The sequence below is a fragment of the Manis javanica genome, chromosome 13 (assembly GCF_040802235.1).
Source record: "Manis javanica isolate MJ-LG chromosome 13, MJ_LKY, whole genome shotgun sequence".
NCBI classification, from domain to species: Eukaryota; Metazoa; Chordata; class Mammalia; order Pholidota; family Manidae; genus Manis; species Manis javanica.
Window position 1 is genome coordinate 15,682,072 of NC_133168.1, and position 121,896 is coordinate 15,803,967.

Genomic DNA, 121,896 nt, shown 5'->3' on the forward strand with positions numbered 1-121,896 from the left:
TTTTTTTAAACACTAACATGTCTATATAAAAATAACTTTTAAGTTTTACTAACAAGTTAAATGTAACAATATATAGTATTAAGAAATTGTCTAATACTACAAATAATACTACAAATAATCACAGAAATCAAATGTAAGCATGAAACAGTAAATATAAAATTATATATACATCCTAAAAGAATAATAATTCTTTTAAAAATTGGTTTAAATTTCACTGTTAAATACTATTTATGGTTTCTGTACTATAGTTTTTTGTTCAGTTGCTTGGACCTGGTAAAGGCATATTCTTAAAATGCAAAGTAATGTTTCATTTTTTTAAGTTGTTTGTCTCATTACATTTAAGATTGGCAAAGCAACCAGACATTTATAGAACCTGTATTTGTCAGTTTAACAAAGCTGTTAAAGTCACTTTGAGGATATATAAAGGGTATAGATTATAAAGCTTGGATCTTGAGAAGATTATAAGGGTCTAAAGCCAAGAAATGCAAAACAAAAAAACCTTTTCTCTTCTACTGCACATCTGGAAATATCTTACTTGACATGAATGTTTCCTGCTCTAAAGGTGTTTTCTGTAAGGCAAGAGAGAATTCTGGGGTTACCTGTAGGCATTCTTTATTCTCTGTGCTTTAGAATCACAGAGCTGGTATATGCCTCTGACCTTCAAGAAGGACTAAATCAAAAGCATCCCAGGAAGAGACCAGTGTATTTCAACTGTGTTCAGGAGAGCCCCAGGGGCTGTCAAAAGATTATAAGGAGAGGGAACACCGAGAGAGGCCCCTCACTCTCAGCTTCCACCGACTCTGCTTTCATCATTTACACATACAGGAATTCCTACGATTGAGTTTAAACAGGCTCCATGACTTCTAATATATTGGAGAATCACTAATCTAACCTACACTACTTTGCATAAATCCATTAAAGAATTGCTGTATGTCCCGATGCTTCCTGCACATTTATTAACAAATGAACTTTAACCGCAGTTAACCATGCTTCCACATGCTGCATTCTTTTTTCTTCAAAAAAAGTTCATTGAAAAATATACACAGGTTAGCTATCTAAAAAAAAAAAAACACTCAATTCAAACAGAAGTATAGTATATTAAATAAAAAATCTCTATATCACAACCCCAACCCCCACTTCCAGGAATAACAGTTAACGTGTTGGTTGGTAGACACTTTTTCTAGACACTTTTTCTCTCTGGGGATTGATACACAACACACACGCATAAAGGGTTTGCTGGTTTCAAGAAAACAGAATCTTGTCACCTGTGTTTTCTCCCTCGATAAGAAATCTTTGTGTCAGAACCACCTACAGACCACCTCGCTCCTTATAATGATTCCATTAGTATGAATGTATATGATTTATTTAATCTCATCTCAATTGTTGAATATTCAGGTTTTTATTTTTATATCACATATTTGCATTTGCTCTTCTCTCTATTTAAAATAAATTTTCTAAACTCCACCTTGCCAACATTTACACATACAAGTTTCAGTTTTTTACATTCCCTCAGGATAATCACACTATCAACCTATAATAAACAAAAATTTCAGTATTTTTAAATATAATTTCTCACTACAATATACTTCTCTACCTGAACACTTTAAACACAATAAAACAGATGGCTCTTTTTTGGCATATTAACTTCTTTACAAGAAAACAACAACCTATCTCCTTTTTAGATTTTCCCAATATCTCAAGAATGGGATTTATGCTTTTTAGCGAGCAATTTAGCTATATCTATCAATATTTAAAATGTGCATATTTTTCAATCTACCACAGCAGTAGCTTTTCTACAGGAATAGTCACACAAATTCATTAATTCATTCAACACACTCACTGAGCCCACTTAATGAGTTAGCCATTTTGCTACATTCTCATGGAAGAGTGCTTAAAAGAAGAAGAAAAAGAAAATCTCATATTATACTGGGGTAAATCTACACTGGATAAATAATCAGACAATATGCTTGTCATTATTAATTATGAGAACGTAACAGGAAAGCTACATCATAGTAAACTAACATTGGGCTTTCTTCTCAAGGAGCTACAAAATGTTATAAAATCTCTCATTACACTTTACTTTTGAAATCCAGTCTTTGATGATATATTTCTAAAGCATCCCACATATGTTGTTTCTTTTTAAAATTTGCCTCAGCATACACACAAACCACTTAAGCCTAATGAATCTTTGATTAAGCCTGACAAATCACTGCTTTCAGCTTATTTAATCATTTTAATCTTTGTCCCAAATTTATTATTAAGATACTTAGGCCTTTGTCTCCTACCAGCCATTTCATTTTTCTATTGTGAATTCATTTTTCAAATAAGGATAAAAATATAGAATATTCAAATATTAAATAAACACTGCTACCTGGATGAAGCCAAGAAGACAGTGAAGCTAAATTTTTGTCTGGCAGCAGTCCTGACCCTGCACTATTTCAGAATCATTGCTGATAAGATGGTTTAGTAGAATCCAAATTCAGTGTATAGAAGGTAGTTTGGGTGTGTCAATGTTTAATGTTGACTTTAATACGCCAAAAGGAATGTAAAAAAGCTAAAAGCCAACATAAAATATAAAGTGTTTTTCATTGTATTAGAGAAATAGACTAGAAAAAAGGTGTGACTCTTATCAATGGTTCAGTTTTCAAGAATGTCATTTGTAAGAATAGAAACAGATACCAAGGCGATGCTGAACTATGAACCCACAGAAAATTTAGACATGCCTGAGTGTGTCTAGAGGACAAGTGAGACTTGGCCACCAAAGGTCTATTTCTAAAAAAGAACAAAGATACTGCTGGGAAATAAGTCAGCTTTAGATTAGCAGAGATAAGAAGTACCCATTTGACCCAAGTAAGGGCACAAGCTAGTGTTAACACAGAGGAGTGATTCAATCTGGCTGTTAGCAAGCTTTTTGAGACATGTATGGAGATTTCCTGGAAGCTCTGGTAAGAACTGAAAACGCCCTAATTTAAGAGACCTCAGAGTGGGCTGGAGAGAAGGGATGTGATAACGAGAGACATACTGTTTTGTTTCTCTTAGTGTGACCCTGGACCCTATTTTTATTTTGTATCTGTTGCATCCTGAAGAAATGTGAGCCAAAGAATATAACACTAGGCCCTAACTGGGGAAAATCATTATGAAGCAGACATTGTGCCAAGTTCTTTCTTTCAAGTTTTGGTTGATTTTGAATTTTAGAAGCAGAGTTCTTTTCTATGTGTATCATGAGAAGAACTGCTAACTACTCTAGAAAAGACTTTTGAGGGCTCACTAACTGCTATAAATCTATGCCCTGAAACGATGATAGGGAAAAACAAAAACAAACAAAAATATATATATATGACAGCCCTGACCTCTGGGGACTGGGGCAGGAACTGACTGGGAAAGAACAGGAGGGAACTTACTGCGACACTGGTAATGTTTTACATCTTGATTTGCATTGAATAGGTATTCATTTGTTGAAATCCAGCGAATGTACATATACTAAAAATTTGTGCATTATATGTAAAATTTACCGCAAAAAAAATGTAAAAAAATTGAACTCTTGCTAATGACATGAATGCTGAAGTATTGAGGGAAAATGTACCAATGTCTGCAATTTACTCTCATCAGTGAATACATCAAAGTTAAGATATATTAATGGGTGAATAAACAGTAAATAGATGGAGCAATATGATAAAACAAGCAAACTAAAATGTTCACGATAGAATCTAGGTGATAAATATTTGAGTGCTCACAGTAAAATTATTTCAAGTTTGCTGTATGTTTGAAAATTTTCACAATAAAATATCAGGGTAAAAAGTTAATTATTTGGATCTAAGATGGTTTGAAGTCTAAAAGGCACCACAGCAGGCTAAGAAAGGATCTCTTTACATGCTGTCTAAAACCAACCAAGAACCAGGGAGGGATAGGAATAGACAAGATCAGTATGTCAGCTCATCTCATTTCCCCTGCCTCTGACTCCCGCAGCACCTCCCAGCAACACCAGATTACAGGGATTCTCCCACCCAGTGGGTCTATCTTTGCCTGGTTACTCAGCGACTCTATGTGTTCAGCAGTCAGTATGTCTGCCGATACAGCTGTCCACTATATAACCACCCCCAGTTAAGGCACACATCACACTCCAAACAAACAAGCTTAGAAACTGACACACTTGCCCATATTCCCAGTCTCATCATTGGCTTCCACGTTGCTGCCTGAGCCTCATTTGCCCAGTCAGGTTTGGGATTCAGTGCTCCCATTCAAGACTATTGGGCTTCTGGATTTCCCTGCCTCTTTCAATTCCATCTCTGGGAAGCTGTAGTTGTAAGGGAAGAGTTTCTGTTTTGGTTCCTGTTATCTCATCAGGTTTCTGTGGTCATACTCCCAGTTTGGTGCCTGAGGCCCAGCCTATCACATAAATAGATGATGACTGCCATACCAGAATGACCCCAAAGATAGGCAGTTAAAGAAGACCACAGAGGGTCCTTGACTTGGAAGGCAAAAGGCTCAAAAAAGGATTGAGACAGTAGAAGTTACATGTGAAAGGGCCTGAGGTCAAGCCACACAGTTACACAACAAACGTATTTAAGTCCCTACAATGTCTTAGGCACTATGCCAGGCAATGAGTAACTCGGTGGTGAATAAAACAAATATAATCTCTGATCTCACAGAGTTTATGGTGCTGGGAGAGGTAGTAAATAGACATTAAGAAACACATATACATAAATACATATACATATTAAAGTGTATTATATATACTATGAAAAATAAGATTCTTTGATAGACTATTAAGGAGACTCACTTTACACTGGGTGGGGAGGAACTGTCTCTCTGAAGAAGTGTCATTTAAGCTGCAGTCATGTGAAGTTTCGGGGGAAGAGAGAGTCAAGGTGGAAGGGAGAAGATAGGAAAATCTGTGAGGCAGATTAATGTTAAAGAAAGGTGAAGAAATCTTGTTTGACTGAAGCCACATGAGTAAGGGGTTATAAGCTCTTGGATAAGGTTTCAGACAAGTAAGTGTGGGCCAGATCCATGAAGTCCTGGTAAGCATGTTAAGGTCTTTAGATTTTAAGTACAACGGGAAATCATGTGGTTTCAGGCAGAGGAATGGAGCCTTCCTGACCCCCAGAAATGGCTCTGGTTCACAGTACCAAGTCTTCTTGAATAATACATGAATGTTAACTCCAAGAGGTCAGGGATTTTTATCTGTACTGCTCACTTCTCTATCTGTGCCTAGAATAGCTGGAACTTGGTAAACATTCATTGAATAAACAAGTTCATATCTATAGATAATAAGCCTTCTTTATTATTGCAGATTTAGGTCATATTCAAACTTTCAATGGCTCTGCTCTCCTTTTAGCATCTAACTATGGTTTCAACACTATAGACATTTTTACAGCTTCACAGCAAAGAAAAGCTTTGCTCTCCAGCACATACCCCAAAAACTTGAAAGTTTTTAAAACAGAAGTTTCAATACAATAATAAATAATAAATTATTTGGTGTTTTGATCAAAAAAGTCTTGTTGAGGGAAGAAGAATTAGGTTTCATATAGACCACATAATAAGTATTAGGAAGCCTACAAGTGAGAAAAAAATGCAAACTGTGAAAGGGAGGCAGGACAGTGTTGGTGGAAGAGTTGGAATTTAATGGTTCATGTAAGAGTTCAGGTGTGGATCTCCAGGCATCACTGGACCCAGGATGCTCAAGCACTGTCATTAGGATTCTCCCATCCAGGCTCCAATTCCCTTTACAGGCTACCAGTATAGCAATCCTAACAGAAAGAGAATGCCTCTTTCCCATAGCTCTTCAGGCTCTGATAGGCCTGACTTGGTTTACATATCCATTCCTGAACCAATCAGTGTAGCCAAAGATGTACTACTCTTTGTGGCCACACCTAGCGGTTTACCCACCACTCCAGAGGGGAACAGTCAACCTCACCTGAAACCCAAATACAGACAGGAGTCATTCTCCAAAGAAAAACCAAGATGGTAACATCAGAAAGAGTGTAAGTGAATGTTAGGTGGACAGACAAAAAGCCACCTACAGAGTGCTAAGAATCATTTCTATGTGCAAATATTAATGGTGGAGAATGATTAATAAACATTTTTTACAAAGGAACACATATATTATATGAATAATATAACAAGTAACAGACTCTATGTATATAAACATTCTTTTTTTCCTCAAGGTTTGGCTGAATGCAAATTTCAGGTGAATACTCCAATCAATACATGCACATGAAAAAAACAACAAATTTTAACTTATAAGTATTTACTCTGACATGGGACAGGAAGGCAGGAAACATTTAGAATAATTGTATGCATTTCTAAGGAAGTTTTAACTTAATTTTTTTTATCTTAATATTTTTTAATTAAGCTTAACATTGCCACAATGTAGAAAACAAAATTTAGCACTTATTCCAAAATGGTATATACTACTCTGCATAGTATTATGAATGACTTGTGCTTTGGGCCACTTATTTACATAATCAAAAATGTATTCAGTTTTGAGCACATTTATATGTTATCAAAAACTGTGAAACTCTTAAGCATAAATATAGCTAAACCAAATATAACAGACAGAATACTTGGAGAGAATGAAAAATACTTCTCTCAATGAGACATTACTGAAATAATAAAGTAGATCCTGAAACACACAAATTCTACAACAATGAGAAGTTATTCTTGAAAAAGAATCTTTGAAAGAGAAACTGAAGAGGGAGAGAAAAAAAGAACTAACAGAGTAGACCCAACAGATGTGCCAGACCAGTAAGCTACAGTCAATATGGAAGAGTACAACAGAGGAGAGAGGCTTAAAAATGGCAGCGTGAGAGGTGAGACAGAAACCTCCTCCCAAACCCACATGTAATATGAAAATATAGCAAATACATCTAATCCTGAAAGAGCAACAGGAAAAAAGGCTGCAGCAGACTGCCTAAACCTGGGGAAAACAGCAGACCTCAAGGAAAAGCGTAAAGTACCAAAGCCGTGATCGGAGGGACCCAAGTCCTGCCCCAACTCCAGCTCACTGGATGAAGAGAAATGGAGCAGGAAGTGAGTGGAAGCCTAGGACTGCTGAACACCCAGCCCTGGAGATCTGCTCTGGGAGCACAAACCTACATTACATGCTGCTCTGGAGATTAGTGGGGTTGGAAAGCTAAGACAGACAGAATACTTGGAGAGAATGAGATTCCAGATGCTTGTGGAACAAATGTCTACAATTGGCCAGTCTGAGACAAAAGAAAGGTGGGCAGTCTGAGAGACTTCCTAACAGCAAAAGAGCTGCTAAAGGGCCAAGGATTGCACAGAGCTTGCTGCCCGGGAGAAAGGACAGGTGGACAAAATTGTTTGGATGCACTCTACCCAGCAAGTTGGAAACTTCCAGGAGCTTCAGGCACTCTATCCCCCTGGCTGGGTACAAACCTCTGAGGCCCGCCACCATGAAACACAGCCTGCTGCACCTTCCTCCTAGCCAGCACCACCTCACAAAACGGTAGCCCATGCCATTGCACCAGGCCAGCTAGAGGGCGGCCCAGACTATGGCAGCTACAAGTGCAACACATAGAGGCTTCTCCCTGCATGCTCGGACCACAGGCCCTGGCAGTGGAGGCAGGAACTGCAGCTGGGAAGCAGGAAAGAGCTTTCTCCTCCCAACAGGCAATAGCACGCTCACCCATGAACCCTGACAACACTCCAGGGACTGAGCAGCTCCAGAGAGTAGAGCTTCTGGGCACTACAGGATGATATCTACAAATATGAAATGTCAAAGGAAACTGGTTCAAACCAAAATCCTTCAAACACCAGAAAGAGGACCAAGTGAAACTGAACTCATCAATATTCCTGAAAGAGACTTCAAAATAAAAATCATAAACCTGCTCATGGATGTATGGAAAATATTCAAGAACTCAGGGAGGAAATCAGAAGACACAAACCTCAAAGAATTCAGTATCTGAAATGAAACATACAATGAAAGGATTTTAAAGATTAAATGAAGTAGAGGAGATGGTAAATGAAACAGAAACTAGAGAACAGGAATAAAAACAAGCTGAGGCACAGAGGATAAAAGGATCTCTAGGAATCAAAGAATATTGAGAGAACTTTGGGACCAAACCAAATGGAACAAAAGTCACATTACTGGGGTAACAGAAGAAGAAGAGAAAGAAAAAGGGACAGAAAGTATCTTTGAGAAGGTAATTGATGATAACTTCCCCAACCTGGGGAAGGAGATAGTCTCTCAGGCCATGGAGGTGCACAGATCTCCCAACACAAGGGACCCAAGGAAGACAACACCAAGACATATAATAATTAAAATGGCAAAGATCAAAGATAAAAACAGACTACTAAAAGCAGCTTAAGAGAAAAAAAATCACACACAAAGGAAAACCCATAAGGCTATCATCAGACTTCCCAACAGAAACTTCACAGGCCAGAAGGGAGTGGCACAATGTATTTAATGCACTGAAGCAGCAGGGCATTAAATCAAAAATACTCTACCCCCCAAGATTATGACTTAAATTTGATAGCTGGATTAAACAATTTCCAGATAAGCAAAAGCTGAGAGAATTTACCTCCCACAAACCATCTCTATGGTGTATTTTAGAGGGACTACTATAACTGGAAGTGTTTCGAAGGCTAAATAGCTATCACCAGAAGAAATAAGACCACAGTATAGAAAGGAGAACAATTAATTACAAAGCAAATGCAAAATCAAATCAACCACCCCCAAAGTCAGTCAAGGGATAGACAAAGAGTACAGAATATGATACCTAAAACATAAAGAATGGAGGAGGAAGAAAAAGGAGGGGAAAAAAAGAACCTTTAGATTGTGTTTGTAATAGCATACTAAGTGAGTTACACTAGCATGTTACATCGTAAGGAAGTTGGTTACCCTTGAACCTTTGATAACCACAAATCTAAAGCCTGCAATGGCAGTAAGTACATACCTATTGATAATCACCCTAAATGTAAATGGTCTGAATGCATCACTGAAAAGACATACAGTCACTGAATGGATAAAAAAAAAAGACCCATCTACATGCTGCCTACAAGAGACTCTGTTCAACCCCAAAGACATACACAGACTAAAAGTGAAGGGATGGAAAAAAGATATTTCATGCAACTAATAGGGAAAAAAAAGCAAGAGCTGCAGTACTTGTATCAGACTAAATAGACTTCAAAACAAAGAAAGTAACAAGAGACAAAAAGAACATTACATAATGACAAAGGAGTCAGCCCAACAAGAGAATATAACCATTATAAATGTCTATGCACCAAACACAGGAGCAACTACATATGTGAAACAAATACTAACAGAATTAAAGGGGGAAATAGAATGCAATTCATTCATTTTAGGAGACTTCAACATACTACTCACTACAAAGGACAGATCAACCAGACAGAAAATAAGTAAGTAGACAGAGGCACTGAACAACACATTAGAACAGATGGACCTAACAGACATCTACAGTACACCCCACCCAAAAGCAACTGGGTACACATTCTTCTCAAGTTCACATGGAACATTTTCAAGAATAGATCATATTCTAGGCCACAAAAAGAGCCTGAGTAAATTCATAAAGATTGAAAATGTACCAACCACCTTCTCAGACCACAAATGTATGAAATGAGAACAAATTATTCAAACAAAACAAAAAAGCCCACAAACACATGGAGGCTTAACAACATGCTCCCAAATAATCAATGGATCAATGACCAAATAAAAACACAGATCAAGTAGAAGAGAAGGGAATACTTACAAACTCATTCTATGACTAGCATCACTCTAACAGCAAAACCAGACAAAGATACCACAAAAAAAGAAAATTATAGACTAATACACTGATGAACATAGATGCAAAAATACTCAACAAAATATTAGCAAACCAAATTCAAAAATACATTAAAAAAGATCATCCATCTTGATCAAGTGTGATTTATTCCAGGGATGCAAGGATGGTACAATATTTGAAAATCCATCAACAGGATACACCACACATAAACAAAAAGAAGGACAAAGACCACATGATCATCTCCATAGATGCTGAAAAAGCATTCGATAAAATTCAACATCCATTCATGATAAAAACTCTAAAGAAAATGGGTATAGAGGGCAAGTACCTCAAGATAATAAAGGCCATATAAGACAAATCCAACATCATACTTAAAAGAGAGAAGCTGAAAGCTTTTCCTTTAAAATGGGAAACAAGACAAGGATGCCCACTCTCCCCATTTTTATTCAACATAGTTCTGGAGGTCTTAGCCACGGCAATCAGACAACACAAAGACATAAAAGGCATCCAGATTGGTAAGGAAGAAGTTAAATTGTCACTGTTTGCAGTGTACATAAAAAACCCTAAAGAATCCACCCCAAAACTACTAGAACTAATAACTGAATTCATCAAAGTTGCAGGATACAAAATTAATATACAGAAATCTGTTGCATTCCTATATACTAAAGATGAACTAGTAGAAAGAGAAGTCAGGAAAATGATTCCATTCACAATTGCATCAAAAAGAACAAAATACCTAGGAACAAACCTAATGAAGGAAGTGAAAGACCTTTACCCTGAAAACTACAAGACACTCATGAAAGAAATTAAAGAAGATACCAATAAATGGAAATACATTCAGTGCTCATGGATAGGAAGAATTAATATTGTCAAAGTGGCCATCCTGCCTAAAGCAGTCTACAGATTCAATGCTATCCCTATCAAAATACCAATGGCATTCTTCAATGAACTGAAACAAATAGTTGTAAAAAATTCATATGGAACCACAAAAGACCCCAAATAGCCAAAGCAACCCAGAGAAGGATGAATTATGCTCCCCAACTTCAAGCTCTACTACAAAGCCACAGTAATTAAGACAATTTGGTATTGGCACAAGAATAGACCCACAGACCAATGGAACAGAATAGAGAGCCCTGATATAAACCTAAACACATATGGACAATAAATATATACTAAAGAAGCCATGGATATACATGGGAAAATGACAGCCTCTTCAACAACTGGTGCTGGCAAAAATGGACAGCTACATGTAAGAGAATGAAACTGAATTATTGTCTAACTCCATACACAAAAGTAAACTTGCAATGGATCAAAGACCTGAATGAAGGTCATGAAACCATAAAACTTTTAGAAGAAAACATAGATATATAAATCTCTTGAATATAAACATGAGCAACTTTTTCCTGAACACATCTCCTCAGGCAAGGGAAACAAAAGCAAAATGAGCAAATGGGACTACATCAAACTAAAAAGCTTCTGTACAGCAAAGGACACCATCAGTAGAACAAAAAGGCATCCTACAATATGGGAGAATATATTCATAAATGACAGGTCTGATAAAGGCTTGACATCCAAAATATATAAAGAGCTCACGCACCTCAACAAACAAAAAACAAATAATCCAATTAAAAAATTCAGATGGCCAACAGACACATGAAAAGATGCTCCACATCACTAGTTATCAGAGAAATGCAAATTAAAACCACAATGAGATATCACCTCACACCTGTAAGGATGGCTACCATCCAAAAGACAAACAACAACAAATGTTGGCGAGGTTGTGTAGAAAGGGGAACACTCCTACACTGCTGGTGGGAATGTAAATTAGTTCAACCATTGTGGAAAGCAGTATGGAGGTTCCTCAATATGCTCAAAATAGACTTACTATTTGACCCAGGAATTCTACTTCTAGGAATTTACCCTAAGAATGCAGGAGCCCAGTTTCAGAAAGACATATGCACCCCTATGTTTTTTTTTTTGAGAGGGCATCTCTCATATTTATTGATCAAATGGTTGTTAACAGCAATAAAATTCTGTATAGGGGACTCAATGCACAATCATTAATCAACCCCAAGCCTAATTCTCAACAGTCTCCAATCTTCTGAAGCATAACAAACAAGTTCTTACATGGTGAACAAATTCTTACACAGTGAATAAGTTCTTACGTGGTGAACATATGCACCCCTATGTTTATCGCAGCACTATTTACAATAGCCAAGAAATGGAAGCAACCTAAGTGTCCATCATTAGATGAATGGATAAAGAAGATGTGGTACAAATACACAGTGAAATACTATTCAGCCATGAGAAGAATACAAATCCTACCATTTGCAATAACATAGATGGAGCTAGAGGGAATTCTCAGTGAAATAAGCCAGGCGGATAAAAACAAGTACCAAAGGATTTCCCTCATTTGTGGAGTAAAACAACGAAGCAAAACTGAAGGAACAAAACAGCAGCAGACTCACAGACTACAAAGGGACTAGCAGTTACCAAAGGGGAGGGATGGGGGAGAGAGAAAGGTATTCAGGGGTATTATGATTGGTACACATGGTGTGTGTGGCAGTCACAGGGAAGACCGTGTAACACAGAGAGGACAAGTAGTGACTCTGTGGCATCTTATTACACTGATGGACAATGACTTCAATGGGGTATGGGGGGAGTTGATAATATGGGCGAATGTAGTAACCACAATGTTTTTCATGTGAAACCTTCATAAGAGTGTATATCAATGATACCTTAATAAAAATTAAAAATAAAGTAAAAAAATGTACAACAAAGGAAATGTATTACAACTCTGTGTCTTGCAAGGCAAGTACTAAGCAAAAGAATTAAGCACACTGAGAAAAACAATAACCTCCTCTTAACAACTACTAAGATTTAGAACAACATATATATGTAAAAACAGCATGTAAATAAAGCTAGAAACAACAAAATAAGCTCAATTTTTAGTTTCCATAAGAGCAGAGAGTTAAGACTATGTAATCATTAGTCTTCTTCATTGCTCTGTATCTAAAGCCTTTAGAACCTGGCACATAGTAGATGTTCAATAGTTTTGTTCGGTTAAAGAATGGCATACATAATCACTCTCTCTACTTATTTCCCTTATTTAATGTGAACATTTTGGTGGATCACTTGGTAACCTCAAAGAGGAACTAGTTAATCCAATACAGCATTTACGTAAATGTGAATTTTGAACAAATATATCCAGTAAGATTGTGCCAGTTATGTGTTGCAGTATGTAAGTTTTCAGGCCTAAAAAAGAAACAAAAATCCTACCCATTCTCCATATTTTGTAGACTTGCACTGTCTCAACCTAGGTTCTACCTGGACTGTTCAGAGAATACAAAGTTTTTAGTTGGGTTGCCCCAAAGGCAAATCCTAAAACAAGAATTGAGTGCCTGTGGCTTATTTGGAACAGTGACCCTGACAGGTAAATAGGAAGGTGATACAGAAAAGGAAAGATAGCAAATTCAGGGTGCATTCTTAAGCCAACTACTCCAAGAGGACACCACGGGGAAGCTCTAGAATTATTCCAGCAAAGAGGTGAAGAGCCCGGTATTTATACTTCTACACCATAGGTCACTGGGTTAACGACCATCACCTGAGGGACGTTAAGCATGTGGACAAAATGGGTTTTGGCAAAAAAAGGTTAGCACTCAACAAATACGTAATTGCTGACCCTTGGAGGTCAGGCTGGTAGGCAGGGAAATAGTAAAAGAACCTGAGGGGATAGAAGTGGGACACTCACAGTGTCTGCTACACCAGGCAAGTAACGGCAGTTGGTAGGTAAACAAACAGAAGACGCCAGGAGTGAAAAGAAAGAACATGAAAATAAAATATAACTGCAACTTCGTCTTAGCACCAGTCTAAACAGCCTTTAAAGGCACTTCTGTATAGTGGCTACTTCTGTCTGCGCTCAGTAACTATCACTGTTGCTTAATGAAGGAGTGAATAAATATGATTTATGACCGAACCGCCCAGGAAAAGATACAGCAGAACACTAAACACAGTCATAGCAGCACTTGCCCAGAACTCTGAATTTTAATTTATTTTTTAAAGTTCACTTTTTGACAACCTAGTAAGGAGGGGATAGTTTTAATGCAGGGCTTGTTCTTCTGTAAGAGACAGTCATACTGTTTTAGTCATAAAGTTTCAAGAATAAAAATAATAGAGTAAACCTTAACAATTTCCCTTAATATAAACACAATTATATAATCAATTAAAAATCTGAATTAAAATAGTATCTTGTAAGAAGTGCAGTCATTTAACTTCTTGTTCTCTACATATCCTAAACTTTCCACATTCTTTCTCAGGATCTAATGGCATTTAAAGGCTCAATGTGTAATCCAGACTTCACACCTTATTACAGTCCTGCAGCTAAATTTTGTTGCATTCAGAAACCATTTGTATGCCAGTTCAATATGCTTCAGTTGGAGATAAATTATCAATTCTGATGATATCTTTTTGTAAATTAAACTACAGATACAGGAAATAATGTATTGTTTTCCAAGGAGGATCAATCTGAAGTTTATTAAAGTTGATAATGAGTCCTTTAGAAAGAGGTAGAAATTAATTATGAGCAGGAAAGTTAAGGTAAGCAATATCATATGAAATTGAACCCAAAGACGACTCCATTTTTGTTAGTTTAATAAATATCATAGGTCAATTCAATTATGTTGTTGTTTTTCTTTTAATGAAGATGGCTTATATTGATTAATAAACTTTTGAATTGCCTGACTGTATGAATAGGTGGAAAACTTACTCTCATTTAGATTGATCAAGAGCTGCTTACTTTGATTTTAGAATGAATCTTCCCCTTAAGCTGTGAATTTCACCCAGTTTGGACCTGGATAATGATATACTAACTTTAAGTTAACTGCCATTTATCAAGAAAACCAGAATTATTTACTAGAAAAGTTCAAGAAATTTAGAGATTCAAAACACTAACATAAACTGAATGATAATATTTGCTAGTTGTTATCCTCCCAAAATTACCAATTCTACTTCATGCTGTGTAGCATAACAAATTACATTTGATGCTCTCATTACAGTATGACCACATTCCTAAACATCCCTGAGGATTCATTCCTAAAGATTACTTGACCTTATACTCTTTAAATGTTTTACTCTGCTTAAATTTCAACTTTAATTTTCTTCTCCTGAAACCAAAGAATCTCACCCACCACCCCCAAGTTTTAAGCATACTTGGCCTTAAATAAGTAGTAAATCATCAGATAAGAAAGGGAATACTACTAGGAAAATCATAGTCACGCAATCCTAAAGTATAATTATCTCATCAAATGAATGAATTGAAAAGGCCTCATATTTTTCCAGCAAAGGCCTGTATTCAGAAAGCATTCTTCATGCAAATAAGGTTACAATTAATCATTTGTCTTAAGGGACCCTAGTATACACAAAGACAATTTGATCATCTAATAGCTACACAGAAGACTAGACTGCATTGTCTAGTAACTACACCTAGTTAGTAGAATGTAGCTCAATAGAGCAAAGCAGCCTAGAACTAGTAATCTAGCTCCTAGCTTTCAGGCAAATAACCTCTGGCAGTTTTACACTTCTAGGGCCCATTAAAATGAGACCTCTTCCTCTGGTTACCAAGCTAATTGTCTTTTCAAACAGTACTCAGTATTGATAAAACGATTTTTAGGACACTAGTTAGTTCATCACGATTGAACTATTTTTATGCCACCCCTTTCAAGTCTCCTTTTGATAATCTACTCTAACTGTCCCCTGCTTAACTAGCCTCCCTTCCTCCAGTCCTTCACTCAGAGAGACTAGTATATAGCATTGGCTTTTAAGTTCGTATGGTCACTGGTGGTTTCGGCAAGCAGGAATCAAAAGCCTAATCATCCCCTGAGTGAACCAATAAAACTGAGGCACCAAATTTACAAACCCAAAGATTACAGCCGAGATCATGGTGTTCTCACCAAGGTGAATTGTGCCATGGACCCTACTAGAAACAATATTCAACTTTAGTCAAAAGAAATGTATTACAAATCAGAATAGAATCACTAAGATCATCTACCTTTTTTTTAAACAATAGGAAAATATGCCAAGATGAAAATGTTATCAATAATTTTTAGTTCTTCAAAAGGAATTATTAAAATTATTTGTTAAAATACATGCTGTTGCCTCTTTGTGATCTTAAGGGTTCTCAGCTCCCAACTGGCCTGTGAAACAGAAACTAAGGCTGCCTCAGTCACATCTTAGACCTACTGGATCAGAATCTCCAGAAGTCATACTAACTGAACTGTAGGTAACAGCTAACTTTTATTGTCATATCATGTCTTTATGTGTTTTTTTTAATGTAGTATTTCATTCATATTAACATTTTTGAACACCATATAGTTTCTAGGTGCTGTACTATATATTTTCACATACCATTTTGTATACGTAAGATTTAACGATGAATTGACATTTTAATACTTAACACTATGACTCATATCCCTGTTAACAACACAAAATATTTTCATATTGATAGGAATATAGCATAACTCACACAGCAAACTCACTTAGATCAACTGTGACAGCATGGTTAATCAGCAAATATTAAAATGTTATCAGATTATTTCTTAATTAAGCTAAAGTTACCAGCACGGGTTTAATGATCCACACTAAAATTGTATTCTGCACTTCAGGTAGTTATTTTCTACCTGAAATAGTTGTCTTAACTCCACTTCCTGAATGTCTTCCAATACTTCAAATGTTTTTTCAAATATCTGAGCACTGAAATTTCCCAAACTGATCAAATGTGATGGAACACGTGAATACTGAAGATCAAAATAAACACCATTTGGGGATGATTTTCCATTTAGACTATTTCCCTTAACTTCCTGAAGGCCTGTGGGCATAACTGAAAGATACTGTTACTTTTCCTGTACCATGTGTTAAAGTTTGAGTGTGTTACATAATTGAATTGAATAACAATTTTTAGAAGATTAATTAGCATCCCACCAGGAATTTAACAGAACTTTTCATTAATACCTTAATCTTGATAGTACCAATTTCCCTCTCAAAACACTTTGAATTCCCAGGGAAGGCTTCTAAATATGGAGCTTCTATTTACTTAATGGTGCTTTGCTCCACTGAGAGTAGCTCTGTGGGGTGCTGGGGAACTCAAGGAAGATGTGAAATGGGCTGCTTAGGAATGAGAATGCGAAGTAAGTCCTCTCAGCCTTGCAGGTTTCAAGCACTATGTCCCTTACCCTGATTGCAACTGCAGCAGAGTGGAGTGGTTTGTTTGCTGAACTAATGAACAGTAGATGGCATCCATTTTAGTGGAAAGTTTTAATTTGTGATTCCCTGAGGCTGTGTGAAATGAAACACCCTTATTCATTCCGGTAAATGAAGCCAAATTGTTTCTGGAATTTCTTCTAAGATCATCTAAGTACAATGATTTGACATACTATTTTGTGAAATTTAAACCTTTAATGAATGCACTTTTGTAGTGAAGAGCACTATTTCTATGAAGATTATTTTTATTTCTGAAGCATGTTCTTATCTGATTAAGTTTCTCCTTTTAAAAACAGATGCTGAGATGTTTAAGCATCATGATGTTCAAACTTGCCTCAGTTCAGAAATAAAAATCTATTCTAATTTTACATTTATTTTAGTTAAAACATCAGTTATTTGTGAAAATAATCATAAGTGCCACAATAACACCTTATTATTAAATTTCAATAAATAATCCAAACAGATTAGCATTTGGAAACAAGAGGAACTAAAGCTTACCCTTGCAAAATCTAGAAGTAATATTCTAAAAATTAGTAATTTTAAGCTTTTAAGGTTGGAGAGATATTTCAACTGACCAGGAGAGCCTTCTCCACCTGTGGTCAAACCTCACAGTTGCTCCTTGGTGTGAAGGGACAGTCATGGGCATGTATTTCTACCCTCTGAGTAGTTACAGCCTAAGGGGTACAGTGATAACTGGGATGTAACTCACAATGACCCCAGTGTTAAATCCTTCCATCTACAGTCTGAGACACGGAGACATGAAGGCTTACAGGGGGAAACTCCTCAGCAAGCGAAACCCCTCACAAGTAACAATGGAGAATGCAGTTATCACTAAGGTTGTTGAACTTGAAAATCCAGCCCCAATGTCCTCCCTTCCAAAAAGCCACCTTTGTTCGTTCCAGCCACTAAATTCCTCTTCTTAGATAATTTGTAACATTTTGATGAGATGTCCTATTGAGATTATCAATTTGCATAAATTTTTCCTCCTTTTGTTAGAGTAAAAAAATGACCAGGAGAACAAAGCATTTTTTAAACTCTCAAATACTTAAGAAAGCCCATGATAAATAATTGGTATGCCACTTGTATATCAATTTAGCTATTAAATCTTCCTTCAATGATATTACAGGAAATATTTGGCTAACCCATTCCTTATACCTGAAATAAATTAAACAACATTTACTTAGAAATGCAGATACTTAACGTTTTTAGAAAACTATTGAGTGTTTACTACATTTCAGGTGCTGTCCTAAACCTGAGGAAACACTGGTGAACACAAAGCTTATGATCTCTGTCCCAGTGTAACTACACCCAATGGGCAGGAGTACGGAGAGGGTAGGAGGACAAAAAATAAACAAAACAACAAATCAGTAGATATGTCAGACAGGTAAAGGGCTAGAAATAAAAGAAAACTGAGTAACAGAGAGTGAGGAGATAGGGAGCTGAAGTTAACATCACTACCTCTGGGGCAGTAATTGAACTAAGACCTAAGTGATAAAATAAAGACCTCTGGGAAATTTGGGGAATTGCAAATCCAAGCTGGTAACCCCTTATCTATAGATCACTAGTACATTGGAATAGAAATGTAACACATATAAAAACAGGCCTCCTAACATTTGTGAATATAAATGAAAGCCCACATACTTTATGTCTAAATATTTGTCCATTCTAAAGCAAGGTAACAAACTGGTAAAGAAAATATATTCCACCCTTCTACCTTGACAATATTACCTTCACCAGAAAGTGGTGGTATGAGATAAGCTAGCCTTTAGCTCCTGACCTTTCCCTTTCTCCTGTTCTGGACTCAACTCTATACTGCAAGCAACCTTACACACCCACGAGTGGACACCCCTCATATTTAACTTCTTGGAAGCAGTCAACACTGAAACACCTTTTCATCTTGATTTCCACATCATAATTTTGAGTTGTCCACAAATTTGCTTGGCAGTTCCTCAGCCTCCACCCATGCCTGAAACATTTTATTCTTTAAGGCTCTGTTTTAAGTCCTAATCTTTCTTACTTTATATATCTTGCCTAGGTAATCTCATTCATTTCCATGACTTAATTATCACCAACAGGCCAGTTACCTGTTTTCTCTAGTTCCATCTTTCTTCCAAGACAAAGTACCTACTTGATGACTACACTTGAAGTTTCTCAGGTACTTCTAGCTCAACATCTAAAACTGATTTCTTTATTCTTTTCTCCCCCAACCTTGTTCCAGTTCTCTCTGCTTCTGTAAATAGATAGCACCCCTCCTATCCAAGTTGCACAAGTGAGAAATCTAAGAATCAGCCTTTATATTGCCCTTCCCTTTACTTCCTTCCCCCACATTCAGTCCATCACTAATCCCACCAATTCCATTTCCTAAATCTCTCTCAAATCTACCCATTAATCTATAACCTCTATGGCCACTATGTTGCTCAAACCACTATTTTTTCTTACTTTGACTACTGCAACAGCCTCCTTACTCAACGTTTCTCAAACTTCTTCACACTATGGCTCATGTTGAAAATGATAACATTGTAAGATACACTGATATGAAGGATTTGGAGGTAACTATTTAGGGCTTAATTCCAAAAAAATGCTTTTCTAACACTACATAATTTTGAAAAATAAATACAAGATATTAGACACAATGTTAAACATCAAATTTGCATAAATCACATATACCTTTCAAACATTTAACATTTTAATATGCTTTCATTCATAAATATAACTTCTTAATATAAGATTTTATATTTGAAATGACTATCAATTTCTGATCAATACTTTCAGGATGATCTCTTCAAATTCTTGACAGTCATCATCAAAGAGAAACTTTATTTATACAGGAAATCGCAGGCCCACTCCTACCGGGTACATTGTGGACAACTGACATTAAATTGAGGCCCAAGCTTCCATCATTAACTCACAAAATTAAAGAAGTTAAAGGGAATGTCAAGTCAAAATTGAGGCGAACTAACATGGATTCAGCCTCCTCCCTCATTTCTCATGCTTCAAACTGTAGTATTTAGGATTCTTTGATTGCAAGTGAAAAAATACATCTTGAATCAGCTTAAATAAAAGTGGGAATTTGATAGCTCATAAAACCGAATCACAAAACGAGAGAGGTGGATTGGACCTTGGGGATGACTGGATCCAGAGACATGAACACTGCTGGGACTTTATTATCAGGACCTAGTGAAAAGGTGCCACCCAGACCCAAAAAGGAAGTAGTCCTCATGGAAATAGGACAAGAATTGACACTAGACTAGTATCAATATCAGAAGTCCCAATCAATGGAGGCAGAAGTATTGGGGTAGAAGATGCCCAAACTCATGTAGGAAATTCACTTTGAAATGCATCAACAAAAAGTAGATGCATATATGTACGGGTGGATGAATAGACGAACAGATACTTGATAAAGCAAGTACAGTAGAATGTTAATAGCAGAATCTTGGTGGTAAGTATACAGGTGTTCACTGAAAAATTCTTTCACTCTTTTTCTATGTTTGCTATTTTTCATAACAAAATTTGGGGGAGGGTGGAATTAAGCAGAACAGCATCATGGCTGTAGTGATTAGTCCTTGTCAGCAGGATTCTAGTCCTAACTGAAAGTATAGAAAACACATCTTACACCCCAGGGAAAGGGAGAGCTGACAAAAGCTATTCATTCATCCAGAACATAAAACAAGTGTTTCTTGAGTTGCCACTTGGTAGCATCTACCACATTAATATCAAGGTGTTAAAGAGAAACCAGATATGACCTGCAGAATGATAGTACAAGGTTAATAGTTTGGGAATTCAAGTAGAGAAATGACAGGCAAAAATGGTTATCCCATTGACTTAATCGGCTTCAGTTTGGTTATTGCACTAATAAAGCCCTGGTTTTACTTGGACAGCCGAGATGACGGGATCCTTCATAAAGATAGAATATGCCCACGAAGAACTTATTTGTGGTGGGTGATAAACTTTGGAATTTGTTCTTGTAATATTGAAGTTTAAGTATTTTGTTACATCTAAATAGAAATATCACATAGGTACAGAATGCAGGAAAAACTGGAGCATTGTGAGAGATTGGGAGTCACCATTGTAAAAGTATATAGATAGTCAATCAATACCCTAAGATCACCAGAGAGTGTACAGTGAGAAGGGATTTTTCTTTCATTTTTTTATCCATTCACCAAACTATCATTGAGTGTTACTAGAATTACGAATAAAAAATGACAGAATGTTTTCTACAAGTTCATAACTTCTTGATTGCAAAATACAATGACCTACTTGAAATCCCAAATGTGTTTAACTTATCTATAAGGCACTTCTTTGGTTGGCTACTCCTTAATTGGAAAGCTCTCTCCTCCAGTGAGTCAGATCACCATTCCCCTCACCTTCCTCCTTTATGAGTGTTCCTTTTACATCTATCTCTGACATTCCAGGGTTGCATTCTTGGTCCTTAAACCTTCATGTCTAACTCCAATTTTGCCAGGTAGGCTTTAGGCCAAACCAGCTAAGTAAAGTTTAATAGACAGTTTAAAACTATCCATTAACAACAGTACACAGGCGATACTATCTACCTTGGAGATATACTGACCTAGGTTCTACTAGCTTGTTAGGATCGTAATTGTTTTGCTCTGTCTGAGCCTATTTTCTCATATCCTGACAACAGCAACAAAAATATTTGATTTTCAAGTCTATTAATATTCAACTGCAAGTTTAAGACTTTTAAATGTTTCACATTCGATACCGTACTATTAATACAATCCATCTTCAGATGAACACGACAAATGACGCCAAATTATAAATATCTACCTTACCTAATATTAACTTCTGTTCGTGAGCACTCAGCCTACATAGTTTATTCAGGTTACATGTCCTGGCTCGCTCTGTATTATTTTCTTTAGAATCTCTCATAGCGTCAGGGAATGGCTCAAAGTAACAGTGGCAACTGCTTCGTTCCATATAAGACGTTGAGGAAAACACATTTTTTTCAAGTCTCTTAAACAGTTCACCGTAGCTTAGGGCTGAAACTGAAAAGTAAGCTTCGGTCACAAAAACTCAGTCCAACGCTACCCCTCTGACTGCAGGTCTCAGAGAAAAGGCAGCGGGACCACAACAGTTCCCCAAGCTAAATTAAACACAGCTTTTATCTTTCCCGCTGGTTCCAAAAGGACCAACCACATCGATAGTCCGTCATGCGACGCGCCGCTTCCGTTCGCGCATTTTAATTACGTCAGCTCTCGCGCTATCATTAGGTTACTGAAGCCCTTTGACAAAGATCTCGCGAAACTTGTTCTACAGGTCCAAGCTAGACTCTCACTGTCCTGCACCCGACCCCCAGTCTGTTCTTCCTTTTTCTGTCTCAGCCGCAGAACTCTCCCGTCCCCTCCCTTGAGCACCCAGCCCTCTTGTTTCCGATTTCAAGCCGGAACCGGAAGTCCAGTGGGCGGAGCCCGGCGGCGGAAAACGCAGCGGAGCCAGAGCCGGGACTCGGCTGTGGCCGCTGCTCTCGTCCCCGCCACGGATCGCCGTGGCTCCAGGCTGAAGGTCGGTCCGGAGGCGGGTGGGCGCAGGTCTCCCCCGGAGTGTCCGGGCGGCAGCCTCCCTGGGCCTCCCGGGCTCCGCGAGGGATCATGTCTACAGCCTCCGCCGCTTCCTCCTCCTCCTCGTCGTCGGCCGGTGAGATGATCGAAGCCCCCTCTCAAGTCCTCAACTTTGAAGAGATCGACTACAAGGAGATCGAGGTGGAAGAGGTGAGCGAGGCCTGGCACGGAGGCGCGGGCGCCGGCCCGTCCCCGCCTCTGCCTGCCAACGACTCCTAAGGCACCTCCCCCGCCCCTCTGATCCGCGGGGCCCCGCTGCGTGCACCAGGAGTCCCCACACCCCAACAGAGACAGGGTGTAGAAGGGATTCTCCGCGCTCAAGTGCTCCGGGGTAGCCCTCTTTTTAACTCACTTCGGCACTCGAGTTTGGATTTGATACTCCGGTGCCTGGATTTGGGTCTTTTCAAACCAGAGGATGAACTGGTGAGATAGTGTAGTCCGCTAGTTACTTCTCTTATCTGTAAGTAGTAAATTCATTAAAGACCGTGGCCGTTTTGGAGTTTGAATTCGCTAAGACGTGGTGTTCTTAAGAGTCAAGAATTGTATTATGTTCTAGCTCAGTGCCTGGCGCGTAGTGCATGTTCAATAAATTGGTAAATTAATACATTAACATGTCTAATAAAGTGTTTCCCTGAGTACGGTGTGGTTCTCAGATTCGCCAGTTCCATAGAGCAGTAATAATGTTAAATATTCTGTTTTCAATTGTAATAACTTAAGTAGATTTCATCGTTAGTAATATAGACTGGTCTACGATGAAAAGATGTTTCAAGTAACATTCGGAAGAGATAACTAATGACAACCAGAATGTAACTAACACCAGACCAAGAATCGCTGTTAGAAAAACCGAGTCCATTCTTTACTCCACAATAATTTATTTTAGAGCAAGGTAATGTGCCTTTAATACATTGCTACTTTTCAAATTTAGGAGGAGTGGATTGGTTCAAAGGATCTTAGATTTAGAAAAGTAGAAACTGTGTATGTATATTTTAAAGACACACTTAAGAACATGTTAAAACTTGGTTGAAAGTATCTATCAGTTACCATTTATCATTTTTTTAAAATATTAAACACTTTGTATTACATACGCCATGAAGAATCTTGTATGTCCTATATTATAAACTCTCAAAGAGGTATTTCTACTTTAAAAATACAAAATTGCTTTTAGGTAATGGCAAGCTAAAAATGAGATACTTATCATCCAGCAAATAAATTTTTTAGTATGCATGTATTGGAAGAATAATGGATTACTAAATCATATTTTTTGACCGCATAAAGTAACCTAGAAATCATGCCCGACAGCCTCATTTTACAAGGCAGTGTAAGTGGAAAGAAAAAGGTCTTTGGAGTTAGAACGTTCAGTATATCAGCTGTGCTACTTATTAGCTGTATGATTTGGAGCAAGTACCCTAGTACCCTAACTCATCCCTTTAAAGCTTTAGTTTCCTTAAGTATAAAAAAGGGATAATAGTTTCTATTTCATTTTATCTGTATAACATATGCTAATAGGCAATAAATGCAAAACATCCAACACAGTGCCTAACACATATTACTAGGAAACTGAGTTCCAGAGAGTAACAGTGTCCTGCTTTAAGGTCACACGGCTAAAAGAAGGACCTGTATTTTGAAAAGAAGGGGGAAGTGTGTGTGTGCTTGTTTTCTGTTGATGCTATGATAAATTCCTTTTTCAGAAGTAGATAGTTGATCCAGCTTTCATGGCTAACATTCTTTCTTTTTTAAGAATAAAAATTCAGTGAGTCAGTATAAAAGAATTGCAGTTTTTAAATAAGCATTTACGTCTACTCTGTGGCAAACTGCTATGCTTGTAGACTGCAAATTGCTATATAATAATAACTTGTATTTCATGGTCTACCAAATGCTTTCACAAACTTACATCATTTAATTCTTAAAACCATAGTTTTTATACACTGCTTTCTAAAGCATTTTATATTCTTCCCTCTTGGAAGAATGAAAGTTACTAAGGAGACATTTATCATTTTGCTGCTTTTCCCCCAAAGCGTATAATTTCTGATTAGGTTTTTATGTTTCCAAAGACCCTGCTTTCAGTTCAGATAATGTTTCAACAGTTCTTCAGTATATTTAGGATATTCCTAAGGAGTAGATTTTTGTTTTTAGATGAAATTTTCTATATTAAACACTCATTTAATTTTTCTCAGTTTTTAATAGCTGCTTTATTTTCACTTTAAAGATTGAATTTGGATTTATCTGATGTTGAAATCATTACATAATTTCCATCATACTCTTCATGTGCACATTAAAACAGTGTAATACAACACAAAGTGCACCATGGGCACTCAGCACCTACTTCTCATCGTAGATTCTGCTTCTGGGTTAAAATCATGAATAAGAGAACAGAGAAAGATGACCAGAAATGGAGTATTTTACATTGCTTTCAATATTTTACATGGTACAAGCATATTGCCTATAAATAAAACCATATTCTATATTTCTCAAATAACAATGTAATTGAATCAGCATTATATAGATTCAGTTAGAAACTATTTTAAGAAAAACACTCCAGCCACAGGCCAAATGTGCAATCATTTAGAAGATGCACATTCTTAAGGCATTAGCTGATTTTAATCCTTACAATCCTAATATTTGTGACTTAGTAATATCAGTGTGGCACTTCTTGAATTCAGTTCTGTTACCAAATTATGTGAGGTCTCAGACCTAGAAACCTACATAGGTTGGGTTTTGGGGGGAGGTTTTTTGTTTTTTGTTTTTTTAGTTTTTACCAACCAGGATGTGAATGTAGAGAATGATAAACAGTGAGGTACGTACACTGGGGACTAGGTTTTAAGAAGTGGTAAGGCAGTGTGGTGTGGTGAAAAGTGTACTGGGCTGGGTACTTAGAAAATTTAGATGCCTTGCTGATTCTGTTATATTTCTTAACTTTGAGCAAGTCATCTCATTTTTCTGAGCCTTTGATTTCTCGTGTAAAATGAGGGATGGAACAAGATCATTTAAGATCCTTTCCTGTTCTAAAATGAAAACATATGTTTCCAGTATTTCTACTCTGTTTCCACAGTAACTTTTAGAAACAGTAATCATGATCTCTCATGGAATGTAGTTGGCAACCAACTAATCCTAGACAGGATAAAAGATAGTCCCATTTTACAGGTATTAATTAGTCATAGGGTTTGATTTTCCAGAAACCTCATGTCCAAGGAAGTGGTAGAGCTGGGGATTGACTTTGAGGTTTTTTATTCACTAGTCAGGTGCTCTTTCCACTGGATTTACAGCGTTGCTTTAGTTGTTTCTGAAGTACTATTCTGAATGGAAAAACAGAATACTTTTTTCCTTTATAGTTGGTCCTGGTCATTTAATGAGCACTCTCCTCCATGCACAATACTGTCAAGGTACTTTAGCAGATGGATAGGAGACTCTTAGGATTCTGTCCTTAAAAATTTTGACCTGTTATGAGACTAGAATAACAGAACAATTAATAAAAATATTTTCAGAACCACAGATTTAAAACTATGAATATAATGTAAATTGAGCACTTAAGCTATAATTTGAAAGTAGAATTAATTGCAGAAGATTCCACTGAGTAAGTGGAAAAGAGTTTGGAACTAGATTTTCTATAAAGTGGGCATCATAGGTTCTGAAAGGCACCAAGATGAATTGTCTTTGCAGTGGTTCCTCTGCCTGAAGTGCTCTCCCAGCTGCCCCTTAGAACTTCATTGGTTGGCTCTTTCTCACCTTTCAAGCCCTGCCTCAGATTTTCCTTCTTAAAGAAGCTTTCCCTGAACAACCTAGATCTTTGTCACCTTTATTATCCTTTATGACATTGCGAGTAACCAAAATTGTGTATCACCCAGCAAAATGTAAGCTGTCTTACTCACACTTGTAATTCGAATGCCTAGTACCTAGAAGGTTGTTGAATACTCACTGAATGAGTAAATGAAGTTACACGGCATCATCATGGGAATTTCATGCTCATCTGGTCCTCTTATATTACGTGTGATAAAACCGGAGGTTAAGATAATTTGGTGATTCCGCTAAAGTAGCTTTTACACTAGAAATCTGATTCTCTTTCTAAATGTTGATGGCATTAAACTCCATTATATCTAGCAAATACTTCTATTTAGCAGGGGTAAAAGATGCTGTAAAGGATCAGGTGCTGTGAATAAGCTATGTATTGGTGGGCCTTTACTAAAATGTTAAAAAGACCCTATTTGGCATAGTTGCTTTTTAAAAAGGAGACCATGTTGATCTCAAGTATAGCGTATGAGCAAGGCACATACAACCTCCACAGCATTTGTATGTTCTTAAGGTTTGTTATAGAGACACACAAAGGTTTTGTTTTAAAGAGAAATATACAAAGAACTTTGGCAATAATATGTATATTGTAGTTTTAGGTTATAAGTATATGGGCAACTAATAATAGAGAAGAACCTAATTTACAGTGGCTTGAATAAACTGAGTCCATAGATTTGTTGATCAGCATTTAATTATGGATATCCAGAATTATTAATAAATTGTCCATGTAAAACTTGGTGATCACTGGTTTCAGGAGAAATCTGAAATTGTTAGCACACTGAATAGATAGCCACAGTAATTTTTGTATTGTGTGTGGTAGGTTAAAAGATGATAGAGGCATATTATTTAAAAGAAGGACTTATTAAGAGGATCAGATGTCTTATGGCAGGCTTTAAAAGATTGCATGAAAAATTCAGAAGAAAGTTTGAGTAATCAAAGCTTTACTTTTGTGTTATCAAGTTTGTCTTGTCAGCAGATGGCAGGTCCACACTGCCACAGTTTATTAATAGATATTGAAGTTCTGAAATAGAGGCTCCAAGTTCTAACTAATAAATGTGAGATCTCTGCTTGTTCTGTCATGTTCCAAATTTCTAGCCAAAGCAATAGCAGCCTAGCCAGGGTCCGTTTGCAGAGTCCCCCGAACAGGGCCAACCAAAGTGACAACATAGTCACTGAACTAAAAATAACATGAATTCGGGACAATTAAGAATTATTTCATGGTGAATTAAGAGAACAAGGGCATACTTCTTTTTCCATGTAATTTAAGTGGTTTTGTCTTTAGTAACCTGACGTGGATGAAGAAGTGGAGTAGTCTTCCATCCTAAAGTAATTCATTTTTAAAGGAGTTGCTTTCTTTAAACACACAACAAATTCTGGTTTTGGCTTTTATGCTTTTTAATACTGATTGTATGAAAATACTCTACACAACATCTCATTTCTTCTGTTATATTTTTATTAGGAAATTAAATTTAAATCTGCTTTACTATCTGAAGCTAAAGTTGTGGACCCAAAACAAAGAGGACTAAACTATAGAAGGAACAATGTGTATCATGTACATATATGATGTGTATATTATTATCTAAGAACATTTCTGTTGAGAAAACATTCATAAATTTAGAAGAAAATATTTCTAAATTAACTTCCCCTTTAAAACTAAAATCCTCTTTACATTCCTCCATTCTTCTATTTTTACAGATGAGGGATTGTTAAAAATATATGAAATATTTATTTCTTGCTTCACCATTTTGGCTGAATGTGTATGATCAGGGAGATACTTATAATTTAGGTGTATGCCCTATTTTTACACTGTTGGTGAAATGGTTGGGGAAGCTGTCATCCAGAACAATTATTAATCATAATGTACCAAAGAAATCTATATTATTCAGATATGAATGTGATCCAAAAAGCAGATTTGATTTGTGAACTTGAATTAGAAATTTGGTAGTAAGTAAAAACTGTCTTCCTTTCAGTGTTTTGTAGTTTGAATATTGGGTTTATCATTGTTTACCTCAGTTCCCAGCATCTCCCAGTTTTCCATCTGTGCCATTCTTTTTTACTGATCTATCTTGTATCCAGAAAAACATTGAGTTATTCCCACAAATTCTCCTTTTCCTTTTTTCCTGTCCAAGATGGCATCTCAGTGCTCTGGAAAACTTCCATAAATAGTATCAACAGCAGGAGAGGAGAGGGCTTTCTGGCCTATGTGATGGCTTCCACTGAAGTCTCTTGTCTCACGGTTAATTGTTTTTAATATAACCTAATACAGTCTTTTTCAAGTATCAAAAGTACTTGAAAGCCTTATTAAAAGACAGATTGCTGGGCGTTACCCTCAGACCCAGTGACTCTGGGTTGGGACCTGAGAATTTATGTTTCTCACAAATTTCCAGATGCTGCTGATGTTTCTGACTCAGAGACTACACTTTGAGAGCCATTTGCCTAATGTTTTTTCTGCTTTTACATCTGCTTTCTTCTTGAAATCTCTTCCTTTGGCTTCTTGTGACACTCTCCTGGTTTGCCTGCCACCTTACCATCTATTCTTCCTCATTTTTGCTGGTTCTTTCTCCATGTTCTAAATATTGAAGTTCTTCAGAGCTCAGTTCTAGGATCCCAGTATTTACATACTATTTTTCTGGAGAGCTCATCCAATTGATTTGACTAGATATACCAACTAAGTGCTGATGACTCTCCCATGTTTTTATCTCCCAACTTGTCCCTGACTCATGTCTCTACTTTCTTTTTTGATGCCTGCACTCAGATATCTAATAGGCATCTTAATCTTACTTTGTACAACTTGAACAGAACTCTGTTATTTATTTTAAAAACCTATTTACTAGCTCTTTCTTTTACTTCATTCACCTGTTGCCTAATCCAGATATTGTCCTTGATTCATCTCTTTTCCTCTCCAGCCGTCCTGCCTGCATGAAGACCATCAGCAAGCCCTTCGGACTTTTCCTCTGAAAAGATATCCCAGATCCGCCCATTTTTCGGCAGTTCTGACAGCCTTTCCAGCTGTTGTCTCTTGCTTGAGCTGCTGGAATAGCTTCCTATTTCCTGTTGCTATATACCCTGGCTTAGCTACAATCCATTTACAGAAGAGCTAGAATGATTTTTTTTTTCACGTAACATCATATTTTATCTCTCCTCTTTAACCTCCTCCAGTTACTTCCCATTGTGTCGAGACTGAAATCAAACCCCTTTTCCAGGTGCAGAGCACCATTCAGGATCCAGACTGTCTGTCCAGCGTTATCTTGCATCACTCTTCCTTCTCTCACTATTCACCACCCACCCTGAACGCTCAAGTATTTCTCTAGGTCATCAGTAAAATGTCACCTTTCTTAGAGAGACCTTATAGGACTACCCTGTTTAAAATTGGAGGCAGTGCATATATGCATATGCACTTAACACACAGAATTTGTTCCTTTACTTACCAAACTTAGAATTCTCTAAAATACTTGTTTTGTTTTATATCTTCATCTTTATTTGTGTCCCGCCACCAGAATATAATAAGAGCAAGGAGTTTGGTCTCATTTGTTCACTTCTGGACCTTGAGTGCCTAACTATAGTGCCCAGCCTGTAGGTGGGGTTCAAATATTGTTGAATGATGGGAAATGAGGATTTTTTTCCCTCCAGAGCCTTTACATGAGTTGTTTCTTCTTTGGTTGGTTCCTTATCTCATTGTGTTACCAAGTTAGTAACCTCCTCAGGTGGCCTTCCAGCCTAAACTATCCAGCCTGAAGTTTCCACCAGTCTCTGTCGTATCATCCTATTTTTCTGTTTCCTCCATGGCATTTTTTTACAGTCTGACATTTTTCTTACTCATCCCTTTGTTGACTGTCTTTTCTCCTCCCTCTCTTCCTTGATTGAAAGTACATTCCACTGTACATCAGGACCTTTGTCTTATTTACATCTACATCTCTGGTATCCCAGATGGTAGCTGGACAAGAAATACATTGGTTTCAGGAGGAAACAAATGAAGTTCATTGTTCTCTTGGCATCAGCCTCACTTTCACCCCTTGAAGGCAAATGCCCTCACTCCCTGCTTGCTGACTCGGCCCTCCCCGTTGCTTTCCCCTGAAACTCCACTGAGCTCCGCCTTTAGCTCCCTGTAGGCGAGCTGCCTACCATCCCACAGCCTCTTACATGGTTCCGTCTCTGTCCTACAGCAGCTTCCTTTCTGCAGTCAGAAGTCTCTTTGATTTTCAGTTACCTGCTTTTCTCTTGGCAAGTTTTTCTGTATCATTTCTGTGTCCTTTTGGGGCTGAGAGAACCTGAGTAGGAGCTCCCTCTGTCTCTCTTGCCACTCCTCATCATTTGTAGCTTCCCACGTTGGCAAAGTGTGTTCTTTGAGGCTGCCTACTCCTGGGGACCTCGGTGAGAAGTGGGGGAGAGGGAGCAGGTCCGTTCTGCCCTCGAATTCCTTTGCTGATCCCAAAGGGGGAGGAGTGGTTCTGTAGCCACCTTGGGCTCTCCTCAGCTGGGAAGTATGGAAGAAATCGTTAAGTACTATTGTTTGTCCTCAGTTTTTTCTCTCACTTTCATCCCTTGAAGGCAAGGGTGAATCCTTTTTTTTCTTTTCACCCCTAACATCTCTAGACAGTCCCATGTCCCTGACCTCCAGGGATGGGAGAAGGGATAGAGATTGAATAAGCCATCAATGGCCAATAATTTAATCAGTCATGACTGTAATGAAGCCTCCATAAAAACCCAAAAGGACAGGGTGCAAAGAGCTTCCAGGTTGATGAATGCATAGGTTGGGAGAGTGGTGCACAAGGAGGGCATGGAATCTCAGAACCTTTTCCACATACCTTGCCCTACGCATCTTTTCCATCTTGCTACTCCTGAGTTATATCCTTTTACAATAAACGGTAATCTAGTCAGTAAGATGTTTGTCTGAATTCTGTGAGCTGCCTTAGCAAGTTAATGGAACCTAAGGGAGGGGGTCATGGGAGCCTTCAGTCTGCAGCCTGTTAGTCAGAAGCACAGGTGATAAGCTGGGTTTGTGACTGGCATCTGAAGTTGGGGGCAGGGTGGTCTCCTAGAACTGAGTCCTTAACCTGTCCTGTGAGATCTGATGCTATTTCCAGGTAGATAGTGTGAGAATTGAAGAATTGTGGGATACCCAACTGGTATCCAAGAATTGCTTGGTGGTGTGGGGAAATCCCTCTCTGCACATTGGATTTGTTGCTCAGAATCATTAGATAAACAGAAATTTAATTGTTTAAGTATCACTCTGTGCTTCTAACCTCACCTTTGAATTCATAGGAATAATTTTTTCTATCTTGTATTTGTTTATGTATACGACCTTGGACATCTTGTACTTTCGACATAGTCACTTTAGATCAGTTGTTTCACCATACATATGAAATATCTTACGGCGCTAATGTGAGTGGAGCCTTTTTAAGGGTTTGAGCTCTTAACTTACTTGACTTTGCCTGTTTTATCTTTCAGAGTGTTCCCAGAAATTGCTTTTTTAAGCAAAAGGGAGAAGTTTTATCCTCATTGGCCACATTTTGTTCACACTAATTGAAGTTCGGTTCAGAGTCAGCTGCCATCTCAGCACTAGGTGGCACTGTGCACCACAGTTAGTCATACACACCTTACAGTTTTTGTAACAAGTGCACAATCCTCAAATATGATGCTTGGAATCCTTGCATAAGCATTCCTGAGAAAAGAAAATGTAACAAGGGGAGACGTACTAAGTGCCAGTTACATGAATGTACTTGTAAATACATGGTTGAAAAATACATTAAATTACTTCATGGTCATTATTTCATAGTAATACCAAAAAGGTAGGCTGGTCTCAATCCAAACCTTCTTAGGCTAGTGTGATCTCAAAGCTGAGATTTATTTTAGGACCCCTTTGCTGTTCATCATGGTTAATTGTGAAAGAAAAGAGTAGTACAGCTTTTCAGACTGATGTTCTTTTGCTTACTTTTTATAAATTTTGAAATGTGCCATAATATAAAAACAACAAACATTTATAAAAGTTCTCATGCACTTACTGTTCTTTTGTGATGTTTAAGGAAATGCTTGGTTTTGACTTAGGAACCCTACAGATACTCACTGAGGAAAATGTAAGCATCTTCCTTTTATTGGTGAGAAAAGAGAAGCTCAAAGATGTTAACTTGGCGCAGCATGAATAGCTCCTGGGTATACAGAACCTGTGTTCAGTCTCAAGTCTCTTGGGTTCCAGAACCTGGGAGCGCTCTTCCCGTTACTGTAATGGTGCCAGACTTAGCCAGTACCCATTCATGTAAAGGTAATGTGGGTGACAAGTGCAGGGACAGATGTTGGCTCCTTTCTCTTATGAGAGGTGTGGAGAAAACAAACCCAAACAGTAGGACCCTGAACATCCAGAGTTAGGAAGGGAAAAGGGAAAGTCACCAAAGGAAAGACTGGCTGCTAGAGATGTTGGCCTGCTTTTGCCTGGAGAAGCCCAGTTCCTTTAAGTCGGTGACATACAGAACTGAGCAGAATATAGAGGGAATCAATCATTACGTACTCGAGGTCTCAAATGCTGGCTTCTCTGAATACATAGTCTCCATATGATCTTGGGCAACTTGTAACCATGAGACTCAGTTTACCTGCCTTTAAAAATGGAGGAGGATGAAATGTGTTAATGCATGAAAAAGTACATAGACTAGTACCTAGTACATGGTAAACATTCAATTAATGTTAAATGCTTGGGCAGTTTTATACATTAAGCAATATGAGAAATGTCCCTACTGCTTTATGTAATTTGAGCTGTGGCGGGAGTCGCCATACACCCCAGTTTACAACTACTATCCTGGTAGTTATTACTAGCCCACCTTTCATACTCTACAGAAGAGGCCCAATATAGGCAATAAAGTATTTGCTCACTGTAGCTGCAGCCAACTTTGTTACAGAAGAGTTTTGTGCCCAGGGATTTGTTCATGTAAGTTTGTCTAAAGTGAAGACTCTTCCTCCAAGGGAAGATAGAGCTGCTGCTTTCTGATACATAATACAGATAATGTGTGTGCACATTAGGACCCCTAACGTTTCTTGGTAGACTGCCTAGCATCAGACTGCACTTGCTATTTCCTAGCTATATAGCCTTGGGCAAATTAGTTTACTTCTTTAAACCTAAGGGCTCCATCTGTTAAATGAGGGTGGCATTAGTACCTGTCACTAGGGCTATGTAAATGAGGTAATGCATATAAAGCACTTAGCTCAGTGCCTATTACATAGAAAGCACATCATAAATGACAACTGTATAGGGACGGTAGATTTTTTCACTTAAGGAAAAGGCTGTGACACAAAGTACTTATTAAAATCCATTGAAATTGAAAGATAGAATTACACTTAAGTCCTTTACAATTATTAAAATCTATTGATTTTGTTCTGATAGGTATCAAAATAAGTAATAAATATTCTTTTGTTGTTTTTATATCATATCATGGCAAATTTCAAACATTTATAAAAGAGAATGATGTGAGGAAGCAATGAACCCTTGAGGGTACCTATCAGTTAACTTCTGTAATAATATAGTACATGGCCAGTCATTATTTTATTACTTTTTTAAAAAAACGTTCATGAGATACATTTTGTACATCATAAATTTCACCCATTTCAGGTGTACAATGATATGTACAAATTTACTGAGTTACGTAACATCATCATAAATCAGTTTTCGAACATTTTCATTACCTTGGTAGGGTACTTCCAACCCAGATTCCATTCTCAGCCCTAGGCAACTGCTGATCTGTTTTCTGCCCTTATAGATTTGCCTTTTCTGGACATTTCCTATAAATGGAATGATACAATGTGTAAGTCTCTTGTGTCTAGCTGTCACTTAGCATAGTGCTTTTGATGTTCATCCACATTGTAGCACATTCGGTAGTTCATTCCTTTTTCTAGATGAACAATGTTCCTTTGTCTAGATGATGCTTTTTTTGTCTATCCTTCACAGTGGCCAGTCTTCCACTCCCTACTCCTGCTTATTTATTTCATAAATGATAGCTTAAAACATTGTTATATATTCCTGCTTTTTATTTTTACTTTTCCAAATCGTCTTCTCTCTATCCTCTTATACATCTTGCCTGTTTTCATTTGTTTTCTGTCTCCAAGAGTCTTTTTTGTTGTTTTTGTGTATGGTTTTACTTGACACGGAACTGGTATCTAGACCACAAACTTTCAAAGGTACAGTTCATTTCATTATCTCCTGCCTTTAATGAAAATTCATACTTGCTTAGTGTCAGATCCAGATAGTGAAGGTTTTTCTAAGTTCTTCAGTAAGTCTTTCAGATTGTGTTCAGTGTTACATGCTGGGCTGAAAACTGTTTCTAATTCTCATGATTTTTTTAAACTCAGGTTGTTGGAAGAGGAGCCTTTGGAGTAGTTTGCAAAGCTAAGTGGAGAGCAAAAGATGTTGCTATTAAACAAATAGAAAGTGAATCGGAGAGGAAAGCTTTTATTGTAGAGGTAAGTAGAGAGAGAATCATTCCCGTTGTATAGTTCTTCACTTCAGACACTCTGAATTTAATATTATGAAAAAAATTGTTTTTCGATCATTTTTCTGTATACTCAAATATCAGCAATTTGGCTGAACCAAAGGTAATTCCATAGGAACACTTTTTCATTCATACTATTAGTTCTGATTAGAAACTTGGAGAAAAGTGACAACTACATAAATGAATCCATCCCTGAATTAAAATAGTCTCATCCATGTAATTCAGATCTATTTCAAGGCATAGAATTTAAATTTTAAAAAGAAAAGAAATGCTATTTTCTCCCATTACCTAAAATTAAGAAGGGGAAGTAGTATGCATTCATTTTTGAGTATTTTTAGAAATTCAAATGAGATCATTTTAAAGGAAGATAATTTCAAATTTGATTTTACTCATTTAGCATGAAAATTTACAACTCTGTTATCTTAGCTTTGATGATGAAGATTTTGATAATCATGAGATTATTGTATTGTTAGATTTATTCTTTATTAATTTTGTGCTATATTGTGTATTAGATTATTGTATTTCATTAAGTCAGTGATTTATCACTTTTTAACCTCATTGGCCAAAGGCTGAGTGGTCTTTACCTTATAAACCATCTGAGTTTATATGTTATTTTATTTAATTATTTCAAAGTATATTTCATGATACATTTAACTGTGTAATGTGAAGAAATTAGAATTTGGTTGTGATATGATAACACTAATTTTTGTAATTAGTTAAATGAGATGAGAAATGCTGATAGTTTGATGGAGTCATGAAGAAAGGTGATCTGTAGTAGTATATTCTAGAACTTCGGCCTCAGTCTTCCCTTTTTTACAATTTTTGTTCATGGCTTAGATAAGGTCATAGATCCTATACTGTTGTATTGATGGCTTCACAAAACTAGGTAAAAGTATGTGTGTTTCGTGCTAGGGATCAAGAGTCAAGAGATCACAATAGCCTGGAGAAAAAAATGTTTTTAATCAAATCTATACAGACATGTACTCTAAATTGTCAGCTGGTTCCCTACGTATTCTTATTTTTAAAAGTTTTATCCCCCACACCTCCTGTCAAGTTTTCTGCTTCTCAGAAGCAACTGCTTGAGCTCATCCTTTAGTTTTTTTGTTTGGTGTCCCCCAGTCCAGAGACTTTGTTAACCTTCTCTAATGAATCAGCCTCAAACCTTTGAGATGATAAAGAGGCAGCCGCCAAGCTGTGTGAAGTTAGGGAGGGAAGGGATCTTCGGATCTAACTTTCAACTAATATTGCCACTCTTTCATTAGCTCATTGTTATAGGAAGCTGGTATTTACTACCACTCTCAAGCCTTTTAGAGCTTTTGTGAGATAAATCTGGTTGCTTTATACTTATTTTCATTTCTTTTAGGTCTGCTCTTTCAATATTGCTAGTCATTTGATTTCCAACTTCTAAAAATATGTGGTGTTTTCTCATTTCACATTGTCTTCATCCTTCTGCATATATGCTTTGAGAAAATATCTTTACTGTCTTAGTGGGATTTGGCAATGAGGCAGAAATAAATGCTTGAATAATCTGCTATTTAAAGCTCAGTGCTAAATCTAACAGGATGAAATATAATAATATATATGTATATATAAATAAGAATATAATAAATAGTGATATTAATTCTTCTGTTAGGACTGAAAACCCACAAACATTGCCTACAGAAAAATACAGCATTCTAATAGCACATAGTAACAAGGTTTACCTTAGTGGATTTATATGAGTCTGCAGTATAATGTAGGTAATAGAGAAGTAAAGGAGGAAGGGAGGGAAAAAGGCAGAAAAGAGAGAAGAAAGAGCAAGAGGCAATTTGAGGGGGATACATTAATAGGAGTTTGAGATGAAGAGCAAGATATTTGCATACAGGCAAATCCCTCACTGACTTCATTGAATATGACTTTAATGTGAATCCTTGGATTGGAGAAGGTTAAAACTGGAAGTAGGGAGACCAGCTAAGGGAAGGCAGTAGTAATTACCACAGCAACTCAGGTTAGAATTGCTAAGGCAGTGGTAGTGCAAATGGAGAGGAAAGAATTGACACAAGAGATGGGAGACTATAAAGAGAGTGCAGGTGCAGATTTTAAATCTGGTGAAGTTCTAACCCTCCTGCACCACTACTTCCTGGCTATCGGGATCCTGACTATTGGTTGGAATAACTCAGTTCAGTGCCATCTCTGGGATAATGTCCTAACATGTCCTGGCAAAGTTAATTTCTTCTTATTTGTAGTTTTCATACCTTGTTCATAACTCCTGTCATAACACTTAGCACATTACTTTAATGATTTTTTTTACGTGTTTCTCCCCCAACTGAATTGAGAGAGCTCTAGGGCAAGGATTCTGTGTGCCATTCTGGGGGTTGGGGGGGGGGAGGGCACTTATGATGGTTGTGCCAGCTACAGAGCAAATAGTATTGTTGAATGATTAAACTAATGTTTTGTACGACCCTAAGATTCTCATGATACTGTGAAAGCAGTTCCTCAAAAGTTAGCACTTTTTAACAGAAACCTTAATTTGTTACAGCTTCGGCAGTTATCCCGCGTGAACCATCCTAATATTGTAAAGCTTTATGGAGCCTGCTTGAATCCAGTAAGTTTGTCATTTTCTCACTGTCACCTGTCTATAAAAAATGACATGGCAGATATATACTGGTGTGTAGTTTATGAAGCTGTTTGGATCTGTCATGTTATTTCTGGGGGGAAAATATACTTGTGTTTGTTTCTATTCTGTTAGCAACACAGTATATTGGAGGGGTTTTTCTTGGGCAGTCTTACCCAGTAACCACATCTTAGGAGGCTTATCCTATCGTGTGACAGGATACTCACTAGCACTGGAGAAAGTCCCCAAAGATCTGGTGACTGTGTCTGTATATACATCTCCACTCTTAGACAATGGGACCCTACAAGACAAGGTCTTAGATTGTGAAAAGTTTTTTTTTCTCTAATGCCATTCATATATTAGAGACCAAAAGAATAATTTGTAATGCATTTATAAAATCAGAGGTTGAATTAAATCATCTCTCAAGTCCTTTAAGATGCTGTAGCTCTGTGGTTAATATTCTGACCTACATTTTGTTTAGGTGTGTCTTGTGATGGAATATGCTGAAGGGGGCTCCTTATATAATGGTGAGTATCATTAGAACTAGTAGAGTAAATAATTGAAAAGTTTTTAATGTAACCTGTAACTTAATGTTCTTCACAATTTACCCTCAGAAGTCCAAGAGGAGGTAATTAAGAATCTGCTTAAGATTAAAAGGAAAAGATGCTACAGCATTAGTATGTGAAATTTAGAAGTCTAAGTATGTCAACTTTTTTAATTGATGGTACTTTGCATAATGTTAAAAAGCATTTAAGTAAAGTAAAATTTGCTTTTTAAATAGATTTTAAAATATCTTCATACTTTTTTCTTTTTATCTTCTCTTAGATTTGCACCTCCTCATTTTAGAACTCTTTAACCATACATCCATTTAAATTTTTTATTTTGCTTCTCAAAAAATAAACTAGTAAAAACTCATTTCACAGACCATTTTAATTATAACAATGAAAGAAAACTGTATCATTTAGTTACCTTTATAGAGGAGAACTTTTTCACAAGAAGAAATACAAATGGTTTCTTTCAAACACCAACACCAGTACCTGAATGTGTTATCTCTTGTTGCACCATTTATATAAAATAGCTGCATTTATTTTTTAAAGTAACATTAATTCATATAAACATTTATTTGTATTTACAGCCCATGTGTTCATTATTTTAAGGGTCATCTGATACTCCATTGTTTTATTTGGTTGAACTATTTCTAGTTTTTAGCTATTGGAAGTGTAATTGGGAGCATCTTGGTACCCATGATTGTGTTTCCTTCTGTTCAGTTTCTCTGTGTCTCTCCTATAGTAGTGTGCCATCACATTGCTTACCATTTATATTATTGTGTGAAAGACTCTCCATCAATATGAAAAAGTGTGATAATGTTTATGAATTTTACTTGAATGAAAAGCTGTTACATGTTAGGTGCCTGTGTGGTAGTTGTTCACCTGAAATTAGATACTTCCATCATTTTACTTAGAAAAGAACTAAAAGTAGGGCTGAGAGGAACTTTGGAAGAAAAACAGCTAGTCATGTGTTCTGACAGTGCTTGCAGTCACCACATGTCTTTTATATGCAATAAAGTTCTTTTTAGTTTGTACCTTTTTCTTGCAGTGCTGCATGGTGCTGAACCCTTGCCATACTACACGGCCGCCCATGCAATGAGCTGGTGTTTACAGTGTTCCCAAGGGGTGGCTTACCTTCACAGCATGCAGCCCAAAGCGCTCATTCACAGGGACCTGAAACCACCAAAGTAAGTTCTAATGTGGCATCTCTCTTGCCACCCTTTACCCACCCCCTCATTCATGCTGATGAGTGCACATGAGTTTCTCTTTTCTCTTCCCTTTTAGTTTGATCAAGTGTTTATTTTTAACTCCATTTGCATCCCTTAGTCATTTATCTTAAGCTTGCATTTTAGAATGTTGTCTTTAGTAGGATTTTTATTTCAGTAAAGTTTTATTTTTAGTAATGCCCTCCTTAGATTAGCATATTTCTAGAATCCATTAGCCTTATAAATCTTATTTTATGCCTTCATATGAATATTATTTTATGTGTGCAGTTAGACAGTTCCATGATTTGTGCAAAGACAAATCTGTCTTGTTCCATGCTATATCCCTAACAACTAGCACAATGTGCACACGTGGTAGACATTCTACTACAAATTTATAGAACGTTTATTTTCAGAGGAAGGCAAGAAATCTGGCATCTGGGTAGAAATTTAAATCCTTTTCCCATATTTAGGATTCTGGGAATCTTAAAGAACTTTAAAATTCCCTAAATAAATACTTGAAAAGGCTGCAACTTTGGTAGTTTTATTTGTATCAGTATTCAATTAAAGAAAATATACATGTGGTATTTACTGTCTCCTTTTTGCTGTAAGTTCTGTCGTCTTTATCCACCTGTGACAGTGAAACTGTCCCCGGGTGCCCTTCTCCGCACACCCTACTCTGCTTCTCCTGGCGATCACATCAGTCCTCAGATGAGACATTTCTCCTAGGAAATGAATCTCAAGTATTCCATTCTCTTGATACTGGTTTAAAGCATTAAAGCATGCCTTCTGGGTATAACTTGTCACTCTCACGTCTAATCCAATATCCTTTACATAGGTTCCAATTCTTAGAGTCACTGTTCTCATTGGTGTACCTTATTTCTACTCCCAGGCTTAAACTGATTTCTCTTTCCCCAGGCCCCTGGTCAAATAAATGCCTAAATTCCAGATTCATGACACTTTTATTTTTCTAAGTTAACTCCTAGGGCTGTTACCTTAGTGCCTTCTCTTGGCTAATAAAGAAGAAATCATTGAACTTTTGTTGCCTGGTTACAGAGACTGAGTCCTCATTTTCCTCTCCGTATTAACATGGAGTCGAATTATCAAAACACATTCATGAAAATCATAGTGCTCATCCAGCAGTAAATTAACTAATGATTCTAAGGGTACAGGCAAGCCTCAGGTACAGACAAAACGTTCTTTTTCTGGAGGAGCTAGAAACCGTCAGCTGCAACTCCCTCTACTGTCTATTTTCTTCTGCATTAGGGAGTGTTTTGGCTTTTGAATGACTGACTAGCCATTAAACAAATATATATGGAATGTCTAATAAAAGTCATTTCAGTTTTCTAACGTCTTTTATATTTATTAATTACACAGCTTGAACAACTGTCCATTCTCTGTCCACCCCTACTCCATAAATCCATAAATCGTTGGTTTATTTAACCAACCTATTTAGAACAGTTAGGTTCTACTGAAATCATTTGTAGATAGGGACTCTGCTTTTGCTAAGTAACACCATTAACGTATTTGTAAGAGGTCTAGTCTAAGTCATTCATTCCTCTTGGGCATCCTATGGCTGGCCTCCCCCTGTAGTGTTGCAGATTGTCTTTGGGACACCCAGTGGACAAATTAGGCTTTAGAATTAGAATTGATTTTTTCAGAAGGTACCAGGAAAAAGAAAATTCCTTGGAATGGCTATGCTTTCATATACAACTGTATTTATAAGTACATATGCTCTAGGTTATTGTCACCTGAAAACCTGTGGGTACTGTGATCGGAAATAGTTCTCAGAACGGCACATAAAGATGGCACCTGATGATTTGGTCAGTTGGTTTGTACAGTACCATATTGTGCTTATGCCCCTTTTAAAATTTTTTGAAAGTTCATTCACATGTACATCAGAAATAAAAATGTGGTTTTGGTCCTGTGTGAAAAGATAATTTAGGTTCATATTTCATTGAGTATTAAAGTCTTAAGAGTAAAGGAGTAGTACTTGTAAAAGTATTAATATGAAATTCATTCAGAAAAATTGTATCTTGAATGTGCCAGAAACAAGGAAACCGGTTACAGAGTCCTTACCTTGAGTAGAGGGCAGTAAGAGCTTGACCAAGTACACTGAGACAAGGGGACATTTTTGTTACTGAGGTACATCTAATAGTTAATTGTATTTGGCATTGTTTGCGCTTACTATTATAGAAATAGTTAATGGCATTATGGAGATGTTAGTGTAGTTTATCTGGCTTATGTTGGACATTAAAAAAACCTTAGTTTTCTAAACAGTCTGTCAAGTTAGAGTTTTGTTTTTTTTTATTGAGAGGTCTTCTCTCATATTTATTGATCAAATGGTTGTTAACAACAATGAAATTCAGTATAGGGGGGTCAGTGCTCAATGCACAATCATTAATCCATCTCAAGCCTAATTCTCGTCAGTCTCCAATCTTCTGAAGCATAACGAACAAGTTCTTACATGGTGAATGAATTCTTACATAGTGAATTAATTCTTACATGGTGAACAGTACAAGGGCATTCATCACAGAAACTTTCGGTTTTGATCACGCATTAAGAACTATAAACAATCAGGTCAAATATGAATATTCGTTTGATTTTTATACTTGATTTATATGTGGATCCCACATTTCTCCCTTTATTATTATTATTATTTTCATTTTTAATAAAATGCTGAAGTGGGAGGTAGATGCAAGATAAAGGTAGAAAACATAGTTTAGTGCTCTAAGAGGGCAAATGTAGATGATCAGGTGTGTGCCTATGGACTAAGTATTAATCCAAGCTAGACAAGGGCAGCAAAACATCCATGGATGCAGAAGATTTCTCTCAAAGCAGGGGAATGAGGTTCTGAGCTTCACCTCTGTTGATCCCCAATTTCTCACCCGATGGACCTCTGCGACTGTGCCTGTCTTAGGTTTTTCGTCCCTTGAGGAATCTTACCCGTCTCTGGCTAACCAGTCATCTTCCGGGGCCATACAGGGAAATGTAAAGTTGGTAAGTGAGAGAGAAGCCATATTGTTTGAAAAGGTTAGCTTTTTACTTTGCAGATTTATGCCCTGTGGCTTCTATGCCCAGCACTTGTCTAGAGGTATCTTTACCACCTGGAGGAATTATGATACTCGGTAAATTCGATATGAGGCACAAATTCTATTTAAGGGTTGTGATTAGGAAGGAAGAAGAAAAGCTATAGAGGTAGCATATGGAAGAAAACATGGGAGGATTGATTATTTCTTTGACATATCTTCTTGTAGAGTACCTTAATTATGTATAGGTTTTAAACTACTAACTAATTTGTACACACATATTAACATAATAGGAATACGGTGACATAAACATAGCAAATCTATAATTACCATCCATCTCCAGTGAAGCCAAGAAAACCATTTAGGCACCCTAGGCATTTGTGAAAACTTGTCTATGATATGATGGATATTGTCCAACTGTACTTGAACAGTCTGAGAAAAATCAGACAAATTAAAGCAGCCCATTTCTGGGATCTGTTCACATCCCATATGTTCTTTTAATCGTAGATAGTCTATAGTCATGAGATTTTGGAGTGCTACCACTTGCACCCCTCCCAACTCCTGGTTGAGTTCCAACAGTACAGATCCGGTCAAATTCATTGTCTCACTGTATGCACATGCCAGCCGAGACATCTCCCTCCTCATTCCAGTGGCAAGTCCAGGAAACAGTGGGGTGGATGCAGCCACAACCGCAGCATCGTCCGGATCCCTGTGGAGGCTTTTTGATGGTCATCCCCTGGCACGAGTCCTCCAGAGAGTGCTGATGCCGGAAGCTCCTCCTCATATCGTATCTTAGTTCATTTTCTGGGTATCCAAGCTAGGCCTTGATCTTCTGCATAGAAACAAACAGACCCTTTGCCCACACTTTGACATGCCCTCTATACCACTGTGCAGAACTCATTGGAGGTCAGCACACAGGGACTGCTTTTTTTTTTTTTTTTTTTGTAAGAGAAAGGAATAGTATCAGAAAAGAGTACCTCCATAGCTGAGCATCTAATACCCTTTAAGTGATCAACATTAAGGATATTTAAAGCATGCGTTGATCTTTGATTTACCAATAGTTTTATCCTATCAAGGAGTAACCCCTCTTTTCTTTCTTTCTTTCTTTTTTTTTTTTTTAATCTTTAATCTACACTTACATGAAGAGTACTATGTTTACTATGCTCTCCCCTATATCAGGTCCCCCCTAACAACCACATTACGGTTACTGTCCATCAGCTTAGCAAAATGTTGTAGAATCCCTACTTGTCCTCTCTGTGTTGTACAGCCCACCCTCCCCTTTCTCCCTCCCCCCCCATGCATGCTAATCTTAATACCCCCCTTCTTCTTCCCCGCCCTTATCCCTCCCTGCCCACCCATCCTCCCCAGTTCCTTTCCCTTTGGTACCTGTTAGTCCATTTTTGGGTTCTGTAATTCTGCTGCTGTTTTGTTCCTTCAGTTTTTCCTTTGTTCTTATACTCCTCAGATGAGTGAAATCATCTGGTATTTCTCTTTCTCCGCTTGGCTTATTTCACTGAGCATAGTACTCTCCAGCTCCATCCATGTTGCTGCAAATGGTTGGATTTTTCCACTTCTTATGGCTGAGTAGTATTCCATTGTGTATATGTACCACATCTTCTTTATCCATTCATCTACCGATGGACATTGAGGTTGCTTCCAATTCTTGGCTATTGTAAATAGTGCTGCAATAAACATAGGGGTGCATCTGTCTTTCTCAAACTTGATTGCTGTGTTCTTAGGGTAAATTCCTAGGAGTGGAATTCCTGGGTCAAATGGTAGGTCTGTTTTGAGCATTTTGATGAACCTCCAAACTGCTTTCCACAATGGTTGAACTAATTTACATTCCCACCAGCAGTGTAGGAGGGTTCCCCTTTCTCCACAGCCTCGCCAACATTTGTTGTTGTTTGTCTTTTGGATGGCAGCCATCCTTACTGGTGTGAGGTGATACCTCATTGTAGTTTTAATTTGCATTTCTCTGATAATTAGCAATGTGGAGCATCTTTTCATGTGTCTCTTGGCCATCTGTATTTCTCTTTTAGAGAACTGTCTGTTCAGTTCCTCTGCCCATTTTTTAATTGGGTTATTTGTTTTTTGTTCGTTGAAGCGTGTGAGCTCTTTATATATTCTGGACGTCAAGCCTTTATCGGATCTGTCATTTTCAAATATATTCTCCCATACTGTAGAGTTCCTTTTTGTTCTATTGATGGTGTCTTTCGCTGTACAGAAGCTTTTCAGCTTAATGTAGTCCCACTTGCTCATTTTTGCTGTTGTTTTCCTTGCCCGGGGAGATATGTTCAAGAAGAGGTCACTCATGTTTATGTCTAAAAGGTTTTTGCCTATGTTTTTTTCCAAGAGTTAATGGTTTCATGACTTACATTCAGGTCTTTGATCCATTTTGAGTTTACCTTTGTATATGGGGTGTGCCGATGGTCCAGTTTCATTCTCCTACATGTAGCTGTCCAGTTTTGCCAGCACCATCTGTTGAAGAGACTGTCATTTTGCCATTGTATGTCCATGGCTCCTTTATCAAATATTAATTGACCATATTTGTTTGGGTTAATGTCTGGAGTCTCTAATCTGTTCCACTGGTCTGTGGCTCTGTTCTTGTGCCAGTACCAAATTGTCTTGATTACTATGGCTTTGTAGTAGAGCTTGAAGTTGGGGAGTGAGATCACCCCTACTTTATTCTTCTTTTTCAGGATTCCTTTGGCTATTCGGGGTCTTTGGTGTTTCCATATGAATTTTTGAATTATTTGTTCCAATTCATTGAAGAATGTTGCTGGTAATTTGAGAGGGATTGCATCAAATCTGTATATTGCTTTGGGCAGGATGGCCATTTTGACGATATTAATTCTTCCTAGCCATGAGCATGGGATGAGTTTCCATTTATTAGTGTCCCCTTTAATTTCTCTTAAGAGTGACTTGTAGTTTTCAGAGTATAAGTCTTTCACTTCTTTGGTTAGGTTTATTCCTAGGTATTTTATTCTTTTTGATGCAATGGTGAATGGAATTGTTTTCCTGATTTCTCTTTCTATTGATTTATTGTTAGTGTATAGGAAAGCTACAGATTTCTGTGTGTTAATTTTGTACCCTGCAACTTTGCTGTATTCTTTTATCAGTTCTAGTAGTTTTGGAGTGGAGTCTTTAGGGTTTTTTATGTACAGTATCATGTCATCCTCAAATAGTGACAGTTTAACTTCTTCTTTACCAATCTGGATTCCTTGTATTTCTTTGTTTTGTCTGATTGCCGTGGCTAGGACCTCCAGTACTATGTTAAATAACAGTGGGGAGAGTGGGCATCCCTGTCTTGTTCCCGATCTCAGAGGAAATGCTTTCAGCTTTTCGCTGTTAAGTATAATGCTGACTGTGGGTTTATCGTATATGGCCTTTATTATGTTGAGGTACTTGCCGTCTATTCCCATTTTGCTGAGGGTTTTTATCATGAATGGATGTTGAATTTTGTCAAATGCTTTTTCAGCATCTATGGAGATGATCATGTGGTTTTTGTCCTTCTTTTTGTTGATGTGTTGGATGATATTGATGGATTTTCGAATATTGTACCATCCTTGCATCCCTCGAATGAATCCCACATGATCATGGTGTATGATCCTTTTGATATATATTTGAATTCTGTTTGCTAATATTTTATTGAGTATTTTTGCATCTACATTCATCAGGGATATTGGTCTGTAATTTTCTTTTTTGGTGGGGTCTTTGCCTGGTTTTGGTATTAGGGTGATGTTGGCTTCATAGAATGAGTTTGGGAGTATTCCCTCTTCTTCTATTTTGTGGAACACTTTAAGGAGAATGGGTATTATGTCTTCTCTGTGTGTCTGATAAAATTCCGAGGTAAATCCGTCAGGCCCCGGGGTTTTGTTCTTGGGTAGTTTTTTGATTACCCTTTCAATTTCTTTGCTCGTAATTGGTTTGTTTAACTTTTGTGTTTCTTCCTTGTTCAGTCTTGGAAGGTTGTATTTTTCTAGGAAGCTGTCCATTTCTTCTAAGTTTTCCAGCTTGTTGGCATATAGGTTTTCATAGTAGTCTTTAATAATTCTTTATATTTCTGTGGAGTCTGTCGTGATTTTTCCATTCTCATTTCTGATTATGTTGATTTGTGTTGATTCTCTTTTTCTCTTAATAAGTTTGGGCTAGAGGCTTATCTATTTTGTTTATTTTTTCAAAGAACCAGCTCTTGGTTTCGTTGATTTTTGCTATTGTTTTATTCTTCTCAATTTTGTTTATTTCTTCTATGATCTTTATTATGTCCCTCCTTCTGCTGACTTTAGGCCTCATTTGTACTTCTTTTTCCAGTTTCGATAATTGTGATGTTAGACTATTCATTTGGGATTGTTCTTCCTTCTTCAAGTGTGCCTGGATTGCTATATACTTTCCTCTTAAGACTGCTTTCGCTGCGTCCCACAGAAGTTGGGGCTTAGTATGTTGTTGTTGTCATTTGTTTCTATATATTCCTTGATCTCTATTTTGATTTGTTCATTGATCCATTGATTATTTATTAGCATGTTGTTAAGCTTCCATGTGTTTGTGAGCCTTTTTGTTTTCTTTGTAGAATTTATTTCTACTTTTATACCTTTGTGGTCTGAAAAATTGATTGGTAGAATTTCAATATTTTGGAATTTACTGAGGCTCTTTTTGTGAGCTAGTATGTGGTCTATTCTGGATAATGTTCCATGTGCACTTGAGAAGAATGTATATCCTGTTGCTTTTGGATGTAGAGTTCTATAGATGTCTATTAGGTCCATCTGTTCTAGTGTGTTGTTCAGTGCCTGTGTGTCCTTACTTATTTTCTGCCCAGTGGATCTATCCTTTGGGGTGAGTGGTGTGTTGAAGTCTCCTAAAATGAATGCATTGCAGTCTATTTCCCTCTTTAGTTCTGTTAGTATTTGCTTCACATATGCTGGTGCTCCTGTATTGGGTGCATATATATTTAGAATGGTTATATCCTCTTGTTGGACGGAGCCCTTTATCATTATGTAGTATCCTTCTTTATCTCTTGTTACTTTCTTTGTTTTGAAGTCTATTTTGTCTGATATTAGTACCGCAACCCCTGCTTTCTTCTCGCTGTTGTTTGCCTGAAATATGTTTTTCCATCCCTTGACTTTTAGTCTATGCTTGTCTTTGGGTTTAAGGTGAGTTTCTTGTAAGAAGCATATAGATGGGTCTTGCATTTTTATCCAGTCTATTACTCTGTGTCTTTTGATTGGTGCATTAAGTCCATTTACATTTAGGGTGACTATTGAGAGATATGTACTTATTGCCATTGCAGGCTTTAGATTCGTGGTTACCAAAGGTTCAAGGTTAGCTTCTTTAGTATCTTACTGCCTAACTTAGCTCGCTCATTGAGCTGTTATATACACTGTCTGGAGATTCTTTTCTTCTCTCCCTTCTTATTCCTCCTCCTCCATTCTTCATATGTTGTGTGTTTTGTTCTGTGCTCTTTTTAGGGGTGCTCCCATTTAGAGCAGTCCCTGTAGGATGCCCTGTAGAGGTGGTTTGTGGGAAGCAAATTCCCTCAGCTTTTGCTTGTCTGGGAATTGTTTAATCCCGCCATCATATTTAAATGATCGTCGTGCTGGATACAGTATTCTTGGTTCAAGGCCCTTCTGTTTCATTGCATTAAGTATATCATGCCATTCTCTTCTGGCCTGTAGAGTTTCTGTTGAGAAGTCTGATGTTAGCCTGATGGGTTTTCCTTTATAGGTGACCTTTTTCTCTCTAGCTGCCTTTAAAACTCTTTCCTTGTCCTTGATCCTTGCCATTTTAATTACTATGTGTCTTGGTGTTGTCCTCCTTGGATCCTTTCTGTTGGGGGTTCTGTGTAGTTCCATGGTCTGTTTGATTATTTCCTCCCCCAGTTTGGGGAAGTTTTCAGCAATTATTTCTTCAAAGAGACTTTCTATCCCTTTTCCTCTTTCTTCTTCTTCTGGTACCCCTATAATACGAATATTATTCCTTTTGGCTTGGTCACATAGTTCTCTTAGTGTTGTTTCATTCCTGGAGATCCTTTTATCTCTCTCTATGTCAGCTTCTATACGTTCCTGTTCTCTGGCTTCTGTTCCTTCAATGGCCTCTTGCTTCTTATCCATTCTGCTTATAAATCCTTCCAGGGATTGTTTCACCTCTGTGATCTCCTTCCTGACATCTGTGATCTCCCTCCGGACTTCCTCCCATTGCTCTTGCATTTTTCTCTGCATCTCATCCCATTGCTCTTGCATTTTTCTCTGCATCTCTGTCAGCATGTTCATGATTTTTATTTTGAATTCTTTTTCAGGAGGACTGGTTAGGTCTGTCTCCTTCTCAGGTGTTGTCTCTGTGATCTTTGTCTGCCTGTAGTTTTGCCTTTTCATGGTGATAGAGATAGTTTGCAGAGCTGGTACAAGTGACCACTGGAAGAGCTTCCCTTCTTGTTGGTTTGTGGCCTTCCTCTCCTGGGAGAATAGCGACCTCTAGTGGCTTATGCTTGTCAGCTGTGCGCAGACAGGGCTTCTGCTTCCTGCCCAGTTGCTGTGGGGTTTATCTCCGCTGTTGCTGTGGGCGTGGCCTGGCTGGGGCTGCTCCTCCAAAGTGGTGGAGCCCGGTTGGAGGGGGAGCGGCCGGGAGGCTATTTATCTCCGTAAGGGGCCTCTGTGCTCCCTGTTGCCCAGGGTGTTAGAGTGCCCAGAGATCCCCAGATTCTCTGCCTCTGGTCTAAGTGCCCTGTCCTGCCCCTTTAAGACTTCCAAAAAGCACTCTCCAATCCAAAACAACAACAGCAACAATGAGAGAGGGAACAGAAAAAAAAAAAGGAAAAAACAGGTCATTTTTTTTTTTTTCCCTCAGGCACCAGTCCCAGGCACCCACTCACTGGTCCTGCTGCCCTGCCTCCCTAGCACCAGGGTCCCTGTCCCTTCAAGGCTTCCAAAAGGCACCTGCCCACCGGTCCCGCAGGGAAAAACGCGCGATATTCTTTGTCTTCAGGCGCCAGTCCCAGGCACCCCCTCACCGGTCCTGCTGCTCTGCCTCCCTAGCACCGGGGTCCCTGTCCCTTTAAGGCTTCCAAAAAGCACTCGCCATAAAGAGGAAAAAAGAGGGGAAAAATGCACGATTTCCTCCATCCTCAGGCGCCAGTCTCAGGCACCTGCCCACCGGTCCCGCAGGGAAAAATGCGCGATATTCTTTGTCCTCAGGCGCCGGTCCCAGGCACCCGCTCACCAGTCCCACCACCCTGCCTCCCTAGCACCGTGGTCCCTGTCCCTTTAAGGCTTCCAAAAAGCACTCGCCAAAAAGAGAAAAAAAAAGGGAAAAACACACGATTTCCTCCATCCTCAGGCGCCGGTCTCAGGCACCCACCCACCGGTCCCGCAGGGAAAAACACGCAATATTCTTTGTCCTCAGGCGCCGGTCCCAGGCACCCGCTCACCGGTCCTGCTTCTCTGCCTTCCTAGCACCGGGGTCCCTGTCCCTTTAAGGCTTCCCAAAAGCACTCACCAAAAAGGGGGGAAAAAGGGGGAAAAACGCGTGATTTCCTCCGTCCTCAGGCGCCAGTCTCAGGCACCCGCCCACCGGTCCCGTAGGGAAAAACGCGCGATAATCTTTGTCCTCAGGCGCCGGTCCTAAGCACCCGCTCACTGGTCCCACCGCCCTGCCTCCCTAGCAATGGGGGTCCCTGTCCCTTTAAGGCTTCCAAAAAGCACTCACCAAAAAGAGGGATAAAAAAGGGGAAAAACACGATTTCCTCCGTCCTCAGGCTCCGGTCTCAGGCACCCGCCCACTGGTCCCGTAGGGAAGAACGCGCGATAATCTTTGTCCTCAGGCGCCGGTCCCAGGCACCTGCTCACCGGTCCCGCCGCCCTGCCTCCCTAGCAACGGGGTCCCTGTCCCTTTAAGGCTTCCAAAAAGCACTCGCAAAAAAAAAAAAACCGCTCCGGTTTCTTTCCACCCGCCGGGAGCCAGGGGGAGGGGCGCTCGGGTCCCGCCGGGCCTGGGCTTGTATCTTACCGCCTTCGCAAGGCGCTGGGTTCTTGCAGGTGTGGATGTGGTCTGGATGTTGTCCTGTGTCCTCTGGTCTCTATTTTAGGAAGAATTTTCTTTGTTACATTTTCAAAGCTCTATGTGTTTTGGGGAGGAGATTTCCACTGCTCTACTCACGCCGCCATCCTGGCTCTGCCCCAGTTAGAGTTTTAATACAAATTAGATACAGAGAATTTATAAAATTTGTAATTATAATGGACTTCCATATATTGCTGTTGAATAGGACTACAGTATGATGATGCAAATTGTATTATCCAACTTTTTTTCTGTTTGTCATCAAAAGGAAAACCTAAGAGGATGCTTCTTGGTGGTTGTACTTGGGTAACATGGCACCGAGGACAGTCAGAATTCTTAAGTTTAGAAAATGTTCTGGAAATCTTCCGTGGTCATTTTAACCATAATAGAGTTATATTTCTCCCATATATATAGATATGTATATTCTAAACATAAAAGTAATTTGAGGATTGAACATTTTCAGAAGTATCTTCAGAAGAAGGACATTTAAAATAAGGATCATTTTTTTTCTGCTATATTTATTTTACTTTGTTTTCTTTAAATTATATGTTATTTTTAAAATAGTACATGTTCATGATTAAAAACAAATTCAAATAGCATAGAAAAATACAAAATAAATCTTTCCTGGCTCCCATTTCCATTCCTTAAAGGTAACTACTGCTTTGTTCTGTTTTTTTAAGCATATGTGGGTTATACTATACATAATGCTTTTTTCACATACACATACATCTTTTCATATCCATATATAGCTACCTCTATTTTTAAGGGATAAATAATATTCCTCATTACCTGTTAAGTAAAGTAAGTACTTAAAATAGAAACTATTCTTGGCCTTATGAGCAATCTTAGACTTGGAGACTTGATTTGTAGAGCTGTTTTTAGAAGATGAATGCTACTGAATCACTTGACATTTTGAGATTGTGTGAAGTTTTTAATGCTTAATTGATTCTCAAGTTTTCCCACCCCTCAGAACAAAGTTATGGTATAATATAACCTCAATAGATCTGAGAGTTGTGATAGCGCCCCAAAACCTTCCTAAGGAAAGTTGCATATGAATTTTGCATTTTGCTTCATGCATTCTGCAGTTTGTTGTAAAGATGGTGTTAGGATGTTAAAAATGCTTAAAACTGAGTAAAAGTGGTGGTGCAGGGAGGTGTGCTAGCTTTTACATGGGGCTATTTAGGTCCCCTGCAACTTATCCCAGCATACACTGGCAAAGTTTCATAACCTAGTTTGAGAAGCAAATGAAGTTTAAACCATGATACATATGTATTTACATTCTAATATCCTATGTGTGTTCATAGGGATTTTATAAAAATGTGGCTGTGATTTCTTATGCTCACATGATCAAAATTTTGACACTCCATCAATGTGGCAAGCCAGATAACTGAAAAACCATCCGATAACACCCAGAGATGCTGCATATTGCAACAGACATCCTTTTACATGCATAGGCAATACTACAAGAAAAGAAGAGGAATCATCAGGGCAAGAGATAGAATTGAATAAATCTTGAGTAGGAAACAAGCATGTAAGCCAAGCTCTACTTGTGAGCCTCTGCCAGGATCAAGGATGCAGGGTCCCAGGTTTCAGTGGCTCCTGGGTGGTTGTCTGGATACAGACTGGAGACAGTTCTTTGTTCTGCACCAGGTGAGGTAGCACAGCTGAGACCTCTGCATAAACTCACTATCCTTGAGGGAACAACTTAAAGATTTTTCAATTGGCTAATCACAAAAGAGATTACCTGAAAAGAATTGACAAATTGAAAGTATACTTTCCAGCACCAACAGGAGAAGCTAGAAAACTGGAATCATAACTTCACAAAGCTGAGGAAAAAGTTACCTACGCAGAACTGTGTACCTGCCCTAGATTATTTTTCCTGGGGCGGGGCTGGCGTGGGGGGTGTTGCAAATTAAAGACATCATGAAATAAGACCTGAGAGAATTCACTATAAGTAGACTTTCATTGAAGGTGTTGGGGGAAGAAAGAAAAATGATTACATAAGATAAGTATGAGATTCAAGAAGGAATGGTGAGATACAACCAGTATATATACATTAACAAAATGTTGGCTATATAAAATAGTAGTAACTTTTTGCATGTAAGAGGAGGTAGTTGGAGGGGATTCAACGTACAGAATTATTTCTGTTGGTTTGCAGAACAACCCACATGCCTAAAAGCCTTTTTGGCAATATAGGGAATGTTTTACATTTTTAGATGTGTAACTTCTTTTAAATAATAATCAGCTAATAAAAATTATCTTTTACTTTCATAGTTCTTTTGACACTTTGAAACTGCCTTATATATATTTCAGTTTTTTTAAAGGAATAGATACTGGAATATGAAAAACCTGAATCTGAGTATCAATTTTGGGGGGTTTTTTTGTTTTTTATTTTTTTTATTTTTTTTTATTTTTTGAGAGGGTATCTCTTATATTTATTGATCAAATGGTTGTTAACAATAAAATTCTGTATACGGGACTCAATGCACAATCATTAATCAACCCCAAGCCTAATTCTCAACAGTGTCCAATCTTCTGAAGCATAACGAACAAGTTCTTACATAGTGAATAAGTTCTTACATGGTGAACAGTACAAGGGCAGTCATCACAGAAACTTTCAGTTTTGATCACGCATCATGAACTATAAACGATGAAGTCAGATATGATTATTCGTTTGATTTTTATACTTAATTTATATGTGAATCCCACATTTCTCCCTTATTATTATTATTTTTTTTTTTAATAAAATGCTGAAGTGGTAGGTAGATGCAAGATAAAGGTAGAAAACATAATTTAGTGCTGTAAGAGGGCAAATGTAGATGATCAGGTCTGTGCCTATAGACTAAGTATTAATCCAAGCTAGACAAGGGCAACAAAACATCCACGGATGCAGAAGATTTCTCTCAAAACAGGGAGGGTGTGGTTCTAAGCCTCACCACTGTTGATCCCCAATTTCTCACCTGATGGCCGCCCCTGCGACTGTGCCTGTCTTAGGTTGTTCTTCCCTTGAGGAATCTTACCTGTCTCTGGCTAACCAGTCATCTTCCAGGGCCATACAGGGAGATGTAAAGTTGGTAAGTGAGAAAGAAGCCATATTGTTTGAAAAGGTTAGCTTTTTACTTCTTTGCAGATTTATGCTCTGTGGCTTCTATGCCCAGCATTTGTCTTGAGGTATCTTTGCCACTTGGAGGTATTATGATACTCGGTAAATTCCATATGAGGCACGAATTCTATTCAAGGGTTGTAATTAGGGAAAAAGAAGAAAATCTATAGAGGTAGCAGACGGAAGAAAACATGGGAGGATTGATTATTTCTTTGACATATCTTCTTGTAGAGTAACTTAAGCATGTATAAGTTTTAAACTACTAATTAAATTGTGCACACACATTAACATAATAGGAATAGAGTTACATAACCAAAGCAGATCTATAATTACCAGCCATCTCCAGTGAAGCCAAGAAAACCAGTTAGGCACCCTAGGCATTTGTGAAAATTTGTCTATGATATGATGGATATTGTCCAACTGTACTTGAACAGTCTGAGAGAAATCAGACAAATTAAAACAACCAATTCCTGGGAACTGTTCACATCCCGTATGTTCTTTTAACAGTAGATAGTCTGTAGTTGTAAGATTTTGGAGCGCTACAACTTGCACTTCTCCTAATTCTTGGTTGAGTTCCAACAGTATAGATCCAGTCAAATTTGTTGTTTTACTGTATGCACAGGCCAGCTTAGATATCTCCTTCTTCATTCTAATGGCAAGTCCAGGAACTGGTGGGATGAATGCAGCTACAACTGCAACAGCGCCAGGATCTTTGTTGAAGTTTTTTGGTGATCGTCTTCTGGAATGACTCTTCCAGAGGATGTTGATGTTGGAAGTTCTTCTTCATTTCTTATATTAATTCGTTTTCTAAGTAGCCAAATTAGGTTTTGATCCTCTGTATAAACACAAACAAATCCTTTGCCCACACTTTGATATGACCTTTATACCACTGTGAAGAACCTATTGGAGATCACCACACAGGAACTGCTCTTTTTTCTTTAAAGAGAAGTATTATCAGAAAAATGTACTTCCATAGTTGATCATCAGACACCCTTTAAAAGATCAAAATTAAGGATATGTAAAGCATGCATTAATCGTTGATTTGCAGTTAGTTTTATCCTATCAGGTAGTAATCCCCCTTTTCTTTCTTTTTCTTTTTTATCATTAATCTACAATTACATGAAGAATATTATGTTTACTAGGCTCTCCCCTACACCAAGTACCCTCCACAAACCCCATTACAGTCACTGTCCATCAGCATAGCAAAATGTTGTAGAATCACTACTTGTGTTCTCTGTGTTGCACAGCCCTCCCCTTTCTCACACCCCCCACATTATGCATGCTAATCATAATACCCCCTTCATCCCCCCCTTTATCCCTCCCTACCCACCCATCCTCCCCAGTCCCTTTCCCTTTGGTAAGTGTTAGTCCATTCGTTGGTTCTGTGATTCTGCTGCTGTTTTGTTCCTACAGTTTCTCTTTGTACTTATACTCCGCATATGAGTGAAATCATTTGGTACTTGTCTTTCTCCACCTGGCTTATTTCACTGAGCATAATACCCTCTAGCTCCATCCACGTTGTTGCAAATGGTAGGAGTTGTTTTCTTCTTATGGCTGAATAATATTTCATTGTGTATATGTACCACATCTTCTTTATCCATTCATCTACTGATGGACAGTTAGGTTGCTTCCAATTCTTGGCGATTGTAAATAGTGCTGTGATAAACATAGGGGTGCATCTGTCTTTTTCAAACTGGAGTGCTGTATTCTTAGGGTAAATTCCTAGAAGTGGAATTCCTGGGTCAAATGGTATTTCTATTTTGAGGAACCTCCATACTGCTTTCCACAATAGTTGAACTAATTTACATTCCCACCAGCAGTGTAGGGGGTTCCCCTTTCTCCACAACCTCGCCAACATTTGTTGTTGTTTGTCTTTTGGATGGTAGCCATCCTTACTGGTGTGAGGTGATATCTCATTGTGGTTTTCATTTGCATTTCTCTGATAACTAGCAATGTGGAGCATCTTTTCATGTGTCTGTTGGCCATCTGAATTTCTTTTGTGGAGAACTGTCTGTTCAGTTCCTCTGCCCATTTTTTAATTGGATTATTTGTTTTTTGTTTGTTGAGGTGTGTGAGCTCTTTATATATTTTAGATGTCAAGCCTTTATCGGATCTGTCATTTACAAATATATTCTTCCATACTGTACGGTACCTTTTTGTTCTATTGATGGTGTCTTTTGCTGTACAGAAGCTTTTCAGCTTGGTATAGTCCCACTTGTTCATTTTTGCTTTTGTTTTCCTTGCCCGGGGAGATATGTTCAAGAAGAGGTCACTCATGTTTATGTCTAAAAGGTTTTTGCCTATGTTTTTTTCCAAGAGTTAATGGTTTCATGACTTACATTCAGGTCTTTGATCCATTTCAAATTTATTTTTGTGTATGGGATTAGACAGTGGTCCAGTTTCATTCTCTTACATGTAGCTGTCCAGTTTTGCCAGCACCATCTGTTGAAGAGACTGTCATTTCACCATTGTATGTCCATTGCTCCTTTATCAAATATTAATTGACCATATATGTTTGGGTTAATGTCTGGAGCCTCTAATCTGTTCCACTGGTCTGTGGCTCTGTTCTTTTGCCAGTACCAAATTGTCTTGATTACTATGGCTTTGTAGTAGAGCTTGAAGTTGGGGAGTGAGATCCCGCCCACTTTATTCTTCTTTCTCAGGATTGCTTTGGCTATTCGGGATCTTTGGTGTTTCCATATGAATTTTTGAACTCTTTGTTCCAGTTCATTGAAGAATGTTGCTGGTAATTCGATAGGGATTGCATCAAATCTATATATTGCTTTGGGCAGGACAGCCATTTTGATGATATTAATTCTTCCTAGCCAAGAGCATGGGATGAGTTTCCATTTGTTAGTGTCCCTTTTAATTTCTCTTAAGAGTGTCTTGTAGTTTTCAGGGTATAGGTCTTTCACTTCTTTGGTTAGGTTTATTCCTAGGTATTTTATTCTTTTTGACACCATTGTGAATGGAGTTATTTTTCTGATTTCTCTTTCTATTGGTTCATTGTTAGTATATAGGAAAGCCACAGATTTCTGTGTGTTAATTTTGTATCCTGCAACTTTGCTGTATTCTGATATCAGTTCTAGTAGTTTTGGAGTGGAGTCTTTAGGGTTTTTTATGTACAATATCATGTCATCTGCAAGTAGTGACAGTTTAACTTCTTCTTTACCAATCTGGATTCCTTGTATTTCTTTGTTTTGTCTGATTGCCGTGGCTAGGACCTCCACTACTATGTTAAATAACAGTGGGGAGAGTGGGCATTCCTGTCTTGTTCCCGATCTCAGAGGAAAAGCTTTCAGCTTCTCGCTGTTCAGTATGATGTTGGCTGTGGGTTTATCATATATGGCCTTTATTATGTTGAGGTACTTGCCCTCTATTCCCATTTTGCTAAGAGTTTTTATCATGAATGGATGTTGAATTTTGTCAAATACTTTTTCAGCATCTATGGAGATGATCATGTGGTTTTTGTCCTTCTTTTTGTTGATGTGTTGATGATATTGATGGATTTTCTAATGTTGTACCATCCTTGCATCCCTGGGATGAATCCTACTTGGTCATGTTGTATGATCTTTTAGATATATATTTGAATTCTGTTTGCTAATATTTTATAGAGTATCTTTGCATCTACATTCATCAGGGATATTGGTCTGTAATTTTCCTTTTTGGTGGGGTCTTTGCCTGGTTTTGGTATTAGGGTGATGTTGGCTTCATAGAATGAGTTTGGGAGTATTCCCTCCTCTTCTATTTTTTGGAAAACTTTAAGGAGAATAGGTATTATATCTTCTCTGTATGTCTGATAAAATTCCGAGGTAAATCCATCTGGCCCGGGGGTTTTGTTCTTGGGTAGTTTTTTTATTACTGTTTCAATTTCTTTGCTTGTAATTGGTTTGTTTAACTTTTGTGTTTCTTCCTTGGTCAGTCTTGGAAGGTTGTATTTTTCTAGGAAGTTGTCCATTTCTTCTAGGTTTTCCAGCTTGTTAGCATATAGGTTTTCATAGTAGTCTTTAATAATTCTTTGTATTTCTGTGAAGTCTGTCATTATTTTTCCATTCTCATTTCTGATTCTGTTGATGTGTGTTGATTCTCTTTTTCTCTTAATAAGTTTGGCTAGAGGCTTATCTATTTTGTTAATTTTCTCAAAGAACCAGCTCTTGGTTTCATTGATTTTTTTCTATTGTTTTATTCTTCTCAATTTTGTTTATTTCTTCTCTGATCTTTATTATGTCCCTCATTCTGCTGACTTTAGGCCTCATTTGTTCTTCTTTTTCCAGTTTCAATAATTGTGATGTTAGACTATTCATTTGGGATTGTTCTTCTTTCTTCAAGTGTGCCTGGATCACTATGTACTTTCCTCTTAAGACTGCTTTCACTGCATCCCACAGAAGTTGGGGCTTTGTGGTGTTGTTGTCATTTGTTTCCATATATTCCTTGATCTCTATTTTAATTTGTTTGTTGATTCATTGATTAATTAGGAGCATGTTATTAAGCCTCCATGTGTTTGTGAGCCTTTTTGATTTCTTTGTAGAATTTATTTCTAATTTTATACCTTTGTGTACTGAAAAGTTGGTTGGTAGAATTTCAGTCTTTTGGAATTTACTGAGGCTCTTTTTGTGAGCTAGTATGTGGTCTATACTGGAGAATGCTCCATGTGCACTTGAGAAGAATGTGCATCCTGTTGCTTTTAGATGTAGAGTTCTATAGATGTCTATTAAGTCCATCTGTTCTAATGTGTTGTTCAGAGCCTCTGTGTCCTTACTTATTTTCTGTCCAGTGTATCTATCCTTTGGGGTGAGTAGCATGTTGAAGTCTCCTAAAATGAATGCATTGCATTCTATTTCCCTATAATGCGGATATTGTTCCTTTTGGATTTGTCACACAGTTCTCTTAATATTCTTCATTCCTGGAGATCCTTTTATCTCTCTCTGTGTCAGCTTCTTGCATTCCTGTTCTCTGGTTTCTATTCCATCAATGGCCTCTTGCATTTTATCCATTCTGCTTATAAATCCTTCCAGAGTTTGTTTCACTTCTGTAATCTCCTTCCAGACGTCTGTAATCTCCCTCTGGACTTCATCCCTTAGCTCTTGTATATTTTTCTGCATCTCCGTCAGCATGTTTATGATTTTTATTTTGACTTATTTTTCTGGAAGACTGGTTAGGTCTGTCTCCTTCTCACGTGTTGACTCTGTAATCTTTGTCTTTCTCAAATTTTGCCTTTTCATGAAGATAAGATAGTTTGCAGAGCTGGCACAAGTGACGGCTGGTAGAACTTTCCTTCTTGTTGGTTTGTGGCCTTCCTCTCCTGGGAGAACAGCGACCTCTAGTGGGTTGTGCTGGGCAGCTGCATGCAGACGGGGCTTCTGATTCTTGCCCGGCCACCATGGAGTTTATCTCCGCTATTGCTGTCGGCGTGGCCTGCCTTGGGCTGCTGCTCCGATATGGCAGAGCCGCATTGGAGGGGGAACAGCCAGGAGGCTGTTTATCTCCGTGAGGGGCCTCTGAGCTGCCCTGCTATCCAAGGGTTTAGGGTGCCCGGAGTTCCCTGCTGCTGAACTAAGTGTCCCAGGACGCTTCCGTCTGGCTGTGGGGTCCCTGTCCCTTTAAGACTTCCAAAAAGCACTCGCATTTCTTTGTCCCCAGGGCATCAGCTGCAGGGACCCGCTCACAGGTCTTACTGTCCTGTTTCCCTAGTATCCAGCACCCCACACATGCACTGCATCTGCAGTCCAGTGCAGATGGCTAGGGCTGGATGTTTAGCAGTCCTGGGCTCCCTCTCCCTCCCAGCTCCAACTCCTCTTCTCCCACTGGCTGCGACTTGTATCTTACCCCCTTCGCAAGGCGCTGGGTTCTCGCAGGTGTGGATGTAGTCTGGCTGTTGTCCTGTGTCTTCTGGTCTCTCTTTTAGGAAGAGTTGTCTTTGTTGTATTTTCAAAAATATATGTGGTTTTGGGAGGAGATTTCCGCTGCTCTACTCATGCAGCCATCTTGGCTCCCCCTCCTGAGTATCAGTTTTTTAAGGGAATCTTAATAGCTGGATATGTGAGTTCTTTTAACGCTAGCTGCTGTAGCCAATACAAGTCTTAGCACAATAGAAATTTATTTCTCACATATGTGAAATCCAAAACAGGTGTTCCTGTTTGGCAGATGACCTTCCATATGGTCATCCAAAGACCTAGCTAGGCTCTCTGCCTCTTGTACTTTATGCCATCTTCCAAGACTTTGGGGACCTCTGCATTCAGCCAGCAGATAAGGAAAGAATGGAGATCATGTTTGACAGGTTTTTTTGAGCCAAAGGTAGAATTGACCCATGTCCCTTCTACACAGGTACTCATGGCCACAACTCAATCTTAACCATACTTATCTACAAGAAAGTCTGGGGCATGTCTTGTATGCTCCAGAGGAAGAAGGAATGGCTTGGGTGAGCAGCTGGCCAGTCCCAGCCATTTGCCTTTTGGTAACCCAACATCTCAAACCACAGATAGAACCACTCACTGCCCTTTGCCACTTAAACATCCAAAGGGCTCTCCCAGGCACCGCCCAGCTCACAGTCTAGGGTCTCAGGATGATGTGCAGTCCCCTCCAGCTGGTCTGGGTGTGACTCCTTCAGTCTGGAAACAAATTAAAAATATAAGTTATCTTTCACTTTCCTCCTCTCCCCACTCCCAACACACACAGTGGCAGAAGAGAGGAGAATCCGTACAAGTATCTATTGGGAAAAGGGAAGAGCGGAGGCACACAGCAGCTAATGGTCCATCAGGATGAATGCGTGCCTGGTCTGGTCCCTCTACCCTAGTGTTGTAAGAAGCCTCTAGATCAGATCCTGTTTCTGCCCTTGGGGAGGAACTCCCTTATCCATTGCTCCTGACTCAGCATCACCCTTAGGGAAGCTCCCTCATGTGTTCTCCGTAGCTGTGTCAGGAGTGGGTGTTGGGGCACATGCTCTCCTCAGGAGCTGCGTGACTGCCGTCGCCTGCTCCCTGCTGAGGCACATCTGGCGTCCTGAGGATTGTTGGAGGACTCAAACACCAAAGGCTTTTTATTCCAGACTCTGTTTCTTTGGCAATTTGATTTCCTCAAAAGTAGGTGTTTGGTCTCTGTGATTCTAGTCAGCTCCATGTGGACGTGACTACTATCAGAATTAATAGTTAAACCTTGAACCTGGTTTATTTGATTCCTGGCCTCAGGGCCTTTTCTCAGCTGAATGGAGGCACCATGAGGCCATCAAGTTTACATGGGAAGTACTTGGTCTTAATTTTTTCTTTGCTGCAGTGCTCAGTCTTAATGGGCCTGTGCCAGTCTTATTTCCTGCAATTTGGAGTCTAGAAACACTCAGCTTTTCCAGTCCTTTAAGCCACAACTTATCACAGGAGACATTTTACCAAATGCTTTCCCACGTGTTTGCATGGATTTCTATCTTCCCAGCCTCCAGTTTCCGTTTTCTTGCTGCCTACTACTGAATTAGTACCAGTTACATTCGATTTTTGTTAGAGCAGCACCCACTTTGGCAGCATTTTCTAATGTTGGTTAGAGTGACACTGTGGTAATAGGTAAGCCCTGAAATCTCATGGCTTAGCAAAATACAAGTTTTTTTCACTTGTAGGTACTCCAAAGTGAATGTGCTGTTGAGTGGGCAGTTGTTTGTGCGGTAGTTGAGGACCAGACCCACCTCTAGTTCGACTTCAGTGGCACATGGGAAAAGGAAAAGGAACATGTATGTGAGAGTTGTTTACATCCGGGCTTGGAAGTGAAGTACCTTGCTTCCATCCACATTCCACAGGCTAGAGTGGTCATTCAGTCACATCTAACTAACTGCTCAAGAGGATAGGAAATGTAAACTTTTCTTATGTACCCAGGAGGGAGATGAAATAGGGTCAGTGAGTAGCTAACCAGTCTTGCTGCATTAGGCTAAATTAAAGACTCATTTTCCGTTTACCATAGGTGAGTAAGAACAAAGGCTTGCAGCCTCTGGACCATGATCCACTGTAGGAAATACTTAACAGTCTTACCGTGTGTGTACATATTATATGTATACAACTTAACAACTTGTGTGAAACAATATTTAATCTTAACTAGTTGTGATGTACTTTCATATTTTCTATTCTATTCTATTTCTTTAATACTGTTAATGTCTGCTAAATTGATTTTGTGATCTATGTTTCCAGATATGTTCTAGGTTTTTATGATGATTGATTTTATGACTAGACACTGGGATAAGTAGATTACAAGCAATTTATGAAGGTATTGATATCCATCCACTCCCATTTCAGGACACCATAATGTTGACCTACCAGAAGTTTTTAAAACCCATGCTCTCTTTGGGCCCAGAGAGAAATAATAGGAAGGATTATGGGGCTAGAGATAGGAGACATCAAAATGGGGGTGTAGCTGTCTCCTTAAGAGGACTACGTGAAGGTCAGTTAATTCTTGCTCATATTCCTCTGAACTATTAAGCGGTTGCAATTACTAGGTAACATTTTACAGAAGCTGAATTGTGACATTTTGTTTAAACCATCCTATTTCCACAAATAACTTACTACAGAAGTAAGTATCGGTCTTACAACCTTTGTTTTTTGTTGTTTTTTTGTTTATTTTTTTCAAACAGCTTGCTACTGGTTGCAGGGGGGACAGTTTTAAAAATCTGTGATTTTGGTACAGCCTGTGACATTCAGACACACATGACCAATAACAAGGGAAGTGCTGCTTGGATGGCACCTGAAGTTTTCGAAGGTAAAATGACAAAAGTGTGATGTGACTGATAATCTGCCTTGCTACTCCATGTAAATACAAAATGTGTTTATGGCTTTTCCCTATTTCCATGGTTTCATTTCTGCATAGCACATACTTACAAGGTATATACCAAAGTCTGGAGGTATTAAATACAGCCTTAGATCTGAAGACTCATAGCAAGAATTAAGTTGTCTAGCACCTTCTATGCAAGTTCAAGCATATGTACAGTCAATCCTCACTTAGATTCCATAATTGCAAAATTGCCTGTTTGTAACCCTAAAATCATTCCTCACGGTACTTTCATAGATATTTGCAGGCATGCACAGAGCAGGGAAAAATTTTGAGTCACCCAACACGCATGTTCCCAGCTAAGACTGAACAAGACAGCCCTCTTGTCTTCTTGTTTCATATTGTGTTATTCTGTGATCTGTTTAGTGCCTCATTTTTTTCTTTTTTGGTGATTTCATTGTTTAAAATGGCCTCCCAGAGTAGTAGTGAAGTGCCTTCTAGTCCTAAGTGTAAGGAAGCTGTGATGTATCTTAGCAGACAAAATACATATGCTTGCTAATCTTTATTCAGGCAATTACAGTTACAGTGCTGTTGGCCATGAGTTCAGTGTTCATAAATCAGCAATCGTGTGTGAAACAGAAACACATGAACAAGATTATGTATCCATCAGTTGACAAAATGCTGTGAAAAGGCTTGCAAGAACCTAACCCTGTGTTTCTCCAAGGAGCAAATGATTGAGCATTCAGTAATCCAGTGTTCACAGCAAGTATATAGATCATAAATACCAGAAACAATAAAATTCAACTGTGCCTTTGTATTGGTTTCCTAGCAATTAAAAATTGACAGTCTGCAGGTTAAATGAGCATGTCTTAGAAGGAATGCACGTAATTGGGCAGAAATATGACACTAAGAAAAACAAAAGATAAACTTAGGTTTACTTCCTTTTACATCTCCATGTCTCACTCAAGTTCTAAAAGAGTGATCCATAAATTTCATACAAGGTTTCTGTATAAAAACCTCAGAGTTTTGGGGGTTTTTTAAAGAGAAAAGTTAAACTGAAGATGTGTGATTTGTATGTTAGGAAGTATGAATGCCCCATAAAATTAAGATATATTGAGTAATCAGATTCTGATTAATGATTTTTTTTCTTTTCTTTTTGATGAATTTAAAGATTTCTCTTTGTTTTTAGCCAGCCAAGAGAAGGAGAAATTTACTATACATCTGGTCACTTGAGTGGGCCTATTTTGCCATAAAATACAATTTAAAAGTTAGTGGACAAGCAGGTGTTACATTATACAAAATTAAATAACATGTCCTGTTTTTGAGTTCATATACAGAATACATGTAATTGGTATTGCTTTAAAATCATTTACTTAACATATCTTTCTGAGTTAAAATAACGCAATATTACTATAGTTTGAAGAGCAAAAAATACGGAAATAATAGTTAATGGTAATTAATTAGAGCAACAAAGCTCCATTAGACTATGTAAGTCTCTTCATTACTGAGACAACAGTATGTGTAGCCCAAATTAGATTGTGATGTCATTGTAATGCTTCCACTGCACCGCTAGTGCACGTGTAGTACACATGCTAAGTACATACATAGCGGTTGCTTTAATAATTGTTCTTTCTTACAGTGGTAATTTGAGGGGTTTCTTTGGTTTGGTTGGGTTTGGATTGGTCTTTTAGCTGTTCATTGTGCTGATTCACCTGCTAATGTAGTGATCCTATAAATTTCGCTGCATAATCTGCTCACTATAAATTTGTTACCATAATTTTCACTGCTTACAACTTTAAGTTTGCAAGTTAAGAATTTTATCTCATGAAATATTCAGAAAATCTTAACACTAAGTTAGAAATTTCTTCTACTTTGATAGTACATTCATCAGAAAATGAAGGAAGAAAATTAAGATTAAAAAATTATGAAAAGGAATGTACAAATGTTTCATACTCTGCCCCAGAGAAGGTATAAATCTAAATAAATGAAACATAAGTCCTGTGACTCTTGATGAAAAGTTAGAAAATGACTAACTTTCTAAAGTGCAGTTTTTAGTGCATTATTACTTAATTTTTTAAAAATTTATTTTTGCAAAGACTTAAGGTACTTCAGAAAGAGTAATGTCTCAGCTCTTTAAGTAGCATCCTCTTATTTTGTACACGATGCTCTTTCTAAAATTTATGAAAGCAGTTGTTTCTGTAAGTCATGTGGAAAAAAAGTTGAAATTATACCACCTTTTCTTCTAGGTAGCAATTACAGTGAAAAATGTGATGTTTTCAGCTGGGGTATCATCCTTTGGGAAGTGATAACACGTCGGAAACCCTTTGATGAGATTGGTGGCCCTGCTTTCCGTATCATGTGGGCTGTTCATAATGGTTTGTGAAAAGGAGTTTTTTTCTTAATGTATTTTGAGAGACTTTGGGTTCAGGGGAATTTGATTCATACTGAGTTTTAATGGATTTTAAAGTAAAGAGGCATTATTGGTATTTTCTACTCTATACTTTTCTGCATTTTCCTGTTTGGAAAATTGTTTTCCTCCAAAGACTGTTTATCCCTGTCATTAAAATGTACAATTCCTGGTTGCCATGATACTTTTCTTCCATCGGACTCCAGCACGCCCCGCCAGCCCCCCAAATCAGTCTGGCAGTCTGAGAGCAATTCTGCCCTTTGTGCAGGGCTGAGGAGGCCTGCTGGCTGTTATGATAAGGGGAAGGCCATCTTGACAGCCAGTGCACACTACCTAGGTTGGCTTTCTCCAAGGGATAAAGGCTCATCAGACTGGACTGTGGAAGGAAATAAAACTTTAAAGTTAAATAAAATCTCTCACATGGTTAAGATAATTGCGGAACTGTAACTTTTTTTCCTGAGGAAGCAAGGATCTCACTGAGGAGAGAAAGCAAAGAAAATAGTAGTAAGAGTTGTTACTTAAGCTGTTCTTGAAGGCAAAACACAAAGTACTTCTTTACATACTCTTTCTTTTTGTCTTCTCTTCCATCCTTACGAGGTACCATTATTGCCTCACTTTACAGTTTCACAGATTAGGAAACAGAGACCTAGATAAGTTAAGTAACTTGCCTGAGGTCACAAGATGAGTAATTGGTGTTGCTGGGATTCAAAGCTTGATCTTTCTAACTCCAGTGCCTATATTTTTAAGTTATATTGACTTATGGACTCAATGTCCTTGCATCTCTCCTATTCCTTTTATGTCTTTAGTTACAGTATTTCTAACCACTCATGATGTTAGAATACATCTGCTTCATTGATCAAGTTACTCACATTTGCTTTGGGAAAGTAAACTCTTCATGAAGGAAATAGCTAAAGCTTCATAACTTTTAACATCACTCTGTTCTTTCATTTCTATCACTTGATTATAATCATTCTGATTAAAGGCATTTTGATATACTATTCCACAAGTGATGTAAATATCTGCCTATTCAAGTCATTCATAGATTTTCAAACATCTGAGTGACTTCTACCAGTTTTACATCATGTTTTTTGCCAATTTCCCTTTAATGTCATTGTACAGAATGCTAGCGCATTGACCAAGACGTGTTTTTTCTTGCAGTTGTCAGTCAAGAATTGAAATTGTCAGCTAAGTAAAGGATAGAACTAATTTGTTAATTGATAAAATTATAAAGATTTCATTATATTTCAGGACTCCTCTAAGTTAAAGACCTTACTTATAACAGTTACTTCGTATCACTACATTTTTTTAATTATGCAGAAGTTGGCAATTTTCAGCTTGTGAAATGATTGATTCACAATAGCCAAAAGGTCTGCCTACCACAAAAGAGTCATTTGGAGGTCAGTGAGTTTAACACCATAACAGATGACTTTTTAGATATGGAAGAAGATTTTTCAAACACACTTGAAATTTTTGCAACAAATCTGAAAATATAGTTCAAGTAAAATTCAAACTACCATTTTGTTTTTCTTAAAACAGATTACACCATTATTAGTTGTTAAAAGAATGGTTATAACAAATGAAATATTCTCAGTCATACTATCACATAATGCATATAAAAGTCTTAATCTAACTTTTCAAGTCTTCTCTGAAAGCCTCTCCTTTATGAAGATATGTTAATCTAAAGAATAAAAAAATGTGCTTGTATTATTCAAAGGAAATCTTAAATTACAAGATCTATAAAATAAATACTGCTTTGGAAAATACATATAAAATGCTTATACCATTGTTTGGGTAAATACATTCTTTCCCCAACCCCCTCTAATTTTCAATTATAGGTACTCGACCACCACTGATCAAAAATTTACCTAAGCCCATTGAGAGCCTGATGACTCGTTGTTGGTCTAAAGATCCTTCTCAGCGCCCTTCAATGGAGGAAATTGTGAAAATAATGACGCACTTGATGCGGGTATAATCCTTCTTTTGAGGGGCTTTGGGTTTAGGAGAATTTGATATGTACTGATTTTTAATGGGGTTTTAAAGTAAAGGCACATTATTGCTATTTTCTGCTTTATACTTTTCTGTATTTTCAGTGTTAGACGGGGCATTCATTACTCATATAATCAGAGGAGGAAACTTTATTTTGGAAAAACAGTCTAGTTCTTTATAATGGAAAGATGGCTAGACTAGGTAGGTTTCTGGACCTACTTTTTCCTCTTGCTTAACTGAATGGATAGATGTGTTTGTTTCTGAGTCTGTTACTTCATTGGTAACATGAAAGAAACTGAATTAGATGATCTCTAAAGCCTTTACAGGACTTAAGTGTCTTATTCTAATACTTGCTAAACTAGATTTTAAATATTCTTTAGTACAGATTTTCATCAAGTAGTCATCTGCAGGGCAAGAAAGAGTCAGCATTCCCAGACATATTTACTTAAGTAACTTTTTACCTTTGGTTTTTCTTACGTATTTTCAGCTTTTCATTTGCCACTAAAAAAGTAAAACTTCTAGGATTTACAGAATTCCTTAGTTTTGGAGAACCTTTTTAAATAACTATCAGAATTTCCTAGTCTATAAATCAAATGCTTTTAGAATCATTTGAATAATTTTAGGCCTCTAGTTTTGGTACACAAACAGAATCTGTCAAGTGATCGCCTGACTTTAAAAAGTTCACGTACTTGTAAACTGCCTGAATTTTAGAACAGTTTGGTCAGTAGAAGAATCTTCAATCTCCTTAAATATGGACTAGGTGATTTCCTAAGTGGCCAAAGATTTAGTTGGTTTATTCTATTGCATATAATTTGGGTAAAACAGCTTGAACTAATCTGACTAAAGCTTACCATCATTTGGATAGCAGCTGAATACAGAATCCTAGGCCCTAAAGATATGTCATAAGAAAACTTAGTCTGTAGTCAGATACCTTAAAACATTGGGATGTATAAATTGTTCAGATTGTAATTGTGCTTATATGTGCTTTGTCTAATTTGAGAAGAAAACCTTTCTTTTTTCCCTATAAATTCTAGTTTTTGTCCAGCAGATATTACCAATATTGAATCTCCATTTTATAAAGGGACATCCATAATCTATCCTTGATATTATTAGTTCTAACAATTATTCTATGGCATACCAATCTCAGTTGTGACACTAACAATCATTTCAACAATTGGGGGGTTTATATCACCTCTGAGAACATAAATACGTTCAATATAGTTAAGAAGGAATGATACTCTGGTATTTCATATGTTCCTCTAGAGAGATTTGCTCTTTTCTCCAAGACTATCGAAGCTCTGTAAATAGGTACTTGGGTAGATCCATGGCATTGATAACAGTTAAAATTCAGAAGAGTAAACACATCATCATCTTTGTAAAATGGAAAACTTAGGGCATGTATTGGATTCAGGTGTCTACAAATGCAGTATATGTTAGGAAAAATGAAGTGGCATCTTTGTTTTATCCAAATCCCATGACAAGGAAAGAATTCAAATGTACTACTCTTCAAGTTAATTTTTACAGGATTTAATTTGTATTAAAGAAATTTTAAGTTGTGATTTACATTTTTATATGTAGTACTTTCCAGGAGCTGATGAGCCTTTACAGTACCCTTGTCAGTATTCAGATGAAGGACAGAGCAACTCTGCCACCAGTACAGGTAAATGGATAGATTGGAAGAGGAATAACCTAATTTTTTGGTGTCTTTCTTCCCATGAAATTATAATCAAGAAGCAATGGATGATGCCCTCATTTACATTTAAATTTCATTTCATATGATTGATTGCAATTTTGAGTTTCCAGGTGCTTCATTCTCTGTGAAGGTACCCAGATTAAAAAGTTGCTGAAAACCTGCTTCCAAATCTTGGAGTTCTTGCATAGTTAGGTGTAAAAAGATTGGATGTTGTATTGCTGTGAAAATGATTCTAGCAGTTTTTACACAAATACTGCTAGAGCAAATATTAGAAATTCTTGTAAATATATGCAACAGTATATTTCTTCACCATAAACACCCTATTTTTTGTTTTGCGTAGAGGAGTCTACAGAGACCCTTACTTAAGCCTCATTTTAGTTCAAAGTTCCTCAGCTTTCTAAATATCAAGTAGTGGTGAGATCCATAGTTTGTGGTCATCAAAAAAGATACTAGCAGTACTGTTCTAGCTTAGGAAAATTGAATTTCTCAAGACAGATGACAGTTTAAACATTCATTATTAACTAAAATTAAAAGGTATATGTACACATATATTTATCCTGTGCTTAAATTTTTATTTGTACTGACATATTTTTCCTGGTCTGTTCCCACCTCAGAAGTTTTATATTTATTTTAAGCTGGTTTACTGTTTGCTAGTTGTTTCCAAATTCCAGTTTTACTGAAAATCTTCTGAGTTGCTCTGAAGTCTAAAGTGAACTTCTCTGAAATTCCATTATTTCCTTCTACCACTACACCCAAACGCCTTTCCCTGGTTGTTTCCGTACTGCGACCTTCAGTCCTTTGATCCTTCCACCTTTTCACTGATCCTCTGTCCTCTTAGGCCCTTCCTCCCTTCCTCTCTCCACTTAATTCCAGGCAGTTATTAAAATTCCTTTGGGAATAATCCTCAACTTTCTAGCCTTTGTCTCAAACTTGGGTTGCTAAACCACAAGCCTCCTTAAGCCTGACATTCTGCTTACTCCTTGTGTGTCCCAGTGCAGCTGAAACTGACTAGAGATGACCCATATACCATCTTCAAATGCCTGTTTAGTGCTGCTTAGTTGTACTATATTTTAGTCCATCTCCCTCTCCTAGATGACTTGATTCTGTACATTAGCCTCTCCTCAAACTCACCCCCTCGCCACGCCTCACCCTCAGCTGACCTTGATTACTATTGCTCTGAGAAAATTGGAGCCATCACAAAATGCTTCCACAAGCTCCCTAGTACATCTGCCCACCTACTTGTATCTGTGCCTCTCTACTGTGCTTTCTGTTACTATAACTGAACTGTCTGGTCTCCTAGCCGAAGGCAAGCCTGCTGTGCATTAGATCCAATCTGCTCTTCCCACAATTATTCCCTGTCTCTTCTGTGATCAGTGTTAGCCTATTGGGATCATTCCCAGAGCATATACAGTCTATATTTACATTCTCTAGCTTCTCTCTTGTGCTCACTCCATTCAGGCTTTTATTATACCACTACTCCACAATTGCTCTTGTTAAGACCAACAGTTACTAATCTAAATGAGTGGTTTTCAGTTCTTACCTTTTTTTGACTCAGTAACATTTGACACAGTTCATTGCTCTCCATCCTACTGTACTTTCTTCAGCTGGTCTCCAGGATGCAATACTGGTCTGGGTTTCAGCATAGAGCCTGGCCACTTGTTCTGATGGTTTCCTATGCTGGTTGTTCCTCATCTTTTCAACCTAAAAATGTCAGAGAGCTCAGTCATTTGGCCTCTTCACTTACCATTGACTCCCATTTCCTTAGTAATTTCACTCAGTATCATGGCTTTTTTGTATCTTCTATTTGCTGATACTTTGCTCTATCCCATACCTGAACTTCACACTCATATGTCCAACTAATTGCTTGACATCTCATAGGAACTCAACTTTATCATTTTCCAAACTGAGCTCCTGAGAGTCCCTTCAGACTCACTCTTCTCATGGTCTTCCCCATCTTGACTAACAGCCACTCCATTCTGTTGGCTCAGGCTAGAAACCTTAAAATCATCCTTGACTATTAGAAGACTGTGTAGGCATTTTGGTTCCCTTTTTAGGCTGTCCTTAAATTTCATATAAAATGTATATGTTCGGGTATCATCATTAGCATGGAAATTCTCATTTTTTTCTACTCAAATCTTACTAGTTTAAAAAAGAATTAAAGTTATGTATTATTAAATAAAGTATGTGTATTATTTCCAACCTATAATCATAAATGTCAAATGTCTCTGCTTTCCTAGGCTCATTCATGGACATCGCTTCTACAAATACCAGTAATAAAAGTGATACTAATATGGAGCAAGTTCCCGCCACAAATGATACTATTAAGCGCTTAGAATCAAAATTGTTGAAAAATCAGGCAAAGCAACAGGTTTGTTGTTATTAAAAGTAAAATGGTATGGTAACCTTGCTAGTAGTCATGACATTATACTAACTGAAAGTAATTATTTGCCGTCTACCATTATGTAAATCCTGAATCTTCTTCCTGAAGCAGATAAGTGTAAGAGTGGAGACAGACAATGAAAACCATCTACCATTTATTACCCAATTGTTTTCCCTTCTGATGATTGCTGCCTTTGCCAACCGTGCGCCTCCCTCCCTAGGATGATCCCTAACTTGAATGGTTGACGGTTAAAAATGTCACCACCTTGGCTGTACTGTCCAGTTAACATTGTTGTTCTAAATCTATCATTTCATGTTACTCAGATTTATTATATTTTTCTGCTACTGGTTTAAAAATATTTTGAGAAGTGATTTTTATTATCTTGCCTAAGGCATTTAGGTTAACTAGTGTTTGGAGCATTTAACTCCGGACACCAGTGACTGCCCTGTCCAAACGGCCAGTATCCGCAAGTTGCTCTCCCTGACCCTTGTAACTCCCTCTCCCTGAAAACTTGCCTTTTCTTTCAGAACAGAACAGAATCCTTAAGAATCCTAGTTGGTATTTTTTCCTCCTAGGCTGCCCAAGATTTTTAAAGAACTTCAGTAATTCAAATTGACCTGTAATTTTAACAGAGTGAATCTGGACGTGTAAGCTTGGGAGCTTCCCGTGGGAGCAGCATAGAGAGCTTGCCCCCAACCTCCGAGGGCAAGAGATTGAGTGCTGACATGTCTGAAATAGAAGCCAGGATCGCTGCGAACACAGGTAAAAAGGAAATAAGAGCCCAAAGAGGAGTGAAAATGGTAGTTTTAGTTGTTTCACTAGTGGGAATGTCAGGGCTTATTTGTATCTTAAACTTATTTAAAGCAGGAAGCAGGCTTATAGTACACTTTCAGCAGTTATTTGTACACTGATCTCAAATTCCAAAGAAGGAAGGTATAACTTACCAAATTATTTGGATCATAAAATATACCTTCCTAATTACAGATTTTATCAAATGTGAATTCTTTCAACTCAAATATAAGCTGAAAATCTAAGTGAAAAATAGAAATTTTGCCAATACCACAATCTTAGAAGGTTTTGAGTTGATTCTACTAGAATTTTGTGCTGATCTCAAATAATTACATGTGTTTTGAAATGAAATTAGAAGAAAAATATACTCCAGACCCAGGTATAATTTGGCCTTACTGTCTACTCCTTCCAGTAGCAAAAATAGCTAAGTAAGTTGTGGTTAATTCTTTTTATTGTAAAATAAAAGACCATGGTAATTTCATTCAGTCTTGAAAAAGCTAGCATTTAAATTCCATTTTGTCGCTTCTTAAAGTAATGAATTATAGAAGGACTGGTCAGCACAAAAACAAATATGTTTTGTTTCCTGAGTGAACTTCTAACCTTCTTTTCTAACCAAATTTCATTTTAGTAATACTGATTTGTTTTCTTGCCAGTTCCCCCAGGGGTAGAGGGGACATGTTGTGGAAAATGTGGAAATGTAAACAAACAAACCAATCTTCCATGATTGTTCCACTGAAAGATAAACACTTAACATTTTTGTGTATTTACCTCTAGTCTTTTAACTATTTATGTGTATACAAGTGTATTTCCATGTGTATTAGCATATATATTTTTTAACTTAGCTAACCAGGTTTGTTTGTTTTTTTTAAGGTCTTTTTTCTCATTCACTTCATTTTTTTCTAAATAGAATCTTCTCATTTTGTGTAGAGCTCCTTTCAGATGGAAATTGTCCAGAGGACCATCATACTATACTTCCTTCAATTGATAATGATCACTGATTTTATCAGTTAGCATCAAAATCAGTTACCATGGAATATCCAAAATAATAGTGTCTTTAACACATAGGCTCTATGTTTCACACATAAACAAATATGGGAGTAAACTTTGTGATGATTAGGCAATTGGGCTCCTGTTTCTCTCTGCCGCAATCCCACAGTTGTGTGGCTTCCATCCTAAAGGTTCCAAAATGTGATCCAAAATGGCTGTATATTTCTAATCATCACATCCGTAATCCATTCAGCAAGAGGAAAGAATTAGGGGAAGGCATAAAGGGCATATGCTCAAGCATTTTCAATGAGCTTTCCCAGAGTTCCTCCTAACAACTTTCACATAGATGTCATTGGCCGTAGTAATATGGTCAGATGGCTACGCATGGCTCCAAGGGAAAGAAGGCTCAGTGATCTTTTATCTGGAAACATTGCTGTTGTAAAGTTAGGGTTCTAAGAAAGAAGGGAAGCATAGAGATCAGCAGGGGACTAGAAGTCTCTGCCACACAGCTAGATCTTTAGAAACCCTCAGTTGAATGGAGGTTACCACTCACAAGTCCTCCTGGTCTCTGTGAATCACAAGTGTGTCGGTGGAGGGAGGGTGTCTCAGTGTAGTGTCAGATGAGCAGCACACACAGGGACATACCCTCACCCTTGGGAGAACCTTCTCACTTCAGGGATGTCATTCAAGTTAGACCTGCCAAATAGTGATCTTACTACTCTAAAATACAAAGTCATGTTGCAATAACAATTTTATATTTTTCTAGTCTCAGTTTTCTAGTCAGGTACTGGTTTATAATTCTTCTTCACAGAAGTGATATTTCACTAGATTAAAGCTAACATTTAGTTACCCTGTCCTTTTTCTGCCAAAAGTAAAACAAATGCTACTGAACATCCATTGAATTTTACACCCTTCAGATTTTTTCATGAGTTGACATACTTTGAAAGGTTCGTATTTTTCAGCCTTTCAACACTGTTCATGTAGCATGAATGTACCCTAAATTTTAGATATTACAATACTCAGTTTACTAGAAGTATGTATGAATATTACAAAAGCATAAACATTCATACTATGACTTAATAATCACTGAATTTTACTTCATAGAACACTTCAAGAAACACCTAACTTAAACATATATATTCCTGTGTTTATGTAATTAAATTAAATCTGGCAGTTCATTTCTTTTTAACTCCTCCCTTGCCTCCCACTTTCGTCCTAGCCCCCATTGCATATCAGTGGTTTCACTGAGGTAGTTTGCTTATGTGAATGTTTGAAATTTAGCTTCCTCATTACCTTGCAGCTGTGTTTGTCTCTGTCCCTCCTTTTTTTTTAATGCTACTTAAAGCCAGTACGTGAAACGTCTTTCTTTATTGGTAGTTGTTTGCTCCTTAATCATGCTTTTTCTCAGCATGGATGAAGTTAGTTAGTTCTGCATGCCATTCTGCATGAAATGTTATTAACATAACTATTTCAAAATTACTCTGTTTTTGTAGTTACTTTTCTGTGTTACTATTTGTGGTTGTTTGCATGTATACTGTATATATGTGTTTTTGCAGCCTATTCCAAGCCTAAACGGGGCCACCGTAAAACTGCTTCATATGGCAACATTCTGGATGTCCCTGAGATCGTCACATCAGGTATCATAGACCACCTGAGTTGGTCTTCTAGCTGTGGAACCAAAGTAATGATTCCCTGGTACTTACAAAATGCTTCTTGCTCCAGTTTCCTTAGGGCATGAAAATAGATAACTTGCATGCAGTAATAAAAGAGACAAATAAAAAATTGTACATTTGTCCACACTGAAGTGGTCTTGACAGGATACCTCAGATCTACAAAATTGAGGGTAAAATAGAAAGCAAAGTAAACCTTTTCACAGAAGGGAGAATAGCAGCCCAAAATTTTACCAACTTCCTCTGATATTTTAAGTGAGCAACTGATATCAGACTTTTTTTGCAGCCAACAGAAAGAGGAAACAACTATTAAAAAATATTGGTTGTTCTTGGCTCCCCTCCTTCCTTAGTTACTACTACTGGGGCTCCCTCTAGGCTTTCTCTCCTGGCCTCTTTCTGTTGGTAGCAAGCGAAATATGAAGTTAAGAAAATAGAGTTGCCAAATACCATTTTGCCTTAACCTAGAAAACAGAAACAAAGTAAAACCAACTGAGATTTGCTGTTTTGCATGGTATCTTGCTGAAGAATCATGGTTAATTGTGATTGTCGTGTATTATCAGGAGAAACTTCTTGTACATATTTTTATACCTAACTCACACATGGTACTTCAGTGTCTCAAACTGGTAAATTGCTTTTATTTCTTATGGTGATCGTTTTGTAGATGAATCTAAATCACCATTTTTGATAGCAACTTAATGGTGTATGTGACCATCAGTATTGCTTAGTACATGTTATCAAAGTTATCATTTACTTATCCCTCTGCTTTAGGTTTTCCTCTATCCCTTCCCCCAACATTTTGATGAGGAATTGTACACTTTTTCCCTGATACCTTCATAAGTATGATTTGAATGAAATCTTCAGCATCCTGTACTTTGCCTGTCATTATGCTTTTAGAATAGTATTGTGTTATAGTTGAATACCTAGTGGTTCTTTACTCCTCTAGTAAACTGAAAACCAAGAGTAGTGACCATATGTTTGTTACTTATTACTGATTGTATCAGCAGTATCTGGCTCAATGTCTCACACATAGTGTTTATAGCAAATATGTGCCTGTTAAAGAAATGAACAAGCCATTACTGAGCTCCAGTGGCTAAGAACTAGGATGTATGTAAAACCTATGTAAACTATAAATATGTTTAAAATACAAATTATATCATTCTTAGGGGCCATTTTATCTGTATAAAACCATTTTATATTAAAGTAGTTGATTTTTATTCAACATCAAAATCATTTATTTTACAACATCATTGTTGCTGTTCAGAGAATAGAGTTAACCCATTTCTCACATAATAATCTTACTGAGTCGTGGGCTGCTTTCAAAATTAACAAAACACTTAAGATCATTTTTCCTCCATGATAAAAATACTTTGTTCAAGCGAATAATATACTAACTTAAAAAATGACGTTTAAACATATATACTGCTGAGCTGTGATTATCTTAAATGTTTGAGGGAATCAGTAAAATTTAGGCAAGTGGTGATATAATCTTAATCCAGGTCTCAGGTAAGCATGAAGAACACACACACACACATCACACAATAGGTGATATTGCCAATACCAAATAACGTAATGAGAGGAGAAGAGGAGAAAATAAGTCTCAGTTCTCAGCAGGGTGAATTTACCCCCCAGGGCATATTTGGCAATATCTAGACACATTTTTGATTGTCACAACTGGCAGGTGCTACTGGAATATACTGGGCAGAAGCCAAGGATCCTGCCAAACATCCTAACAATGTATTGGACAGCCACGACTGAGAAACCGTGGTTAGATGCCCTGTGTGGCCTGTAGAGTAGTTTAAAATACATCTCTTAATTGACCATAACAGTTTTGCAACCAAGTTGTCAGATAAAACTATAGCTATATTATAGATGAAGAACTTAGATCTGATGATTTTGGGTGGTTTTTGAGTTACACAGCCAGTGTCCCTACTTGGATCTTTTGACTCCAGCAAATCACATACATTTTCTCTTCTTTTTTTTTTTTTGAGTCAGAGAAGATAGAATAATTTTGCCTGCTCCTTCTTAGGACTTATATTAAAGAGAGGTCTTCAGCCAGGAGACCCTGTTTTATGACATTGGATCCTTATGGAGTCAGGAGACCTGAATTCTGCTAGAGCAAAACAGCGTTGTTCAAATGGAAATAGTATTCAGTAATACATTTCATTAAATATCCATGTTGGTTTTTTTAACCCCAGATATCCAAACATAAACCTTGTCAGTTTTATTTTAATAGAAGAATGCAAGCACTAGAATTGAAACAACTGGACATAAAAGCCAAACAATTTGTAGGTTATATTTTTAAATTAAATATGAAAATAAAACCCATGTTTTGGGAATATCTCAAATGTTTTTTATAGCTAATTTAATTATTACTTAATATATTTATAAAAAGTATAAATGTATTTATTTAATTAAAAATTATGCTTAATTCCCCCAAATTCCTTAGTACCATCTAGAATTATTTTCTTAAAGTCAATTTTCCTCAACTTTTGTGGTTACCAGATACTTCTTGATACATCCAAACTGGCATTAATTAGCATTGCATCCCAGTAAGCACTTTTAAAATAGTCTATTTTATTTTAGTACAAAGTAGTTTCAGTAATACTTACCTTGGGCCATGTGCAATATACTGAGTTTAATGTATTCCTTGGAATGAACTGCCTTGTAACAAGAGCATTCCTTTAAGCATCATAAAATTTTTTATGTGTACTTACTGGCAGTGTACAAACTGATCTTTCTGAAGTGTTGCTGCTTTCATTTTCTAAAATCTTAATAAGTTTAAAAAATTTTTAAATACACTTAATGCTATAGAATTGTTTAATACATCTTTATAATGATTAAAATGCCTAATATAGTCATAGGTAAGCAAATCCAAATCTTGTTTTTTGCCTGCTCTTATATACTATGCAGTCATTCAAATGAAGAACAAGTACCCAATGGATAACAACAGTATTCATCAGTTGGGTCATGCAAAAATGGACCTTTAATACCTCTGAACTTTCTGTGGATCATACTCTACAATTCTTTATATCTCTAATTCATTGATCCTAGCTCTAAAGAAGCTTTAGTAAACTGTGGCATGGATACTCTTCCCTTCTACATCCCACTGCCTACAGAGTGGCCACAGATCTTTCTGGCTTCCTATTACCACATAGAAGCAGATTACCAATAGTATGACATTTTGTGAATTCTTCATTTGTGGAGAAGGTCCTACCAAGTAACAGACTGCTGTCTAAGCAAAGTAAATGTAAGTGTAAATGTTTCTTGCTCAGTATCTAAACCATTTGACCTAGTTTTCTGATCCATTTGTTTACGAACATTATAAGCTGATAAATTGGAATGGACTTTTAGGAAAGCCTGTGTCCTTTTCTGAATGTTTTCCTTAAAATTTGAAGATTTGAGAGCATAATCCTTTCTTCTTTCAGCCAACACATTTTAATTGTGTTACTTTATTTGAAGAAAAGAGAATGGGTAGCAGATTATTGGGTTGCTTATTTCTAAACTTAATTTTTAATTATTTTTATTTTTTTTCCTCCAAGACGTTCATAAGAATGTGGATCTTGATTTGGTTCTTTTATCTGGATTCTGTTGAATTCCCCACATTTCATTTTTGATAGCATCCAAGCATCTGTTGCCCTCCCATCTTCATCTCAAATACTTAGATGAAATAGAGAGGTATGAATTGTGAGACCATATAGTACATTCTGATGATAACATTTGATCCAGTGTTAGAAGGCCTTAATTTTACATTTCTTAAAAGTCCAGATGTCAAAGATTAACAGGTAAAATGTCAAAAACTTTTCAAACAAGAGCAACTACATTTTCCAGCTGAAAGAATGTAGAGTAAGACACTGAGAAATTAAGAAAGCTAAATCAGGTTTTGTTCGTGGCTCTAGCATCAGTAACCCAGGAAGATCTGCAGTCCTGCCCGGGAGTCCTTGTGCGAGCAGTTACAGCCCTTAAGGAAACCAGCTGTGATTATGATGCATTTTGAAATCCACTTGAAAAAAAGTACTGGCAGGTACATATATACATACCACCTGTTAAAGATTTAATGGAAACATTAGTCTTCTGCATTTCCTCCCTAGTATGAAATTCTTTGTACATAGTTTATACCAGATTGATTGCTGTTATAAAGTGAAATAAATTTCCAGTATGTGATTTGCAAGAGCAAATTTTTCCATATACTGACATTGTTGTGGTCATTATGATTATTATAACTGTCTTTTAAAAACCAGCTAAATTAGAAAGTTTTGTAGAATATATTTAAAGTTTTTATTAGTGCTATTATAATATTGTAATCAGTAGTTCTGAATTTCTTTCTTAGTTCAGAAATTATAATGCTTGATTTCATTGAACAGTGGTGCTGTAGTATAGTATGCCTTTGGGTTTTTCTGAGCTTAAGATAGTAAGGTGTAGTATTTTAGGGTGACAGAGGCCTTGACCAAACAGGTTTTTTTGTCTTACATACTGTTCTTTAAGGGTATGATAAAGAAGAGTGAATCCACAAATGTTTTGAGTCGATCTTAATGAAATATATAAAATATTTTTGCCCGGGTCCCTGAAGAACCTGAATTTAGTTTATATGTATTGTGTGTCATATATTCTTAAAACTGAGAATAAATTTTAGATGTCCTTAGGATTTCAGCTGCATTCAGATCTCTTAACTGAGAAAAATTTAATGAATATTCTCTTTTAATCTCAGTCAGAGATATTTAGCTCTATTTTTTACCATGAGTATGATAAAAGTATTTAAGTAGAATATGCAAAGACCTGAACATATTTAACAGAAAAATAACAGGTAGTCAGGTTTCGATACTTAAGTGTTGTCCTCCTAAAGAAGTTTCAGCTGTCTAAGGTAATTAGCAAATAGATGGGGTGGGTGTGGTGGGCTTTGTGGAGTCCTGGACAGCTTAAGGCAGAACTGCTATTCAGCACCTGGGCACTGTTTTGCTTTCTCCTTCACAAGAATAAAACCTTTCTAATACTGTATTTGGTTTAACAGCCAGTAGATATTAATGTTTGTAAACATTCCTTTACCTGTAAGTGCATACATTATTAATGTAATCTCCCTCTTCCCCCCTCCCCACCCCTCAAAAATAGTGCAGTGCCAATATGAAGAAACAGTGTGATAAAAAGAATTGAGCTTTTTTAGATCTGGCAAATTCCTACCTTGCCCAGATAAGTGTCATTAGCAGCTATAAACCTTGGATTAGGGATGCTATGAGGCCCAGGGAGAGAGCTTCACTGATGTGGCTCTGCCATATCTGCCATGTGTAGTCACTTCACCTTCAAAAAAATTCTATGCTATACTGGTGGCTAATGTAAATAGGGAGGTTCATCTAACTCCACACTAAATATGTATGTAGTCTCTTTCTACCATATTGTAGTGTACCAAGATCACTTTTTAATCTTAAAAAACTCTAACCTAATAAGGCTGGTTTATTAGAAAAACTCATCAATAGTAATTGCTTTCCTTTGGTAGAGAGGGGAACAAAATGCACCCTAAAGGGCCTTTCTAAGAAATAAGCCAGAACTTGTTGAAATTATTAAAGGAGTGTGAAATTTGTGGCAGTCTAAATGAGGAAATATATTTTCAAGTGGATACTCAGTTTACCATGAGGCAGTAATTTAATACTGCAGTGTATAGTGCTATACAAATTTTTTTAAATCTTATGTATTTTACACCTGAACAATGTTCCACAATTTTAATATTCAAAACTTAAGAATCAAAAAATCTCCAACATTTTGGTTAAGAGATACATGCAGGAAAATGTAGTGTTGATTTTTACATTAAGAGTCTTCAGGAAGTTTTGAAGGTAGAAAAATGAAAGTATTTAAGGTAAGGAAAACTATAAGCCTACTCAGAGCAATAAGAACAACCGCTGGAGTGACTAGGACCTAAGCCAGCTGTCTCTGCAAGGATCTGTGTTCATACACCAGCTCAGGAAATGAGTTGTACTTAAAAGAGCAACTTTTTGAAAGATGGATTCTGTTTTTGTGACATTATTGTAAAAACAACGGACTTAGTCTATATGCTGCTATTCCAACTACCCTTTCTTTTTTGCGGGATGGAGAGTAGGATGGGCTAGGAGTATGTGCATTCTTTTTATTGCCCTTACTCAGAACTTAATATAAAAACTCATTTGTTCTCTATCTTAAGTCATGGAAGCTCCAGAATGCATTGCAGAATGAAATACTCTGAATGTCATTTGTGGGTTTCAGATTCCTTGATCAGGTATCTGTTGACATCATACTGCCCCTCATTTCTACATTTTTCATTAATACTACCATGTGTAATATAGCTATACACATACCATGAAGCCATGAAAAATTGCAATATAAGTGAGTTTCTAAATTAATATTTAGTTGTAAAAAATTCAGAATCAATCTAAATTTACTGAAACACATCCAGTAATTTTCACTTATAATAATAGGACTTTGATTTTTTTACATTCATATTTCCAAATTATGACTTAAAACTTACTATTGGAGCAACAAGTATTTGTTGATTGCAATCCTTTTTTGCCTTGTCTGTCTGAACTATTTGCCAGATGGTGTCTGCTGTGGTTATGCCAATTAAAATGCATTGCTTGATATTGCTTGCTTTGATTCATGCTGTAGTTTGAAGATACCTCATTTTCTGGCATTTGTTAAATAAACTCTTCTTAACCCTACTTCTTTTTAATCCCCTTTCCTTCTACCCCCACCTAGATTTGAGTTTGTTTTGTTGTATTGCAATGATGATGTAATGATTTTTAGACACATGTGCTGGGTGGTTCCCCAGATTCACAAATGTCGCTGATCTGAAAAGAGAATTCCAGACACTTTACAAGCCTGTTTCATCTAAGCTAATTTTAGAATGATTGTGTTGAATGAAATGTGCCTAAAATTGCTTATTAGTCATGGTGTTGAGGTTCCTTTTTGTCCTTGGGAAACAAGAAGAGTTAAAAGTTTTCACAAAAGTGTCTTAGTTTGCCCAATGCTTGATATCTAAATGTGCAATTTGGTGCCACGTTAATTTGTAATGGAAATTAAAATAAAGTGAAGCTTAAAGTAAATTTAAGTTAAAATTATGCAAAGAATTCTACAATAGCTTGAAATGGAAAAGAATTGTATCTTACACTTTCAAGGGTGGCTATAAATTTGAGTGCTATATTCACTAACATTGCATAAAACACTATTATTCTTTTGTAAGGTCCTTTTAGTTTATGTGCAAAATAATAATGGGGTCACATGTATTAAGATGCTAAATTACATTGCTTATTGGTTTAAATTAAGATACTCAGGATTATGGAATTATGAAATTTTAAGAATGATTTCTTTCTGCCAATCAGGTCACAACAATGTATTAGAGTGCATGTTCGTGGTGTTGCTCACGAGTTGATAAATTACATAATAGAGATTTCAGAGTCTCAAGAATTTTGAGTATTGTGTCAGCTGTTACTCATAATATTTTGGTGTTTCCTTTTAGACAGCTGATCTCTCATCTTAAAAGATACTGTACAAATGGCCCTATTCCCAAATAAAAATGCCAAGTGAAGCAGTTGCTCAATTCATTCTGTTTTGCTGAAGACTTAGATTTGTAGAATTCTTTCATAAACTGACTTTTATATTATTATTAGCATAGAAGTTCTTGAAGCAGAACTAACACAGCAGTCTGTTTCACCAAGCTATATATTTAAGAATAAATGAGAGTCATTCATGTCCAGTAGAAAATTAAGAGTTGTTGTTCACAAATAATCAGTTACCAGGCTTTGACAGAGACTAATGGGATTAAGTAAGTGTATAATAAATTTAAGCCCTAAGCATCCTTTAGGCCCTGAAATGAACAAGGCTACTGGTTAAAGTCAGTCATGTCTTACAACCTCCTAGCTGTCTTGCTGAAGAAATCATAACGTAAGGACCTTGAAATAGATGCCATCATCAGCCCCAGCCCCCAAGCATTCATCTATTTAAATACATGACAGAAGATGGTGGAAGAGAGTTCAGCAGCTATTCGTGTGGTAGGAGTGGTTATTGTTTTAGGACATACTTTGCTGTAGGCCAGCAGCTTTTGAGTTAAAGCACTGCAACTTTCTCTTCCTTTCCTTACATCTTTCTCTTCTCTTTTTTGGTTTTGGGTTTTGGGTTTTTGTTTTTGCTTTTTTCACAATATACTCAGTTATTCTTTTTCCCACAAACATTCTGTGTAGATTCAAGGAGCAACAAATTCCAGTTTCTTACTATAGCATTTATACCCTTACTGTCTGTTTGAATAAATTTCAATATTTTACTTTTTATTTTTTAAAAGGCAACGGACAGCCAAGACGTAGATCCATCCAAGACTTGAGTGTTACTGGAACAGAACCTGGTCAGGTAAGACTTTACATTCAAATTCTCTGTCTTTGAATATTAATAGGCAGAAGCCAAAAATTAACTATAATATATACACTCTGCAATATTAGTTTTGTGAGTTCACCAAAAATTGTAATAGAGAAGTCCATTGCACTTGAACTGAAATACTTAGGGAAAAAAGTATAGATACCATTATTAATTTGTGAAAGGTTGTTTAATTAAGTAGTGCTCCATGTAATGTGGCTTTATATATGCTTTAATAAGGAATTACTCAGTTTTGTAATTTAACAATTTGTCTATCATTATCCTCAATTATTTGTGTTGTCTCCTTATCAATGAGGGGAATAAACATTTCCCCAAAAAAGATGTCACCCCTCTGGGATCATGTAAGGCACTGACATACCTGGAGGACTCCCAACATCTTTTAATTGGAAATAACTACTGGATTTGTATTTTTAATATATCCTTAAGAAATATTTACTAAGCAGATGGTTAAACTGTAGAGAGGCTTCTATCCCCATTGTTAAGGTTTTCCTTCATCCTTGTATTTCTGGATGTTCTTAGTTCTAAATTCTCCTCACCTCTTTATCGCTGCTGCTTTGTCAATGACCCAGATAGTGCTGTAGTTTAGTCTGTTACTATTACAGAGTTTTAACTAACTAGTATATAAAAGTAGCAGCTCAGTCATTGTTTTTTCTGTTAGATTAATAAACTTGACATATTTAATTTATATCTTTTTTAAATTAAAGAGCTAATTATGTGTATTCATTTGTTTTCAGCTGTGCTGAAATTTTGAGTACAGCATGCATCTGTAATAAACAGATGCATACATTATGGCCTATACTCGTAAAATTATAGGATTATTGATTATAGATTTATAAACAATGACTTAATTTATGTTCATATATATTACTACTTTTCATCCTAGAAAGGTGTTTTATTATTATTTCATTTTTAACCATACTTTTAAATTTTGGAGATTCTTTGGTCATTAGTAAAAACTTGAACGCCATCAGCTTAACTAAATTAACAAATACCACTTGATATATTTAAATGATACATACCCTTAGTCTTCATTCATATCTGGAAATACTTTTCTCACAGTGCCTATATGCTCACTCAGATACATACACAAACACAGATATGCAAACAAAATAGATATACATAACATTAATTTATTATATATTTTATGATATTAAGTGACCCTAAGTCTGAAGGTATTATAAAAAATAGTCATTTTATTTCATTTATTTAATAGTTTTTTCAGTGTATATGTTTTTTTATGAGACCCCAGAGCTTTTGAATGAAGTGTCCCATTTCCTCCCCCTCAAATACTTACGGTATTAATCAGGGCTTTTAGGAACAGATAGTTTGACATCTGGTATTTGCTTTGAATCCTTACAGGCTTGATGAGCTCAGTCTTTTTAACTGTTTACTATTGCCATTGATATTCCAGTTATGAGAAACTCTAGCCAAGTGTTCTCCCTTTGGCTAAGAATGAGAAACCTGCTCTCAGACAGTGCTGGACCACCTGCTAGGGCCAGTGCCTCTCTCTGTTCTGTGTAATAAAGGCATTGCTGTAATTCAAGACTGAACTGAATTGAACCAGGCCTTACTTATTGCCTCACAAGGTCTGTATCACATGAGCGTATGATTGTTACCCTTTTCATTTCAGTACCTTCAGTGTTTTACTTACTAGTAAAACGCTGGAACTGAGGCAGCCTATGCTTATGGGACAGTCATTTGCATGAATTGCCAGGGACTAGCCCAAAAGACTTGGAGTGAGGGGGAGCTTGGTATGGCAGTAAAACCTGTTCTAAAACAGGTGATATGTAGCCATTGTATGGCCGCTTTTTAAAATTGATTGGCTCTTTCAGATGCTTACTATTACAAACTGCCTAATATCTGGTTTGGGATAAGAATTGCAAACAGTAATCCTAATGTATTATGAAAACATTTTCCCTGAAAATATTATGGTAAATGACCATTAAATCTTCTTAATTACTCTTGAAAATAACATTTGTGATTTGAAGAAGAAAATAATCACACTGTGGATTTTTTAAATTGAAGATGTAGTTCTTTTTAAAGTGTAACTGAGCAGTGATTAAACCAATGCATGAGGTTTTTGTTTGTTTGTTTGTTTGTTTGCTTTGGCCTTGGAAATTGATAAAGAACATGAAGAAAATAATGTGCCCACCAGTACAGTCATAGAAAGAAAAAATTCAGTGGTAAAGTTCAATATTACATTTCATAGAGTAAAGTGAACTGACTAGAGTTTGAACCTTAACTCTTGATTTGAAACTGATCTTAAAACAGCTGTATTTGTCTAAAAGATTGCATCTTTACAATAATACAACTCAGTTTTAAATTAATTAATTCAGGAAGTTTATTAAGAATGCATAATAGATCTGGCCTACTAGATACTTTGAAAAGATACTGAGAAAATAAAGAACAGCTCCTGATATCCAGAAACTGATCTGACACTGAAGCCTCAGTGTTGTTGGAAACTGGACATAAACAATTTCTCAGAACACCAATAGACAAGGTTATGCTGAGACCGTAATAAAATGAGACAAAACAAGACTGTTTTATAGTGTTACCTAAGCACAGACAAAAACAAGGTCACTGCCACCCACTGAACATCACCCTTTGCCAGGTGCTTGAGTGACTGCTGCTGCTTTACCAGTTGCGGCTTCATCCTCACACTGGCCTGTCCTCCCTGTAAGAATTGCTCCTACTTTTTGATAGTAACTAATCTAGAGTGAACCCCTTCTTCCTTGGAGCATCCCCAGAATCACTCAACAGAAACCCAAATCCTGTCGTAAGTTCTTTGCAAGCCCTCGTAATGAGACAGGCCGTAGTGCCCTGTGGTGAGCATTCTGCTTCACTGCAGCAGATACTAAACCCAACTCATGCCACTACAGGTGTGTTCCTGGAGGTCTTTGGTTGGGAGCACTGACAATACCAAAAGGGCTCAGTCCTTAAGGATGTTGTTTGCACAGACCAGACTTGAGGCCCAGATCAGTTAGAGAACTACAGTAATTACAGCTGCCATTTATTTATTATGTACCAACGTTCTGCCAATCAAGCCTTTAATTGCTATCTAAATCTTAACCCTATAAATTTGGTACTTTTTATTTTCCTCATTCTGTGGGTGGATAAACTGAGGGTTAAAGAAACTTACCTAAGGCTCTTAACTTCACCTAAACACTGCCAATAATTGCTATGACCAAGTTTTGAATCCAGATCTGATTTCAAAGCACACAAACTCTGTCATTCCATCTTGAATTTAAAACAATGTAATGTGCTAAGTAATCTAGCTCTCTTCAGTTTCAAATGTTTGGGCTTCTTGATAGTGCACATCGTCATTAATCATGTAAATAGTTTTCAGTGATAATGAGTTTACCTGCATCATACTGTTTAGCAAGGCAAATCACCTTAATAGCAAATTGTACAAACGATTGTATAAATTTATTGTTTATACATCTGTGTGAGCCATTCTAAGTTTCATTTAAATAATACCTTCTCATGTATACCTGTATCCCTTTTCTGGAATTGTATACAGTATAGATCCATTTTCAAGATTACTCTTCAAGGGGGCTGTAGTCAGTGAAAATCTCTACAATTGTGATTATTTAGAGAACTGGACATAGTATATTTCAATATGGATTTTAGAGTCTACTTTTACTAGTCAGACAGGACATTGGACAAGTTCCTTTATTTCCCTGAGCTTCAGGAACCTTATCTAACCAGTGGGGACCATAACACCAACCCCTCGGATTTAAAACGTGTGAAAATACCAAACATACAGTAGATGCTTAATGTTGTATACATGCCTTCCTATAGTGTGCCTCGCAGGGCTCTTAACACTTCCTTGTTCTCACTATAGTGTATTACCATCCAGAAATAAAACAAAAATAGCACTTGAAAAGAAGTAAAATCCATTGGCATTCTTTTGTGTATCATAGAAGCTTCTGTCAGGGCTCATAGAAAGTATTTGCCTTAAAGGCCTTTCATCACATATCAAGAAATATATCATCATTCATTGTTATTTATCTAAGGGAAATAACTTACACTATTTCTTTTGTCCATTCTCAATCTGCATCTTCTTTAGTGTAAGTAATTTCTCTTAAAGCTCTCAATAGGAAGCTTACTTAATAGTTTTAAATATTGCCTGGTTCATAGTCTGCTTTTCTGTTGGAGAATTTAAAGGCAACGTAAGAATAATAAAATCTAGAATTCCCTACTAATGAACTACAGTGAAGCCAGAATTAGATTGAGCTTTACCCTTGGATTAGAAAGAATGTTTTCAGTATACCCTGTCATGTGTAGATTTGATTGAATTCTCTGTGACTCATAATGGAGGAAGTTTCCTTATAAATCCACATTACCAACTGATATCATTTCTTTTAATATTTATACTACTCAAATGTTACTTCAGCAAGAATATCATGTAAATTAACATTTAACCTCTGATTTGTGCATGTGTAATTTTAGCAACTAAGGAAACTTCTTAGTGTTTTAAATAGCTTTTAAATGTCATTCTAAATAGTAGCACTGGCCATATATTCTTGACTTATGAAAATACTTTCCCAGTCTTTCAGGTAAGACACTAAAAGCAAAGCTTTGTTTTGGTCTGTAAAATAGCTCCCAATTCCTTTTTATAAATACAGAGATGAAGTCCTTATCAAAGTCCAATTGTGGTTCATGTCTACTGATAGTTACTTGCCTCTGTGGTTTAGATATGACTTAATATTCTCTGTTGCCTTAAATCGCTGTGTGGCGTTTCTGTACTCTTGTGACCACTTTTCATATATGACCCTCGTGGTAAGTCCAATTCCTATGTCTCTCTTAAACTTTTCAGTTTATATGAGAATAAAGTCATTGTAAATGTCTTAAAGGAGGGAGCAACCCAAGTGAGTTTTAATAGTTTGAGAGCATTTTTGGCCATCAGAATTTTACTAGTGATTTTTTTTTAAATAGCTACTGTAAAATAAGACTACTTCTGTATTAAGTTGCATGCAATAATGTAAATTTAACCCACAAACTAGTTTGATTTCTTTTTTTATGTTAGGTATTGCCTGTTCTTATATATTCCTTATTATTTTTCAGGTATTCAAAATACAGTTAAAGCTTGTTTTTAAATATTTCTGTAGTTTTTTTATACTAACAGGTTAGCATATTATGTACTAATTCTTGGAAATATAAACATTTATTTCGTTGATTTATGAATTTAAATTTAACTCATAGCTTTTCTTGTAGCTTTAAAGAAATGTGACCTACAAATGTTAGCCTTATTTAGTTTTACTTAGCAATAGGAAATCTCAAGTAAAACAAGAGTATATACATGAGGTGCTGAGAGTTTCTTGAAAGTAGAAAGTGAAAAGAAATAATAAGTAGCAAAGAACTCTCTTGGGAAATATTTAAACTTAAAGAAGACTATGAATCACACTAGGTCCAAATACAATTATTTATTTGAATATGACAGGTATTCACTGGGCCTTTTTTTAATATAAAAGATCCATTCTTATACTTCATATTTCTTATAATTCTTACTTGTATCTTGTTTAATGTCTCAAAACTACTATAACTATGGTCAAATCATTGCACTCTTACTAATCAAGACTTTGAGTCAAAGAAGGTTCAAAGGGCTCGGGAATAATGCAATAATAGCTGTACTTGTTTTACCAAGGGTAACAGCATCCTAAAAGTAAGACATATTTCATCATTGGTTCTCTTTGGTATGTATTCTTATTTTTATATACAAAAAGTAAATAAGCCTAGGCACCAGTCTTATACCTGAGTGCCAACAACTTAAGTTATTTTATTCAGTGAGTATTTATTTATGTGATTATTGTATATTCAGCAATTTCCTAAATCCCGAGATACACAATATAAAAGTACACGTGATCTCTACCCTTAGGAGACTATAATGCTTTTGAGGAATCACAGACACTGAGAGTATATGAAGCATTTCTGGCTCAAGTTGAAGTTTCTGTAGGAATGAACTGAAAATACAGCCAAAATTCGAAGGAGAAAAATGTCTTTGTGAAAGGGTTGTGTCACTGAATACATTTATAAGAACTGTGATTTTGATCTAGATGGAATTGTTAGGTGCTACAAGTCTTACTCATATTCCCATCTTATATTTACAACAGCTTAATTATCTGCCGTTCAGTGAGCATTTTTATTGTGTCAGGACACTCCAGGTACATTATTTCATTTGGTTTTTTTTGACAACCTGATGAGGTAGATAATAGCTCATTTTACTGTTGAGTCTTAGAGATTGTATAACCTAACTAAGCCATACTGCTAGTCAGTGGCAGACGGAAACTCACACTCTGGACTGTATTGTCTCTAGGGACCTGAGTTCTTAACTGTCACTACTCCTTCTCATCCAAACTTGGTGAATGAGCAGCCTCAGGCTCAGAGAGGCTGAGTTACTTGTTCAAGTTCACACAGCTAAAAATGGCAGAACTGAGATTTAAATCCAGCTGTCCAAAGTATTAGACTAAGTCATGTGAATTTGCTGATTATTTGACCTACAAAAGTGGCAGTTTTGTATAGCTTCATGCATGCTTTTTACACAAAACCATATTATCATTAAATGAATATGGGGTCCAGATTAAGAGCAGGGAGGGAAACAAGGGCATAAGAGATGTCAGAGGAGACACTTTAGATAGATAAGATAAACCTGCCAATGGAGGGTCAGGAGAGCCAGGGTGCAAATTTCAGAACTGATCCAATAACAAATAATAAATGAACATGTTGGCTTCTGCACACTGCTAGGCACTCCTCATCCTCAAACACAGGGTCTGGCTTTGTGTAGCAAGAATGAGCACATAATAATGTTCAAGGGAACCTCAGTGGGCTTACAGGATGGAGGGGAATTAGCAAGGAGGAGAACAGAATGAGCGCCATGATGTGTAGGGCACCTTTATGGGCATGGCATGAATGAACTAAGGTTTTGGAATGGCCAGTGTGATTCAGAGTTGAAAGTTATGGTATAGAAGAACTCCGAAAGTTCTGAAGCAATTTCAGCAGGTAACCAGAATGAAAGTAATCCATCAGTTTTTCATTCCTTCAAAATTATTGTATGATTTTATCTGTGAAATTGTTAAAAAGTACCTTTCACTGTTTAGTATCCTCAGCTTATTGTGAGTTTTCAAGGCTTAAAATTGTAAATTTTAGCACCAGATGAAGCAATAAAAGTCATCACATCCTTAACCCAACTCAACCCCTTTGCACACAAAGAAAGCAACACTTTCTTAGAGTAAACTAAATCAGACATTGTACGATACTTGAACTCACAACAACTAGTTTCTAATCAAGAGTACTTTCCACCATTACATTAACTCTTATTTTACTTGACGTAGTCTTTAATTTGGTGTTTCTATGTTTACATATTGAAAGTGAACATAGGATTTTTTATGAATATGTTTTTATGTTTCTACTTTATATAACAACATATTCTTTGTGAGTTCCTTTTGGGTGTATTCAGTAACATTTTAAGAAAAAAGGTGCTTTTAAAAAAAAAATCCTGTGAAATGCGTTTTAGTTTATATGCCCTTTGAGAGTTTTTAATATGTGAAATTGTAATACACAGACAAGGATATAGGTAATATATAAGTTATGAAACCTAATATAAAATGAATACCTCTAAACCTACCACCCAACTTAAGAAATGGAATATGATCAATTCCTGTCTCTGTATATTCCTAACTTGTGACCTCTCTGTCAGCCTCCCATCAGACCACAAAGCCATTTTCTATCATATATCACATTTCTAGACTTTTTTATGAATATCCTTTATCTAGTTAAGAAATTCTCTTCCCTTAAATGGGATTTAAGTTTGGTAAGTGTAGGTTTCATAAATGGATGTTACATTTTATCAGATGTTATTTGCAACTGTTGAGGTTTTTCTCCTTTCTTCTGTTAATGTGATAAATTGGATTAATTCATAGATTATTAATGAGATTAATTTAGAATTCCTAATATCATCTTTTCATTTGTAGGATAACTTCAACTTTTTTTTAATGATTTCATTAAATTTCATTAGCTAATATAATTCTTTAGGACTTCTGTCTTTTGCATCTATTTTCAAAAGTGAAGTTGGTAGTTTTTCTTACACTGTCCTTGTTTATTGATCAGTTTTACTGCCTTCACAGAATGAGTCAAAGTTTGTTTTCCCTAGAATAATTTCTTTAAAATGGAAAATATCTTTTCTTCAGTGTTGGCTAGAACTCACCTATGAAACCCTTTGGACTTGATATTTTCTATAATATATAGAAATTTTGGTGATTTATGTGTTTAATTTGTTGGTTGTTAAGGCTTTTTGGGTTGGTTTGTGTGTTTTTACTAACTACAAAATTTTTGTAATATTCTCTCATTCTTATTTTGTCTCTTGCAGGAGGCTTATAACTTGATTCTTTTTCTAACTATGTAAATTAAATCCCTTGCTTGTAAGTTGTCTCTCCTGATTTTTTCATATAAATATTTAGAATAAAATAATTTTTTCTCTAAATGCCTCTTTAGTGTTGAATCCCACAAGTTTTAGCATTATTCATGTAAAATTCGGTTCAAATTTGCTTTTTTTGATCAGTGAGTGATTTTAAAGTGTTTTTAAATGTCTAAACATTTAGGATTTTTAAGGTTAATTTTGAGTCAGTACAAAAAGATATGATTGATGTACTACGTTTTCTTAAACTTTGAGATTTGCCTTATAGCTTAATACATGATGAGTTTGCATAAATGTCCATAGGTGCTCCAAAGGAATGCATATTCTCCAATGTTTAGGCATAGGATTCATGCATACCTTTAGGTCAAGCCTGCTTCTTTTGGGGTTCAGGTTTTACTCTGTTTTCATTGTTTTTAGATGCCATTTACAGAGGAATATTAAAGCACCTCAATGTGATGGTGAATGTGCCTCCCTCTCCTTGCAGTTTTTTTGCTTGATTTCTTTGGAAGCTATAAGTACCGCATATATTGTGATGGGTACAGCATATAAATGACGATATGTTCTCAACTGAATCACCATTGTTTCACTTTTCACTAGTAAATTTTTAATTTTTCCCTAGATGTATTCTCTCTGATACTAAAAACATGATTCAATTTTGGGTACTTTCTGCCTGGTTATCTCTTTTCATCCTTTAACTTCATTTTCTGTCTCTCTGTCAATTAAATAGGTCTCTTATATAAATATGCATTTAAGACAGCCTGACATTCTGATTTTTAAAATATCTAAACTGGAGAGTTTAATTCATTTAAGTTTATTATGGTTACTGATAAGTTTACTCCTCTTAGACTTTCTATTATTTCTTTTTTTTCTCCTTTTTTGCCTTCCTTTGAATTGAAAGTATATTTCTCATTCTGTCATTTTTCTCTCTGATTTGGGAGTTATATGTGTTACTACTTTCAGTAATACCTAGAAAATTTTAACATTCAGCCCAACCTAAAAGTTAGTGTCTTTACCCTCATCCTGAACTAAATAAGGATTTTTAACTCTGCTTCTCTTGCTTATGCTATTGTTACTCAGATTCTTTATTTCACCTTATTTGTTTAGTAATTCTATAAATTACTCGTTGTGTCCATCATTTAATAGTTTCAGAGTATAGATTCATCCTTGTGTTTACCAGTATTCCTGATGGCAAGTTGGCCCTTCCATCAGGGAAAAGTTTTTACTCTCCTCAAAGTACATGCTTTAGAAATTTTTATGGTAAAGGTAAAGGTCTGTCTGTGATACGCTACTTTTTGCTCATCTGAGAATGTAATTTTATCCTCATTCTTAAACGCTTTTGTTGGCTAAGCATTTCTAGCTTGCCAGTTATTTTCTTTGAGCAGTTTGAAAATATTACACTTTCTTCTGGCTTCCTTTGCTGTTGAAAATCTTACTAGGATTCTTTTGTGGATAACCTCTTTTCTCTCTGGCTGCTTTTTACTGCCTTCATTTTCCTTTGTTTTCTAGGATTTCACTATAACATGACCCTTGAATAACTCAATAGTGTAAGTTTCCTCTAATTTTTTCTGCTTGGGATTTGTTAGTCTTCCATCAATTCTGGACATTTTTTATGGATTCAGAGCAGATACACTGTCTCCCCTCCACGCAAAGCCACTGCCAAGATGGATGAACTACTTGCTGTCTGGTTTTATAGGGTAGAATTTTTTTCCCTAGTTCACTCTTATCCTGAAAGTGAAGGCTTTCTTGCATTTTAGCTTTAAGGAAGAGCGTTCTCCAGTCGTACTTCCATCCTACAGAGGCCCATCCTACAGACTTTATACCTGTTCCTCTGAGTGAATCAGGCAGTCAAAATGAAAATTCTAGGCCATTGATGTTCAGCTGAAATTCCCAGGGCTAGCAGCATAAGCATTTACTAGACTCCTGGTTCTGCTTTATTTCTGGTCTCAGCATTTCTCTTATATTTTGCAAGCCCTTCAATTTTTAAGAGGTATCAGGTATTAGTGCATATAAATTTTATGTGTGTGTGTGTGTGTGTATTTTATAGATTTATATTTATTAGACAATGATTTCTTTTTTACAGGAGTGTTTCAGGACCTCTACTGATAGAAATGGAAGCCTGTCCTTACTTTGCCTTCTAATGGAAATTTTCTTTGGTTTTTTTTTTGCTTTTTTTTAATAAATATTCCGTTTCGTTCCTCCTTTCACTTTTTTCCTACAGGTGAGCAGTAGGTCATCCAGTCCAAGCATCAGAATGATCACTACCTCAGGACCAACCTCAGAAAAGCCAGCCCGAAGTCATCCATGGACCCCTGATGATTCCACAGGTGACCAGTTTATTTCCTGCTAATTAAGAAGTTGAATGCATCATGTTTATTCTCATTTAGTGTGTCATTACTCTAATATTTACAAAGGCAAGCATTATACAGTAGTCTAGATTTTCTTATTAGTAAAATCAAATATTTAGCAATAAACTTAAAAATATCTTTTTTGAATACTGAGACAGAAACCATTTTACCCTCCACAATTTTTCCTTCAAGCTACTAAACATGTGCTTTGAAAATAGTTTGTTTTGGGGTCTTTCCAGATAGGAAAATACTACATTCTTGATACTTCAGTCTGTGAATTTCCTGTCATGATCCATCCTACTGGACAATGGAAGAAAGTCATTATCTTTTAAATAACTAAAATCACCAGAATTGTAAAAATAATTATCTTCATCGTAGTCTTTTGTTTTAAAGCCACGAAATATCATATACTTTAGTGAGAAAAAAATTTCTGATCATTTACAATTGTGTAATTTTTAACTGATAGGAAGAGTGCATTTCAGTTACATAAATACTCTGTTCAATAGACCTTTAAAAGCCTGTTCAGAGTTATTAAAACTCTCTAACATAAGTAACTTAACTGATCAAAATATTAGTATTAAAATCTAATGATGGAATAGTTTTATTATAAGCAAGTAGGAAATTATATACTGTAATGGAATTAATTTTTCCATAGTATTAGGAGAGTACCTTGATAAATATTCAGCAGCATGCTTTTATAAAAGTTATTATTTGCATGTTAATTATTGTCAGAGAAAGAAAGCTGATCTCTTAGACCTTGGAAAATTAAGCATTTGGGATTTTATATAAGATCACCTGTATTAGTAGTGGCAATTAAATTCAAATTAAAAAATCAGCCTTCTGTCTTTACAAACTAAAATACAGTTTACAAGTTTTTATAGTTACTTGACATGGCTTAGTCAAGTTCATAATTTAATTTAAAAAATTAACTTGGTGGCTTTTCTGTGTCATGTAAGAGAGAACTATGTTTAGCCAGGGGTGTACTCTCTCGTTTTAGTAAGTTTAAATTTAGTGGTGACAAAAATTCCTCCAAGACAGCCCAACCTGGGATTGCCCAGAACATTCACCAACCACTCAGCACATGTGCAGAATTCACCGTGACGTGCTGCTTCTCAGAGATAGACAGGGACTGGCCATTAACATTTAGGTAATACCAGCTCTTTTTTGGTTCCTAAGCCCTCTGGCGAGGGAGTACTCACCCTGGCATTACAGCATGGCCTACACCTGGTACTCAGCCTAGCAGGGCCTCTTAACCTCAGCCTAGATGTATCTAACATAGACATGCCAGTCAACAGATGGCAGATTGTGGATTCTTAAGAGGAAATCAAATTTCTCTTCTGTCCCCCTCATTTCACTGCCATGTTTCCACTTAATGTGTTCTCCACCCTTTCAACCCCCACCTCATGTTTTTCTCTCTTGGGGCCTAAAATGCCACAAAATCATCAATAGCTAGAAATCATATCTAGGTCCAGATTGCAACATCAGCTGGATTTGGTCTTTGCCTTGAAGTATATGGCAAAGAGGTGATTATCATTTTTAAATAATCTGAATACAACTTCAGAAGTGACTCTGGTTTAAATTTATAATTAGTGAGGATCAGCATTGTACTATCTCTAAGAAAAGTATTGATAATCAAGCGAGTAGAATAAATTACAGTGAAGAGATAGGGAAAGCGTTTTTCTTTGAAAGCCTACTGACTCAGGAAAATGAGAAGTGCATTCGTAAGTTAACCAATTAATTATATTTTTTTAAGTTTAAAAGTGAATAGGTTTCTTTGTACTTTCAGAGAAAAAGAGCATAACAATTTAATAATCATAGCATTTATTGAGTGTTCTTGGGTTTCTATTTATAACAGTGGAGATAGACATATACCCAAGAGCAGCTAGAGAGAGAAATGCCTAGTCCCAGTAGAGGGAGCCACGGGTGCGGGTCGGGGGAAGCTCACTGAAGAGTTTCTCCTGTGCTTAGTACTTTGTAAAGATAGAAATATAAGGCATGGCCCATTGCCTGCAGTCTGACTATAGAGTCATAATGCACTTTAAAAATAAACTCATGCTATAGAATAAACTGCTAAATTTGCAGTACAAGCTGAGTGTTTTAATACTTGAGAAATCAATTAGAAAAGACCTGACATACTCTGCAACTTTTTTGTAAAATAGTGAGACGTGTTCTGCAGTCATAAAGCAGAAAGAAGACAGCATTCCACATGAAGAAAGCACATAGTTAGAGAAGGTAATATGGTTATAACTATTGTGTTTGAGGGGCCAGAAAATATTTCTCCTAATGTAACCAAACAAACATGAGTCTTGACATTCCGGAAGAGAGCTTCACTTTGATTAGCAATTGAAACATTAAAAAACAAAACTTTTAAGGTATAACCTTACAATCTTGTGATCAGCTACTACTGTTAGAGACTAAAAGCTAAATACTGGTTTAAGCATAAGTGCGAAAGTGAAATCTCACTTGGTCTAAAGAAAAAAATGAAATTCAATAGAGGCCCTTTAAATTCCCTACCATCAAAGAGCTTTAATTGTTTGAATAGCACAATCCTTGGGCTTTTTTTTCCCCCACCTCCCAGAATACTGTGAATCATTGATCTATTATAGTTAATTCTGAAGTATATATCATATGCAGGGTACTTATCAGGTATCAAACATTGAAGAAAGAAATGGGAGTGGAAATGTTAAATTGAAAAAACTCCTTAAAGACACTCATTTTTTTAAATATTAAATAAAGTCAGGGGAAATCATTTTTAATCAATTTTAATTTTATGGAAAGCAGTTTAAAACTACTGTTGTGGGTAGGGAGAGGGTCTGTCAGAGAAATAACAAGTGTATTGTTTACCCATTTCAGAAAAGCATTTATGTTAGCATATAACTTTAGAGTAACTAAGGCTCTACTAGGCAATACTCTGTAATTCTTTCTTTATCATGCTTCATTATTTAATAAATGTTACTTTCTTAATCTGAAATATAAACTTGACTATTTAAAGTCCCTTCCCAATTCTTCATGTAGTATCACAGTGACAATATGAATAAGAGTAATAACCATCACCACCATGTGTTGCTAGCATTGCATGGGATTCCTTACATGCATTATCTCATTTGATCTGATTCAGCTTAGCTTTTGATTCAGCTCTAGCTTTTAGAATGTGCAAGCACATTCTCAGTGGCTGGAGTATCAGTCAGCAGTAAACTACTGAAGTGACTGAATCATGAAACTCAGTGTTTTTATTGCATCGGATGCAGTGCCCTGTGTCGTCCTGACCTTGCCTTTGTCTGCCCCACTCTTTGAAGGAGTTACTTGTCAGCAAAAGGGCTGAACAGTTTACTTGCTTAGGTCGTTTGTACAGTGGGAAAGTGGCTGCTTCTGAAATTGAAAAGTGCATGATACCTCATGGTGACCCCATGGGCTCTGGAGGCATGAGTTAATGCTGGGAAGAGCCCACCACGTGCTGCGTGTATGAGTTATTACAGCAGTTTTACCTCTTATGAAATACAAACAAAACCCGTCTGTTCAAATAGTCTGATAAAATTGACTGGATGTTTGAATTAACCTATTTAACTGTTTTGGGTATGACTTTGAGCCCATTCCCATACTGTTCACGTGTGTTAATGCGCTCCCATCAGCGTCATGTCTCATTTTCCACAGTGGCTCTCATTTAGGGGGCAGGGTGGGAGTCTCATGCCAGAATGTGTATAAAACGAAGGTAACCCAGTGGAGTAGAATGTGTCTCTTGCCTTCCACCTTCCCAGGTAAAGAGCACTCCTTTTACGAGAGTGGTCACAGCCTTATAGTAAACCTAACATGTTCAAGGAAAGAGAGATACGGGGTTTGATTAGATAGGGTCAGTGAAGACTGAGTAAGTCCTGTATCACTGTTTTGGTTTTTAATTAAACAAGGGCTTACAAGCTTTAGTATTACTCAGTTTATAGCCAACTTAAATTATGAGAGTATGGCTGCATTCTAATTATCTGGTAATTGGGTGTCCTCCGTTTACCTTGAGAATTCAAAAATAGACTCCTTTCATTACCAGGAGCAATAACTTCTATTTTATGTGTTATATGCTTTAGGGAAAAAATACCAGTATTTCATGCATGCTTTCTTGCTTTTTGTTTATAATCACTTATGACAGAAAGTAAATAAAATACATACTTGAATTCCAGATACCAATGGATCAGATAACTCCATCCCAATGGCTTATCTTACACTAGATCACCAACTACAGGTAAAGGAGTGTTTTCTCAGTGAATATTTACTTTCTCTGGAGAAAAAGTTTAGAGAATTTATCATTAAAGCTGATGGTTGTGTTCTTGTCTGTCACGTATTCATTTATTTATGCTTGTAGTTGGCCGCCTTAAACTTTAAAAAGCAAGTTCAAATGAACGATTCTCTTAAGTCAGTCAAACTAATTGGCAGAATCATATGTTCTTATATTAACAGTCATCTTAAAATATTTGCATATCTTTAAGACTGCCAGGAATAGCATTTTTCTCTTCAATTTTAGTGAATTAAAATTCAGAATTCCTATAAGCTCATTTCTACTTAATAGATATTATGGTACATTGTCATGTTCATAGTGACTGAAGATATAAGTAATACACTTCTGTGTCTTCTCATGAGTATGAGAGCTGTAAACATCTTTTGGTATAATACAGTTTAGGAACATGAAATGTAAATTCAGAGGCCAAGAGTGTTCTAGTCATGGTTCCCTTTAACAACGAAGTGTCAGAGCAGCAAGTTGTCAATGTAAGTGAGCTAATAACTCTGACAGGAGGACCCTGAGATTTTTAGGGCATTGTCTAACACTTGCATTGAAAGAATTATTGCTTTATGCTATAAAAATGTCACAGTACCTTAACTCTCAGCTAGGACTGAAATTTGATTTAATTAATGTTTTAACATTTCTGATTTATTTTTAGCCTCTAGCACCATGCCCAAACTCCAAAGAATCCATGGCAGTGTTTGAACAGCACTGTAAAATGGCACAAGAATACATGAAAGTTCAAACAGAAATTGCATTGTTACTACAGAGGAAGTAAGTTATCTTTTGTGAATAAAGGTTAAAGCACATTAGTATTTTGAGTTTAATGTATTTCAGGTACAATGTTGTTTGAAAACATGAAAACTTACAAGTTTTAGAATTAATCATTAAGCATATTTCCAACTTGGAGATTTTTATGTATATTCATTTTTAAGTTTTAAGCACCCTTTGGCTGTTTGTCATGCAAAACTCAACCCTTTGGACTCTCTTATGTTAATACTAAGAAAAGTAAACCTGTGCTACATAAATATGTGTTTTATGTTGTCAGAATTTTAAAGTCAAAAGCTGTTTAGAGTTATTATTATAAAGATTTATTATTTCCTTGGACATAGGGAAAATAATTTAATTTACTAATGTTCAGTTGTACTTTATCTTAGAAACATTTTTGAAGATACATTCTTTCCAGGTTTATATTTAGGACACTAGAATTCCTTAGTAGAGGGCTTTATTTCATACCTATGGGTATTTTTCTGGGGAGTTTATGCTCACACGTTTTCTGACTTACAAAGACTGCCTCCCTTCTTTTCTTAAGAAAGTTACAGTATAATTTCCATTCTTGTTTTTTTTTTAACCATAACTCTCATGAAATTTTTTATACCCCTGATGCTGACTTTTAGGGTAGCAATTAAAATGAAGTGTTACAGGAAAAAATCATGGTAACTGTATGTATACGTGGCAGTAGGATTCTCTTTATTAGTCTTAATCTAAATAAATGACAGTTCTGGTTTCCTGAAGAAATTGTGGGAAGTTTTCTGTTTATACTTCCAAAAACCAGAAAAAGAATAGTTTCGTTCCAATTATTGATAAAATGATGTAAGTGAATTCAACTTTGTATCTTAAAGGTAAAGGCTGGATAAGAAATAAATATTAGAGTGCAAATTGTGGAACTGTGGAACTTTTGGCACTTTGTATTAAAGGAAAAAACCTGTATTTCTTATTTCACACATTTAACCTGTACTTTTTTCATACTTTAATCTTTTGATGGACCTCTATGCTGGAAAAAAAATGGTTGATGGAGGGGACAAAAACTATGACAGTATTGATCAGTTTTAAATACTTTAAATGCGAAATCTTCCTAGAAAATTCTTCTGAGAACTTCTGGGTTATATTCAGTCATATCCAGTAGCCTCACTTTAGGGAGCTAATATTTAATATCTCCCGGATTAAAGAGACTTAAAGTTCATCAGGCTAGAAAAGATTCTGAGGGTCCTCCCTGAAAATGTTTGCAAAAGTGAGTAATTTCAAAGTAGTACTTTGTATTGTTTTCACTGTTTTAAAATAGGAAAGAGATTTAATTTGATAATACCTATCTTAATTAGCTTGCAAATGGTGTAGTTAAATGGGATTGTGACTATAAAAACATATTTTAAGTTTTAAAGTAGAATGTGAATGATAAAAACCTCAAGTGTTGTTTCCCTGTAGTCAGATAAAGCCCTTCACAGCTTTTTTCCTTCCTTACTACACAGAAGGGATACCAAATGAAATTTTCTGAAACTTCTATTATATCATTTCATTTGTTTCACTAATTGTCAAAGCGCAGTTACTTATTAAAAAGATTATGATATTTGTATGGTTATATCAGGAGACTAGATAATAGTTTCCACTTCGGCCCACAATTATATTTGAGTAGGGTACCTAAAATGCATAATGATAGATCCAGAATAAAAATTGTAATTAATTGAGCTTCCCTCATCAGCTATTAGGGTATGAATTTTTCCATCATGTATATTTTCTTATGTTGTTTTTTCTTAGGCAAGAACTAGTTGCAGAACTGGACCAGGATGAAAAGGACCAGCAAAATACATCTCGTCTGGTACAGGAGCATAAAAAGCTTTTAGATGAAAACAAAAGCCTTTCTACTTACTACCAGCAATGCAAAAAACAACTAGAGGTCATCAGAAGTCAGCAGCAAAAGCGACAGGGCACTTCATGATTCTCTGGGACCGCTAAATTTTAAAATATGCAAAGAAAGACTTTTTTTTTAAGGAAAGAAAATCTTTACAATGACAATTCATGAGTGTTAGCGTTTTGGCGTGTTCTGAATGCCAATTGCCTATATTTGCTGCATTTGTTTCATCGTATTCCTTTTCTCATGGTGGACATGCTCTTCAACTGTCCCCTTGCATAACATGGGGGCATCTGTAACTTGAATAAGCAGCAGTTCTCAACTTCACAACAGACGCTGTGAACTGTGGCAGTATATGCATGCTCATTATGTGAACGCCTTAAAAAACGGGGGGTCAAACTAGCTGCTATATGCAAACATCATCTTTTTTTCGAGGTGGAACCTCAAGAATGATTTTGTTCTTGTATCTCATCTCAAAAAACAAATAATTTTTTTTCCAAAAGATGGTATATACCATGTTAAAGACAGGGTATTATAAATCTAGAGTAAATGGTGGTACATTATGGAAATGCAGAACCTTTAGGAATAGTTCAAAGTGAGAGCTTTGAACGCCAACATCCTTGGATCAGGATTGAACTTAGTTCCATCAATAAAATATTTAAAGGTAAGTGGTGGCTGCTGTATTTAATAAAAGCATATTTCATTAGACTAAAATTTGACTATGATACATTGAACAAAATGAAATCTTTTCTTAAGGTATAAAGATTTTAAAGATTTTTAATTCTGTTTGCGTGTATGTGTGTGGAAACTGTAAAGCTTTTATGACTATTAATGTTTCTTAAATGAAATTAAAAGGTAAATGAACATGATCCAGCTTAAATGATCATTCCTTCCTATAATGATTATTGGCTTGTTTTATTGTATATTTGAAAAACTGAAAAGAAATAACAGAAAATGGAAATAATTGCTCCAGCTAAAAGCCTCGGGCTTAGATTTCTGTTACGATACCAAATAAGTAAAGAAACCGGCAAATGAGAAGTTAGTAAGGAAGTTAAAGAGGTAAATATAAATTGGTCAGTTATCCTATTAATCAATATTGGAATAATTGATTTTCCTTTGCATCCTAGAATGCCTGTTACCTTTCAACACTTTTAAGGGCATTTCAGCACTTAGAAAAAGAGGAAATTTATATTGCTAACAGTAACTCTGCTACCAACTTTGAAAATAAAAATAATAATAAAACTTCATTGAAATAAAAGACTATATATAAGCTCTATTTTTTCAGTTGGTATTTTATCACATTTTGATACCAGTATAAGGTATCTTGAGTAAGGATGTCATCACCCTCATCTTCATAGCATTAATGTTTTATGAAGAGAAAATTTTAAATGAAAGCATAATTGTTGTGATTACTAGAATTCTATCATGATTGTATTGTAGTTTTGCTCTATTTCAGATAAGCAAGTTGGCCTAAGAAGTTACCAAAACTATTCTTAAAAATGCTAAAGCAAGTAACTTTCTCTTCCTTTATTGTTTCTTTCTCCCACTGAGTTTTATAATGTATTTCTTGTGTATACAAGCAATAAAGGTAAAGGATAGTTTGTAGTAAAATGTTTCATTTCCAGCTTCTCCAAAATCCATTAGAAAGTTATAGTAAATAAATATCTACTATTACTTCATTTAAATAAAAGGAGGGTTCTCATTCCCGAATAATCTGGTCACCTAGTTGAAAGTCATACTGGTCTCATTATATTAATAGTAAAATAAAATTGGCACAGAAAACAGTTGCAGGCTAAGGAGAAGTTAAGTACACCCACAGCACTGCTGCTCACATGTACGTGTGTCACGCCACCAAGAGGGACCTCGTCAGTGTGTATAGACTTTTCCAATTATCTCAGATATTCAGGTGTGGATGCGAAAGTTTGACTTTAACATTAGGATACAGCATTATGGATTTCTGTTTCTAGTCATTAATGAGTTTTTGCTATACATACTTCAAAGAAAAAATTATTTTTGTTTATTATTACATGCAGTCACTTCATATAAATATCTGAATAGTAAACGGAAGAAAATAGTTTTAAGTCATGGTGCCAAATTCAAAAAAAGGCTCTTGGACACTTACTTGTTTGTTTACAGTGAGTTCCTGGAGATTTTGAGTAGTTTTCCTGGATGCGGAGCACAGTTCAGCCTTATTTGGCCGCTAAGGGGTTGTGTTGGCAAGCTTATTCTTTTTTAAGTCCTGGTTGTCCTTGATGATGGGAGAAAGGGATAGCAGGGATAATTGGAATCCACAGCCTCTTTGCCTGTCCATCAAACCTTCAAGCAGAGATGGTAACAAGGAACCAGATCTTTATTCTGATTTTACCATTTATTCTTACCCTTGTTTTTTGGTGGAAACAGCAAACAAGCAAGTATCTAAGAGACCCAAGCCAAGAAACTCATGACTCAAGCCCTAATTATATTTTATTCTTGCCTCCAGAGAAAGAAAACAAAGCTTTTATCTAATCTGGTGGGAAATACTCTTCAGCAGTAAAAGTAGCTTTTCTGAGTCAAATAAAAATCAATTAAGAATATTTGCCTTAAAGGAACACAGCATATGGAAGAGGTTTGTTTAAAGTTGTTTACAAATGTTTGACTATTTTTGATGAAGTGTTTTAGAGTATTGGATGTCTTTCTCTCCCCAAGTTTCTTTTATGTTCCTAGTTTCAGCTCCTGCCTGTAGCCAGACCACAGGCCTTGCCTGTGAAACTTCTCTTTTTGTAAGTGTGTGGTTTTCATCAATCAACTCCTTTCTTCAAATAGTAGGAAATTCTACTTCTGTCATTCAGAACATTTAATGTAAAATGATGTAATGCAGATATTTCTGTGCATACTGTACAATTGAAGGAAGCTTTTCAGATTTATTTTTGTCTGTAATAAAATTCAGATTGTTATTCTGAACTTGTTCATAAAAATGGCGAATTATTTATATCAGCAAATAAGTTATGAGGTGTTCTTGTCCAACAGTGTGTTTACCTTACACAAAATCAAAAAAATGAAACGTCAGTATTCTTATAATAACAGTTATAACGACATAATCATGATTTTTGAGTTGCATTAAATATACCATTCCTTTATCAACCTAACCCCCCCAGAGAACACATATGCACACATACATACATTCGTAAAAACTCTTACCGTCACTTTAGTAAATGGATCCATTCCTTCACTCATTCCTTTAGCAAATATTTATTGAACACTGATAATAAGCCAAGCTGCTATGCCTAATGCCGAGTTAACGGGCAGTTCCAGTCGCGTGGCTGTTAGACGGTATTCCCATTTCACAGATGAGAAAATAGACTCCCACAAGTAAGACTTGTGCTGGAGCCTGCTTTCCCACCGCCATCTGTTTTAAGCAGTGTCACATGCAAAGGGATTCTGGGGCCACTGTCAGCCCATGATGTCAAGAGCAGCACAGGAAAAACTTCAGCCGAACAGCAAACAGGAAGGAGAACACAGGTCACTTGGAACTTGCCGGCATGGGGCTTTGTGACCACTTTACAGATAGCGACAAAGCCCACAGTGAGGCCGCATGTCTCTTCTAAATCCAGCTCTGCTCTGACCCCCTCTGTCATACCGTGAATTAAAGTGCTTGCTAAGTTCCAAGGCGCTTCAGCTTTCACATTCTTTATTTGATAGATAAGGGTGTCTTCCTTCTTCCAACCCCTTTCCCTGAAAGATTTGCCAAAAATGGGAAGACAAATAATGATCCTGTTAGGCTTAGTCTGGAAAGAAGACTTGTTCACTCAGGAAAATGAGGCTCAACCTGGGATTTTGTTTTGCGCTTATTTTTTTAATTTTTGTTTGCCTCTTTTTTTTTTTTCTTAATTGGAGTATAATTTTTACACAGTAAACTACATCCATTTATAAGTGTATAATTTATTGAGTTGTGATATACATATAAATTTATGAAACCACTGAACAAGCAGGATTGTGAACCTCGCCCTCACCCCCACACATGCTCTCACGCCCCTTTACCACCCATCTCTCCCTTCTCCCCGGCCTCAGACACTCATCTGCTTTCTAACAAAACAGATCAGTTCCATTTTCTGGAATTCTATGTAAATGAAATCACACAATATGTACTTCTTAACTTTTTAAGCTTTTTCCCTTTCTTAATAGTTGTTTTAATTCCTTTGAGAGGGAATTTTAATTCAGCCACTTTTTAGTGATACTTGAAAACCTTCCTGTGTATCAGTCAGTCTTTGAAGGAAAACAGTTTAGGACGCTTGTAATTATGTCCATTGTGGCCTGTTTTACTGCAACGTTCTGAAACATTTAACATCACTGTGTTTGTATAAACCTTAATACTTTGCTTACAAAATCTCTTGCATTTGTTTGTTAAAGCCTTTTTATATCTGCGTTGCTTGAGGTGTTAGAAATGTAAATGGACATGACAAGTCGCACATTAGTAGGACCATGATACTTTTCAGCAAATATGGTTGATCAGTTTAACTTCAAAAAAAAAATTCTGCTCTTCATTTTTATTCAGATTGTAGCTGCTTATTGCTTACTCAAAATCCTAGGAAAAACTAGGATGATTACTGTGCCACAGACAAGATGCAAAACAATATTTTAAGAAATGAAAATCCTCTTTTAAAAATATTTGACATGGTATCTGGTATGGATGCTGTCGGTGGTCCTTCTTGGATAGAGGGGTCCACATAACTAAGATCACACTGGCCAACCACATACTTCTAACTGCTAGGACCTGTGCTCCTTTCCCATCAGTGTTTACTACTCCGAAATCTCATCCCACAGTCCATGAGGTCCCACCAAAACAGTTACTCAGATGACCTGCCCTTTGTGTTAATTTTTTCAGTGAAGCCTCTCTGAGAAGCAAATGGTCATTTAACTTCAGAGTTTTATGGTGCTTTTATATTTCCAAGTAGTGAAATGCATTCTTTCTGTAATTTAATGGCCAGTGGTTTCTTAAAGATGCCATATAGCAGCAGGACAATTACTTTGAAAGCACCAGAAATTACCGAGTAAATGTTGGATATTCATCTTCTGAAAAGCAAAAGTAATTTACAAAATGCAGTTACCTTTCAGACTGTTTTATCTTTGTGGATACCTCTCATTTTTACAGGAATGACTATATTAATTATCAATTGATACATTTACTAAACTCAAATTAGAGACTGAAGAAACCTGAAAAGGGATGTAACTTTTTTTATGGTTGAAGAAAAAATGACAATATTCCTTCATCAGATACCCTTTTAACTTTTAATCAGTTTCCTACAGATACACCTAACTATCATTTAAAATGTGATGTGCACATCACTTTCAAAACTTGACACCACTCTTGTGGTATGTATGCCTTTTGCATGTACCATGAGAATCTTAACATATTTTTTCTTTGAGGATTGGAAATATGTCTCCATTCTCTAAGATGCATATGAAAATGACGAGTTTGTGTGCTTACAAAACATCTATTTCAGTACATTAGGGCTATTATACTATTAGTACATTACTGGACAACAGTCTAACTTAAATATTTATATTAAAGCTCATAGGTCTGACTATATACTTCTGTCTTCCCATTCACAATTCCCTGTTTTATTTATAGGAGGTTTGAGGAAGTGGTACAGATTTCCTTGGCCTAAGCTGAACATTTCTTCCTTTTTCTCTTTCTCTTTTATCCATATCAGAAAAATTCTATAGTCTTAGTGCTCTAGACTTTGTACATTAACTATAGTTATTGGATCAGTTTGGCTACTGCCTGAAATAATGGCTTAAGTGAGATAGCAGATTTTTTTTTCTCATAGAAAAATTTTGAAGTACAAAAATTTTTAAAGTCCAAAGTTCTGCTCATCTGCATCCCAGCCAAAGAGGAAAGGGAAAGGGCAGGAACATGTCACCCGCATCCGTTTTCCTGAACTTAGTCACGTGGCCGCTACCTGCAGGGAGGCTGGGAAATGTCCGATGAGCAGCCGTATGCCTAATTAAAGGGTAAGAATTCAGTCACTAGAGAAGGACCACAAAGATGCAGAGGACAGTGAGTAGCCGGCACCACACTCTTGGAAAGGAAACTAGGCCACTGCCTCCTCTACTTCCTCTGTCCCCATTCTCCCTGGAAAAATGGAATAGGAAAAGCCATCTCTGACAAGAATGCACAGGTAATTTACATTTTCATTAGTGTCAAAATCTGACCAAAATGGTGTACACTTAAAAACTTCCCCTGTATTTATAACTAATGCAGCTTGGGGAATAACCTAATTTCAAAATGTGAAGTTGGAACACTTTAGTTGGAACACTAATTGGGAACCAGACTTGAAGTAATTTAAATGCTTAGTATCAGACAATCGACCTTAGAAACTTTCAATTACATCTCCAATCAACAAATAGAGACTTTCGTAGAACTAAACCACTATGATGAGAAAATGAAAATTAGCCATAAGAGAAAAAAATGTTTAAGAAACAGGTATCATAAAGCAACAAAGGAATTAACATTTCCTAAGTGTATACTATGTTTCAGGCATTTCTTAAATGTTAGTTACCCCTGCGTTAGAAAGCAAAGCCCAGAGATGTTTGAAAACTTGCCCAGCTAGTAACTGATGAACTCCAGTTCAAACCCGGTCTTCTAAACCTCAACACCTAAAAAATCTCATTTTTAATTAGGCCTGAATACATTTTCTTGTAGGCTTAACAAAGGGGAAGAGAGCCCTAAGCCCATTCACAAAGTCTATTTGATCTTTAATGGGAATGAAATGATAATGCCATTGAATGGAACAACTCCAACAAGAACTATGAGGAAAAACAAAAATGAAATGGTTGATGTCTTCAGGTGTTGACATTGTATTGTGGGGGTTTTTTTCCGTTTTAAAAGTTCTTAACCTTTTTCTTGCTTTCTGCGCAGTAAAAAATAAAGTCAGGACGGGAGACCTAAGCCCTTTGCCATGGGCGCAGCATGTGGGGCCCTTGGAGGAATCCCACCGGGGTAGAACTTCCCCTTCCTCTGTTGGCGCAAACCTGGTCCCTGCTGGTGGGTGGGCCTGAGGGAAGGGGATTCCGAAGGTTCTCCCGTGGGTTTGATTAGGGTGAAGCACGGTCCCAGCAAGAAGCACGAACAAATGAATTGGCACTTCAGTGGCTATGAGCTGTTTTTAATGCATGCTCTGTGGGCCCCAGCTTCTGAAATTCTGCTTCACCATGGCAGGATATAACCCAGGGATATAAATTTTTTTTTTCAAGTTCCCCAAGTAACTTGCACAAATTTGAGAATTACCTACACCATTGAGCTGACAGGATTTTGGCAACTGTAAGTTTTCTAGCTCCTAACCCATCTAGTAATGTGAAAGCTAAGAGGATTAGTGTGATACTGTTGACTTATAATCATAGGTATTGGGTCTTTGTCCCGTTCCTGTTGCACAGCTCCTAAACTGTTAGAATTTCCTATGTGATGAGAGCAGTAAAGGTACCTTTTGTTATTTTACCGAGGTGACTTTTTGGAAAGCCCCTGAGTGACCCAAAAATGGGGACTGGTTGCCAGGGCAAGTAACCAGTTCATTAGAAGGTTGAAACTTCCAGTCCCACCCCAAGGCCTTGGGGAAGGGGAGAGGGGCTGGAGTTTGAGTTCAGTCACTAATGGCCAGTGATTTAATAGGTCATGCCTGTGTAATGCAACCTCCATAAAAACCCCAAAAGGACGTGGTACAGAAAGCTCGCAGGTGTTGAACGCTGGGAGGTCTGGGGAGAGTGGCACGCTCACAGTATGGAAGCTCTGAGCCCTGTCTGGATACCTTGCCCTATGCATCTGTCTTACCTGGCTGTTCGCAAGGCATATCCTTTTATAATAAACCAGTGATCTAACAAGTAAAATATTTCTGTGAGCCACTCTGGCAAATTAATAAAATCCAAGGAGGAGGGTTCAGTGGGACTAATCTCTAGCCAGCCAGTCAAGCACAGGTGTCTGAAATGGTGGTTAAGAGGGGACTGTCTTAAAGGACTGAACTCTTAACCTGTGGCATCTGATGCCAACCCCAAGAGACAGTGTCAGAATTGAAATGAATTGTAGGACACCCAGCTAGTGTCGGGGAATGGCTTGGTGTGGGGGAAAAAACCCACACGTTGGAACTGGTGTTAGAATCATTAATGAGTCAGAGAAAAATAAAATCTGCCATATCCCTGGGATTCACAGAAAACAGCAGCATAGAGGTAAGGATTAGATGAGGAAAGACACAAAGATAGAGCTTTCAAAACTAGGCAAAGGCTAATCAAAAAGGGTTCAGGTAAGTGGAGCCTGGGGCAGCAAAACTGCCTAGAATTCTATACCTGAACATTAGAAAATAAGAAAGTTTTGAATATATGAATCTTGTCTTTCCCACCACTCCCATCCATAGGAAAGAAGCATAGAAAGTAAAGGTGAAATGAGAAATTACTTTAGAGGTATACTACTCTACAATTATGTTTAATTAATGTTTATCACAGCATTTAATTAATGTTTATTGAGTAAAAAAAAAAAAACAGCCAATCAGGGTTAAATAGTAATAGAGCTATACCATGTAATACTGTATAGCCATTTAAAGTATGATATGGTTCTATAGTTGGTGTGTAAATCTGTGCAAATGGAATGCTTCAAAATATTAAAAGAATGATACACCAAGAAGTAGGGCTTATAACAAGAATGCAACATTTTTTCTAAAATTTCTCAGTGTAATATAAACACTTTAAAGGAACTGCATGATTACATAGTAAATGCCTAATTAACATGTACAATATTTACAAATAAAGTAGAAGGATTAAAGTGTAATTTCCAAACTTGGTAAAGACCCCTTATCTAAACCAACAGCCTATTAAGTAATTCATGACATTTTAATTAAATCTGAAACATTTTATCTGAAAGTTGAGATGTGTAATGTAAATATGATCATTTAACATTTTTGAAGTTTTAGCTAAAAGACCCCAAAGCAATAATTTTAGTATATACACTGGAAATGAAGGAACAAGATTATTTGCAGAATGTAAAATTGTATAGAAAGCCCATAAGATCTATTTCAATTGTACTAGAAGTAGAGAAGTTTATAAAATGTATTGCATATGTTATCAAAATCAGTAGTTCCTCCCTATAACAATAATCCAATATGGAAATGAGATATTTAAAAAATCTGAACTCATAGTGGCTATAAAACTCTAAAATACCAAACAGAACATTGAACAGGAAATAGGACAGGCTGAAGAAAATTGTAGAGTCTTAATAATATTAAAAAAATTTTTCCTAAATGAGAAAACAATATAAAAACTTTACTATAGTAGTAATAGATTGTTTAACATAATTTCAATCAAAAATCCAGTGGAGTTGGGACTGGGTTTGTTCTGAACTGGACACAATTAAAATTCTTAGGAAATAAATTATCAACAGGTATAATTTACATACAAACACATAGGTGTACAATTTAATAAGTTTTGACAAGATGTGGGTACACCATGAAACCACAGCAGTTCAAGATCGAAGAGTTTCCCCAATTCCAAAAGTTCCCTTGTGACCCCTGACAATCCATCCTTGCTGCACCTCTCTACCCCAGGCAACCAGCAATCTGCATTCTGTAATTATTTGACATTTTCTAGTATTTAATCCTACAGAATATAGTCTCTTTTTTTGGCTGACTTTTCAGTCAGCACAATGATTTTGATACTCACCAACTTCTTGCAGGTAATAATACTTTGTTCTGTTACTATTTTTGATCAGGGTTCATTGTATAGATAGAACAAATTTTGTTTATGCACTCACCTATTGATGAATATTTGGGGTTATGTCCAGTTTTTGGCTCTTGAAAATAAAGCTCCTGTGAACATTTTTACACAAGTCTTCCTGAAATCATGCGTTTTCATTTCTTTAAGGTAAATACTTCGAAGTGCAATTAGTTTTATGGTAAGTATATGTTTAACTTTTTAAGAAACTGCCAAACTTCTCTAAAGTATCTGTATAATTCTGTGTTCCCACCAGCAATGTATTAGAGTTCCAGTTGCTCCACATCCTTGTCAGTATATGATCAGTCTTGTTTATTTTAGCCATTCTAATAAGTGTGTAGTGTCTTGTGGTTTTAATTTTGCATTTCCCTGATGACTAATGATTTTGAGCATCTTCTCGTGTGCTTACTGAGCTTTCATATAATTTATCTTCTGAAATATCAAAATCTCTTGGCCATTTTTTTAATTGGTTGTGTCTCTTCTTGAGTTATAATACTTGTATGTACTCTTGTTACCATTCTTTGTCCAATGTTTGTGCGGTGAATATTTTCTCCCAGTCTGTGGCTTGCCTTTTTCATTTTCTTAATCATTATTTATCAATGAGGAAAAGCTTTTAATTTTGATGAAATAGTTTATCAATTCTTTGTTTCATGCTCGCTGTGTTCTGTCTAGAAGAATCTTTGCAATGATTGTTCCCTATGTTTCTTCTAAAAACTTCCCAGTTTTAGCTTTTACATTAGGTCTGTGATACATTTTGAGTAATTACTGTGTTTGGTGTAAAGGGAAGAAATCAGTGCTCCTTTTTTCCCACACAGCTATGCAGTTTTGTTCCCATCTCTGAAAAGACTTCCCTTTCCCCATTGAATGTCCTAAGCAAGCACCTTTGTTGAAATCAGTTGACCGTATATATGAGTCTGTTGGTGAATTCACTATTCCTTTTCCTTGAGCTGTACCAAGTTGTAGCTCTATGTCAGGTCTTCAAATCAGTAATGTAAGCCTTCCAATTTTGTTCTTTATTAAAATTGTTTTGGCAATTTTAGTAAAAATTTTCATATCAACTTGTTAATTACTAAAAAAAAAAAAAAGCTTATTGGAATTTTGACTGGAATTGCCTTGACGCAGTAGGCCAAGTCAGGGAGAACTGACATCTTTTAACAAGATTGAATTTTCCAATCCATGAACAAGGTAATTTTCTCCGTTTATGTACATTTTTTCTAATTTCTCTCAGCAATGTTTTATAGTTTTTAGTGTGAAGATCGTGGACATGTTTTACATTTATTCCAAAGTAGTGTGCTAACTTCTATTAAAAGTAAAATCATATTCTTGGGCAGAGCATTCCCACTTTGAGGAATCTACAGGATTAAGAGCACCTGAATATAAAGATATAAGTACCAAAAATAGGGGCAAAATACCATTTTGCAGAATGGCCAGAAAAAAAAGGTTTTTTAATTAAAAAAAATACCCTCAACAAAAAATGTCTATTAATAGGGAAAAGGTTAATTATGATAAATTATGTCATTTTTTTAAAGGCATGAACTAGGTCTATATATATTGATCTGGATAACTATAATCTATTGCTACATGAAAATAGGACATTGAAAAGCATATATATGATGCTTTTTTTATCTAAAAAATTTTTAAAGCAAAACAAAAACCTTGTATGTGTAACATGACATGCATATGAATGTGGAAAAAGTGGAGAAGGATACACTTAATAATGATTATCCCAGGAAGGGGAGATGGTAGTGGAGAGATTATTACCTTTTTATTTCTGAATTTTTCAACATGTTTAATAAGAATGGATAACTTTGTAATTTCAAAATAAGTATGTTTGAAGAAGGAGGAGACAGAGGTAGAGACAGGACAGTGGGAGGTCATGCATTAAAGGTATGGCATCTGTGGGGACATAAATTGCTGATGGAGGATGGGAATTACAGGTGATTTGTATTTTCTAAAAGATTCTGCAACGAGAATGTATGAATTTCTTGGTTTACAACAAAATTGATTCTCCACTTTGGAAGTAATTTTTTATAATACTTGTAGAAGTAGTTGTATCAGATGAACAGGGTTTTGTAAAATGCACTTGCAGGCATTGATGGCATGTATAATGTAAGCAACCCTGTTATAGGCCTGCAAAGATAATTATTTTTAGATAATCAGAAGTGTTCTTTTCTTTGTACCTGATCTCCTATGATTACCAGTCTGTAAAAAGTGTGACAGAGATGCTAATAAATGAGGAATAGAGTGAGGGAGAGTAAAACACAAGAGCACAGCATAAGGAATTGCTCAGTAACGTCTAGGAGAGAAATTGCTACCCACAGTTGTTCAGAGTACTTCTACAGCCACATGCGTAGGAATCATAAATCTCTGCACACCAGTAAGCTTCAGGAAGGTGTATTGTCGCCATTGAGGGAAAGAAATGGAGGAAATTCATAAATTAACAAGGAACAAATCTCAATCTCTTAATGAGGAACAAATCCCCATCTCTTCATACGACTGAGTTTAGAGAGTTGTGAGCAGGCTTATCAACAGAATATACACATGGACAGAAAATGCTTAGACAAAACTTGCTTAGACCTTTGTGCCTAGGGGACCAGACACTGAAATGAGGAACCAAAGGAACTGGGTCTTCTTCATGCTCACATGACTCTACTAGCGATGAAATGCATTTAACTTTGCTTACTCATTCTTGTAAGTGGATAAAGGGGAAGTTTCCTGCTGTGCTCCTGTTCAGGACCCGACAATAGATGACACCTGTCAACCACTTATGGACGTGATAAGAAAAAAAGAAGAAAATACTGCAGAGAGATACCTTCGTTTTAAAGCTACTTTAGATTATTCTCAACTTGAGGAGGCATCAGGTAAGTCCACTTTTTCCCATATTAGCCATGCCAGCTATCACAGTTAAAACTACATGCTGCTAACTTAAGTGACTATCTTGAAATCAACAGAAGTCATGTATTCTTTGGGTAGGTCTATAAATAAAAAAAATACAGGAAGCCTGTGCTTATTTTCTTGCTTGCCTAAACAAGCAAGTACCTGAACCAGTTTTGCTGCCTGAAATGTTTAAACATTTCAATAGTTGTTCCTTGGAACTTAATTCAGGATCTGAACAACCTGCCATTCCCCTTAAATGCAGCTGTCACAGTGACAGTGGATGGTCTGTAATACAAATGTAGGCTGTGTTCCGGCAGTCATAGAGGCAGGTTCATTAAAATGAAACAATAAAATTTGTCTCCACTTAGTGCCTTGGTTATTTGCTGAGGGGTGGGGGAGGCGGCAGGGCGGGGTGGGAATGTCTTAATTTATGCTTCAAAATAGCTAAATGGGACTTAGTAAAAATATTAAATATTTGTTACTTAAAAGATTTCCTATACCAAATTGTTCCAAATTCTATATCCCGTTGACTGTTAGGAATGCAGCATTTTATTAACCATTAAAATGTGACCTTTCATCTCAGAGAACTGTCCTCTCTACAAACTGATTTCATGAGCACGTGCATATGCTCCTTAAATTTTTCCTTGGTGAATAGCCATCTTTTCTTTCTTTTCTTTTTCTTTTTTAGGTATTTTTTTTTGTCTTCTTTTTCATATGAAGAGAAGGGAAATAAAAGAAAAAGAACCATGGAATGAAGACAAAGGCTATTCACTGACATGACAATCTCCAATTTTAATTATTTGTCATCCCAAGGTAGACATGCCAACCATAGATGTAATGGTAGCAAGTATACTTCTACTTCCTCTTACATCAGCATTCATGAACTCGATCCCTGATGAAGGAGGTCTGGTCATGGGGCGGGAGAGAAATTGCTACCCACGTCTCTGTCACACTTTTTACAGACTGGTAATCATAGGAGATCAGGTACAAAGAAAATAACAATTCTGATTATCTAAAAATAATTATCTTTGCAGGCCTGTAACAGGGTTGCTTACATTATACATGCCATCAATGCCTGTAAGTGCATTTTACAAAACCCCGTTCATCTGATACAACTACTTTTAAAGGTATTATAATTTTAAAAATTACTTCCAAGCTGACTGCGTGAGGGAATAGCACTTCTCTGGAGGAAAAAGACTGGAGACAGACCAGTTCTGGTCCCAGGTGGGTGCCGCCTTACTCTTGGGGGCTTCTTAAGAGTGTCAGGAGGCCTGACCAGTTTCCTCATCTCGTAAACACAGGACGGCCTGGATCCCCTTCTAAATGCCTGCAGTCTCAGCACTGGTAATGTCACCTTCCCCATTCTCCACTAGGGCTACTTCATTTCTTGTTACATGTACTTCAGGTGTTGATGAAAGAAGAATGAATCAAAACATTGGGGTGGGGGGAATAAAATTGAATGTGTATTTGTGTTCATTCCTCCTTCCGGGAAAAGATTCTAAATCCTCCCGTGTGCAGTAACAACGTTAACATAAATTCTTCACAGTACTTTTAAAAATGTTACCTTGATTTAGGAATCAGAAAATGTCTCATAAACAAATGTAAAAAGTCAAGCTCCCCAGGCACGATCTCTAGGCCTGTCGGGAGGATCCTGCACTGAGGCCAGATTACCGGTGCTCTGCTCATGGAATGTTTTTGCAAGACCAGCATTATGGAGAGTCTCAGAAAAACTGGCAGGGTAGCCTTCCCAGACCCAGCATATGACCCATGGTAAGGCTTCCTGCATTAAACCTGAGGGACGCCGTGAGAAACAGCTGCCTCCAAACATAAGTGAAAATTGAACTTAATGCTCTAATCACCATAAATTGTAGTGATTATTTGTATAAAACCATAAATGTACACTATGACTAAATGAGTCATTTACAGAATGTCCTTCTAGTTATTAATTTGGCATAAATACTAATCCCTGAGGATTAAGTTGAACACTAATAACTTTGAGCATTCAAGGACCTTCCCTAAACCTGAGTTGCATGTTTGCATATGGTAATTTCCCCGGTGGTAGCTGAGTAGGACAGATCACTGCTATGCAAGCAGTAATGTCTGGCTGGACCTGCTGGAGCAAAGAGTGGAGTGGGGTTTTCTTCTTCTCCCAACCCCTCCCACTCCTTCTTTCCCAATATGAGCTTAATTAAAACTCCGCAGAACTTGGCTCTGTTTAACGAGGGCGACACAAGCCCTGAAACGCTGACACCTCCCCTTCCACCTACGGGCCAGCTCATTAAGGGGCATGATTGTGTAGCACATCCCGGTGGCCTGGCCACAGGTCCGGGGAAGGCAGGATTCCTCAGAGCAAAGAAAAAGCTAGACCTCAGCAAGTAAACAATTTGCTTGATTTTAAAATGCGTTTTAAAGATGGGTTTTATGAAGGTAATACCTGCACATTGCTTTTAAATCAAGTTAATCTTCTACAAAATGAACAGCTGCTGCCCCCATCCCCTACTCTCCATCCATTTCTTCTATTTATTTGTCACTAATATGTTTACACTGCTATTTCTTAGTTGATCAGTTTTGCATATCAGATTCTGACTTCATGCTATGGTAGTGGAGGATTTAGCTAGTACACGCCTCCCCCATTTCCCCAACCCTTTTATCCCAATAGAGTTAGATCAGAGTTTGAGATTAAATCAGTTGATGCTGCATTATTGAGACTGTAACTAGTATTCACAACTAAGCCAACTAATTATGACTATAATTATGTTGCTTTTCCCTTAAAACCATTGATTTCTCCTAGTACCTTTTTTATTTGCCTATAGATTTTTCACCTTTTTAAATAAGTGCTCCAATAGACTTACAGCTCAGCTCACACCTATCAATTTTTCATATTCTCAAACACAGTTACAGATCCGTTTGCCCCTGGAGCCATGCATGCAGGTCCTCCAGCTCCCACACAGATGCAGCGCTCCTCAGGCCACCGCGGAGCTGTGGGCCTGTGACCCCCTTCCCTGCTTGCCGGGGCTCCGTCCCCGTTTGCCAGACTTCATGTCTGCTTTGTGGTTCACCACCTCATTTCACCAAAGTGTGTCATCTAACAGTTTCTTCAGAAAAGGCTCAAGTGAGGTAAACTTTGGTTGATGGTATGTCTGAAGTGCCCAGTGGCTCCTGTGCTGCCCCCCCGAGGTGCACACAGTTCTGAAGTCTCTGTACCTCTGAAGACAGAACCTCCAGGTCAGGGGGCCTGAAAACTGTCTTCTTGCTCAAGGGCTCTCGGGATCATTTTAGGCTGGGAGAACCGATCTTTTCAGTTTTCAAGGCGCCACCATCTGACCATATAATTAATTCTTGCTGCCTCATAGTTACAAACTTCCTCTTTGAGAGAAGGTGCAAGTGAAGAACTCAGCTGCCTGAAATGGACTCTCCTTGGCTCGGAGGGCTTGGCAGTTTTCAAAGACACGGAGTGTAGGGCAGTATTCTCTCGGCTGCCCTTTGTCCTGCAGCTGGCGCTGCAACTCCTGCAACCCAGTGTGGGCCACAGGCTGCGGGGCAAGGCCCACATGCTCTACCACCTGATCCCCAGGACTGGTCAGTCTTAGAGAGAGGGAGGAGCTATAAATCTGTGAGAAAATCAGTTTTTTCCTAAAGGAGCCTATAGGGAAAACAAATTTTACGGCCAGGATTCTCACCTCCCTTGATTCTAATATCACACAAGCCTGCTTACATACCCCTTGGCAGAAAACCATTTACCTGTCCATAGAGCTGCTGGAGCAAACTGTCAGTCACAGAAGTGCTGGTCCAGGGGAGGGGTGGAGAGGACACACACAGGCACCTGGATGTCATTGGTCAGGCATCTGCCAGTCACCACAGGGACCTGCCCAGAGTCCCGCCTGGTGTCAGGAAGCTAGCAAGGGAAGCCACAGAGCCCTGTGCCGGGACCCAGGAGAGAGCGTGGAGGCTGTAGCTGGGCCGGAGGTGGAAACGGGCTTGCTTGTGCGTAGCCGGGTGACCACAGCGAGAATAAAGCTTGGTATGAGCCCGTTTTTACCCCTGACTTTCTGTTCTCGTTATTTGGTCTCAGTGAATTTACAGTGAACTTACCCAGAGCAGGGCACCCCCTCCTCCAGGAGCAACAGAGCCAAAGCAGTTTAATATTCTTCCCACAAGGGAGACTGAAGGGGCACCTATCAGGCTGCTTAACTTAAGGAGAAAGAGAAAAAAAGATTTCCAGCAACCACTCTCTCCTGCTGCCTGGCCCACCCCTGTAGAGGCTGGCAATGCAAGGTGACTTACAAATGGCCCACGGGCAGGCAGGAGAACGGTGGGGGGCTTCTTCACAAACCTTCCCTTTCCAGACAGGAACAGGAGGAAGCAGGCTTTGGCTCCCACGTGTCCTTCCTGCCGAGGACACTGTGTGAGGACCTCAAGCATGGAGACCTGACAGTGGTGACGCGGAGCCTGCACTCGGGATCAGAGCAGAGGACGGGGACCATCCTGATGAACTGCCCTCTGACCCTGAGGTCGTGCTCTCCACACTTCCTGTTAAGGAAGCCGTGAACGCCCCTCTGACTAAGCCACGGCACCTGCGGTTTCCAGCTCCTTGGCGCCCAGGGCGTGCCTGATACCAGCAGTCAGCAGCCTCCTCCCACCGCAGCCCCGGCCGTGATCCTCGGTGTGATTTGGCTCAGTCCCATCCACGTACTGGGAGTGGGGGCCTTTCAGGGGCTCGACATCAGGTTCCCTTTACTGCTCATCTGGCCGAGAGCTTGTGCCCGAGGGGATGACGGCTTCCCTTTAGGGCTGGAGTCCTGCCTTGATCTTCCCCTTACCGGCCTCAATCCCACCAACCCCCTCCATGGGATCTCTTAGCAGCCGACCCCATGCTTCTAGGGTTGGCCGATTCCTTCTCTCTCACCCAAATATAATCTGTTCCCAGATGTCCCATCCTGTAGCTCATGATACCCTGCCACCCTCTGCTGGACCTTTCCAAGCTCAGCTGCGTGCTCGAATAGCCAGACAGTTACCTTCTGTTGTCTGGACACTGCTCCGCCTGCCTGAACTGCCTTCCTGACCTTCAGCTGAGTCTGCTGACCTTTCCTCTCCTAACCCTTGCCCAATCCCAAGGAGGTGTCTGGCTCCATGTCCTGCCCCCAAATGATGTCACATGTACTGAGCAGATTGCAGCTAGGCTGTTACACTGAAGTTACAAGCTGCCTCTACTTTTTGAGACAAGCAGGGTATAAAATACTCACTAAACTAAAGGTTCATCAGAAAATTGGTAGAGTCAGAAAGTAGCAATGGCTCAATCATGTAGGTTTTACTTAACTAAAGAAAATCATTCCCAAAGAAGTATTTTCTCTTTCTAAGTATTGCTAATATCCTAACCATGACTGTCCTAGATTTTAGCTTTTTCTTATCAACTAAGTCTTTCTCTGATATTAAAATTCAATTTAAGCTATTCTGTCAGAGAATGTTCTTTTTTCTTTCTTTCAGTAGGTGAGCATTGTTTCAAACAGCATGGGTATTCAAGAGAGCATTTTTTATCAGTTCAACCCATGAGATGGCACCATGACGGCCAGACCAGGGTCCCTAAGGGCACTGTGGCTTCGGAAAGATGGGGTTCACTGTCAGGTGTATTGCGGGAGCACATTTGCCAGGAGGCTGCAGTTTCCCCGGTCAGATGTCGCTGGCCTGGCCTGCCTCTGCCCGGAAAGGAGCTGCGGAGCTGGCAGCCGGGAGCTCCCGCTGCCTCAGTATGCCCAGCTTCCCCTGTGCCGTTTTCCCTTCCTCAGAAACTAGTATTGCTGCTGCAAATGCCAGTCACTCTTCCAGGTGTATTACAAGTATTAACTTACTCGGTGTTCACACATGCTTTCTCAGGTAGGTACCATTACTATCCCATTTACAAATGAGGACAGAAAGACATAGGGAGGCAAAATAATTTGCTCAAGGTTACCCAGCTAGTGCGTGGAGAGTCCGTGCAGGCAGCTTGGGCTTCTTAACAATATGCTGAAGTCTGAACACCACTCAGGAAGGTAAGAAATAAATGTTTTGAGAAAACGTATAAGGTCCTGAGTATCACTGAAATGACTATACTTTAAAAGTCAGGTCCTCAAGAGAGTCAAAATTTGACAAGCAATTACAACCTAAGGATTAGATAAATATGCATTGGAACTTATTTTTCAACTGATAGTCTTCAGATTAAAGAGCTAGAAATGTCATGGAAAAGGAAGGAAAATATATTCCTACTAAAAAATATGTCCATGTTGAGCTTTTTCCACTGTGGACATTTTCCATTTCGAGCTTTTTATGAACAAGTAAATGCAATGGTGAGAGGCTCATTCACTGTAGAAAAGTCTGGGGACTAAAATGTGATGAACATTTTGTCAAGAAAGGTAGGAAAAGGCAAGCATTTTGACAAGGGACAGTATCTCTGAGAGGGTGGAAATGAGTATCTTTAGGAAGAAAAAGAAATGTTAACTGAGAACTCAAGGAAAACCTCGAGGAGAGCGTCCTTGACTTCGGACTCATTTCCCTTGAAAAAATTCATTCATCTACCACCGTGTGCGGCCCTGAGACACCAGGCAAGTGGGTTCCTGCTTTAGAGTGTTCATAGGTCAGTCCAAAAACCAAGGGCGTAAAACAGGCCATGGCAACCCACTGTGATATGTGCCCTCAGAGAATTAGGTTCAAGTGCTGGAGAAGGTCCCAAAGGGGCACCCTATGGCAGCCTGGAGCCCGGACAACATCTGGGAGGAAGTGATGCTGAATGCTGAAGGTTGAGAGGAATTGGCCACGCAAATACTACAGGGAAACATTTCAGAAATAGAATATTCAAAGGCCTGAAGCCAAAGAAAGTATGGTACCTTTCAAACTCAGAAGTACTGCGGGCCCTTCCTTAGAGCTGGAGCAGAGGGGCGAGGTGGGCAAAGTGAGAGATGAGTCAAGGGGCAGGAGCAAGGTCATGGTGCACCCGTGTGCCCGGGGGGACGGGACCGAACTGACAGCCCCAGGGAGCCTTTGCCCAAGTCACCGTCCCACACGGCACCCTTTCCGCATCCCTGCTCTGCTCTTGTTGCCCTGCAGTTGTCACCCTATGCGTCTCCCTTTTCTGTTTCTTATCTACCTTGCAAGCTCTGTAAATGTCCTGATCATGTGTGATTTATTCACTACTGTGTCCCCAAAAGCTAACAAATTAGGCACTCAAAAATATCTATTGGCTAAAACAAAGAAATGAATGAATGTAACAAAACGGGCTCACAGTTTAAACAGATCACTCTAGATCCAGGTGATGGATGAATTAGAGGGGCCAGCTGTGTGACAGAGGCCAGCAGGGGTGGCTGTGCTACACAGGAGCCTGACTGGACCCACGGACCAGGTAAGAGACTTTCCTTTAAGCTGTCCTCACCCCCAGATCACAGCCCAGCACACTGTTTGCCTGACCCCCCATTTAGCTGTGAGTTCTTTCAGGGCAGCCACCAAGTTTTCTTCATATTAGCAGTTGCACAGTGGATTCTCAACTGATGCTTGATGAAAGAATGAATGAATGAATGAATGAATATGAATGAAGAAACGTATCTTACACAAGCTACTTAATCTTTTAAGGCTTAGTTTCTTCAGCGGTAAAATGGAGACAGTGATGGACTCTGCCTCACAGGATTCCTGTGAGAGAGAAAAGAAACGGAGCCGCCAAGCCTCTCTGTCTGGGCAGCCCGCGGCAGGCACTTACTAGTGGTGCTGTATACTCTTCCTGACTCTAGACATAATTGGAACAAATGGAACCAAGGTAAACAGACAAGATTTCAGCCTCTAGGAAGAACCTTCTAATGTAGCTTTATGAGAGCCAGGCCACGTGTTCCCTTGGGCATTGCCAGTGCCTGACACAGGGTCAACACGAACTGGACTGAATGTGCAGTGAGTGAGATGGTCAAAGATGGAATGGGCAGCCTGTGAGGCACAGAGCTAGTCATCACGGGAAATGATCAGACCGACACTGAATGTCCACCTGTCAGAGATGCAGGAGAGGGAAGCCTGTCCTGGTAGGATGATGGGCACGTTGGCCACAGAGATTCCCTTACAATTCTGGGGCAACTCGTGTTCTTTTATTACCCTTGACTAAAACAGCAGACTCCTCCAGGGAAGTAACTGGGAACCAAGGAATACAAAAATGTCCCTAGAGATAAGGGCTATTCAACATGTACTTTTACATTCTCTCATGGAAAAAGGGAAGCATTCAAAACTGAAGATTAGAAAAAAAAGTGAAGTTAGAACATTTCTTGAGTGTCTCAATTTAAGGATGAAGGAAAGCTTCATAGAAAGGTAAGAGCCTGACTCTCAAAGAGATACCTGCACCCCCATGTTCATTGCAGCATTATACTCGGTAGCCAAGACAAGGAAACAGCCTAGATGTCTGTTGATGGATGAATAGAAAAAGAAAATGTGGGGTCTGTGTATATATCCTTTATTCAGCCTTGATAAAGAAGGTAATGTTGCCTTTTGCAACAACATGGATGAACCTGATGGACGTTATGCCAGCGAAATAAGCCAGACAACAGACACATACCGCATGACCTCACTTACATGTGGACTCTAAAACAGTCAAGCTCATAGAAGCAGAGAGGGGGATGTTGGTTGCCAGGGCCTTCTGGGGCAGGGGGGATGGAAAGGAGTTAGTCCAAGGGTACAAATGTTCAAGTATAAGATGAGTAAGTTCTGGAGATCTTATGTACAGCATAATAAAACTGTATTTTATACTTGAAATTTGCTAAGAGGATAGATTTCTGAAGGGTTCTCACCACAAAAAAGGAAAGAAAGGAAATAGTAACCATGTGAAATGATGGATATGTTAATTAGTCTTATTGTGGAGATCAGTTCACAACATATATATATATATCTCAAAACTTCAAGTTATACACCTTAAGTATATACAATTTCTATTTTTCGCATTAGAGAGTTGCGGGGAAGGCATGCTAGGAGCTTGAGACTCAGATAAATGTTTTGCTTGGTGTGCTATTCTTTAGCAACTGCAGAAACTTTAATATTTTCCAATTGGAAAATGTTAATACTATTTTCTTCACAGTAAAACATGAAGTGTAGCATTGTACCATTTTTTAAATGTAAGTTCAGTGGCATTAAGTACATTCATGTGGCTACACAACCTCACCACCTTCCATCACCCCAAACTAAGTAGTATTTTGTTGTTGGCAGTGATGGTGTTTTCTTCAATTGCTGTTAAAAGAATAAAAGGGGAGC

General features: G+C 37.3%; 1 protein-coding gene and 1 long non-coding RNA gene across 3 annotated transcripts; both read left to right on the forward strand.

Moving 5' to 3' along the window:
* Positions 1-22,286: 22,286 nt before the first annotated feature.
* On the forward strand, positions 22,287-102,987 carry MAP3K7 (mitogen-activated protein kinase kinase kinase 7). Of its 2 annotated transcripts, XM_017663693.3 has the most exons (17): positions 22,287-22,747; positions 34,712-34,822; positions 37,370-37,435; positions 37,926-37,971; positions 39,041-39,179; positions 61,972-62,096; positions 64,352-64,480; positions 66,348-66,478; positions 68,077-68,158; positions 70,429-70,559; positions 71,204-71,333; positions 73,904-73,984; positions 82,311-82,375; positions 93,031-93,136; positions 97,324-97,385; positions 98,080-98,195; positions 99,954-102,987. In XM_017663693.3, exons 1-17 carry the CDS (start codon positions 22,628-22,630, stop codon positions 100,132-100,134), a joined length of 1,821 nt encoding a protein of 606 aa, XP_017519182.1. In that variant the 5' UTR covers positions 22,287-22,627; the 3' UTR covers positions 100,135-102,987. The 2 variants fall into 2 exon arrangements, with proteins under 2 accessions (XP_017519182.1, XP_017519183.1); XM_017663694.3 differs by lacking the exon at positions 73,904-73,984.
* A 568-nt stretch (positions 102,988-103,555) lies between these two features.
* On the forward strand, positions 103,556-118,296 carry LOC140845845 (uncharacterized). Its single transcript, XR_012124755.1, has 3 exons — positions 103,556-112,637; positions 113,342-116,674; positions 117,000-118,296. It is a non-coding gene; the product is annotated as an uncharacterized lncRNA (long non-coding RNA).
* The last annotated feature ends 3,600 nt before the right edge of the window (positions 118,297-121,896 follow it).

Coding starts and splice junctions, on each gene's coding strand:
- MAP3K7 (XM_017663693.3), top strand. CDS start 22,628: ATGTCTACAGCCTCCGCCGCTTCCTCCTCCTCCTCGTCGTCGGCCGGT. Junction 62,097..64,351: donor GGCACCTGAAGTTTTCGAAG/GTAAAATGACAA, acceptor CTTTTCTTCTAG/GTAGCAATTACAGTGAAAAA. Junction 93,137..97,323: donor GACCCCTGATGATTCCACAG/GTGACCAGTTTA, acceptor CTTGAATTCCAG/ATACCAATGGATCAGATAAC.